We start from the raw sequence: 144179 nt of genomic DNA, 5'->3' as shown, positions 1-144179 counted from the left end.
TGATATTCGAGATCATCCTTTTGTGAGAAACCTACATTGCATAAGTCACACTGGGTAAACACATGACATTAGAGATTAATATTTTGAGATAAATCTTTTTTGGAGAAAGCTGCATCGCACAGGTTACATTGGAAAGACTTCTCTCCAGTGTGAGTCATCATGTGACGTTTGAGATCAATGTTTTGTGAGAAAGATGCATCACACAGGTCACAAGGGAAAGGCCTCTCTTCAATGTGGATCATCATGTGATGGTTTAGGTCACACTTTTGTGAGAAAACTGCTTTGCACAGGTTACACTGAAAAGGTTCTCTCCAGTGTGGGTCATTACATGACAGTTGAAAGATTCCTTTAGTGAGAAAGTTGCATCACACGGGTCACATTGGAAAGGCTTCCCTCCAGTGTGAGTCAACACATGATCTCTGAGAGACATCTTTTATGAGAATGATGCATCACACTGGTCATAACAGAATGGCTTCTCTCCAGTGTGATTCATCACATGATCTCTGAGAGACCTCTTTTGTGAGAAAGCTGCATCACACAGGTCACACTGGAATAGCTTCTCTCCAGTCTGAGTCATCACATCTCTGAGAGACCTTTTTAGTAAGAAAGCTGCATAGCAGAGGTCACATTGAAATGGCTTTTCACCAGTGTGAGTTTTTCATGTGATGTTTGAGATCAATCTTTTGTGAAAAAGATACATACATACATACATATACCAAGGTTTTTTCCCCCTTCCAAGGGAGGTAGCCAAAAAGGGAAAGGCATAAAAACACTCCCACCCATTTCATCCCTAAATACACTCCACACCCCTCCCACCCTCCCTCTCATCTGAGCACCTCCTGGATGACGGGTCATCCCTGCACCCTGCCCACCGCCCTGGGTCAGAAGCAGTGTCGCAAGACACAGCACATCCACAGCAAGGCCGCTTCATTTAATCGGCGACCCCCCCTCTCCGTCCCCCCTTGCATAATAGGGAGAGGACGGGGAGAAATCCCTTCGGGCTGCGTCAAAATTTACTCACACATACTACCCCCCCCCCCCGCCCATTCCTCCTCATGCAATCACAACATCATCCATATACAACCATTCTCCACTCACCTCTGTCTTCCGTCCTCTCCCTTCCTTCCTCAACAGACATTCCCCTCTTCCCCAAAGCCCCCTTCACCCCATCCATCCACCTCCTCCTAGGACGTCCCCTCATGTTCACTCCCTCCACATCTGCCTTCCATACCTCTTTTACTAGTCTTTCTTCACTCATTCTTTCCATGTGTCCAAACCATCCTAATATTCTTTCATCAACCCTATCTCCCAAATCCTTTTTCACCACTGTTCTCCTCCTCATTTCTCACTCTATCCAGCCTAGTAACCCCCACCATACTTCTCAGACACCTCATCTCAAACACATTCAAACTCCTTCTCTCTTCTTCTTATGTTCCACGTTTCTGCCCCATACAGTGCTGTTGGCACAATCACTCCTTCATACAGTCTCCTCTTCGCATCCATTCCCAAATGTCTATTCCTCATTACACTCTTTAATCCACCAAGGCATTTACTCGCTTCTCTCAATCTACATTCTACTCCACCTTTTCCTGCTACACTTGCACCCAAGTATCTAAAACTATCCACTTCCTCCAGTCGCTCTCCCTTAATGTTCACTTCCAGTCTACTGCCACGTTCACCCCTTGTACATCTCATCACCTTACTTTTACCCACATTTATCTTTAGCTTTCTTCTATCACATACTCTCCCAAACTCTGCCACCAGCTTCCTCAATCCCTCCTCTGACCCTGCCACAAGCGCAGTGTCGTCTGCAAACAACAGCTGGCTCACCTCCCACTTTTCTCCATTTTCTTTAACCATCTCCAATCCCTGACCCACCACCCTAGCATTCACCTCTCGCACCACCCCATCCATGTATAAGTTGAACAGCCAGGGCGACATAACGCATCCTTGACGAAGTCCCACCTTTACTTCAAACCACTCACTCTCTCCATTTCTAATCCTGACACAAGCTCTACTACTCTCATAAAAACTCTTGACAGCTCCCAAAAGCTTTCCTCCTATCCCATAAATCTGCATAACCTCCCACAGTGCCTTTCTGTCTACCCTATCATAAGCCTTTTCCAGATCCATAAAAGCCCAAAAAACATCCTTCCCCTTTCCTATAGCTTTCTCACATATCTGTCTTACCACAAAGATCTGATCTACACAACCTCTACCTGTCCTAAATCCACACTGTTCCTCACCAATTACTCCTTCTGTTCCTCTCCTAATCCTCTCAATTAAGATCCTCCCATAAGCCTTCCCTACTACACTTAACAGGCTAATCCCTCTGAAACTACTACATTCACACTTGTCCCCTTTTCCCTTGTAAAGAGGAACTATACAGGCACTTCTCCAGTCCTCCGGTACTCTACCCTCTCTCCAGCAAACATTAAATAACCTCACCAACCAGTCCACCATCACTGAACCTCCCTTTTTCAGACATTCTACATGGCATCCATCCAGACCAGGTGCCTTACCTGCTTTCATCATCTTTACAACTGCCTTCACCTCATCCTTCCTTATTTCTCCTCCATTCTCCTCACTCATCACTCTCATTTTCTTCCCACTTCCACGCTTCCCACTTCCCACTGCAGCTATCTTTCCTTCCCTATCCTCCTTCACATTTAGCAACTCCCTAAAATATTCTGCCCATCTTCCCCTTACTGCCATCTCTTCCATTATCATCTCTCCATCTGTACCTTTTACCTTTTCTTCCCTACTTGATTCGCCTCCTCTTCCTCTCTTAATTTCTTTCCAAAACATCTTTTTATTACTTTCAAAATTTTCTGTCATACTCCTACCCCATTTCACATCTGCTCTCCTCTTTGCCTCCTTTACCTTTTGCTTTACTTCTCTTTTCTTTTCTTTGTACGTCTCATATGACTCCCCCGTCCTCTTTTGTAACCAATCTGTGAATGCTCGCTTCTTCTCTTCTACAACCTTCTTTGTTTCCTCATCCCACCATTCACTACCCTTTCTTCTATTTCCCCCTGTCCTTCTTGTTCCACACACCATCCTTGCACACTTTAAGACTCCATCCTTGAACCATCCCCATTCCACCTCCACACCCATCTCTGCTCCATCCTTTACTCCCTCCCACTCCTCCTTCAGCTTCTTTTCGTACTCCTTCTCCTTTTCCTTTTCATTCAAGGAGTTCACTCTAAGAACCTCCCTACCTTTTGTCCCTTTCCTCTTTCTCCATCTATCCTCCACTCTCAGCTTACCTTCCACCAAAAAATGATCTGATATTCCCCCACCCTCTCCCCTTAGCACATGTACATCCTTAACTCTTCCTATCATAATCCTATTTACCACTACATAATCCATTAGCGCTCTATCTACCACCCTTCCCTCCACCACCCTCTCCCATGTGTACTTATGCTTGACTTTCTTCAAAACACTGTATTTGCTATCATCAACTCTCTTTCTAGACACATTTCCACCATCAACTCTCCACTACGATTCTTTCCTGGAACTCCACACTTCCCAACCACTCCATCGATTGGACCATTTCCCACCCTAGCATTAAGGTCTCCCAGTACTATTACATTGACATTTCTTCCTAAACCCTCTATGCACTCATTTAAATCTATCCAAAAGGCCTCCCTTTCTTCCATGCTCTTCTCACTGCCAGGCCCATATGCACTTACAAAGACCCACATCTCCTTTCCCAGTTTCACCTTCATCCACATTATCCTTGAGGAAACCTCCTTCCACTCCACTACCTGTTTACCTATCTCCTCACTTACTAGAATAGCCACCCCTTCCCTCCCTCGCCCTCTCTTCACTCCTGATAACCTCCCACTTACACTCCCAAACTTACACTCACCCTTCCCTTTCAACTTAGTTTCACTCAAAGCCAACACATCCATTTTTCTTCTCACAAACATACTACCTATCTCTTCCCTTTTACTCTCATCTGTACCACATCCACGCACATTAAAAGACCCAAACCTTAGGGTACTGGCCCGAGGCCCTCCAGCACCCCTTATGCCTTCACTTTTCTTTTTAGGATATATGCCCCGTGGGGCTACAGGGAGAAGGATGCCTAGTCCCTCTCCCCGTCCCTTTCTTCTCGCCTCTTACGATCCAAGTGGGATACTTGGTGGCAGTATTATTTTCCCCCACCACAGGGAATTCCCCCATCACAGAAAGAGAATACTCAGAGAAATGGTACAGGACAGCAACAAGGGGTTGGGGGACAGCATAACGGAGGGACAGTCGTAGTATAAAAGTGTCATCATTTCTCTATGAACAGAATTTCTTCTATCATAGACAAAATGATGTGTGGCTCTGGTCCGTAGGGGCGCCCCATATAGACCCTAAAGTATTGACTGCATGCTACTTTGCCACAATAACAAGCAGCCAATACCCCAGAGAAAGATGCATCACACAAATCACAATGGAAAGGCTTGTCTCCAGTATGGGTCATCATATGACAGTTGAGGTTACACTTTTGTGAAAAAGCTGCATTATACTGGTTATAATCATTGCACAATGAATTCAGAGATTAGGCAAAGAACTTCTTTATTTTCCTACTGAGGAAGTTCAGATGGAACCCTGCCTCCCAATCAGAATGTGAGCAAACAGAATACAAATGTTGGTAAATATAAAGAACATTGCCAGTCTTACTTTTTTCCAATAATTCCTGACATTACTATTTATTTGCAGAATGATAACAGCTAGTCAATGACATATATAAGAATTGCAGCCGATGATAATGGTAAGAATTACAGCTGTGAGACATGACACTAACCTAACTCTTGGTAAAGATGTTTGCCCACCTTAATTATTTAAAATTTGTTATCAATGTTACTATTAATCTGAGGTACTTATCTATGGGGCTCAAAATACTCATTATGACTATATACTCAGAATGACTAAAAGCACTGAGTCTACCAACTTTCAGAGATCAAAGAGAAAGAGGTGACATGAATACAATATTACTATTACTTAATATGATGGACTACACTGATGGACGATACCTCTTTATTAAGGATAGGAGGGCTTTAAGATGTCATAAGAACAAGTGATAAGGTGAGTCTGGCCTATTAGGCATGCGTCTAGGCATTACAAAAACACAGTATACATAATTTATTTATACTCAAGTTTCACAACATTAATGAATGACACTACAATCATTCATTAAACTATTTCATTTAATTCTTTTGTACAGATCAAGTGGCATTCAGATATAAGTTGAGTTGATGAACTGATTTTAAATCTTCCAGTTCTATTAAACATTCACTAAGACTATTCCACTTGTGTTATGTATGACTTTATCACAGGATTGTTAAATTATAATAATTTCATATAGTACTTGTTCATACAGTCCTGTATATAAAGAACTTGGTTGTCAAGTATATATATTTTTTCAAATAGTATGTCACATTCATTTCTGCCTCACATGCTATAGGTCCTATTTTGAATCTATTTCCCCACACATATCAAGTCTTTAGTGAGAAAGGCTCATCACAACAATGTCACACTAGAAAAGATTCTCTCTTGCACAAGTTGTCATGCAATTCTTTAGAGCATCTCATGAAATTCCTACATCATACAAGTCACGCCATTTGACATTATTCCATCATGAGAAATCTACATTGCACAGGTCACAGTGGAAAGGCTTCTCTCCTATGTTGATTATCATATATCATTCCATATTACTCCTTCATGAGAAAGCTGCATTGCACAGGTCATAGTGGACAAGCTTCTCTCCATGTGGGCCATCACATGCAATTTCAGATCACTTTCTTGTGAGAATGTTCCATATCATCACATCACCTAAGTCACACTTGAAAAGCTCCTCTCTAGTGTGGGGTATCATATGCCATGTGAAAGCACCCATCCTTGCAAAATCAAAATTGCATGTGTCACACTTGAAAGGCTTCTCTCCAGTATGGGTCATCATATGCAGTTTGAGATAACCCTATCTTGATAAAGCAGTACCACACAGATCACATTGTAAATTCTTCATTCCTGTGTGGGTCATCAAATGACATTTAAAATCACTCTGGAGAAGTCTACATAGCATAGGTCATATTAGAAAGGATTCTTTCATGTGTGAGTTACCAAATGATGTTTGAGAAAAAAAATTGTGAGAAAGCGACATTATGCAGGGTACACTGGAATGGTTCCTGTCCTGTGTGAGTTATCATGTGACATCCGAGAAAAAAAAAATGTAAGAAAGCTGCATTACACAGGTTGCACTTGAATGGTGTCTCTCCTGTGGATCATCATATGCCATGTGAGAGCGTCCTTTCTAGAGAAAGCAGAATTGCACAGGTCACACTTCTTGCCTTCATGCCACACATGCCTTCTTGTGTGGATCATCATGTGATTGTTTTAGATAAATCTTTTCCAAGAAAGCCGCACTGCACAGGTCACACTGATATGGCTTCTTTCCTGTGTGCATCATATGTCGTGTGAGAACACTCTGGAGAAAGCAGAATTACACAGGTCACACTGGTATGGCTTCTCTCCAGTGTGGGTCATCATCTGTTTGAGATTATTCATTTGTGGGAAAGCTGCATCACACTGGTCACACTGGAAAGGCTTCTCTCCAGTATGGGTCATCATATGATCTTTGAGAGTACATTTTTGTGAGAAAGCTACATCATACTGGTCACCAGTGTGAGTCATCATGTGATGTCTGAGAATAATCTTTGTGAGAAAACTGCATCACACAGGCCACTCTGGAAAGGCTTTTCTCCAGTGTGGATCATCATATGATCTCTGAGAGACCTCTTTTGTAAGAGAGTTGCATGACACATGTCACACTGGAATGGCTTCTCTCGTGTGTGGACCATCATATGCCATATGAAAACACCCTTCCTAGATAAAGCTGAAGTGCACAGGTCATACTGGTATGGCTTCTCTCCTGTGTGGATCATGTGATCTTTGAGATGACTCTTTCTTGAGATAGCACAGGTCATACTGGAATGGTTTATCTCCTGTGTGAGTCATCACATGATCTCTGAGATAACTCTCTTGTGAGAAAGCTGTATCACACAGGTCACATTGGAATAACTTCTCTCCAGTGTGAGTCATCATGTGACATTTGAGATCACTCTTTTGTGAAAAAGATGCATCACACAGGTCACAATGGAAAGGCTTCTCTCCAATGTGAGTCACCATGTGACGGTTGAGGACGTGTTTTTGTGAGAAAGCTGCATCACACTGGTTACACTGAAAAGGTTTCTCTCCAGTGTGGGTCATTACGTGACAGTTGAGAGATCCCTTAAACGAGAAAGTTGCATCGCACTGGAAAGGCTTCTCTCCAGTGTGAGTCAACACGTGATCTCTAAGAGATCTCTTTTGTGAGAAAGATGCATCACATTGGTCACACTGGAATGGCTTCTCTCCAGTGTGAGTCATCACATGATCTCTGAGAGACCTCTTTTGTAAGAAAGCTGCATCACACAGGTCACATTGGAATGGCTTCTCTCCAGTGTGAGTCATCACATGATCTTTGAGAGACCTCTTTACTAAGAAAGCTGCATCACACAGGTTACATTGAAATGGCTTTTCTCCAGTGTGAGTCATCATGTGACGTTTGAGATCACTCTTTTGTGAGAAATATGCATCACACAGGTCACAATGGAAAGGCTTCTCTCCAGTGTGGGTCATCATATGACGGTTGAGGTTACACTTTTGTGAGAAAGCTGCATTGCACAGGTTACACTGAAAAGGTTTCTCTCCAGTGTGGGTCATTACGTGACAACTGAGAGATCCCTTTAATGAGAAAGTTGCATCACACAGGTTACACCGGAAAGGCTTCTTTCCAGTGTGAGTCAACACATGATCTCTGAGAGATTTCTTTTGTGAGAAAGAGGTATCACACTGGTCACACTGGAATGGCTTCTCTCCAGTGTGAGTCATCACATGATCTCTGAGAGACCTCTTTTGTGTGAAAGCTGCATCACACAGGTCACACTGGAATGGCTTCTCTCCAGTGTGGTTCATCATATGATCTTTGAGAGACCTCTTTCGTAAGAAAGCTGCATTGCACAGGTCACATTGGAATGGCTTCTCTCCAGTGTGAGTCATCATGTGACGTTTGAGATCAATCTTTTGTGAGAAAGATGCATCACACAGGTCACAAGGGAAAGGCTTCTCTCCTGTGTGGGTCATCATGTGACGGTTGAGGTTACACTTTTGTGAGAAAGCTGCATTGCACAGGTTACAGTGAAAAGGTTTCTCTCCAGTGTGGGTCATAACATGACAGTTGAGAGCTCCCTTTAATGAGAAAGCTGCACCACACAGCGCACATTGGAAAGGCTTCTCTCCAGTGTGGGTCAACATATGACGTGTGAGGACACCCTTTTCTGAGAAGGCTGCATCACACAGGTTACATTGGAATCGTTTCTCTACAGTCTGAGTCACATGACATTTGGAATGACTCTTACTTGAGAAGGCTGTATTGCACATGTCCTTTTGGAAAGCCTTTGCTACAGTATTGGTCATCATGCAATATTTAAGAGGTCTTGTGAGATAGCTGTGCCACAGATGTCACACCGGATCCTCTTCGTTGTATGACAAATATGGAATTTCTGGATACCTCTTCCAAAGAAATGTTGATAGCTACCCTTATCCTGGAAAAAGAAAATGTAATTATATGATTGACATCTAACTCTGTGATTGTGTATTAATAAGATTGTGGATGTTTTGTACACAAACTGTTTCATATTCAAGTTCCTATGTACTTAAAGACTTTTTGTACTTAAACCCTTTGTACATGCCATCACCTAACATAGAATAGGTAGAAACACTAACAGATATGATGCTATGATATACTGCATTCTATTTTTTCATTAGAAATGCGCTGATCCTTAGCCAATTGCTACATGCATATTTATGCCACCACAAACAGAATGATGCAAATTTTGCCCCAGCTTTCTCATCTGGTCATGGTATTTGTAAGTGGGGTATAGCCCAGCTGGCAACAGTAGTCATATTTCAATACAACTCCATAACATTCCATGTTTGGGCTCACAGGACCTGAATCTAAATAGGACCTTCTCTTGCAAGGCATATTCAGTTCATCTCACTCATCTGACTCAAATAAGTGATGCAGGCCACATTATTTTAGATACACTGGTTAGTGGTGTTCCTGTGTTATTATTTTAGCAAAACATAATAAAAATTATCTAAGCAATTGCTGAGGTATAACACATATTTTTTCTTTTCATCATTATTAATCATCAATTGGGGCATATGCCTGGGAGTGCATTGCTTCACTCACATGCCGGTGCCATTCCCTACGGTCTCTCAGATCAGACTCCCATCCAGCCACCTTTTACACTCCAAACATCTCTCAACAGGTTCAGTCATGGTGTCCCAGTCATGAATTTTGTGGGTATCCTCTTCATTGAGGGCAATCTTTTGTGGAGGAGCTGCCAATAGGAACAACATTAGGGAAATATGCCACATGCCCAGAGAGCTGGAGTTGATATTCACAAATCATGCAGTTAATGGCCTACACTGAGTCTCACAGTAGTCTCTGGGTTGATACACATTCTCCAAAGGCACCTATGGCCAAAGATATTGGACACCTCTTCAAGTCAGCATTCAAGCATTGCATGTCCATGTCTAACTGCCATACAGTAAAACAAGGAGCACAAGTGACTTGAAGATTTGAATCTTAGTCACATTTCCTCTTCATCGTAAAAATTTCTGCAGATGTCTACCAGATTCATGTGAATCTGATACTGATTTCTACTGCTACTTTTGTATTTTATTTTTCAGGCAATACTCACACAAGTTAATTTTAACAGAAATAGTACCAAAATCCCATGGATAAAACTATTATATAATAATTTCTGACACTCTTGAATTAAAAGTACATTATCCAACCTGTCATCACCTATACCTACATGGGGTTGGGTAGGTTAGACTCACCCCCACCCCCCAAGCCCCCCAATCACCACCAAAACAAGTTGGTGAGATTAGCTTATCAAGTTGTGGTTACTCAGTCAGAACAGTCTCAAGTGAGTTACAATTAAATTTATGTGACAAAATTGTACCCTATGGGAATCTTACTCATAAATCAAAATGACAATACAATACTATTTTAGGTTAAAGTATGCTGAATGATGATGTGATGATGTATATGGAACCTTCATATATAATATAAACTCCCTAATATTTAGTGAGGCAATGATTCCTTTTGAGTATTCCAACAAATAACACAAAACCCAAGTAAACCCTCTATAAATTGGATATGTATAAGTCTGATATCGGATACATTAGACTCTATATAGCCACTGGATTATTTTTATCTAAATCGGACAGCGGCGATATATGCGGTGGGCATCCGGTATAGTTTCCCACCAAACCAGCTACCCACGCTGATGCACGTTGCTCCTTGGACAGTTTACGTTTTGTCGCCCTACCTATCGGATGTACAGTCATTTGGTCGATCCTCACATACGTTATTCGATGCCCTATTTGTACTTTGTGATGGCTTCCATGGATAGGACATTATTGATGAATGGTTTCACCTGCACTTTGACCTGGCGGTAAGGCACCACCAAGTTAAATATTGAATAAAATCTGATGAAGTGAATGCACTCCTAATTCTCGATAATGCCTCCAGCTCACACATCAGCATCCAGACTGTGTAGTAAAGATGGCTTCATAAAGACATTGTTCCTCCCAACACTCTCAATGATCCAACCCATGGATCAAGGCATCATTGAGAGTGCCAAAAGGTACTACAGGAACATGATCCTCGAGCAGTGCCTTGTTGTGGTTGAGGATGGGATGAGCAAGGTTATATTGACTGTAGAGCCAAGAAAACAAAAGAAAATTTTAAGGCTTACACAATGAAAGATGTGATATTGAAACTGGGCTGAGGCTTGGAAGGTGCCCCTGTCAATTCTCAGAAATGGCTGATGCAAGTTACTAAGGACACCTAAAACTCCAACACCAGGCAAAGATGATTTTGCGAGGTTTGAAACTTCACAAGGATGGTGGACATGATGCATCAAGCTTGACTGAATACTATGAGGATGAAGATTCTCAAGCTGCAGGATGCAAAATAGTTTCAACAGAAAATCTCCTCATTTTTCAAACCACTGCCCCCCCCCCCCATCATGGAAGAGGCAATGCACAAGGCCTGAGGAGTCAGTTGTATCCACCTCTTCAGTGTTGTGTAGTGCTTTAAAGTACTCTAGCATAGGATAATAGCAGGTCACCGTTGTGTTGTGGCGTGACCCGACCAGCAGCAACGCTTCCAGTACAAGGATCCTTTGTTATGGCCAACAAGGCCTTATTCATACGTGTACTAGGCGTGGCATCGTCTCGCTCTGCGTAGCGAGCGACGTTTGCCCTCAGGCCAGTCCATACCCGTCTGCCTTAGCATCCGCATCTAGCGCTCTTATGTATGCATAACCCACTGATGAATAAACGCGTCGATCGCCTCCCCCCCCCCGGTGTTTCAATAACATGTTGCAAATAAAAAATGGCGCAGTAAGTAGGATTGCTTGCAATTTCTTGCAACTTGCAACAGCGAAACGTGGGATGATACGCGAATCGGTGGCGCGTACGTGAACGAAGCATTGACGGAACTAGACAAATAGGCAACCGTGTACATGCTGGACCGTGAGTGCAGTACCGCAACAGTGTGCATGCTGGACCGTGAAATGCCATGCGATAGTGTGACGCGCCCTCGTGGACACGTAGTGGTGTGAACAAAGGGACCTTCATCCCACCGCTTCGCCCTACCCGCCGTGAACGCAATCTCGTACAGAGCCCAGCTGACTCACGCGGGTCACGCCCACCCAGCCTAGGATTAGGTACAATGCCCCCTGCTCCCTCGCTGCAATTACGTCACTGCAGGAGGTAGCGACCAACCGCCGCTCACATGAGGCATTGATGGTGACAGTCTCGGATGACAGAGGATCAGCACGCATGCGCCGTCCCGGTATGCAAAGGGCTCCACGCCAGGTGCACGCATCCCTGCCTCAGCGGCCCCCCCGCACCTTCTCCCGGGAAGACTGGCACCTGCCGCCCTGGTGCCTGACGGCCCTAATCGCCCCCTCCACAACCTGTCAACATCCGCATGCGTCTCCTACCTGGCACAGGTGCGGACATCACGGTGATAGGCACTCGGCACCTGGGAATATTGGGGGTATCTAGAGTCAGCAGCCTACAACTGCCGCTCCCGGCGCCGACATACGTGGCCGATATATCTCGCATGCTACCCGCAACGGGACGCTTCCGGGCCACCTCGACGTTCGGAGACAGGAACTGCAACACCGCCATAATGTTTCACGAAGAGGTCCAAACACCCTTCTTCTCCTTCGGCTTGGCTATAGTCCCGCTCGACTTCACAAAGCCTGTCCTGGCGGTGACATAAGCGAACAGGTGCGTCGAGCTAACATTGCCCATTGACAGCTCACCGGCCGCCGCTCGCGACTACTTCCTACGGATATTTAGCGACGTGCCGGTCTCCAAGGATGACCCCCGCACCACCCCCCTAGGAAAGATGATGGGTCTCCCCTCTCCTCCCATGAGAATCCACCTGCAAGCCGACGCGACGCCCCTCCGACGCCTATCGTAAGGACACTATCGTCGCCGCTCGTGCTGGCGCCCTTCGACCCCGCCCTGCCAGTGGTATTTCAGACGGATGCGTCACGCCTCTTCAGCATCGGGCACGCCCTCCTCCAAGATCATGACCAGGGGCACTTACGCCTCGTCCAGTGTGGCTCGCGGTTTCTGATGGACGCTGAAATCTGATATGCCACTATTACTGGAGATGCTTGCTGTCATCTGGGCCGCGTCCAAACGCAAACCATATCCGTTTGGACTGCCCCACTTCTCATTAATGACGAACCATCATCCGCTCTTCCCCATCCTCAAGTCAGGAGCGTCGTCACCGGTAACGTCGTATGGAGTTAGAGGATATATTCTTAGATGGGTTTCTGTATTTCTGTTGGGAGGAAGTAAAGTGTATAAATTAATGGAATCTTTTCATTTTATAGCAGAATTCCCTAGGGAAGACTTCTTCGACCAGTGATTTTTGTTATCTACATTAATAAATTGCTTGAGTGTGCACAATCAGATATATACTTATTTGCTGATGACACAAAATTTACTAGGAAATAAAAACAAAAATAAAACAGAGACATACTCTAGTAAGTCTTAGATTCTTTGCAAGAATGGTCAAGAATATGGTTGATACCCTTCAACCCACAAAAGTGCAGATGTCTGATGATACATAGTGGCTTTAAGCAGACGTGAAGTATAGTATACTACAAGCCACAAGGAAGTGAGGATAACCACAAAGGAGAGAAGAGAACCCTCAGGAGGAGGACCTTGAAACAAAGACAGATGGGAGACAGACTTCTGAGGAACACATACAAGAGAAGGTGAACATGGCTAACTGTATTATGAGTACAATACATTGATCATTTGAACATTTCAATTTGATAAGATTCAGGATATTATTCAAATAAATTGTGTGCCCCAAGTAAATATGGTCACTATATAAGAAAAAGGATATCAGGACAGTAGAAAATGTGTTGCATAAAGCCTCTAAAATGGTACCACGACTACAAAGTCTATGCTATGAAGAGAGATAAAAATTACTTGATGTCCCAATAATAGCATATCACAATTGGCGAGAAGACATAGTAGAAGTATACAAGCTCTTAAATCGATGATATGGTCCTGCAATCAACATCATAATTCAACTGAAGGAGGATCCAACACAGGGCAACAGCAGGAAGATTTTTAAATGACGATGTAGAACTAAGCAGAGACAGCATGTTACAGATGAGGGCAGTTGATATGTGCAGCAGTCTTCCCAATAGTATTGTAGAGGCTAAGAATATAAAGTAGAAACCTGATTTAGCAAACTAATCCACCCGAGGGTTCACTAAATAAAATTTTCCATTAAATCGGGTGTTTGTTATTGAAAAAGCAATTTTATAATATATCAAGCCTTTCTGCTAAATACCATCCATGTTGGGCCTCAGTGCTCTTTTATTATTGGTTTTGCAATTAAATTATGAAATATGCTCTGTTCATCAGGATTATCTTTGCTAATTCAAGCTTTCCAGGATATTCCACTACTGTATTAATTTTAAACTTTTATTAGATTGAGCTTCTACTAACTAGGGATTTGTTGTATGTGGCTTCTACTGTAGTACAAATTGAAAGGAGAATTGATCACTTCTGGGTGAATTAGGGGATTGAATATAATTTCAAAGAAAATCTTGTAGTACTGGACACATCTGGTCTAGGTCAAATGGGGTAGGACACACAGCACACAAATCTGTCCTGACCTACCCAAACTGGAAGTGATCTAGACATATTTTTGCTTGCAAGAATATCATAATCAGTGCACAATGAATTCAAGCATTAGACAGTGAACTTCTTAAATTCTTCATTTTCGTACTGAGGAAGTTCAGATGGAGCATGCCTTCCAATCAGAATGTAAGCAAACAGGATATACATGTTGGTATATATAAAGAACTTTAACATTTTTTTTTTAAATAGTTCCTGACTACTATTTATTTGTAGAATGTTAACAGCTATCCAGTGATATATGTAAGAATTCCAGCTAATGATAATGGCAAGAATTACAGCTGTGAGACATGACACTAACCCAACTCTTGGTATATATAAAGATGTTTGGCCACCTCAATTATTTAAAATTTGCTACTGATGTTATTATTAATCTAAGGTACTTATCTATAGGGTTCAAAATACTCATTGTGACTAAATACTCAGAATTACTAAAAGCACTGAGCCTACCAACTTTGAGAGATTGAAGAGAAAGAGGTGACATGATTACAGTATTCAGGTTACTTAATAGGATGGAGTACACTGAAGGAAGATACCTCTTGATAGGGGATAGGACTCTAGAATGTCATGAGAACAAACTAAGGAAGACTATGCTTAAAGGATACAATGAAATAATTTCCACTCCCACCCACTCCACTCCCATTCACCACCCCTCCCTCTCTCTTTTCTTGGCTCCTAGATGATGGGTCATCCTTGCATCTCACCCATTGTCTTGGCTCAGAAGCATTGCAGCAAGACAGCATATCCACAGCAAGGTTACTTCATTTAATCGGTGATCCCTCCTCTCTGTCCCCTCATGCAGAAAAGCAAGACAGGGAGAAATCCCTTTGGGCTGCTTCAAAATATCATTCACATATAACCACTCCTAACCCCCCATTCCCCACCCACTCCCTTCCATGCATCACAGTATCATCCATACACAACCATTCTCCACTCACCCCTATCTGTTCTCTTCTCCCTTCCTCAACAGACACCCCCCTCTTGTTCAATGTCCCTTTTACCCCATCCATCTCATCCTTGATAAACCCCTCATGTTCACCCCCATCCACCTCTGCCTTCCACACCTATTTTATTAATCTTCTTCATTCTTTCTATGTGTCCAAACCATCTAATACTCTTTCATCAACCCTATCTCCCAACTCCTTTTCCACCCTCACTCTATCCAGCCTAGTAACCTCTATCATACTTCTCAGACATTTCCTCTCAAACACATTTAAATGTTTCTTCTCCTATGTTCCATGTTTCTGCCCCATACAGTGCTGTTGGCACAATCACCCCTTCATACAATCTCCTTTTAGCTTACATTCCCAAAAATCTTTTTCTCATTACACTTTTTAATCCCCCCATGGCATATACTTGCTTCTTTCAATCTACATTCTACCTCCACCTCCATTTCCTGTCACATGCTCCCTACAAGTATCTAAAGCTATCCACTTCCTCCAGCCTATCTCCCTTAATACTTGCTTCCAGTTTGCTGCCATCCTTTCACCCTGTACATCTCATCACCTCACTTTTACCCACATTTATCTTCAATTTCCTCCTTTGGCACACCTTCCCTAACTCCGTCACGAAATTCCTTAATTCCTCCTCTGATCCTGCTACAAGCACAGTGCCATCAGCAAACAACTGGTTTATCTCCCATCTTTCTCCATTTTCTCTCATCATCTCCAATCCCCTGCCCATTATCCTTGCATTTACCTACTGCACCACCACATCCATGTAAATATTGAACAGCCATGGTGATATCAAAGTCCCACCTTTACCTCAAACCACTTGCCCTCTCCATTTCTAACATTGGCCGGCATTTCACAACTTTTTTTTTCTACAAAGGTCAAGTGTTTTCCAACTGATTTAGGACCCATTTTGCATACTGAATTAAAAAATATAGTTCATTTTCCTGGGTTAGGTCTGGTTTCTAAAATACAGTCTATTTCTATTCCAGCATATTTTCCCAAAAAATCACAATTATCCAAGCATTTATGGGCTTTGTTTTTGTAAAACCAGGTTGTGGGTAACCTTTAATAATTATTTTTATTTCTCTTTTCAGGTCTAGATATGAACAAAAATGGATCAGAAATGTAAAAACCATCTTAATAGGTTGTTTCATCTGTGGACATGTGGTTCTTCCAGACCGTCAAGCAAAAATCACAGATTTTGTGAAGAAAGCATATAAAGCTTACTTTGAAGTCAAACTAGGGGACCAGGATGAGCCATTTGCTCCCCATATCTGCTGCAAAACATGTGTAGAGAACTTACGGGATTGGAAGAACAAGAAAAGGAAGAGTATGCCATTTGGTGTCCCAATGGTGTGGAAGGAAGGGAAAGATTACGTTACCGACTGCTACTTTTGCATGACAAATATAAATGGCATCAATCACAAGAACAAGCACCAGGGAAGGTAGAGGATTTGCTTTCCTCCATGGGAAGTTTTAACAAAATATCATAGAGAAACTTAAGGCAGGTACATTTGATAAGTGAACTCATCAAGGACACTAGTTTTGATGATGCACTGAATCCTCCTGAACTCTCTGCCTGGTTGTCCCCTGAGTCAGTCATTGCAAACTTCCTTGGCAACCACAGAAGTTCCCAGTATCTGAAGGTGGTTGATGAGTTATGGAGAATTTCCGCCAACTTGGTGCATGCATGTCAGTGAAAATGCATTTCCTCTGGTCTCATCTGGATTATTTTCCAGAGAATTGTGGAGACTTCAGTGAAGAACAGGGTGAGCACTTTCACAAAGATATCAGTGTTATGGAGAAACACTATCAAGGCCGATGGGATGTCAACTTTCTGGCCGACTACTGCTGGTGCCTGAAGAGGAATGTGGAGTCTGCTCAGCACAAATGTAAGTCCCTAAAGAGACCATTCATCCATAAGTAGCTTCCTTAGTTCATTATACTCTTCTTGCTATCTATTCAAAATATTTTGTAAGCCTTCTGTGAATAAATCAGTCTAATATTTTCAATATTGAGTTTCATTCACCTACAAATAGATCGGAATTCAGGATATTATTAATGTGCAAATATTTCATTAACTTGATCTGACTGAGTGAAATGAGTATGATTTTTGGACTCAGTGAAAAAAACTGGCCTACAATCAGGATTTATATGTCTGACCTTGAAAACAGCACAGGCCAGTGTATAATTCTAACAGGCTCTACTACTCTCCAGATTTCGCTATAGATGTATAAATATTTGCAATATCTTAGGTGATATAGCCCAAGCTGGATCAATGCACAATTCAAATCTAAATATAATTGGAAAGCAAGGATATAGACTTACTTGGTACTGTACATGAATCTGAAGTTAGGTATGACAAATTGGCGAGTAAGAGACAGGAACCAACGAACATTGCTCCTTTCCTATATACAATTTGGCAATTACACTGTGTTTTATGTCATGGATATGGATTAAAACAAATGATAAGGTGAGTCTGACCTATAAGGCATATGTTTGGGCATTACAAGAGAGTATATATAATTTTTTTTAGACCGAAGTTTCACAATATTAATGAATGACACTACAATCATTCATTAAACCATTTCATTTATTTTTTTATGTACAGATCAAGTGGCATTCCACTGTTTCTATAACATATCAGATATAAGTTGAGTTGATGAACAGATTTTAGATCTTCCAGTCCTATTAAACATTCACTAAAACTATTCCACTGGTTGTATGACTTTATCACAGGATTGTTAAATGATAATAATTTCATACAGTACTTGTTCATACAGATCTGTATAGAAAGAACTTGGTACTCAAATATATATATTTTTTTCAATGAGAATGTCATTTTCATTTCTTCCTTGAACGCCATAGGTCCAAGTTTGAATCTAATGATCATCTCCCCACACATATAAAATCTTTAGAGAGAAATGTGCAACACAATGTCACATTAGAAAATTTTCTCTCTTGCACAAGTTATATAATTCTTTAAAGCATCTCATTAAAAAACTGTATCACACAAGTCACACTAGAAAGGATTCTCTCCTGTGTTTATCATCATATCCCATTTGACATTACTCCTTCATGAGAAAGCTACAATACACAGGTCAAAGTGGAAAGGCTCCTCTCCTATGTTCGTTATGTCATTTGATATTACTCTTTCATGAGAAAGCTGCATTGCACAGGTCATAGTGGACAAGCTTCTCTCCATGTGGGCCATCACATGCAATTTCAGATAACCTTCTTGTGAGAATGATCCACATCACAGGTCATGCTGCTGAAGCTGCCTTTCTCCAGTGTGGGTCATCATATGATATTTGAGATCATCCTTTTGTGAGAAACCTACATTGCATAAGTCACACTGGAAAGGCTTCTCTCCAGAGTGGGTAAGCACATGACATGTGAGATGAATATCTTGCTAAGGCTTCTATCCTGTGCAGGTTATCACATGACATACAAGACCACTCTTTTGTGAGGAAGCTGCATCACCTAGGTTGCACTTGAAAGGCTCCTCTCTAGTGTAGGTTATCATATGCCATGTGAGAGCACCCTTTCTTGAAAATCAAAATTGCATATGTCACACTTGAAAGGCTTCTCTCCAGTATGGGTCATCATATGCAGTTTGAGATAACCCTTTCTTGATAAAGCAGCATCAAACAGGTCACAATGGAAAGGCTTCATTCCTGTGTGGGTTATCACATGATATTTAAAATCACTCTGGAGAAGACTACATAACAGGTCATATTAGAAAGGATTCTCTCATGTGTGAGTTACCATGTGATGTTTGAGAAAATCTTTCATGAGAAAGCTGCACTACAAAGGTTACACTGGAATGGTTTCTCTCCTATGGATCATCATATGCCGTGTGAGATCACTCTTTCTAGAGAAAGCAGAACTGCAAAGGCCACACTGGAATGGCTTCTCTCCTGTGTGGATCATCAGGTGACTTTTGAGATGACTCTTTTGTAAGAAAACTGCACTGCACAGGTCACACTGGAAAGGATTCTTTCCTGTGTGGATCATTATGTGATTTTTTAGACAAATCTTTTCTGAGAAAACTGCATTGCACAGGTCACACTGGTATGGCTTCTCTCCTGTGTGGATCATCATATGCCGTGTGAGAACACTCTTTCTGGAGAAAGCAGAATTGCACAGGTCACAATGGTACGGTTTCTCTCCAGTATGTGTCATCATGTGTTGTTTGAAATTACTCTTTTGTGAGAAAGCTGCATCACACAGGACACACTGAAAAGGCTTCTCTCCAGTGTGGGTCATCATATGATCTTTGAGAGTATGCTTTTGTGAGAAAGCTGCATCACACAGGTCACATTGGAATGGCTTCTCTCCAGTGTGAGTCATCATATGATCTCTGAGAGACCTCTTTAGTGTGAAAGCTGCATCGCACAGGTCACATTGGAATGGCTTCTCTCCAGTGTGAGTCATCATGTGACGTTTGAGATCACTCTTTTGTGAGAAAGATGCATCACACAGGTCACAAGGGAAAGGTTTCTCTCCAGTATGGGTCATCATGTGGCGGTTGAGGTTACGCTTTTGTGAGAAAGCTGCATCGCACAGGTTACATTGAAAAATTTTCTCTCCAGTGTGGGTTATTACATGACAGTTCAGAGATCTCTTTAGCGAGAAAGCTGCATCACACAGGTCACACTGGAAAGGCTTCTCTCCAGTGTGAGTCAACACATGACGTGTGAGGTCACCCTTTCGTGAGAAGGCTGCATCACACTGATTACACTGGAACCGTTTCTCTATAGTGCGAGTCACTACATGACATTTGAAATGAGCCTTACTTGAGAGAGCTGTATTGCATATATCCTGTTGGAAATCCGTTGCTACAGTATTGGTCATCATGTGATATTCAAGAGGTCTTGTGAGATAGCTGTGCCACAGATGTCACACCTGATCCTCTTCGTTGTATGACAAACATGGAGGTTCTGGATACCTCTTCCAAAGAAATGTTGATAGTTACCCTCATCCTGGAAAAAGAAAATATACTGTACTTATATGATAGACATCTAACCTTAAGATTGTGTAATAATAAGATTGTGGATGTTTTGTACACAAACTATTTCATACTCAAGTCCCTATGTATTTAAACAGACCCTAGGTACATGCCATCACCTAACATAGAATAGGTAGAAACACTAACAGATAAGGTGCTATAATATATTGCATTCTACTTTGTCATTAGAAATGCACTGAACATCTTCCACCACAAATAGATTGATGTGAATTTTGCTTTAGCTTTCTCATGTGGGGTATAGTCCAGCTTTGATATAACTCCATAACATTCCATGTTTGGGCTCACAAGACCTGAATCTCTTAGGAGGCATATTAAGTTCATCTCACTCATCTGACTCAAGTGATGTAAGCCACATCATTAAGATACACTGGTTAGTGGTGTTCCTGTGTTATTATTTTAGCAAAACATAATAAAAGTGATCTAAGCAATTGCAGAGATAATCCATATTTTTTCTAGTCATCATCATTAATCATCAATTAAGGCCATATGCCAGGGAAATGCATTGCTTCACTCACATGCCGGTGCCGGTCCCTATGGTCTCTCAGAGCAGACTCCCATCTAGCCACCCTTCTCATTCCAAACAACACTCAACAGGTTCAATCATGTTGCCCCAGTCATGAATTTTGTAGGCATCCCCTTCATCTCCTTCATTGAGGGTTGTCTTTTGTGGAGGAGTACCTCCCAGTAGGAAAAACATTAGGGAAACATGCCACATGCCCAGATAGCTGGAGTTGATGTTCACAAATTATGCAGTTAACTGGCCTAGACTGAGTCTCACAGTAGTCTCTGGGTTGATACCAAGTCATTCCAGTGATACACAATTATTCTCCAAAGGCATTTCATGCCAAAGATATTGAGACACCTCCTCAAGTCAGCATTCAAGCATTGCATATCCATGTCTAAGAGCCATACAGCAAGACAGGGATCACAAGTGACTTAAAGATTTGACTCTTAGTCACATTTCCTCTTCATGGTAAAATTTCTGCAGATGTCTATCAGATTCATGTGAATCTGATATTGATTTCTACTGTTACCTTTGTTTTTAATTTTTTAGAGGATACTCACACAAGTTAATTCAAACAGATATAGGACCAAAATCCTATGGATAAAGCTATCAAATAATAACTTCTGACACTCTTGAATTAAAAGTACATTACCCAACCAGCCTAAGTGAACCTGTCACCTATGTACAGTACATGGGATTGGGTAGGTTAGACTCAATTTCCCCCACCAAGCCCCTCAATCAATCACTACCAAAACAAGCTGGTGAGATTAGCTTATCAAGTTGTGGTCACCCAGTCAGAACAGTCTCAAGTGAGTTACGATTAAATTTATGTGACAAATTTGTACCCTGTGGGAATCTTACTCATAAATCAGAATGACAACACTGATACTATTTTTTGGTTAACATATGCTGAATGATAATGTATGTGGAACCTTTATATATAATATAAACTTTGTAATATATAGTGAGGCAATGATTCTTTTTGAGTATTCCAACAAATATCACAAAACGCAAGAAAATTAAACCCTCTATACATCGGATATGTATAAATCAGATATTGGATAAGTTGGACTCTATATAGCCACCGGGTTATTCTTATCTAACTCGTACTGCAGTGATATATGCAGACATCCACTATAGTTTCCCACCAAACCAGCCACCCACATTGACACATGTTGCTCCTTGGACAGTTTATGTTGTCACCTACCGATCAGATGCACAGTCATTTGGCTGATCTTCACATGTGTTATTCGCTACCCTATATGCAGTTTGTGATGGCTTCCAAGGCTAGTGCTGTGCCTTCTACACCATCCAAAAAAGGAGAGAGGTCTCAGCATGAGCGAGAAATTGAAGGTGATCGAGTTGTATGAAAATGGGACCAAGAGGGGGAACCTCATGACTCAATTCAACCTTATAATATCAACTCTCCATGATATTTTGCAAGCCAAGGACCAAATAAAGGAAGTGGTAAAAAAAAAAAATTGAAGGTGGGAAGGAACAGGAAGTGTTTTGCTCACGAAAACACCACAAAAACTTAGACGAGGCAGTTTACAAGTGGTATGTGAAGCACCGCACAGAGGGACTTCCTGTGAGAGGCTTGGACATTCAAAATCCCGCACAACACTTAGCAAACCACCTTGGGATCCAAGATTTTAAGTGTAGTGATGGCTGGCTGTGGTAGTTCAGGAGGTGCCATGACTTGGAGAAGCAAGCAATCACAGGCGAGCTGTTGAGCACTGATGTTAGTACAATGGACCCTTTTATTGAAAAATTGCACAAATTGATGGTGAAGAAGGAACTACATGAGTTTCAGGTGTACAATGCTGATGATATATTAAGCCTTTCTGCTAAATACCATCCATGTTGGGCCTCAGTGCTCTTTTATTATTTGGTTTGCCATTAAATGATGGAATATGCTCAGTTTATCAGAATTATCTTTCCAGGACATTCCATTATCGATCTTAAATTTCTATTAAATTCGGCTTCTGCTAACTAGGGATCTGTTAAATCTGGCTTCTACTGTAGTATAAACTGAAAGGAGAATTGATCAATTCTGGGCGAATCAGGGGATTGAATATAATTTCAAGGAGAGTCTTGTAGTAATGAGCACATCTAGATGAGGTCAAATAGGGGAGGCCAGAGGGCTCACAAACAAGTCCTGAGTCCTGACCTACCCAAACTGGTAGTGATCTGGACATATTTCTATTTGCAAGAATATCATAATCAGTGCACAATGAATTCAGACATTAGGCAGTGAACTTCTTAAATTCTTCATTTTCATACTGGGGAAGTTCAGATGGAGCATGCCTTCCAATCAGAATATAAGCAAACAGGATTAACATTTTGGTAAATATAAAGAACTTTACCAGTACTTTTTTATATAGCTCCTGAAATTACTATTTATTTGCAGAATTATAAGAGCTACCTGGTGACATATGTAAGATTTGCAGTCGATAATAATGGTAAAAATTACAGCTGTCAGACATTACACTAACCTAACTCTTGGTAAACCAAAAGATGTTTGGCCACCTCAATTATTTAAAAATAGCTACCAATGTGAATGTTTCTATTAATTTAATATACTTATCTATGGGGTTCAAAACACTCAGAATGATAAGTCATAAGGGCTAGCTGATGATATATGTAAGAATAATAGAATTGGAGTTTTGAGACATAACCTAACCTTAAACGTAACTCTTTGAATTGGTAATTATAAAGATGAGTAAATTTTTAGAAGTGCACACCTACGCGATATAGCAAAAGTAATTTTGTAGATTATAAAACATCAACGTAATCTACGTTATTCTTGGCGGAAATAAATAAGAGAAAAGGTTACCGAAAGCTATAAACAAACAGCAGCTTTGACTACTAGAGGCGCCATCTTTGTTTTGGTAGAGGCGAAGGTCAAAGAAATTAAAGTATGATAAATTCGTCTATTCTAACCTAACCTAGACTAAAATATGTTGAGCAATACCTGCAATTCTAGCGGTCATAAGTTCGTCGCTGTTGTTGTATCCGATCGCCGAATCTATCAAAACAAACATGGCGTTTAAAGGATGTGACGCAACTTTGTTTCTGCATAGATTTTAACACAACGTTTTCTGATATTGATTTCCGCGAAGAAAAAGATCTATTACATTTATGTATTATAACTTACAACATTAATATTTGATTTTATAATGCTATACTGCGTAGATGTGGGCTTCTAAAAAATACCTTTAGATTTTCGCCCATCTCAATTATTTAAAAATCGTTACTGATATTACTATTAATTTGCGGTACTTATCTATGGGATTCAAAATATTCAGAATTAAAACAGCCAGCCGTTGATATAGCTAAGAATTGCAGCTGTGATACTGGCATATGTCATCTGCTAACTCGTTGCGCAGTGGTTGGAGTTCCCGGCTGCCACTACGGCGGTCCGGGTTCGAATCCCACCCAGGGCTGAAACAATTTCAGTATCGCTGCGTTGCGAGTCGTTACTCCAAATAGTGAGTGGGGGATTATGTTTGTGTGTGCGTGTAAGGTCAGCATTACCCATAGATCGGGCATATATGAGCTCTGAGCTCTCTTCCAGGAGGGAAATAGCTGTCGACCACGAGTCCAACACGTGATCCAAGACCATGGTGAATCACATCCAAACTGGGGTAGCTGCTTCAGACAGTGAGATAGCGAGTGGTTATGTTACAGTGATCAGTGCTGAAGAGGTACAATCTACGTAGTTTAATTGTAGCCTTAGAGAAGACTGTTAAGAGCCTTTTAGGGGAGAATCGAGTTCTTCGCTCGAAGGCCCAAAACACAGATGACAAACCGTGTTTGGAACCTGGATGGAAAACGGTGAAAAAAAAACAAAAAATACGGAGAGATGGTAAAAAGCCCTCACCAGGCATGTTTGAGTGTAGAAAATCTTCTCAAGTTCTCGCGGGTCTACAAAAATAAATAAATAAATAAATAAAAAGAGATGCAAGAGAAGAGGGGTAAGGCAGTTGATAGGTCACCTGCCCACAGGCAAGATTTTGGTTGTAGGGGATAGCCAGGTGAGACATTTAGATGGGGACTTCTGCAAAAAAGATAGGAAGCATAGGACTCAGGTGTGTTACCCCCGGGGCGGCGATAAAAGTGATGTTAGAGAAAGGATTGAAGAATGTATAGTCGGGGAAGGTGTGAAACCCATTGTTTGTTGAGTGCTGGGGGAAATGACATATGTAAGTTAGGGAGTCAGTTGGAGGCATGTGACATTCCAAGGCTATTGCAATGAATTGCAGGCTGGCAAAACATTGCAAGGCCAATTGATGGGCATTTGTCGACAATAGGGGTCGCTTTTTACGGTAAGAATCATCTACATACAAGGGACGGGGTGCACTTGTCACCCAAAGGATTTAGGTTTGCAAGAGTTGGGGAGGAGTAGCACTTTTCGTTAAAAATACAATAACTTGTATTATCAACCATTCGATTAAAGAAGAGATTATAGGCAAGAATAAGAAACTTATTATTGGCGTCCTATATAGACTTCCTAACCTCAGCATTGAGCAGACTGATCCCTTGACTCATGAAATTCACCGAGCGTTACAGTACAAAAACATTGTGATCATGGGGTATTTTAATTATACGAACAATGACTGGGAATTTTTAGTAGGAGATCAGGAAGCACAAAATTTGTTAGATGTGGTGCAGGATAATTTCCTAAAACTAATGATTACCGATCCTACGAGGGGAGAGAATACTCTGGACTTATAACTATTAATTAGCACCTAACGAGAAGCGTAAAAGAGGGAGATAATCTAGGCTCTAGTGATCATCAAGAAATAAGATTTAATAGTATGTGGGAAGAATTAAATAGTACGAATAATGTTCTATTACAGGACTTCAGGACAGCCAATTTTGATGAGATAAAAAAAAAAAGTATTTAAGACATTTGGTTACTTACAAGACCGACCCAGGGGGGCTGTGACGAGGTGAGATACACAGTCAGTCCGGACGTCATTAGCGCGGTCAGGTGTCGGGTCACTATCATAACGGAGTGACGTATCACTTACCTTGTCCGCGTTAGTTCTTGGCTCTTCTTCATGTTCTTCGTTTAATATGACACTCTGCTCTAGTTTTTCTTTCATTCATATCGCCACCTAATCCTATGCTAGCTAAGTACTATCTACATTTTGTTTCTATGTCGCGCCTCGATCACTGGAACCTTAACCCATAAACACACACATACGCACTAGAGCCGCACACCAGCCAATGCCCATACACCCTCCTTCTAGACGGTGACCTTTGACCCTATGCCGGGGTGCCAACTGTACACCCGTTCCCATGCTACATTCAAACCAGTCACGGAGGGTAATATGTGTACCTTGGGTCAGGTCAGTTACAAGCGCGAGGTCAACAGCCGGGTCAGTGATTTGGATGAAATGTAGAGTAACCTAACAACTTTAATTCTAAATGTACAAAATAAATCTATTCCCCTCAAGTCAATATGGTTCTTTTAAGAAACAGACAATTTTATGGATGGGAATGACAGGTGGTAATGGACATGGAACTGCCTAGTGTAGGCCTTATGGTCTCTTGCACTCGCCTTTATTCTTATGTTCTTGTGTTTTACATGTTTACACGTTGGAGCCTGCTCAGGTGACAGAGAGATAACTTGTGGTGTGCCACAAGGTTAAATTCTAGGACCACTTCTGTTCCTGGTCTATATTAATGACATGTCAGGTGCAGTGAACTGTTACTGCTATATGCACATGACTCCATACTAATTGTCTCAGGTTGGGACCCAGTTGAAATAGAGGAGGCCCTGTGTGTTGAACTGTCATCAGCCCAGGACTGGCTCATAGATAACAGGCTACTGGCTCATAGATAACAGGCTGTCTTTACACCTTGGTAAAACAGAAAGTATGATCTTCACATCAAAACCCAACCTCAGGAAACACCATGATGTACAGGTCAGATATGGGGATAATGTCTTGGAGTCAAAATAAGAGGTATAACTTATCTTGGAATACCCTTAGATCAGTCCCTCTCAGGGAATGCCTTAACAGATAAGATTGTATCCAAGTATTCACATAAAGTCTAATTTTTGTACAGAAAAGCCAGAAATTTTGATTTGGAAACAAAGAAGCTTCTGGTCTCAGCCTTGTTACAGCATCACTTTGATTATGCTTTTAGCTCTTGGTACAGTAGTCTGAGCAAAAAAAAAAGTCTCGGCTACAGGTTGCATAAAATAAGATCATTAGATTCATGCTAAATTTACCTCTATGTAGTCATATTGGTATATAAGAATTTAGCAATGTAGGAATGTTACCTGTAAAATATCATGTCCAGCAGCTGAAACTAAACCATGTTTACAATGTCGTTCATAATTCTGCTCCTTCATATGTGAGCTGTAATTTTATGTTATCTGCTGAGAACCGAACCCGGAACAGTCAAGGGTCTTTTATTGTAACTCGTGCAGGTTCCTTCACCAAAAACAGCTTTCATTTCACAGGTGTTCAACTAAGGAACTCACTACCTGTGTCCATTAAGCAGTCAAATAGCAAGGTTACTTTCCAGAAAAAAGTCAAGGGCTACTATATGTCTCACCTATGGACAGAGAACAGCTTTGATTTTATGTACTACTAGCCTAGTGAGGGATACCTCATTTCATGAGTAATACCATCCAAATCTGTGTTCACTCATAACTTTTCTGACCTCCCCTTTTTTCCTTCAGAGGTTTAGTTTAGAATAACAATATTTGATGTTACAAATTGGTTTCCACTTTTGTTTTGCTAGTCATAGTATGGTATATGTCTCAGGTAGGGTCCGAGAACAGTTATGATCTGACCATAATACAAGCCTGGTGAATTGGGGCACCAGGCAACAAGGTAATTGGACTTTTCCCTCAATCTCCTTGTTGTTTTACTTATAAGAGTACTGGTCCCCTGTACCCTACTTCTGGTGCTTTAGGTTATAATGTACTACTTCCTAGTACTTATACTAATTGCCCACTCCATCCTGAGGTACAGGTAAAATTTAGAATTAATTCATAGGTGACCCTAGCTGCAATGTAGCATTCACTATAACATGTTGATACAGCTGTAGAATAATGTAGTATATCATTAATGGTACTACTCTGATATGGTACTCATACTGTTTTGTTACCTTTTAGCATTATTTTGTTATTCCTTTGCACAATGTAATGTTCCTTATTGTGATGGTGCTCAAGTTTTGGTCTCAATATCATATGTGTTTTGAACATTTTACTAATATTAGCAAAACTATAACAATGTTTATGTGTCATATGTGTACTGATTGGTATTACTCATGACTGTCTCTGGTCCCCTTAACCCCCTACATACAGTATGTTGTCAGTGTAACTTAGTGTAGAAAAACAATCTAATGAGGACCACAATGGAAATAAGCTTACATGCTTTTTTGTTATCCTCGGCAATTGCAATTATTATTTTGAATTATGTCTTCTTGTAATTATCTACTTCATGTATATACTTTGCCAAATAAAATTATTATTATTATTATTATCATTATGTTATTTACCTTGACTTTAGCAAATCATTCGACAAGGTGCCCCACCAGAGACTACTAAATAAAATCAAAGCCCATGGCATAGGAGGTAAAGTGTTAGAATGGATTAGAGCTTGGATCAGTGACAGAAAACTGCAGGTCACCATGGTGTAAAATCCAAATGGGGGAGTGTTTCTAGTGGAGTTTCCAGGGCTCAGTTTTGGGTCTCTTATAGTTCATTGTGTACATAAACAACTTGGACAAGGGATGACACCAAAATAAGACACCTAATTAGGTCAGGAGATGATGCCGAGATTCTGCAGGATGATCTTAACAAATTCTTCACAGTCAGTGAAATGGCAAATGGACTTCAATATCTCAAAGTGCAGAGTGTCAAATGTAGAGCTACACAGCCCCAAAAACATATATAGTTTAGATAACATGTTTTTAGAAAAAACCGAATGTGAGAGGTTTGGGAGTTCTTGTGAGTCCTGATCTTAAATTCAGGAATAGTGCAGCACCAGGAATAAAGCTAACAGAGCATTAGGTTTCATTGCTAGGACGGATATGAATAGAAGTGCAGAGGTTATTATCAAACTCTAGCATTAGTTAGACCCATCCTTGACTATGCGGTACATTTTAGTTTCCGTCTTATAGAATGGACATCAGTTCACCAGAATCAGTACAGAGGATGACCATAATGATACATGGGTTCTATATTTCTTTTCTCCAACAATGGGTTAAAAGTTTTATTGTAACAATACTTGTAAACCCTGTATGTAAATGCTATGTATTTCTAAATACCAGGAGCTTTTTCCCCCTTACAAGGGAGGTAGCTAAGTCAAATGCACATACTTGCTCCCTCCCATCCAACACCCTTTCCCCCCTCTCACCCTAGTTCCTCAAGGATGATAGGTCAACCCTCTTTTACTTAATTAGAGAATCCCCCTCTTACAGGAAAAAAAAATGGGAGAAATTTATTTGGGCTGTGTCAAAATATCACACATAAGCACCCCCTACACCTCATTCCCCACCCCTCCCTTCCTTCCATAACAATATCAGTACACAGTCACTCTCCACTCATTCCTATATCCTGCCTTCTCCCTTCCTCAACACATTCCCCTTTTGCTCAATGCCCCCTTCACCCCATCCATCTCATCCTTTGTCTCCCCACAAGTTCATTCCCTCCACCTCTGTCTTCCACACCTCTTACTAATCTTTCTTCACTTATTCTTTTTGTGTGTCCAAACCATCCCATCTCTTTTTCCACTCCTGCTTTTTTCCTCACTCCTACCATACTTCTCAGACATTTCATCTCAAACACATTTAAACATTTCCTCTCTCTATGTATTTAGTGTATATATAACCCCCATCCTTGATATGCCGAACAGGACTCTACAAGTTCCCTCCATGCCCAAAGTCCCTGTAGACTATCCATCAATAAGTCCAAAGTCTCCTGCAGTGTTTGACTATCCCTCATGCATGTAGCAAGGCTGAACCCCACTGCATAGCAATTGCGGTTCAGCAAAGGCTACATTTAACTGTACATACATACATACATATACCAAGGCTTTTTCCCCCTTCCAAGGGAGGTAGCCAAAAAGGGAAAGGCATAAAAACACTCCCACCCATTTCATCCCTAAATACCCTCCACACCCCTCCCACCCTTCCTCTCATCTGAGCACCTCCTGGATGACGGGTCATCCCTGCACCCTGCCCACCGCCCTGGGTCAGAAGCAGTGTCGCAAGACACAGTACATCCACAGCAAGGCCGCTTCATTTAATCGGCGACCCCCCTCTCTGTCCCCCTTTGCATATAAGGCGAGGACGGGGAGAAATCCCTTCGGGCTGCGTCAAAATTTACTCACACCTCCTCATGCAGTCACAACATCATCCATATACAACCATTCTCCACTCACCTCTGTCTTCCGTCCTCTCCCTTCCTTCCTCAACAGACATTCCCCTCTTCCCCAAAGCCCCCTTCACCCCATCCATCCACCTCATCCTAGGACGTCCCCTCATGTTCACTCCCTCCACATCTGCCTTCCATACCTCTTTTACTAGTCTTTCTTCACTCATTCTTTCCATGTGTCCAAACCATCCTAATATTCTTTCATCAACCCTATCTCCCAAATCCTTTTTCACCCCTGTTCTCCTCCTCACCTCCTCATTTCTCACTCTATCCAGCCTAGTAACCCCCACCATACTTCTCAGACACCTCATCTCAAACACATTCAAACTCCTTCTCTCTTCTTCTCTTATGTTCCACGTTTCTGCCCCATACAGTGCTGTTGGCACAATCACTCCTTCATACAGTCTCCTCTTCGCATCCATTCCCAAATGTCTATTCCTCATTACACTCTTTAAACCACCAAGGCATTTACTCGCTTCTCTCAATCTACATTCTACCTCCACTTTCACTCCACCTTTTCCTGCTACACTTGCACCCAAGTATCTAAAACTATCCACTTCCTCCAGTCGCTCTCCCTTAATGTTCACTTCCAGTCTACTGCCACTTTCACCCCTTGTACATCTCATCACCTTACTTTTACCCACATTTATCTTTAGCTTTCTTCTATCACATACTCTCCCAAACTCTGCCACCAGCTTCCTCAATCCCTCCTCTGACCCTGCCACAAGCGCAGTGTCGTCCGCAAACAACAGCTGGCTCACCTCCCACTTTTCTCCATTTTCTTTAACCATCTCCAATCCCTGACTCACTACCCTAGCATTCACCTCTCGCACCACCCCATCCATGTATAAGTTGAACAGCCAGGGCAACATAACGCATCCTTGACGAAGTCCCACCTTTACTTCAAACCACTCACTCTCTCCATTTCTAATCCTAACACATGCTCTACTACTCTCATAAAAACTCTTGACAGCTCCCAAAAGCTTTCCTCCTATCCCATAAATCTGCATAACCTCCCACAGTGCCTTTCTGTCTACCCTATCATAAGCTTTTTCCAGATCCATAAAAGCCCAAAAAACATCCTTCCCCTTTCCTATAGCTTTCTCACATATCTGTCTTACCACAAAGATCTGATCTACACAACCTCTACCCGTCCTAAATCCACACTGTTCCTCACCAATTACTCCTTCTGTTCCTATCCTAATCCTATCAATTAAGATCCTCCCATAAGCCTTCCCTACTACACTCAACAGGCTAATCCCTCTGAAATTACTACATTCACACTTGTCCCCTTTTCCCTTGTAAAGAGGAACTATACAGGCACTACTCCAGTCCTCCGGTACTCTACCCTCTCTCCAGCAAACATTAAATAACCTCACCAACCAGTCCACCATCACTGAACCTCCCTTTTTCAGACATTCTGCATGACATCCATCCAGACCAGGTGCCTTACCTGCTTTCATCATCTTCACAACTGCCTTCACCTCATCCTTCCTTATTTCTCCTCCATTCTCCTCACTCATCACTCTCATTTTCTTCGCATTTCCCACTGCAGCTATCTTTCCTTCCCTATCCTCCTTCACATTCAGCAACTCCCTAAAATATTCTGCCCATCTTCCCCTCACTGCCTTCTCTTCCATTATCATCTCTCCATCTGTACCTTTTACCTTTTCTTCCCTACTTGATTCGCCTCCTCTTCCTCTCTTAATTTCTTTCCAAAATATCTTTTTATTACTTTCAAAATTTTCTGTCATACTCCTACCCCATTTCACATCTGCTCTCCTCTTTGCCTCCTTTACCTTTTGCTTTACTTCTCTTTTCTTTTCTTTGTACGTCTCATATGACTCCCCTGTCCTCTTTTGTAACCAATCTGTGAAAGCTCGCTTCTTCTCTTCTACAACCTTCTTTGTTTCCTCATCCCACCATTCACAACCCATTTAACTGTAGAAAGGTTAAAACCTTCACACACTTCGCCTTTTATTTGCTACAAATCATGTCCCTTCTTACACTTCTCTTTGATTGTCTGAAGGACCAACTGGCAACACCTCTCTTCGTAGACAAATGTCCCAATTCTGGTACAACTTTTATTGCCCACTTTTGTGTTAGTAAAATTTCTAAACTTCATCTTCAGCATGCAGATACCATGTTGCTTATGAAATCAAGACTTTCATTATTCTTTCTTTATATTCTCTGTAATTAATGTGTGAGTGAAGATTTATATTTCCTTGAGTTTCCTTGTATTTCCTGCAGCTATCCAATGTGTTATTTGTTTAATTTTATCTATGTTTACTTTGTTAAGACGTGTAAGCAGTAGGCCAGCCAGTCAGGTGGTGCCATGAACGATGTACTGACACTGTTGAATGGCATGCCTGGTAGATAAACCATATGGGGAATGACTAAAAGCACTGGGACCACCAATTTTGAAAGATCAAGGAGAGGTGATATCATTACAGTATTCAGGTTATTTAATAGGATGGACTACACTGAGAGAAGATATCTCTTGATTAATGATAGGAGGGCTTTAAGGTGCCATGAGAACAAATTAAAGAGGACTTTGTTTAAAGGATGCAAACAAATAATTTCCATATATATATATACCAAGTTTTCTTTTTTTCCTTTACAAGGGAGGTACCCAGAGTCAGAAGGCATAAATCCACTCCCACCCACTTCATCCCCACTCACTCCACTCCCATTCACCACCCTTCTCTCCCTCTTTTCTTGGCTCCTACTCGATCATGGGTCATCCCTGCATTTTGCCCATTGCCCTGGATCAGAAGCAATGCAGCAAGACACAGCAAGGCTGCTTCATTTAATTGATCCCCCCTTTCTGTCCCCTCATGCAGAAAAAGATGGGGAGAATTCCCTTTGGGCTGCTTCAAAATATCATTCACACATAACCACTCCTTAACCATCCCATCCCCCACCCACTCCTTTCCATACATCACAGTATCATCCATACACAACCATTCTCCACTCACCCCTATCTGCTCTCTTCTCCCTTTCTTCCTCAACAGACATCCCCCTCTTCCTCAATACCCCTTTTACCCCATCCATCCATCCATCTCATCCTCAGTAAACCCCTCATGTTCACTTCATCCACATATGCCTTGTACACCCCTTCTACTAATCTTTCTTCATTCTTTCCATGTGTCCAAACTATTGTAACACTCTTTCATCAACCCTATCTCCCAATTCCTTGTCCACCCTTGCTCTCCTCCTCATCTCATTTTTCACATTTCTCAGACGTTTAATCTCAAACACATTTAAACTCTTCCTCTCTTATGTTCCATGTTTCTGCCCCACAGAGTGCCGTCAGCACAATCACCCCCTCATACAACCTCCTCTTAGCAGCCATTCCCAAACGTCCTTGATTCATTCAATCTACATTCTACCTCCACTCCTATCCTGCCACATACTCCCCTAAGTATCTAAAGCTATCCACTTCCTGCAGACTCTCCTTTAATGCTCACTTCCAATTTGCTGTCATCCTTTCACCTTGTACATCTCATCACCTTACTTTACCCACATCTATCTTCAACTTCCTCTTTTCCCACACATTCCCAAACTACATCACTAAATTCTTTAACCCCTCTTCTGATCCTGCAACAAGCACAGTATCATCAGGAAACAACAACTGGCTTATCTCACATTTCCCTTAACCATTTCCAATCTCCGGCCTATACCCTTGCATTTGCCTAATGTACCATCTCATCCATGTATAAATTGAACAGCCACGGCAACATGACACATCCCTGGCTAAGTCCCACCTTTACCTCAAAACACTCGCTCTCTCCATTCCTAATTCTAACATAGGCTCTACTACTTTCCAGATTTTCATATATATGTATAAATACTTGCAATAGCCCAAGCTGGATCAATGCACAATTCAAATCTAAATATAATTGGAGAGCAAGGATAGACTTGCTTGGTACTGTACATGAATTTGAGGCTAGTTATAACTGAGGAGTAAGAGACAGGACCCAATGACCATTGCTCCTTTCCTATATACAATTAGGCAAATACACTGTGTTTTATATCATGGGTATGAATTAAAACAACAAGTGATAAGCTAAGTCTGGCCTGTAAGACATGTGTTTAGGCATTATAACAAAACAATATATATATTTTTTCTTATTCTGAAATTTCACAATACTAACAAATGACACTATAATCATTCATTAAACTATTTCATTTATTTCTTTTGTACAGATCAAGTGGCATTCCACTGTTTTTATAACATATCAGATATAAATTGAGTTGAACATATTTTAGATTTTCCATCCTATTAAATGTTCACTAAAACAATTCCACTGGTATATGTATGACTTTATTACAAGATCACTAAATTATAATAATTTCATACAGTATTTGTTCATACAGACCTGCATAGAAAGAACTTGGTAGTCAAACATACATTTTTAAATATGTCACATTCATTTCTGCCTCGAATGCCATAGGTCTGATTTTGAATCTAATGATTGTCTCCCCACACATATTAAGTCTTTATTCCGAAATGTGCAACACAATATAAACTAAAAAAGTTTCTCTCTTGCAAAAGTTATCATGTAATTCTTTAAAGCATCTCACTAGAAAGGATTCTTTCCCATGTTGATCATCATATACCATTTAACATTACTCCTTCATGAGAAAGCTTCATTGCACAGGTGGCCTTTCTCCAGTGTGGGTCATCATGTAATATTTGAGATCACCCTTTTGTGAGAAACCTACATTGCATAAGTCACACTGGAAAGGCTTCTCTCCAGAGTGGGTAAGCACATGACATTTGAGATGAATATTCTCCTAAGGCTTCTATCCTGTGCAGGTCATCACATGACATACAACTCTTTTGTGAGGAAGCTGCATCACCTAGGTTGCACTTGAAAGACTCCTCTCTAGTGTAGGTTATCATATGCCATGTGAGAGCACCCTTTCTTGAAAATCAAAATTGCATATGTTACACTTGAAAGGCTTCTCTCCAGTATGGGTCACCATATGCAACTTGAGATAACCTTTCTTGATAAAGCAGCATCACACAGTTCACATTGGAAAGGCTTCATTCATGTGTGGGTCATCACATGACATTTAAAATCACTTTGGAAAAGTCTACATAACACAGACCATATTAGAAAGGATTCTCTCCTGTGTAAATTACCATGTGACGTTTGAGAAAACACTTTCGTGAGAAAGCTGCATTACAAAGGTTACACGGGAAAGGTGTCTCACCCTGTGTGGGTCTTCTTATGCTGTGTGAGAGAACCCTTTCTAGAGAAAGCAGAATTGCACAGGTCACACTGGTATGGCTTCTCTCCTGAGTGGATTATCATATGATTTTTGAGACCATTCTTTTTTGAGAAAGCTGCATCACACAGGTCACACTTGAATGGCTTCTCTCCAGTGTGAGTCATCACATGATTTCTGAGATTAGTCTTTTGTGAGAAAGCTGCAGCACACAGTTCACATTGGAATGGTTTCTTTCCAGTGTGAGTTATCATGTGACGTTTGAGATAATTCTTTTGTGAGTAAGATGCATCACACAGGTCACAATGGAAAGGCTTCTCTCCAGTGTGCGTCATCATGTGACAGTCCAGGCCTCTCTTTCTTAAGAAAGCTGCATCGCACAGGCTACACTGAAAAGGTTTCTCTCCAGTGTGGGTCTTTATGTGATAGATGACTGATCCCTTTTGAGAGAAAGATGCATCACACAGACTACACTGGAATGGTTTCTCTCCTGTGTGAGTCACCATGTGATTTTTGAGATAACTCTTTCGAAAGAAAGCTGCATTGCAAAGGTTACACTGGAAAGGCTTCTCTCCTGTGTGGGTCATCATATGCTTTTTGAGACCATCCTTTCCAGAGAAAGCGGAACTGCACAGGTTACACTGGTGTGGCTTCTCTTCTGTGTGGCTTATCATATGACTTTTGAGATGATTCTTTTTTATGAAAGCTGCATCACACAGGTCACACTGGAAAGGCTTCTCTCCAGTGTGAGTCATCACATGATTTCTGAGACAACTCTTATTTGGGAAAGCTGCATCACACAGCTCACATTGGAATGGCTTCTCTCCAGTGTGAGTCATCATGTGACATTTGAGAGAATACTTTTCTATGAAAGATGCATCACACAGGTTACAAGGGAAAGGCCTCTCTCCAGTGTGGGTCATCATGTGACGGTTAAGGCTTGGCTTTCGTGAGAAAGCTGCTTCACACAGGTTACACTGAAAAGGTTTCTCTCCAGTGTGGGTCATTATGTGACAGTTGAGAGCTCCCTTTAATGAGAAAGCTGCACCACACAGCCCACACTGGAAAGGCTTCTCTCCAGTGTGAGTCAACATATGACGTGTGAGGACACCCTTTTCTGAGAAGGCTGCATCACACAGGTTACATTGGAATCGTTTCTCTATAGTCTGAGTCACTACATGACATTTGGAATGACTCTTACTTGAGAAGGCTGTATTGCACATGTCCTTTTGGAAAGCCTTTGCTACAGTATTGGTCATCATGTAATATTTAAGAGGTCTTGTGAGATAGCTGTGCCACAGGTGTCACACCGGATCCTCTTCGTTGTATGACAAATATGGAATTTCTGGATACCTCTTCCAAAGAAATGTTGATAGCTACCCTTATCCTGGAAAAAGAAAATGTAATTATATGATTGACATCTAACTCTGTGATTGTGTATTAATAAGATTGTGGATGTTTTGTACACAAACTTTCATATTCAAGTTCCTAGGTACTTAGACTCTTTGTACTTAAACAGACCTTTCGTACATGCCATCACCTAACATAGAATAGGTAGAAACACTAACAGATATGATGCTATGATATACTGCATTCTATTTTTTCATTAGAAATGCACTGATCCTTAGCCAATTGCTACATGCATATTTATGCCACCACAAACAGAATGATGCAAATTTTGCCCTAGCTTTCTCATCTGGTCATGGTATTTGTAAGTGGGGTATAGCTCAGCTGGCCACAGTAGTCATATTTTAACATAACTCCTTTACATTCCATGTTTGGGCTCACAGGACCTGAATCTAAATAGGACCTTCTCTTGGGAGGCATATTCAGTTCATCTCACTCATCTGACTCAAATAAGTGATGCAAGCCACATCATTTTAGATACACTGGTTAGTGGTGTTCCTGTGTTATTATTTTAGCAAAACATAATAAATAAAAATTATCTAAGCAATTGCTGAGGTATAATACATATTTTTTTCTTTTCATCATTATTAATCATCAATTGGGGGCATATGCTTGGGAGTACAGTGCTCGACAAAATTCGCGCCTGCTTAGGCCAGACCGGGCGCAAACTATGGCGAAAAAATGATGGTCATTTTGATGGTGAAACAAAGATGTCAGAACTCGCGCCTGCCTGTATGACGTCACTGCATCCAAGGACGATGCGACCAGGGAAGCTGGAGCGCGTTAGTTGCCTCAGGGCATTCGTGGAGGTAGGGTGTGTGTGGCGTTGTGCTCGTGAGGGGGCCAAGTTTTGTGTCGCATTTTTTTACCTTTTTTCCCTTTTCAGTGTAAATATGGCTCCGACCAACCATTTAAGCAATGAACAGATTGCACAGGTGCTGGTATTGAAAGATGCAGGCCATGGAACGAAAGAAATAAGTGACTTGATGAACATAAACCCTTCCACAGTGCGCAGGTGGATAAGGCGTCGACGCCAAGAAAACAGTGGTGCAGACCCAGTGCCTAGAAAACACACTGGCAGGCCTAGGAAAACTTCCCATAGGGCCATTAGTAGCCCTTCACCATAGGGCCATTAGTAGCCCTATGGGAAGTTTTCCTAGGCCTGCCAGTGTGTTTTCTAGGCACTGGGTCTGCACCACTGTTTTCTTGGCGTCGACGCCTTATCCACCTGCGCACTGTGGAAGGGTTTATGTTCATCAAGTCACTTATTTCTTTCGTTCCATGGCCTGCATCTTTCAATACCAGCACCTGTGCAATCTGTTCATTGCTTAAATGGTTGGTCGGAGCCATATTTACACTGAAAAGGGAAAAAAGGTAAAAAAATGCGACACAAAACTTGGCCCCCTCACGAGCACAACGCCACACACACCCTACCTCTACGAATGCCCTGAGGCAACTAACGCGCTCCAGCTTCCCTGGTCGCATCGTCCTTGGATGCAGTGACGTCATACAGGCAGGCGCGAGTTCTGACATCTTTGTTTCACCATCAAAATGACCATCATTATTTCGCCATAGTTTGCGCCCGGTCTGGCCTAAGCAGGCGCGAATTTTGTCGAGCACTGTACATTGCTTCACTCACATGCTTGTGCCATTCCCTATGGTCTCTCAGATCAGACTCCCAACCAGCCACCTTTTCCACTCCAAACATCTCTCAACAGGTTCAGTCATGGTGCCCCAGTCATGAATTTTGTGAGTATCCCCTTCATTGAGGGCAATCTTTTGTGGAGGAGCTGCCAATAGGAACAACATTAGGGAAATATGCCACATGCCCAGAGAGCTGGAGTTGATATTCACAAATCATGCAGTTAACTGGCCTAGACTGAGTCTCACAGTAGTCTCTGGGTTGATACCAAGTCATTCCAGTGATACACATTCTCCAAAGGCACTTATGGCCAAAGATATTGGACACCTCTTCAAGTCAGCATTCAAGCATTGCGTGTCCATGTCTAACTGCCATACAGCAAAACAAGGAGCACAAGTGACTTGAAGATTTGAATCTTAGTCACATTTCCTCTTCATCGTAAAAATTTCTGCAGATTTCTACTGTTACCTTTGTTTTTAATTTTTTAGAGGATACTCACACAAGTTAATTTAAACAGATATAGTACCAAAATCCTATGGATAAAGCTATCAAATAATAACTTCTGACACTCTTGAATTAAAAGTACATTACCCAACCAGCCTAAGTGAACCTGTCACCTATGTACAGTACATGGGATTGGGTAGGTTTCCCCTACCAAGCCCCTCAATCAATCACTACCAAAACAAGTTGGTGAGATTAGCTCATCAAGTTGTGGTCACCCAGTCAGAACACTCTCAAGTGAGTTACAATTTAATTTGTAACAAATTTGTACCGTGGGAATCTTACTCATAAATTAGAATGACAACACTGATACTATTTTTTGGTTAAAGTATGCTGAATGATGATGTATGTTGAACCTATATAGATAATATAAACTTTGTAATATTTAGTGAAGCAATGATTTTTTTTTTTTAGTATTCCAATAGATAACACAAAACGCAAGTAAATTAAACCCTCTATACATCGGATATGTAAAAGTCAGATATTGGATAAGTTGGGCTCTATATAGCCACCGGGTTATTCTTATCTAACTCGGACTGCAGTGATATATGCAGGCATCCGCTATAGTTTACCGCCAAACCAGCCACCCACACTGACACATGTTGCTCCTTGGTCAGTTTACGTTGTCACCTACCGATCAGATGCACAGTCATTTTGCCGATCCTCACATGTGTTATTCGCTACCCTATATGCACTTTGTGATGGCTTCCAAGGCTAGTGCTCTGCCTTCTACACCATCCAAAAAAAGGAGAGGTCTCAGCATGAGCGAGAAATTGAAGGTGATCGAGTTGTATGAAAATGGGACCAAGAGGGGGAACCTCATGACTCAATTCAACCTTATAATATCAACTCTCCATGATATTTTGCAACCCAAGGACCAAATAAAGGAAGTGGTAAAAAAAAAAATTGAAGGTGGGAAGGAACAGGAAGTGTTTTGCTCACAAAAACTTAAACGAGGCAGTTTACAAGTGGTATGTGCAGCAGCGCACAGAAGGGCTTCCTGTGAGAGGCTTGGACATTCAAAATCCCGCACAACACTTAGCAAACCACCTTGGGATCCAAGATTTTAAGTGTGGCGATGGCTGGCTGTGGTAGTTCAGGAGGCGCCATGACTTGGAGAATCGAGCAAACACAGGCGAGCTGTTGAGCACTGATAATAGTACTATGGACCCTTTTATTGAAAAATTGCACAAATTGATGGTGAAGGAGGAACTACATGAGTTTCAGGTGTACAACGCTGATGATATATTAAGCCTTTCTACTAAATACCATCCATGTTGGGCCTCAGTGCTCTTTTATTATTGGGTTTGCCATTAAATGATGGAATATGCTCAGTTTATCAGAATTATCTTTCCAGGACATTCCATTATTGATCTTAAATTTCTATTAAATTCGGCTTCTGCTAACTAGGGATCTGTTAAATCTGGCTTCTACTGTAGTATAAACTGAAAGGAGAATTGATCAATTCTGGGTGAATCAGGGGATTGAATATAATTTCAAGGAAAGTCTAGTAGTAATGAGCACATCTAGATGAGGTCAAATGGGGGAGGCCAGAGGGCTCACAAACAAGTCCTGAGTCCTGACCTACCCAAACTGGTAGTGATCTGGACATATTTCTATTTGCAAGAATATCATAATCAGTGCACATTGAATTCAGATGTTAGGCAGTGAACTTCTTAAATTCTTCATTTTCATACTGAGGAAGTTCAGATGGAGTATGCCTTCCAATCATAATATAAGCAAACAGGATTAACATTTTGGTAAATATAAAGAACTTTACCAGTACTTTTTTATATAGCTCCTGAAATTACTATTTATTTGCAGAATTATAAGAGCTACCTGGTGACATATGTAAGATTTGCAGTCGATAATAATGGTAAAAATTACAGCTGTCAGACATTACACAAAAGATGTTTAGCCACCTCAATTATTTAAAAATAGCTACCAATGTGAATGTTTCTATTAATTTAATATACTTATCTATGGGGTTCAAAACACTCAGAATGATAAGTCATAAGGGCTAGCTGATGATATATGTAAGAATAATAGAATTGGAGTTTTGAGACATAACCTAACCTTAAACGTAACTCTTTGAATTGGTAATTATAAAGATGAGTAAATTTTTAGAATGCACACCTACGCGATATAGCAATAGAAAAGTAATTTTGTAGATTATAAAACATCAACGTAATCTACGTTATTCTTGGCGGAAATAAATAAGAGAAAAAGTTACCGAAAGCTATAAACAAACAGCAGCTTTGACTACTTGAGGCGCCATCTTTGTTTTGGTAGAGGCGGAGGTAAAAGAAATTAAAGTATGATAAATTCGTCTATTCTAACCTAACCTAGCCTAAAATATGTTGAGCAATACCTGCAATTCAAGCGGTCATAAGTTCGTCGCTGTTGTTGTATCCGATCGCCGAATCTATCAAAATAAACATGGCGTTTAAAGGATGTGACGCAACTTCGTTTCTGCATAGTTTCAATGTTTTCTGATATTGATTTCCGCGAAGAAAAAGATCTATTACATTTATGTATTATAACTTACAAAATTAATATTTTATTTTATAATGCTATACTGCCTAGATGTGGGCTTCTAAAAAATACCTTTAGATTTTCGCCCGTCTCGATTATTTAAAAATCGTTACTGATATTACTATTAATTTTCGGTACTTATCTATGGGATTCAAAATATTCAGAATGATAACAGCCAGCCGTTGATATAGCTAAGAATTGCAGCTGTGATACTGGCATATGTCATCTGCTAACTCGTCGCGCAGTGGTTGGAGTTCCCGGCTGCCACTACGGCGGACCGGGTTCGAATCCCACCCAGGGCTGAAACAATTTCAGTATCGCTGCGTTGCGAGTCGTTACTCCAAATGGTGGGGGGTTATGTGTGTGTGTGCGTGTAAGGTCAGCATTACCCATAGATCGGGAATATATGAGCTCTGAGCTCTCTTACGGGAGGGAAATAGCTGTCGACCACGAGTCCAATACGTGATCCAAGACCATGGTGAATCACATCCAAACTGGGGTAGCTGCTTCAGACAGTGAGATAGCGAGTGGTTATGTTTCAGTGATCAGTGCCGAAGAGGTACAATCGCTACGTAGTTGAATTGTAGCCTTAGAGAAGACTGTTAAGGGCCTTATAGGGGAGAATCGAGTTCTTCGCTCGAAGGCCCAAAACACAGATGACAAACCGTGTTTGGAACCTGGATTGAAAACGGTGAAAAAAATATATATACGGAGAGATGGTAAAAAGCCCTCACCAGGCATGTTTGAGTGTAGAAAATCTTCTCAAGTTCTCGCGGGTCTACAAAAATAAATAAATAAATAAATAAATAAATAAATAAATAAATAAATAAATAAATAAATAAATAAATAAATAAATAAATAAATAAATAAATAAATAAATAAATAAATAAATAAATATAAATAAATAAATAAATAAATAAATAAATAAATAAATAAATAAATAAATAAATAAATATACAAGAGAAGAGGGGTAAGGCAGTTGATAGGTCACCTGCCCACAGGCAAGATTTTGGTTGTAGGGGATAGCCAGGTGAGATATTTAGATGGGGTCTTCTGCAAAAAAGATAGGAAGCATAGGACTCAGGTGTGTTACCCCCGGGGCGGCGATAAAAGTGATGTTAGAGAAAGGATTGAAGAATGTATAGTCGGGGAAGGTGTGAAACCCATTGTTTGTTGAGTGCTGGGGGAAATGACATATGTAAGTTAGGGAGTGAGTTGGAGGCATGTGACATTCCAAGGCTATTGCAATGAATTGCAGGCTGGCAAAACATTGCAAGGCCAATTGATGGGCATTTGTCGACAATAGGGGTCGCTTTTTACGGTAAGAATCATCTACATACAAGGGACGGGGTGCACTTGTCACCCTGTAGTGACGCAGCCACAGGCGGTCACACACTTCCCATAGTTGGCAAGAGGTGAATATGAGCTAGCCAATAAGGAGCCAGCAAATGGTTCTCGAGCGGCTAGCGACCTCTCTTGCCAACTACGCTGAGCCGCGAGCGACCCTTAAATAGGGCAGCGGCGGCCAGTCAGGGCAGAATAGTAGTAGCCACGGCAGCAGCAACAACATCTCGTCCAGTCTTGTAGCAGTCCCATCGAGCCTCGCCGTCATCAGCCGCCACCGCCTCTGACGTTAGGCTCACCGTCCAGCTACGACTGATCAGACCCACTAAGCAGTGGCTATTACTTGTGGTTGTTTTACCAAAGAGATTAGAATAAGAGACCAAAGTGAATTTCATTTTCCCTGGCTTGTTCGAACCAAACCACTACAAATTGGTGACCCCGGTGAAGGACAACCAGGATTATGGAAAACTCACAAGTGAAACTTCCCAGTTTCTCCCGTGACTTGGAGAGCTGGCTACTTCACACAGAAGCCTATTTAGCCACTCAAGGTGACGTTCCGGACCACCAAGCCTTCGGCGCGTACATCGCCGCTCTACCAACGGACGTCATCGCCCTTGTCCGTAACGCCGTCTCTTCTCCTCCGGAAGAAGGCAAGTGTGCCGCCCTCAAGACTGCCTTACGGAAGCTATGCGCCAGGCCTGACGACCAGCTCTACCGAGATATCCAGCAGAGCGAACTCGGCGACACCACCCCCTCACAGCTATACACCCGTATGGCCAACCTCAACACCCGGGCAAAGGTGTCATTGCCCAAGGAACTCCTCCGCTCCATTCACCTCTCCAAGATGCCGGACGCCCTCCACTTACACCTGGAAGCTCTAGCCGGCGATAAGGACGACGAACAATACTGCGAAATAGCAGATAGGTTGTTCCAGCGACATACCTCGGTACACAAACCAGTGCATAGTGTTCGTGCAAAGTGTAGTGACAACCCAGGTGTTACTGACCATAGTGCTGTGAGTGAAAACATTCCCATGTCATATAGTGCCAGTGACCAAAGTATGCAGCAGCTACGGCAGGAAGTCGCCGACATGAAGACCTTGCTCAACCAGTTACTAGCCGAGAAGGGAACCCCCCCTCAACCACCACCTAGCCCCGCTCCACGACAGGATACTGCCTCCTGTTGGTACCATACCCGCTTCGGAGCCAAGGCGCTCAGATGCACACAACCATGCAGCTGGTCGCGGGGAAACGCCAAACGCGGGGGTCGGTAAGCACTCCTACCCCCGCTAACCATACTCACACCCTCCTCTCAGTGCGTGATCGCCACTCTGGCCTATCTTTCCTGGTAGACACGGGCTCAGCCGTCAGCATCATACCCCCGACGGAAGAACCCAACCACGGTACACGGTGGCCATCCTACGACCTGCTTGCAGCCAACGGTACGCCCATTGCAACGTACGGCAGCCACCACAGCGTCCTGGACCTCCACGATGTCAAGTTCCCTTGGACATTCGTCATAGCAGCGGTCCAGCACCCCATTCTTGGCTACGACTTCCTCCAGCATTACAATATGGTAGTTAGCGCCAAGGATAACTGCTTGTACCACGGCACGACAAGCATACCGGGAACCACCACTAACGCCAAATCCCACCAGATATCGTCCCTCCAGTCCGCTGGCGATTATGTACGCATCCTGCAGGAGTTTCCCCAGCTAACATCGCCAGACAAGACCAACACCACCACCACCCCTCACAACATCATGCACCACATCCAGACATCTGGACCGCCAGTATACAGCAAGCCTCGACGACTTTCCCCAGAGAAGTTGGCCGCTGCCAAACAGGAGTTCCAAGAACTCCTAGACCAGGACATCATCCAACCATCGGAGAGTGCTTGGGCATCACCACTCCACATGGTTCCCAAGCCACCCCCACCGCCCAACCAATGGCGGGCTTGCGGTGACTACCGTCAACTTAACCGCATCACGAAGCCCGACCGCTACCCCATCCCTCACGCTCAAGACTTCCACTTCAAGCTTCACGGGAAGCAGGTCTTCTCCAAAATTGACCTGGTCAGGGCGTTTCATCAAATCCCTGTAGCGCCGGAAGACGTCCAGAAGACAGCCATAGCCACTCCGTTCGGCCTCTTTGAGTGGAAGATGATGGCCTTTGGCCTCCGGAATGCCGCCCAGACGTTCCAGAGATTCATAGACCATGCCCTCAGAGACTTCGACTTCATCACCGTTTACATCGACGACATCCTCGTAGCCTCCGATACCCACGGCCAACACCTCCGCCTCCTCTTCCGCCGCCTCCAAGATTATGGCCTCCGGGTACATCCGTCCAAGTGTCTCCTCGGAGTTTCATCTCTCGACTTCCTCGGACACCGCATCTCAACAGCAGGTCTGTATCCTCTCCCTCAGAAAGTAGACACAATCCAAGATTTCCCACAGCCAACAACCATCAAGATGCTCCGACGTTTCCTAGGAATCGTCAATTATTACCACAGATTCATCCCCAACGCAGCTGCAAAACTCGCTCCCTTGAACGACCTCACCAAGAACCATTCCAAGCGGTCGCTCAAACCTGTGAGATGGTCTTCCGAAGCGACCCAGGCATTCGGGCAAGCCAAGGCGGCAATCGCTGAAGCCGCCCGCTTGTCCTACCCAGTAGCTCACGCACCCACATTCCTTACCACTGATGCCTCCTCCACAGCAATTGGCGCCGTCCTCCAACAGAAGATCAACGGCCAGCTCCAGCCTATCGCCTTTTTCTCCAAACGTCTGGACCCTCCTCAAATTCGCTACAGCGCCTTTGACAGGGAACTGCTAGCCATAGTCTCGGCTGTCAAGCACTTCCTTTACTTCCTGGAAGGCCGGCCTTTCGTTATCCTTACAGACCACAAGCCACTCGCCCATGCCCTAGACAGAGTCTCCGACCATCACTCCCCAATAGTCTCCCGGCAGCTGTCCTTCCTCTCCCAATTTGATACTCGCATTGAATACATCAAGGGAGAGGATAACCAGGTAGCCGACGCCTTGTCTAGAATCACCTCCAGCATCCTCCCTAACCACAACATAGACTACGCACGCATCGCCGCATCTCAGAACAACGACGGTGAACTCCGCCTCCTACGTATGCACGACACCTCATCCCTACAGCTAAGACAGCTTCCCAACAACCACGTACCATTGTGGTGTGACATCTCCACAGGCAAACCCCGTCCGTACATCCCCGCCTGTCACCGTAAGGACGTCTTCTCCTCCTTCCATGACCACAGTCATCCGGGCATCCGCGCGACACAACGCCTCATCACGGATCGAGTCGTCTGGCCAGGCATCAACAAGGATGTCAGACAATGGACCCGGACCTGCCTCCCCTGCCAGACGGCCAAGGTTACGCGCCACGTCCACGCACCACTCCAGCGTTTTCCTGCACCAACGGCACGTTTCCAGTCAGTTCATGTGGACATTGTGGGCCCCCTTCCGCCTTCTCGCGGCATGCGTTACCTCCTTACGTGTATCGACAGATACACCAGGTGGCCAGAAGCGATCCCCCTTCCGGATATATCCGCCGAGACGACCGCCCGTGCTTTCCTCTCTGGATGGGTATCCAGATTCGGCGCACCTCACATCATTGTCACCGATAAGGGCCCCCAGTTCGAATCTGACCTATGGTCCAGCCTCCTCAAATTCCTTGGTACCAAACGTAACCGGACCACCGCTTACCACCCCCAAGCCAATGGACTCGTGGAACGGTTCCACCGCCAACTGAAGAAGTCGCTGAAGGCACAACCCTCATGCGACTGGGTCGACGCCCTTCCCCTGGTGCTTCTCACGATCCGCGTCACACCTAAGGTCGACAATGACATTTCCCCATCGCAGCTACTTTACGCTGAGAACCTTCGCCTCCCTGGGGAAATTGCCACGCCTGCCGTCGGCGATCCGGATCGTCACGCCCTCCTCCAACTCATCAAGGACACATTTGCCAACACCCGTCCAACACCCCCTCGTCCACCACAACCACAGCCGGAGCACCTTCCCCCGGCCCTGTCTACAAGTGACTACGTCTTCGTCAGGAAAGACTCCACACGAGCTCCTCTTCAGCGCCCATACGACGGCCCCTTCCGAGTCCTCAGCAGATCACCAAAGTACTTCGTGATCAACCGAGATGCCAAACCGGATAGCGTCTCCATCGACAGGCTCAAGCCGGCCCATCTCCCCATCAATCCCCCTACCAAACCTCCAGGGCCACTACAATATATCTTACAACATGGTCCTAACCCCATCCTCACCACCGAACCAAGTCATTCCTCACCCCCCGAAACACTCTCCCTTCCAAACCATCACTCCCCTCCTGCCCCTGACTCTTCACCATACACAGATCACACGCACACGACAGCGAACCCTTCTCCTTCTCCCACCCCGCAACCACATCCTTCTACAACTGTTCCCGGCACCCCGCAAGATCCTCCCCACCCTACGCCCCCACTCTACCATGCAATGCAACAATTCTCACCCAACCTTATGTCTCCACAGCTCCATACTCAACCGACCCCACCTCGCCAGGCATCTGACTTCGACCACACCACCCTGCATTCGAGCCCCCCTCCATCAAGGCCCTCCTCGCCAGACATGCCCCCTGATGGAATGACCACACGTTTTGGGCGAGTGATACGAAGGCCACACCGATTCAACCACGTCGCGCGCGTCGCTCCCTATCTCCCTCGACGCCCGCTCTCGAAGAGAGGGGGAGTGGTGTAGTGACGCAGCCACAGGCGGTCACACACTTCCCATAGTTGGCAAGAGGTGAATATGAGCTAGCCAATCAGGAGCCAGCAAATGGTTCTCGAGCGGCTAGCGACCTCTCTTGCCAACTACGCTGAGCCGCGAGCGACCCTTAAATAGGGCAGCGGCGGCCAGTCAGGGCAGAATAGTAGTAGCCACGGCAGCAGCAACAACATCTCGTCCAGTCTTGTAGCAGTCCCATCGAGCCTCGCCGTCATCAGCCGCCACCGCCTCTGACGTTAGGCTCACCGTCCAGCTACGACTGATCAGATCCACTAAGCAGTGGCTATTACTTGTGGTTGTTTTACCAAAGAGATTAGAATAAGAGACCAAAGTGAATTTCATTTTCCCTGGCTTGTTCGAACCAAACCACTACAACCCAAATGATTTAGGTTTGCAAGAGTTGGGGAGGAGTAGCACTTTTCGTTAAAAATACAATAACTTGTATTATCAACCATTCGATTAAAGAAGAGATTATAGGCAAGAATAAGAAACTTATTATTGGCGTCCTATATAGACTTCCTAACCTCAGCATTGAGCAGACTGATCCCTTGACTCATGAAATTCACCGGGCGTTACAGTACAAAAACGTTGTGATCATGGGGTATTTTAATTATACGAACATTGACTGGGAATTTTTAGTAGGAGATCAGGAAGCACAAAATTTGTTAGATGTGGTGCAGGATAATTTCCTAAAACTAATGATTACCGATCCTACGAGGGGAGAGAATACTCTGGACTTACTTTTAACTAATAATTAGCACCTAACGAGAAGCGTAAAAGAGGGAGATAATCTAGGCTCTAGTGATCATCAAGAAATAAGATTTAATAGTATGTGGGAAGAATTAAATAGTACGAATAATGTTCTATTACAGGACTTCAGGACAGCCAATTTTGATGAGATAAATAAAAAAGTATTTAAGACATTTGGTTACTTACGAGACCGACCCAGGGGGGCTGTGACGAGGTGAGATACACGGTCAGTCCGGACGTCATTAGCGCGGTCAGGTGTCGGGTCACTATCATAACGGAGCGACGTATCACTTACCTTGTCCGCGTTAGTTCTTGGCTCTTCTTCATGTTCTTCGTTTAATATGACACTCTGCTCTAGTTTTTCTTTCGTTCGTATCGCCACCTAATCCTATGCTAGCTAAGTACTATCTACATTTTTTTTTTCTATGTCGCGCCTCGATCACTCGAACCTTCACCCATAAACACACACATACGCACTAGAGCCGCACACCAGCCAATGCCCATACACCCTCCTTCTAGATGGTGACCTTTGACCCCATGCCGGGGTGCCAACTGTACACCTGTTCCCATGCTACATTCAAACCACAGTCACGGAGGGTAATATGTGTACCTTGGGTCAGGTCAGTTACAAGCGTGAGGTCAACAGCCGGGTCAGTAATTTGGATGAAATGTAGAGTAACCTAACAACTTTAATTCTAAATGCACAAAATAAATCTATTCCCCTCAAGTCAATATGGTTCTTTTAAGAAACAGACAATTTTATGGATGGGAATGACAGGTAATGGACATGGAAATGCCTAGTGTAGGCCTTATGGTCTCTTGCAGTCACCTTTATTCTTATGTTCTTGTGTTTTAGATGTTTACACATTGGAGCCTGCTCAGGTGACAGAGAGATAACTTGTGGTGTGCCACAAGGTTCAATTCTAGGACCACTTCTGTTCCTGGTCTATATTAATGACATGCCAGGTGCGGTGAACTGTTACTGCTATATGCACATGACTCCATACTAATTGTCTCAGGTTGGGAGCCAGTTGAAGCAGAGGAGGCCCTGAGTGTTGAACTGGTATCAGCCCAGGACTGGCTCATAGATAACAGGCTGTCTTTACACCTTGGTAAAACAGAAAGTATGATCTTCACATCAAAACCCAACCTCAGGAAACACCATGATGTACAGGTCAGATGTGGGGATAATGTCTTGGACTCAAAACAAGAGGTATAACTTATCTTGGAATACCCTTAGATCAGTCCCTCTCAGGGAATGCCTGAACGGATAAGATTGTATCCAAGTGTTCACATGGAGTCAAAATTTTGTACAGAAAATCCAGAAATTTTTATTTGGAAACATAGAAGCTTCTGGTCTCAGCCTTGTTACAGCATCACTTTGATTATGCTTGTAGCTCTTGGTACAGTAGTCTGAGCAAAAAAAAGTCTCGGCTACAGGTTGCATAAAATAAGATAATTAGATTCATGCTATATTTACCTCTATGTAGTCATATTGGTATATAAGAATTTAGCAGTGTAGGAATGTTACCTGTAAAATATCATGTCCAGCAGCTGAAACTAAACCATGTTTACAATGTTGTTCATAATTCTGCTCCTTCATATGTGAGCTGTAATTTTATATTATCTGCTGAGAACCGAACCCGGAACAGTCAAGGGTCTTTTATTGTAACTCGTGCAGGTTCCTTCACCAAAAACAGCTTTCATTTCACAGGTGTTCAACTAAGGAACTCACTACCTGTGTCCATTAAGCAGTCAAATAGCAAGGTTACTTTCAAGAAAAAAGTCAAGGGCTACTATATGTCTCACCTATGGACAAAGAACAGCTTTGATTTTATGTACTACTAGCCTAGTGAGGGATACCTCATTTCATGAGTAATACCATCCAAATCTGTGTGCACTCATAACTTTTCTGACCTCCCCTTTTTGTCCTTCAGAGGTTTAGTTTAGAATAACAATATTTGATGTTACAAATTGGTTTCCACTTTTGTTTTGCTAGTCATAGTATGGTATATGTCTCAGGTAGGGTCTGAGAACAGTTATGATCTGACCATAATACAAGCCTGGTGAATCAGGGCACCAGGCAACAAGGTAATTGGACTTTTCCCTCAATCTCCTTGTTGTTTTACTTATAAGAGTACTGGTCCCCTGTACCCTACTTCTGGTGCTTCAGGTTATAATGTACTACTTCCTAGTACTCATACTAATTGCCCACTCCATCCTGAGGTACAGGTAAAATTTAGAATTAATTAATAGGTGACCCTAGCTGCAATGTAGCATTCACTATAACATGTTGATACAGCTGTAGAATAATGTAGTATATCATTAATGGTACTACTCTGATATGGTACTCATACTGTTTTGTTACCTTTTAGCATTATTTTGTTGTTCCTTTGCACGATGCAATGTTCCTTATTGTGATGGTGCTCAAGTTTTGGTCTCAATATCCTACGTGTTTCGAACATTTTACTAATATTAGCAAAACTATAACAATGTTTATGTGTCATATGTGTACCGATTGGTATTACTCATGACTGTCTCTGGTCCCCTTAACCCCCTACGTACAGTATGTTGTCAGTGTAACTTAGTGTAGAAAAACAATCTAATGAGGACCACAATGGAAATAAGCTTAAATGCTTTTTTGTGTTATCCTCGGCAATTGCAATTATTATTTTGAATTATGTCTTCTTGTCATTATCTACTTCATGTATATTCTTTGCCAAATAAAATTATTATTATTATTATCATTATGTTATTTACCTTGACTTTAGCAAATCATTCGACAAGGTGCCCCACCAGAGACTACTAAATAAAATCAAAGCCCATGGCATAGGAGGTAAAGTGTTAGAATGGATTAGAGCTTGGATCAGTGACAGAAAACTGCAGGTCACCATGGTGTAAAATCCAAATGGGGGAGTGTTTCTAGTGGAGTTTCCAGGGCTCAGTTTTGGGTCTCTTATAGTTCATTGTGTACATAAATGACTTGGACAATGGTATTAGTAGTACAGTAATGTTAGTAAGTTTGCGGACGACACCAAAATAAGACACCTAATTAGGTCAGGAGATGATGCCAAGATTCTGCAGGATGATCTTAGCAAATTCTTCACAGTCAGTGAAATGGCAAATGGACTTCAATATCTCAAAGTGCAGTGTGTCAAATGTAGGGCTTCACAGCCCCAAAAACATATATAGTTTAGATAACATGTTTTTAGAAAAAACCGAGTGCGAGAGGTTTGGGAGTTCTTGTGAGTCCTGATCTTAAATTCAGGAATAGTGCAGCACCAGGAATAAAGCTAACAGAGCATTAGGTTTCATTGCTAGGACAGATATGAATAGAAGTGCAGAGGTTATTACCAAACTCTATCTACCATAAATTAGACCCATCCTTGACTATGCGGTACAGTTTTAGTTTCCATCTTATAGAATGGACATCAGTTCACTAGAATCAGTACAGAGGAGAATGACCATAATGATACAGGGGTTCTATATTTCTTTTCTCCAACAATGGGTTAAAAGTTTTATTGTAACAATACTTGTAAACCCTGTGTGTAAATGCTATGTATTTCTAAATACCAGGAGCTTTTTCCCCCTTACAAGGGAGGTAGCCAAGTCAAATGCACATACCTGCTCCCTCCCATCCAACACCCTTTCCCCCCTCTCACCCTAGTTCCTCAAGGATGATAGGTCAACCCTCTATTACTTAATCAGAGAATCCCCCTCTTACAGGAAAAAAAAAATGGGAGAAATTCATTTGGGTTGTGTCAAAATATCACACATAAGCACCCCCTACACCTCATTCCCCACCCCTCCCTTCCTATAACAATATCAGTACACAGTCACTCTCCAATCATTCCTATATCCTGCCTTCTCCCTTCCTCAACACATTCCCCTTTTGCTCAATGCCCCCTTCACCCCATCAATCTCATCCTTTGTCTCCCCACAAGTTCATTCCCTCCACCTCTGCCTTCCACACCATCCCATCTCTTTTTCCACTCCTGCTTTTTTCCTCTCCTACCATACTTCTCAGACATTTAATCTCAAACACATTTAAACATTTCCTCTATGTATTTAGTGTATATATAACCCCCATCCTTGATATGCCAAACAGGACTCTAGAAGTTCCCTCCAAGCCCAAAGTCCCTGTAGACTATCCATCAATAAGTCCAAAGTCTCCTGCAGGGTTTGACTATCCCTCATGCATGTAGCAAGGCTGAACCCCACTGCACAGCAATTATGGTTCAGCAAAGGCTACATTTAACTGTAGAAAGGTTAAAACCCTCACACACTTCGCCTTTTATTTGCTACAAATCATGTCCCTTCTTACACTTCTCTTCGATTGTCTGAAGGACCAACTGGCAACACCTCTCTTCGTAAGGCAAATGTCCCAATTCTGGTACAACTTTTATTGCCCATTTTTGTGTTAGTAAAATTTCTAAACTTCATCTTCAGCATGCAGATACCATGTTGCTTATGAAATCAAGACTTTCAATATTCTTTCTTTATATTTGCTGTAATTAATGTGTGAGTGAAGATTTATATTTCCTTGAGTTTCCTTGTATTTCCAGCAGCTATTCAATGTGTTGTTTAATTTTATCTATGTTTACTTTGTTAAGACGTGTAAGCAGTTGGCCAGCCAGTCAGGTGGTGCCATGAACGATGTACTGACACTGTTGAATGGCATACCTGGTAGATAAACCATATGGGGAATGACTAAAAGCACTGGGCCCACCAATTTTGAAAGATCAAGGAGAGAGAGGTGATATCATTACAGTATTCAGGTTATTTAATAGGATGGACTACACTGAGAGAAGATATCTCTTGATTAATGATAGGAGGGCTTTAAGATGCCATGAGAACAAATTAAAGAAGACTTTGTTTAAAGGATGCAAACAAATAATTTCCATATATATATATATATATATATATATATACCAAGTTTTTTTTGTTTTGTTTTTACAAGGGAGGTACCCAGAGTCAGAAGGCATAAATCCACTCTCACCCACTTCATCCCCACTCACTCCACTCCCATTCACCACCCTTCTCTCCCTCTTTTCTTGGCTCCTACTCAATCATGGGTCATCCCTGCATTTTGCCCATTGCCCTGGATCAGAAGCAATGCAGCAAGACACAGCACATCCAGAGCAAGGCTGCTTCATTTAATTAATCCCCCCTTTCTGTCCCCTCATGCAGAAAAAGATGGGGAGAATTCCCTTTGGGCTGCTTCAAAATATCATTCACACATAACCACTCCTTAACCATCCCATCCCCCACCCACTCCTTTCCATACATCACAGTATCATCCATACACAACCATTCTCCACTCACCCCTATCTGCTCTCTTCTCCCTTTCTTCCTCAACAGACATCCCCCTCTTCCTCAATACCCCTTTTACCCCATCCATCCATCTCATCCTCAGTAAACCCCTCATGTTCACTTCATCCACCTCTGCCTTCTACACCCATTTTACTAATCTTTCTTCATTCTTTCCATGTGTCCAAACTATTGTAACACTCTTTCATCAACCCTATCTCCCAATTCCTTGTCCACCCTTGCTCTCCTCATCTCATTTTTCACATTTCTCAGACGTTTAATCTCAAACACATTTAAACTCTTCCTCTCTTATGTTCCATGTTTCTGCCCCATAGAGTGCCATCAGCACAATCACCCCTTCATACAACCTCCTCTTAGCAGCCATTCCCAAACGTCCTTGATTCATTCAATCTACATTCTACCTCCACTCCTATCCTGCCACATACTCCCCTAAGTATCTAAAGCTATCCACTTCCTGCACTCTCCTTTAATGCTCACTTCCAATTTGCTATCATCCTTTCACCTTGTACATCTCATCACCTTACTTTACCCACATCTATCTTCAACTTCCTCTTTTCCCACACATTCCCAAACTACATCACTAAATTCTTTAACCCCTCTTCTGATCCTGCAACAAGCACAGTATCATCAGCAAACAACAACTGGCTTATCTCCCATTTCTCTCCATTTTCCTTAACTATTTCCAATCTCCAGCCTATACCCTTGCATTTGCCTAATGTACCATCTCATCCATGTATAAATTGAACAGCCATGGCAACATGACACATCCCTTGCTAAGTCCCACCTTTACCTCAAAACACTTGCTCTCTCCATTCCTAATTCTAACATAGGCTCTACTACTTTCCAGATTTCCATATATATGTATAAATACTTGCAATAGCCCAAGCTGGATCAATGCACAATTCAAATCTAAATATAATTGGAAAGCAAGGATAGACTTGCTTGGTACTGTACATGAATTTGAGGCTAGTTATAACTGAGGAGTAAGAGACAGGACCCAATGACCATTGCTCCTTTCCTATATACAATTAGGCAAATACACTGTGTTTTATATCATGGGTATGAATTAAAACAACAAGTGATAAGCTAAGTCTGGCCTGTAAGACATGTGTTTAGGCATTATAACAAAACAGTATATATATTTTTTTTATTCTGAAGTTTAACAATACTAACAAATGACACTATAATCATTCATTAAACTATTTCATTTATTTCTTTTGTACAGATCAAGTGGCATTCCACTGTTTTTATAACATATCAGATATAAATTGAGTTGAACATATTTTAGATTTTCCATCCTATTAAATGTTCACTAAAACAATTCCACTGGTATATGTATGACTTTATTACAAGATCACTAAATTATAATAATTTCATACAGTATTTGTTCATACAGACCTGCATAGAAAGAACTTGGTAGTCAAACATACATTTTTAAATATGTCACATTCATTTCTGCCTCGAATGCCATAGGTCTGATTTTGAATCTAATGATTGTCTCCCCACACATATCAAGTCTTTATTCAGAAATGTGCAACACAATATAAACTGAAAAAGTTTCTCTCTTGCAAAAGTTATCATGTAATTCTTTAAAGCATCTCATGAAATAACTGCATCACACAAATCACACTAGAAAGGATTCTTTCCCATGTTGATCATCATATACCATTTAACATTACTCCTTCATAAGAAAGCTTCATTGCACAGGTGGCCTTTCTCCAGTGTGGGTCATCATGTAATATTTGAGATCACCCTTTTGTGAGAAACTTACATTGCATAAGTCACACTGGAAAGGCTTCTCTCCAGAGTGAGTAAGCACATGACATTTGAGATGAATATTCTCCTAAGGCTTCTATCCTGTGCAGGTCATCACATGACATACAACTCTTTTGTGAGGAAGCTGCATCACCTAGGTTGCACTTGAAAGACTCCTCTCTAGTGTAGGTTATCATATGCCATGTGAGAACACCCTCTCTTGAAAATCAAAATTGCATATGTCACTCTTGAAAGGCTTCTCTCAAGTATGGGTCATCATATGCAACTTGAGATAACCTTTCTTGATAAAGCAGCATCACACAGTTCACATTGGAAAGGCTTCATTCATGTGTGGGTCATCACATGACATTTAAAATAATTTTGGAAAAGGCTACATAACACAGACCATATTAGAAAGGATTCTCTCCTGTGTGAATTACCATGTGATGTTTGAGAAAACACTTTCGTGAGAAAGCTGCATTACAAAGGTTACACGGGAAAGGCTTCTCTCCTGTGTGGGTCTTCATATGCTGTGTGAGATCACCCTTTCTAGAGAAAGCAGAATTACACAGGTCACACTGGTATGGCTTCTCTCCTGAGTGGATTATCATATGATTTTTGAGACGATTCTTTTTTGAGAAAGCTGCATCACACAGGTCACACTTGAATGGCTTCTCTCCAGTGTGAGTCGTCAAATGATTTCTGAGATAAGTCTTTTGTGAGAAAGCTGCAGCACACAGGTCACATTGGAATGGCTTCTTTCCAGTGTGAGTTATCATGTGACGTTTGAGATAATTCTTTTGTGAGAAAGATGCATCACACAGGTCACAATGGAAAGGCTTCTCTCCAGTGTGGGTCATCATGTGACAGTCCAGGCCTCTCTTTTTTAAGAAAGCTGCATCGCACAGGTTACACTGAAAAGGTTTCTCTCCAGTGTGGGTCCTTATGTGATAGATGATTGATCCCTTTTGAGAGAAAGATGCATCACACAGACTACACTGGAATGGTTTCTCTCCTGTGTGAGTTACCATGTGATTTTTGAGATAACTCTTTCGTAAGAAAGCTGCATTGCAAAGGTTACACTGGAAAGGCTTCTCTCCTGTGTGGGTCATCATATGCTTTTTGAGACCATCCTTTCTAGAGAAAGCAGAACTGCACAGGTTACACTGGTATGGCTTCTCTTCTGTGTGGCTTATCATATGACTTTTGAGACGATTCTTTTTTGAGAAAGCTGCATCACACAGGTCACACTGGAAAGGCTTCTCTCCAGTGTGTGTCATCACATGATCTCTGAGACAACTCTTATTTGAGAAAGCTGCATTGCACAGGTCACATTGAAATGGCTTCTCTCCAGTGTGAGTCATCATGTGACATTTGAGATAATACTTTTCTATGAAAGATGCATCACACAGGTTACAATGGAAAGGCCTCTCCCCAGTGTGGGTCATCATGTGACGGTTAAGGCTAGGCTTTCGTGAGAAAGCTGCTTCACACAGGTTACACTGAAAAGGTTTCTCTCCTGTGTGGGTCATTATGTGACAGTTGAGAGCTCCCTTGTGAGAAAAAGCTGTATCACACAGGCTACATTGGAAAGGTTTCCCTCCATGGTGATTCAACACATGATGTGTGAGGTCACCCTTTTGTGAGAAGACTGCATCACACAGGTTACATTGAAGTTGTTTCTCTACTGTGTCAGTCACATGACATTTGAAATGACCATTACTTGAGAAAGCTGCATTGCATATGTCCTGTTCGAAAGGCTTTGCTACAGTGGTCATCATGCGATATTTAAGAGGTCTTGTGAGATAGATGTGCTACAGATATCACACCTGGTCCTCTTCGTTGTATGACAAACATGGAATTTCTGGATAGCTCCTCCAAAGAAATGTTGATAGTTACTCTCATCCTAGAAAAAGAAAATGTAATTACTGTATATGATTGACATCTAACTCTGAGATTGTGTAATAATAAGATTGTGGATGTTTTCTACACAAACCATTTTATACTCAGTCCCTATGTACACAGACCCTTTCTACATGTCATCACCTAACATAGAATAGGTAGAAACACAAACGGATGTGATGCTATGATATACTGCATTCTACCTTTTTATTAGAAATGCTCTGAACATCATCCAATAGCTACATACCTATTTATGACACCACAAACAGAATGACTCAAATTTTGCTCTAGCTTTATCATCTGGTCATGAGATTTCGAAGTGGGGCATAGCCACGCTGGTCATAGGAGTCTATTTTAATATAACACCATAACATTCCATGTTTGGCTTCACAAGACCTGAATCTAAATAGGACCTCCTCTTGGAAGACATATTCAGTTCATCTCACTCATCTGACTCAAATAAGTGATGGAAGCCATATCATTTAATCTACACTGGTTAGTGGTGTTCTTATGTTATTATTTTAGCAAAACATAATAAATAGAATTAATCTAAGCAATTGTAAGGTATAATCCATATTTTTTCTTGTCATCATCAATTGGGGGCATACACCGGGGAGGATATCGCTTAACTCACATGCCGGCGCCAGTCCCTATGGTCTCTTCGAGTAAGCACCCCATGAAGACACCTTTCTCATTCCAAACAACTCTCAACAGGTTTCATCAACTTGCCCCAGCCATCAAGGGTTGTCTCTTGTGGAGATATACCTTTGATTAGGATCAACATCAAGGAAATGTGCCACATGCCCACATACTTGGAGTTGATGTTCATGAATTATATTGTTAACTGGCCTAGACTGAATCTCACTGTATAATCTCTGGTTTGATACAAAGTCATCTCAGTAATACACAATCATTCTCCAAAGGTACTTAGTGCCAAAAACATCAAGATACCTTTTCAAGTCCGCATTCAAACATTTAGCATCCATGTCTCACAGCAAGACAGAGAGTACAAGTGACTTGAAGAATTGAATCATAGTAGACTGTTAATGTTTCATTATGTGATTCATGTGAATCTGATATTGATTTGTATTGCTACTTTTGTTTTTTTATTTTTCAGGATTTACACAAGTTAATTGTAACACAACTAGTACTAAGATCCTATGGATGCACCTATAAAATAATTATTTCTGACACCCTTAAATAAAAAATTCATTACCTTACCAGCTTAAGTGAACCTGTCACCACCTTTAGCTACATGGGGTTGGGTAGGCTAGACTCATCCACTGCCACCCCCACCCCAGCTTCTCTAACAACCAGCACCAAAACAAGCTGGTGAAATTAGCTTATAAATAGAATTCCAGTTACCCAGTGAGAAGTCTCAAATGAGTTATAATTAAATCTATGTGACAAATTTGTGTTCTGTGGCAATTTTACTCATAAATCAGAATGACAACCTAAGACTATTTTGAGGTTATACTGACTGGTTCAACTCCTACCTCGCAGGACACAAACAACTTGTACATGCCAGGTGCAGTGAACTGTAAGTTACTGCTCTATGCAGATGACTCCAAACTAATTGTCTCAGGTTGGGACCCAGTTGAAATGGAGGAGGCCCTGAGTGTTCAACTGTCTTCAGTCAAGGAGTGGCTCATAAATAACAAGCTGTCTTTACACCTTGGTAAAACTTAAAGTATTGTCTTTGCATCCAAACCTAACCTCACGAAACACCACTGTGTACATGTCAGATGTGGGGGTAATATCTAGGAGTCAACACAAGAGGTAACTTATCTAGAAATACCCTTAGATCAGTCCCTTTCAGGGAATGCCTTAATGGATAAGATTGTATCCAAGTGTTCACATACGATTACATTTTTATACAGAAAGGCCAGAAACTTTAATATGGAAACAAAGATGCTTCTGGTCTCAAGTCATGATACAGCATCATTTTGATTATGCTTTTAGTACAGTAGTCTGAGTGCAGAAAAAAGTCTTGGCTATAGGCTGCACAAAATAAGATCATTAGATTCATGCTAAATTTACCTCAATGTAGTCATTTTGGCATAGAAGAATTTAGCAAAGTGGGAATGCTACCTGTAAAATTTCGTGTCTAGCAGCTGAAACTAAACCATGTTTACAATGTCATTCATAATTATGCTCCTTCATATGTGAATTGTAATTTTACATTAACTGCAGAGAACTGAACTCGGAACAGTCAAGGGTTATTTATTGTAACTCATGCTGGTTCTTTCACAAACAACAGCTTTCACTTCACAGGGGTTCAATTATGTAACTCGTTACCTATGTCCAGCAGTCAGATAGCAAAGTTATTTTCAAGAAACAAGTCAAGATTACTATATGTCTCAGCTATGGACAAAGAACAGCCTTGATTTTATGTACTACTACTCTAGTGAGGGGTACCAGACTCCATGAGTAATACCATCCAAATCTACATTCACTCATAACTGTTCTGACCTTGAAAGGTTTAGCGTAGTATAACAATGTTTGATGCTCAAAACTGGTTTCCACCTTTGTTTGGCTTGTCATAGTTTGGTTATTTCATGTATTGTCTGAGAACAATTATGATCTGATCATAATAGTTGTTTGGTGAAACAGGGTACTAGGTAAGAATGTCATTGTTATACTCACACCAGTACTGGTCCCCTGCACCCTACTTCTGGTACTACAGATTATAATGAACATTCACTTCCTGGTGCTCAAACTAATGTGTAATTGCCCACTCCGTCTTGAAATATAGGTAATTTTTGTAATTAATTAATTTGTAATTAATTAATGTGACCCAAACTGCCATGTAGCACTATAAATTCAAAATAAATATATGTTGATATTGCTGATGGCCTACAACCCATATTACTTGATATTTACTCATACCCTGGGATGGACCCCTTTATTGTCCCACACTTGCTGCTACATCAGTAGAATAATGTAGTATATCACTAATGGTGTTACTCTGATCTGGTACTCACTCAAACTGTTTTGGTACCTTTTAGGACCATTCTCATATTCTGTTGTTCCTGATGCATAATGCCATGTTCCTTTATTATGTTGGTGCTCAAATTTTGGTCTCAACCCTATGTGTTATGAACATTTTATTACCATTAGCAAATATAATGTTTATGGGTTATATGTGTACTGACTGGTATTACTCATGACTGTTTCTGGTCCCTTTAACCCCTGCATATGTTGTCTGTGTAAACTTTGTGTAGAATAACAGTCTAATGAGGACAACAATGGAAATAAGCTCACATGCTTTTTTTGTGTTATCCAAGGCAATTGTAATTGTAATTTCAAACTATGTGGTTTTTTCATTAACTGTATTTTTTCATTATCTGTATTCATTGTCAAATAAACATTATTATTATTACTAAGTTAGGTTAGATTATATTAGAATAAGTGCTTTTGGACATGTTTCATGTGAAATGAGTTTGTGCGATTCTGGCATTTAACCCAATTTTTAAAAAACAGTTACTGACATTACTATTATTTTGCAATATATATTTGGGATTCAAAATATACAGTACGATAGAGCCATACCATGATAATGATAAGAATCGAGGTTGAGACGACCTAAACTGACTCATTATATAGATGTTCACCCTTCTTAACTTTATTTAAAAATCGCTATTTTATTATCAATATGCGGCACTTATATATAGGACTCATAATACTCAGAATGATAAGAGTTAGCCGATGACATAGGTAAGTACTGTACATGCGAGACTTCCAAACATCTTTATACTAGACACACATACACGTCTAACACTGCTCCGTGCCAAATAAACTGCGAAATGGTCCAAAAGCGAACATCTTATCCATGCACTAAGCCACATAACTGCTATTTGATTCCACTCACGAATTCAAGTAAGAATCTCACGCTTTCGCCGTTAACAAAGCATAGCCGCGAAGACTAAACGAGTTCCTTATACAGTAGTACTGTAGTTGTAGGGGTGAATGTCTTGACTTCGGTACCCCTAGTCCGTTTTGGGTTTCGCTTCGTTTATTTTCGGACTTCGTTCTGTATTTCCAGAAGTTATAAAATGTTTGGCGGTTCGCTTCTAGGTTTTCTGCTTCAGTATCGAAAACTAAATTTTCATTAGAATATTGTCTTTGTTTTCTGGGTAGGGTTGTTGGAGCAGTTTGTTTCGGACAATGCTGGCAGGCCTGACTTGATATAGTGCGGCACCAACGGCTAGGCTTAACCAGGTAGTACTAATTAACGCCCGACAGCGACCTGCTAAATTCAACGATTTTTTTTCGTGAATTCACTAGAAGACGAATCATTCATATGATATGAACCATTCGAACTGAAAAAACAGGCTTACACAACGCCCAGGCACTATAGGAAATCGCTACCGGGCGTTATTTAGTAGGAGCGATAACAACCAGTCACTCACGAGTTGATAGTCTGTCGGTATGAGTGAGAGGTAACCTAAGGTTGGACAGCTGCGTCAGTCCATGTGAGTATACTGTTGACTGTGATTGTTTTATACATGCTGTTATTGCCACTGATTGTATACCGTGTCCTCCACCACTGTGTCCCAACCTCTGAAAATTTGTACTTGACCACGAATTGCCACCTCAGTCGAACAGCGTGTCCTATGAGTCACGATTTTCATGTAAATAGTTAATTACCTATGTACTAGGCTTGCCGCTCTTTGAGCGTAATAAAATGATTAAAACAAACAATCCATGTGAGACACTTTGAAGGTGGACATTGTTTAAAAGACAGGGAACCAAGGCCCCTGAGTTTTTACTCAATCAAACTGTCAGACACACATCTTAACTCTACCTACGGCCGCGAACTATTGGCTAATTTTTTTTCTCGCAGTTTTGCATCTTAAGTCCTTCATTGATGGCCTTACAGTTACCCTATTCATTTACCACAAAACTCTAGTGGCAGCTTTTCACTCCAAGTCTCTTGCTAAATCTCACAGACGACAACGACAACTCTCCGTCATCTCTGAATATCTGAGTACTGTGCATCTGCGGTGACAACAATGTCGTCGCATATTGCTTATCGCATCCAATATGTGCTGTACCACTCGATGGTTTTGACTAGTGATATCGCTCAAAGACAGGAAACAAATTATAAATTTGACACTTGTGAGTCTAGACTAAGTTCACCTTACCCTCTAACTTGACACTTTGGTGCGATACCTCCACCAAGACTCCTCGACATTTTGTCCCGATATCCTTACGAAATAACGTAGTCTCTTCTTTGCATAACCTTTCCCATCCTGGTGTCCACCTCTAAGTTAGTGAAACAACGTCCTGGCCATTCAGGGTCCTCACATGGGTAGGAGGAGGTGGGGGAGGCTGGCACATCATATAAGAAGGGCTGTGGTCATGCACTAACAAAGATGTGAAGAAATTCGTCAGAGAATGTCAACAAGCTAAGATTACGCGACACACCTCATCACCTGTTTCACCTATATCTACTCCTACTGACAATTTCCAATCAGTGCACATTGATATCTTTGGACCAATGCCACTTGCTACCTTCCCTAACTATCCTTATCCTCTTCCATACAAATATTGACTTGCAACGACCGAGCGACTCGTTGGACTGAAGCGATCCCCCTCATTGACACCACTGCCACTTTAGTTGCAATTTCATTATGAGTGGATGGATATGTCGTTTTGGTGTCCCACTTCACGTCATCACGGATAGAGGTTCCCAGTTCGAGAGCGAACTTTTCTCTGAGCTTTCGTGTATCATTGATTTTCACCATATGCGTACTACTAGTTATCACCTCCAAGCTAACGGAATGATTGAACGTTATCACCGCTCTCTTAAATCTACTCTTTGCGCTAGGCAGGATAACTGGTTCTATTCCTTACCCATAGTCCTCCTTGGCCACCGCTTGACGCCTGACGTCACTAATTTTTCCCCATTTACCGCGGTTACCGGCGCTCATATGTTGTGTCCTTCCGTTGCCATCACTAAGGAACACATCGCCACGTCGGATGACGCAACCATCCTCCACCTTGTCAAGGAAATGCAGTCCATCAATTTCATGACCTTGCGTCCAGTGACTGTCGCACACTACCTCAACCATACGTGCCTCATGACCTTCATTCTTGCTCTAAAGTTTGGGTGAGAGTTGACAGAATTCGTAAGAGTTTCGAGGCTCCGTACTCTGGTCCTTATGGCGTTCTCCGACGTGAACCTAAGTACTTCATCAGTCTTCCTCAGGGTGAAACATCGGTTTCCATAGATCGATTAAAACAGACTTTTCTTCATATCACTAGTCGGAATTAGTCTAGCATAAATGACGTCCCAGTACCCAGCCCAGCTCCCATGACCGACGTCACTGACTCGGCCACTTCGAGCACGGCTGACTCTCCTTGCCTTCCTTCTCCTATCCTTCCCTGCGCGACCCGTTCGGGCAGGACTGTCCGCTTCCGTGATCAATCTGACTTTTTCTATTGACCCTTTTCCATGCGCTCCACTCTAGTGGGGGGAGGGGGGAGTATATGTAGTAATTCTTCTCTTTGTAGTATAAGTAGTAATTATTCCCTAAATAGTATATGTTGTAGTTTATCCTTTTAGAGTAAAGTTTTATGTGTGTACTCTGCTTAGTCATTACGTTATTGTTCTACGTGATAGTTTACGTGCGTCGTTAGATCTACGCAGTTCCCTTATACGTACTCCGCCTTGCACTTTACCATATCTGTATTCCATAAGCATTATTGCATTTTGTACTGTATAACGTTACCCCTGATCATTTTGCACGCAGGTTCCTCATATATATTATATATATATATATATATATATATATATATATATATATATATATATATATATATATATATATATATATATATATATATATATATTCACACACAGCAAGCCATGGAAACATCCTCTGTACTACACTTCACATATGAACTCAATATACACAACAAAATTCCGTTCCTTGACGTCCTCATCCACTCTGAAGACAACAAATGCCTGGCCACTGTTTACAGGAAAAAGACTGATACCGGAAGATGCCTGAATGCAACAAGTAAATGCCCCCAGTGCTGTAAACTTAGTGTCATTCGGGCATATCTTCGACGCACATATAAGAACTGCTTCTCTTGGGGAAATTTCCACTTCGTTATATCGCGTGTTAAACAGATTCTCATTAACAATGGTTTTCCAAGTTTCTCATTGAAAAAGAGACGAGACTTTTCATCACCCGCAACACATTAACAAATAACACACCTTTGCCCACACCCCGCCCCTCTCTTTCTTCCATAACAATATCAGTATAGTCACTCTCCACTCATTCCTATATCCTGCCTTCTCCTTTCTTCAACAAATTTCCCTTTTGTTCAATGACCCCTACACCCCATCCATCTCATCCTTGGTCTCCCCACAGGTTCATTCCCTCCACCTCTGCCTTCCACACCTCTTTTACTAATCTTTCTTCATTTATTCTCTCATCAGCCATCGCTATTTCCACTCCTGCTTTTTTCCCCACCCCTACCATACTTCTTAGACATTTCATCTCAAACACATTTAAATATTTCCTCTATGTATTTAGTGTACAGTATATGTAACCCCCATCATTGATAGGCTGAGCAAAACTCTACAGGTTCCCTCCATGCCCAAAGTCCCTATAGACTATCCATCAATAAATCCAGCATGCACCATGTTGTTTATGAAATCCAGACTTTCATTATTCTTCCTTTATGATCTCTGTAATTGATAATGTGTGTGAAGTTTTATATTTTCTTGAGTTTCCTTGTATTTCCTACAGCTATTCTATGTGTTATTTGTTTAATTTTATCTATCATGTTTACTTTGTTAACATGTGTAAGCAGTAGGCCAGCCAGTCAGGCAGTGCCATAAACAATGTATTGTAACTATTGAATGACATGCCTGGTAGATAAATCATATGGGGAAAGACTAAAAGCACTGGGACCACCAATTTTGAAAGATCGAAGAGAAAGAGGTGATATCATTACAGTATTCAGGTTACTTAATAGGATGGACTACACTGAGAGAAGATATCTCTTGATTATTGATAGAAGGGCTTTAAGATGCCATGAGAACAAATAAGACTTTGTTTAAAGGATGCAGAGAAATAATTTCCAAATATATACATATACATACAAATACCAAGTTTTTTCCCCTTTACAAGGTGAGGTACCCAGAGTTAAAAGGCATAAATCCACTCCCACCCACTTCATCCCCACTCACTCCACTCCCATTCACCACCCTTCTCTCCCTCTTTTCTTGGCTCCTACTGGATGATGGGTCATCCCTGCATTTCGCCCATTGCCTTGGGTCAGAAGCAATGCAGCAAGACACAGCAAGGCCACTTCATTTAATTGATCCCCCCCTTTCTGTCCCCTCATGCAAAAAAAGATGGGGAGAATTCTCTTTGGGCTGCTTCAAAATATTCTCACATAACCACTCCTTAACCCTCCCATCCCCGACCCACTCCTTTCTATACATCATAGTATCATCCATACACAACCATTCTCCACTCACCCCTATATGTTCTATTCTCCCTTTCTTCCTCAACAGACATCCCCCTCTTACTCAATGCCCCTTTTACCCCATCCATCCATCTCATCCTCAGTAAACCCCTCATGTTCACTTCATCCACCTCTGCCTTGTACACCCAATTTACTAATCTTTCTTCATTCTTTCCATGTATCCAAACTATCTTAATATTTGTTCATCAACCCCACCTCTCAGTTCCTTTTTCCACCCTTGCTCTCCTCATCTCGTTCCTCACTCTATCCAGCCTAGTAACCCTTACCACATTTCTCAGACATTTAATCCCATACAGTGCTATTGGCACAACCTCCTCTTAGCAGCCATTCCCAAATGTACTTGGTTCACTCAATCTACATTCTACCTCCACTCCTATCCTGCCACATACTCCCCCAAATATCTAAAGCTATCCACTATCTGCAGACTCTCCTTTAATGCTCACTTCCAATTTGCTGTCATCCTTTCACCTTGTACATCGCATCTCCTTATTTTTATGCACATTTATCTTCAACTTCCTCCTTTTACACACATTCCCAAACTCTATCACTAAATTCTTCAATTCCTCTTCTGATCCTGCAACAAGCACAGTGCCATGAGCAGACAACTGGCTTATCTCTCATTTTTCTCCATTTTCTTTAACCATTTCCAATCTCCAGCACATGCCCTTGCATTTACCTAATGTACAATCAATGCACAATTCAAATCTAAATAAAATTAGAGAGCAAGGATAGACTTGCTTGGTACTGTGCATGAATTTGAGGCTAGGTATGATAAATTAGAAAGTAAGAGACAGGACCCAATGACCATTGCTCCTTTCCAATATACAAGTAGGCAAATACAGTTTTATGTCATGGATATGGATTAAAACAACAAGTGATAAGCTAAGTCTGGCCTGTAAGACATGTGTTTAGGCATTATAACAAAACAGTATATATATATTTTTTTTTATTCTGAAGTTTCACATTACTAACAAATGACACTATAATCATTCATTAAACTATTTCATTTATTTCTTTTGTACAGATCAAGTGGCATTCCACATTTTCTCTAACATATCAGATATAAATTGAGTTGAACAGATTTTAGATTTTCCAGTCCTATTAAATATTCACTAAAACAATTCCACTGGTATATGTATGACTTTATTACAGGATCATTAAATTATAATAATTTCATACAGTACTTGTTCATACAGACCTGTATAGAAAGTACTTGGTAGCCAAATATTTATTTCTAAATATGTCACATTCATTTCTGCCTCGAATGCCAAAGGTCTGATTTTGAATATATTGATTGTCTCCCCACACATATCGAGTCTTTAGTCAGAAATGTGCAACACAATGTCACACTAGAAAAGTTTCTTTCTTGCACAAGTTATCATGTAATTGTTTAAAGCATCTCATGAAAAACCTGCATCACACAAGTCACACTAGAAAGTATTCTCTCCTGTGTTGATCATCATATCTCATTTGACATTACTCCTTTATGAGAAAGCTACATTGCACAGGTCACATGGAAAGGCTTCTCTCCTATGTTCATCATTATATGTCATTTGATATTACTCCTTCAAGAGAAAGCTCCATTCCACAGGTCATAGTAGACAAGCTTCTCTCCATGTGGGACATCATATGTAATTTCAGACCACTTTCTTGTGAGAATATTCCATATCACTGGTCATCATGTGATATTTGAGATCATCCTTTTGTGAGAAACCTACATTGTATAAGTCACACTGGAAAGGTTTCTCTCAAGAGTGGGTAAACACATAACATTTGAGATGAATATTCTCCTAAGGCTTCTATCCTGTGGACATCACATGACATACAACTCTTTTGTGAGGAAGCTGCATCACCTAGGTTGCACTTGAAAGACTCCTCTCTAGTGCAGGTTATCATATGCCATGTGAGAACACCCTCTCTTGAAAATCAAAATTGCATATGTCACACTTGAAAGGCTTCTCTCAAGTATGGGTCATCATATGCAGTTTGAGATAACCTTTCTTGATAAAGCAGCATCACACAGTTCACATTGGAAAGGCTTCATTCCTGTGTGGGTCATCACATGACATTTAAAATCACTTTGGAAAAGGCTACATAACACAGATCATATTAAAAAGCTTTTTCTCCTGTGTGAATTACCATGTGACGTTTGACAAAACACTTTCGTGAGAAAGCTGCATTACAAAGGTTACACTGGAAAGGCTTCTCTCCTGTGTGGGTCATCATATGCTGTGTGAGATCACCCTTTCTAGAGAAAGCAGAATTACACAGGTCACACTGGTATGGCTTCTCTCCTGAGTGGATTATCATATGACTTTTGAGACGATTCTTTTTTATGAAAGCTGCAAGGCACTGGTCACACTTGAATGGCTTCTCTCCAGTGTGAGTCATCAAATGATCTCTGAGATAACTCTTTTGTGAGAAAGCTGCAGCACACAGGTCACATTGGAATGGCTTCTTTCCAGTGTGAGTTATCATGTGACGTTTGAGATAATTCTTTTGTGAGAAAGATGCATCACACAGGTCACACTGGAAAGGCTTCTCTCCAGTGTGGGTCATCATGTGACGGTTGAGGTCACTCTTTTGTAGGAAAGCTGCATCACACAGGTTACAATGGAAAGGTTTCTCTCCAGTGTGGGTCCTTATGTGACAGATGAGTGATCCCTTTTGAGAGAAAGATGCATCACACAGGCTACACTGGAATGGTTTCTCTCCTGTGTGAGTTACCATGTGATCTTTGAGAGAACTCTTTTGTGAAAAAGCTGCATTACAAAGGTTACACTGGAAAGGCTTCTCTCCTGTGTGGGTCATCATATGCTTTGTGAGACCATCCTTTCTAGAGAAAGCAGAACTGCACAGGTCACACTGGTATGGCTTCTCTCCTGTGTGGATTATCATATGACTTTTGAGACGATTCTTTTTTGAGAAAGCTGCATCACACAGGTCACACTGGAAAGGCTTCTCTCCAGTGTGAGTCATCACATGATCTCTGAGATAACTCTTATGTGAGAAAGCTGCATCGCACAGGTCACATTGGAATGGCTTCTCTCCAGTGTGAGTCATCATGTGACGTTTCAGATCACACTTTTCTATGAAAGATGCATCACACAGGTTACAATGGAAAGGCCTCTCTCCAGTGTGGGTCATCATATGACGACTGAGGTTAGGCTTTCGTGAGAAAGCTGCATCGCACATGTTACACTGAAAAGGTTTCTCTCCTGTGTGGGTCATTATGTGAGAGTTGAGAGATCCCTTTAGAGAGAAAGCTGAATCACACAGGTTACACTGGAAAGGCTTCCCTCCATGGTGATTCAACACATGATGTGTGAGGTCACCCTTTCTTGAGAAGGCTGCATCACACAGGTTACACTGAAATTGTTTCTCTACACTGTCAGTCATACGACATTTGAAATGACCCTTACTTAAGAAAGTTGCATTGCACATGTCCTGTTGGAAAGGCTTCGCTACAGTGGTCATCATGCGATATGTAAGAGGTCTTGTGAGATAGATGTGCTACAGATATCACACCTGGTCCTCTTCGTTGTATGACAAACATGGAATTTCTGGATGGCTCTTCCAAAGAAATGTTGATACTCTCATCCTAGAAAAAGAAAATGTAATTACTGTATATGATTGACATCTAACTCTGAGATTGTGTAATAATAAGATTGTGGATGTTTTCTACACAAATCATTTCATAGTCAAGTCCCTATGTACTTATACAGACCCTTTGTACCTAAACAGACTCTTTCTACATACCATCACCTAACATAGAATCGGTAGAAACACAAACAGATATGGTGCTATGATATACTGCATTCTACCTTTTTATTAGAAATGCTCTGAATATCATCCAATAGCTACATGCCTATTTATGCCACTACAAACAGAATGACTCAAATTTTGCTCTAGCTTTCTCATCTGGTCATAAGATTTGGAAGTGGGATATAGCCAAGCTGGTCACAGGAGTCTATCTTAATATAACACCATAACGTTCTGTGTTTGCTTCACAAGACCTGAATCTAAATAGGACCTCCTCTTGGAAGACATATTCAGTTCATCTCACTTATCTGACTCAAATAAATGATGGAAGCCACATCATTTAAGATACACTGGTTAGTGGTGTTCCTATGTTATTATCTTAGCAAAACATTATAATATTAATCTAAGCAATTATAGAGATATAATCCATACTTTCCTTGTCATCATCAACAATCATCAATTGGGGGCATACGCCAGGGAGCACATTGCTTAACTCACATCCCGGCGCCAGTCCCTGTGGTCTCTTCGAGTAAGCTCCAGTGAAGCCACCTTTCTCACTCCAAACAACTCTCAACAGGTTTCATCAACTTGCCCCAGCCATGAGTTTTGTGGGCGCCTCTTTTATCGCTTTCATCAAGGGTTTTCTCTTGTGAAGACATACCTTTGATAAGGATCAACATCAAGGAAATGTGCCACATGCCCACATACTTGGAGTTGATGTTCATGAATTATGTTGTTAACGGCCTTAGACTGAATCTCACAGTATAGTCTCTGATTTGATACCAAGTCATCTCAGTGATACACATTCTCCAAAGGTACTTAGAGCCAAAAACATCAAGACACCTTTCCAAGTCCACATTCAAACATTCAGCATCCATGTCTCACAGCAAGACAAGGTGCACAAGTGACTTGAAGAACTGAATCTTAGTTGGATATTAATGTTTCATCATGTGATTCATGTGAATCTGATACTGATTTGTATTGCTACTTTTGTTTTTTATTTTTCATGATATACACAAGTTAATTGTAGCAAAACTAGTATTAAGATCTTATGGATAAAGCTATAAAATAATTATTTCTGACACCCTTAAGTAAAAAATACATTACCTTACCGGCTGAATTGAACCTGTCACCACCTATACCTACATTGGGTTGGGTAGGCTAGACTCATCCACTGCCACCCCCACCCCAGCCCCTCTATCAACCAACACCAAAACAAGCTGGTGAAATTAGCTTATAAATAGAGTTCTGGTTACCCAGTGAGAAGTCTTAAATGAGTTATAATTAAAGCTATGTGACAAATTTCTGCCGTGGCAATCTTACTCATAAATCAGAATGACAACCAAAGACTATTTTTAGGTTATACTGACTGGTTCAAGTCCTACCTTACAGGACACAAACAACTTGGACAGGTAAATGGAGCCTGCTCAGGTGACAGAGAGATAACATGTGGTGTGCCACAAGGTTCAACTCTGGAGATGTTTCTGTTCCTGGTCTATACCAATGACATGCCAGGTGCAGTGAACTGTAAGTTACTGCTCTATGCAGATGACTCCAAACTAATTGTCTCAGGTTGGGACCCAGTTGAAATGGAAGAGGCCCTGAGTTTTGTACTGTCATCAGTCCACGACTGGCTCATAGATAACAAGCTGTCTTTACACCTTGGTAAAACTGAAAGTATTGTCTTTGCATCCAAACCTAACCTCAGGAAACACCACTGTATACAGGTCAGATGTGGGGGTAATGTCTTGGAGTCAAAACAAGAGGTAACTTATCTAGGAATACCTTTAGATCAGTCCCTTTCAGGGAATGCCTTAATGGATAAGATTGTATCCAAGTGTTCACATAAGGTTACATTTTTATACAGAAAGACCAGAAATTTAATATGGAAACAAAGATGCTTCTGGTCTCAGTTGTGATACAGCATCACTTTCATTATGCTTGTAGCTCTTGGTACAGTAATCTGAGCAAAAAAAAAAAAAAAAAAAGTCACAGCTATAGGCTGCACAAAATAAGATAACTAGATTCATGCTAAATTTACCTCAATGTAGTCATATTGGCATAGAAGAATTTAGCAAAGTGGGAATGATACCTGTAAAATTTCGTGTCTAGCAGCTGAAACTAAACCATGTTTACAATGTCATTCATGATTATGCTCCTTCATATGTGAATTGTAATTTTACATTAACTGCTGAGAACTGAACTTGGAACAGTCAAGTGTCATTTATTGTAACTCATGCTGGTTCTTTCACAAACAACAGCTTTCACTTCATGGGAGTTCAATTATGCAACTCACTACCTGTCCAGCAGTCAGATAGCAAATTTATTTTCAAGAAACAAGTCAAGATTACTATATGTCTCAGCTATGGACCAAGAACAATCTTGATTTTATGTACTACAGTACTAGTCTAGTGAGGTATCAGACTCCATGAGTAATACCATCCAAATCTGCATTCACTCATAACTGTTCTGATTTTACCTTTTTGTACTTGAAAGATTTAGTGTAGTACAACAATATTTGATGCTCAAAACTGGTGTCTACCTTTGTTTGGCTTGTCATAATTTGGTTATTTCAGGTATGGTCTGAGAACAGTTATGATCTGATCATAATAATTGTCTGTTGAAACAGGGTACTAGGTAAGAAGGTAATTGTTGTTTTACTCATACCAATATTGGGCCCCTGTACCCTACTTCTGGTATTACAGATTATAATATACATTCACTTCCTGGTGCTCAAACTAATGTGTAATTGCCCACTCAATCTTGAAGTATACATAATTTTTGTAATTAATTAATGTGACCCAAACTGCCACGTAGCACTATAAATTCAAAATACATATATGTTGATATTGCTGATGGCCCACAACACATATAACTTGATACTCATACCCTGGGATGGACCCTCTTTATAGTACTACACATGCTGCTACAGCAATAGAATAATGTAGTATATCACTAATGGTGCTACTCTGATATGGTACTCACTCATACTGTTTTGGTACCTTTTAGTTTTAGTACCATTCTCAGATTCTGTTGTTCCAGATGCATAATGCCATGTTCCTTTATTATGTTGGTGCTCAAATTTTGGTCTCAACCCTATGTGTTATGAACATTTTATTAGCATTAGCAAATCTAAAATAATGTTTAGGTGTAATATATGTACTGACTGGTACTACTCATGACTGTTTCTGGTCCCCTTAACCCCTGCATATGTTGTCTTCTGTAAACTTTGTGCAGAATAACAGTCTAATGAGGACCACAATGGAAACAAGCTCACATGCTTTTTTGTGTTATCCAAGGCAATTATAATTGTAATTTCAAACTGTGTTTTTTCATTATCTGTATTTGATGTATTAGATTTATTGCCAAATAAACATTATTATTATAAAGTTAGGTTAGATTATATTAGGTTAAGAGCTATTGGACAACATGTTTCATGTTAAATTTGTTTGTACGATTCTGGCATTTAACCCAACTAAAAAAATGCTACTGACATTACTATTATTTTGCGGTACTTATATTTGGGTTAAAAATACACAGTACGATAAAGCTATACCATGATGATATTAACAATAATCGAGGTTGAGACGACCTAAACTGACTCATTGTAAATATAAATGTTCACCCTTAAAAAAATCGCTATATATGGGGTTCAAAATAATCAGTATGGTAAGAGTTATCCGATGACATATGTAAGAACTGTAGATGCGAGACTTCCAAATATCTTTATAATACCCACACACACGTTTACCTGCTCTGTGCCAAATAAACTGCGAAATGGGCATCGAAGTGTAGCAAATGTCAAAACCGAACACCTTATACATACACTAAGCTACATAACTGCTATTTGATTCCACTCACAAATTCAAGTAGGAACATCACGCTTTTGGCGTTAAAGCACAGCCGCGAAGATTAAACGAGTTCCTTATACAGTAGTAGTTGTAGGGGTGAATGGCTGAATGCCTTGACTTCGGCACCGCTAGTCCGTTTTGAGTTTCGCTTCGTTTATTTTCGGACTTCGTTCTGTATTTCCAGAAGTTGTAAAATGTTTGGCGGTTTGCTTCTAGGTTTTCTGCTTCAGTATCAAAAACTAAAAGGTTCTTAGGATATCGTCTTTGTTTTCTGGGTAGGGTTGTTGGTGCAGTTGATTTCGGACAGGATGCTGGCCGGCATGATTTGATATAGTGAGTCAACAACGGCTAGGCTTGACCTGTCAGTCACGAGTTGATAGTCTGTCGGTATGAGTGAGGGGTAAGCTAAGGTTGGAGAGTGCAGTGTCACAAAATCCCTGGACAGTGGAAGGAGGAGGTGGTGGATGTGGGTGCGTGGGAAATACTCCTACCTCAGGGGATGGGTGAAGGGGGATGGATAGCTGCAGTGGGAAGCCGAAGTCCAGGAGATTTGAGTCACCGACCGGGACCACGCGCGCTCCCTTCTCGGCGCGCGTGTATATAACTCAAAAAAGGGGGTGTGGGACAACTCAATCAAAGCACAGACCTAGGCTAATCAAACAGATCATCCTATTGTGAGTTTTAATGATCAAGATTATTTCTACAATCAAACATTATTGGCCTGCAACTCTAACTCTTAGAAGTTTTCCTTAGGAATTAATCAAAATTTACTTCTATTATGTGCCTAGCTAACCTGCGCAACCTTTTTAACATCTAGCTAATAATACCACTGTGTCGATACTTGCTGCCCTCTCAAGGAGACTTCTGCTGGTTGAGGGGATGTCTTCAAATAGGCGCGGGTCCCTCGTCCAGGCAGGATGCTTCTGCTGTGGCAGGATAATTTGCTGTTGAGCTCGGCGGGAAACTGACTGTCCTCGTGGGATGGTACTTCGTGGCGGGAAGCTAGTTCGATTCCGTAAGCGTCTCCCCGTTATCCACTCTGGCACAAGTTCCTTTTTGGTCAGGATGTCCCGAAAAGGGGAACTGCTCACGCTAATCGTCGAATTGGCACAATGGTGGCGATTCAGCCCACCCTAACCGCGGTGTGTTCACTGGAGGCTGACCTCGTCGCGACACCGTTCAAACCCGTTCCCACGAGGGTCGGGGCGTCACTCGCATCACTGTCTTCAATTCAATAAGTCTCCGGGGGATTTTGCACACGAATCACTCGTGTGGGGCCTGACGGTGCGTAAACGGGTCGTATTAATGTAAAAACCCTCGATAGCCACCATATGGGAGGGTAGGGCGCGTTTGATCTTCCAAGAGTACGACTGGCCCACCCCTCCCTTTGGGAACCCAGGGGGATAACTACTGGACAGGCACTGTCGGGTCAACTGCCTACCCATACACTGATGGCATACACTGTTGCCGGTATTTCTTAATTTCAAATCAATAGTTCCGTAGGGAGCGCCGTGCAACGTTTATGTGGACGTTGAGTCATTTCTAATTGTTCCTTGAGGGTAGGCACTACTCACGAGAGTGGAAGATGTGATCCTAACAAGTCTAATTAAAACTAGCCTAAACAATAAATGGCAAGTGCGCAGGGGGGGGGGTTGGACCGTTAGAACCAATTCGAACGGTAACTCTTGGATGCAATACACCAATTCTATTCATAAAGTAGCAAATTACAACTGCATGGAAGAACAGTAAAACTGAGAGGTTATGGAATTCCACACTTAATATTAAACATTCGGGTCTTTGCTAGCAGGTATATGTAGACACCTGGAACTAAAGGGAGGGGGGAGGGTTTTCCTAAGCAATTAGAAGTCTCTCTCAAATTCGTTAAGGCACTGTAATTGACTGCCAAATTGGCGCAACAGTTAATGAAGATAAGAAGAAAAAATATCAAGAAGTAGTTGATAGAGGCCTTAAGAGTTCCGGCAATTCCAAAGAGTAGAGGGAATTGACAGCCGAAAAGGGCTGAAAAGGGATGAAAAAATGTGGAGCCTGCGTCGGCTAGGCCCTTGAGCGAAAGTATTTAGTAACTGTGGTTTGAGAGCAGACGTAGGAAAATGAGAAGAAATAGTAGGCCCTGTGTCACAACCCAAAGTTGTGACAGGCTTCAAATTATTAAAGGAGTCTTTTGCTGCGTCAGTCCAAGTGAGACACTTTGAAGACGGGCACTGTTTAATAGACAGGGAGCCAACGCCCTTGGGTTTATACTCAATCACTCTCGGATACACAACATTACTCTACCTACGACCGCGAACTACTGACTGCTTATCTCGCAGTTTTGCATCTTCAGTCCCTCATTGATGGCCATATACAGTTACTCTATTCATTGACCACAAACCTCTGGTGCAGGGGTTCTTAACCTTTTTTCTCCAATTCCCCACTTTTTAGTGAGCCAACTCTCCATTTCCCACCATAGCATCGGTCTTTGACAAATTCGATTTTAACCCATGCAGTGATTAGTACGTAAATATACAGTGTTGTCACTTTTACCCAAACATGACTTACAATACCTCATATATTGGTTGTTTTTTGTTATTAAAACAGTCTGTAAATGGTTGTGATTTGTAAAGTAAGTCAACATTTGGATGTAATGTATTAAACTTTTAAACACTATCGATTATTTGTGGGTGGAAACAAATTCACGAAATGTGACAACAAGAAGACACCAGAAACAAACAAAAAGAAACAAAAACACATCGATTAAAAAAAATAAAAAAAAATAAAAAAGACAGTGGTTCTTCTGTCCACCCGGTCATTCCCCACTTGGCAACTCCGCCATTCCCCACCAGTGGGGAATTCCCCACAGGTTAAGAACCACTGCTCTAGTGGTAGCTTTTCACTCCAAGTCTCTTGCTAAATCTCACAGACAAAAGTACATCTGCGGTGACAACGATGTCGCCGATTGCTTATCGCATCCAACATGTGCTGTATCACTCGATGGCTTTGACTAGTGATATCGCTCAAAGACAGGAAACAAATTATGCATTTGACACTTGCAAGTCTAGACTAAGTTCACCTTACCCTCTAACTTGACACTTTGGTACGATATCTCTACTAAGACTCCTCGACCTTATGTCCCGTTATCCTTACGAGATAACGTAGTCTCTTCTTTGCATAACCTTTCCCATCCTGGTGTCCACCTCTAAGTTAGTGAAACAACGCCCTGGCCATTCAGGGTCCTCACATGGGTAGGGGGCGAGGGGGCTGGCACATGCCCTGGGGCGGCACATTTAAGGGGGTGGATATTCTAGTCTGGACAATGCTGCCCATAAGGCTGACAAAATAATTATAATAATACTCGAATTTTGCGTTAGAATCAACAGAACACGAAATATTTTTCCTTGTCCTTTCTGCAATAGGGACATTAAATAATAATTTTTTAATATGTTTAATTATTTTGCAAGCCAATAGCTATAATAGGTGGTAAGGAATGGTGCAGGTGGGAAGTGGTGATGGGAAGACACTGAGAACTTTGCCCCGGGGCGGCATTTAATCATATAGGGGCTGTGGTCATGCACTGACAAAGACGTGAAAAAAATTGTCAGAAAAAGTCTTAATGTCAACAAGCTAAGACTACGGGCCACACCTCATCACCTATATCTACTCCTACTGACCGTTTCCAATCAGTGCACATGATATCGTTGGACCAATGCCGCCTGCTGCTTCTTCCTAACTATATATAGTAATTCTTCTCTTTATAGTATAAGTAGTAATTATTCCCTAAATAATTTATGTAGTACTTTATCCTTATATAGTAACTTGCATGTATCTATTCTGCTTAGACATTACTTAATTGTTCTACGTGGTAGTTTACGTGCGTTGTTAGATCTACGCAGTTCCCATATCGTACCCAGCCTGGGATCAGGTGATTTCGGCCCAAGGTGATTTCGGTCCGGTGATTTCGGCCCAGGTTTTTTTTCTGGGCCGAAATCGCCGGTGATTTCGGCCCAGCGAAAATAACCTTTTAAGCTTGAAGGCTTGGTGCCCTGGCATGGTGCACTGTATAATTTCAATTTAGATAATTTGTTTCATAAATTTCATTTCGTTTTCACACAGTATGTGCAAAAAATATTGTTACTTGAAATGATTTATAAGTATTTTTTTTCTTTCAATAAGTAAATAATAATAGCAACATTTGGAGGACTGGCCGAAACGTCCTACCCTGCAGAGTTCTGGCCGAAACGTCAGTGGCCGAAACATCCTACATTCGATGCGCTCCCCTCCTGCATGCTCACCAATGATGTTGAACTTCTGGGCTGGGTTGTCCAAAACAAATTTTTGCACTATCTTGGCGCCTACTGGATGATGGGTCATCCCTGCATTTTGCCCATTGTCCTGGGTCAGAACCAATGCAGCAAGACACAGCACATCCACAGCAAGGCCACTTCATTTAACTGACCCCCCCCCCCCTCTCTGTCCACTCATGCAGAAAAATATAGGGAGAATTCCCTTTGGGCTGCTTCAAAATATGTTTCACACATAACCACTCCTTAACCCTCCCATTCCTTTCCATACATCACAGTATCATCCATCCACAACCATTCTCCACTCACCCCTATCTGCTCTCTTCTCCCTTTCTTCCTCAACAGACATCCCCCTCTGGCTCAATGCCCCTTTTACCCCATCCATCCATCTCATCCTCAGTAAACCCCTCATGTTCACTCCATCCACCTCTGCCTTCTACACCCATTTTACTAATCATTCTTCATTCTTTCCATGTGTTCAAATTATCTTAATATTCGTTCATCAACCCCACCTCTCAGTTACTTTTCCACCCTTGCTCTCCTCATCTCGTTCCTCACTCTATCCAGCCTAGTAACCCTTACCACATTTCTCAGACATTTAATCTCAAACACATTTAAACTCTTCCTCTCTTATGTTCCATGTTTCTGTCCCATACAGTGCTATTGGCACAATCACCCCTTCATACAACCTCCTCTTAGCATCCATTCCCAAATGTACTTGGTTCACTCAATCTACATTCTACCTCTACTCCTATCCTGCCACATACTCCCCTAAGTATCTAAAGCTATCCACTTCCTGCAGCCTCTCCTTTAATGCTCACTTTCAATTTGCTGTCATCCTTTCACCTTGTACATCTCATCACCTTACTTTTATGCACATTTACACACATTCCCAAACTCCATCACTAAATTCTTCAATTCCTTTACTGATCCTGCAACAAGCACAGTACCATCAGCAAACAACAACTGACTTACCTCTCATTTTTCTCCATTTTCTTTAACCATTTCCAATCTCTGGCCCATACCCTTGCATTTACCTAATGTACCATCCCATCCAAGAAATTGAACAGCCATGGAAACATGCCACATCCCTGGCAAAGTCCCACCTTTACCTCAAACCACTTCCTCTCTCCATTTTTAATTTTAACATAGGCTCTACTAATCTCCAGATTTCCATATATATGTATAAATACTTGCAATATCTTACGCAATATAGGCCAAGCTGGATCAATGCACAATTCAAATCTCAATAAAATTGGAAAGCAAAGATAGACTTGCTTGGTACTGTACATGAATTTGAGGCTAGGTATGATAAAAGGAGAGTAAGAGAGACAGGACCCAATGACAATTGCTCCTTTCCAATATACAATTAGGCAGCAAAGACATGTGTTTAGGCATTAAAACAAAACAGTATATATATATATATGTATATATATTTTTTTTATAAGTTTCACAAATCACACTACAATCATTCATTAAACTATTTCATTTATTTCTTTGTACAGATCAAGTGGCATTCCACTGTTTCTATAACATATCAGATATAAATTGAGCTGACCAGATTTTAGATTTTCCAGTCCTATTAAACACTCACTAAAACAATTCCACTGGTATATGTATGACTTCATTACAGGATCATTAAATTATAATAATTTTATACAGTACTTGTTCATACAGACCTGTATAGAAAGAACTTGGTAGCCAAATATTTATTTCTAAATATGTCACATTCATTTCTGCCTCGAATGCCATAGGTCTGATTTTGAATCTAATGATTGTCTCCCCACACATATCGAGTCTTTAGTCAGAAATGTGCAACACGATGTCACACTAGAAAAGTTTCTCTTTTGCACAAGTTGTCATGTAATTCTTTAAAGCATCTCATGAAAAAGCTGCATCACACAAGTCACACTGGAAAGAATTCTTTCCTGTGTTGATAATCATATCTCATTTGACATTACTCCTTTATGAGAAAGCTACATTTCAGAGGTCACAGTGGAAAGGCTTCTCTCCTATGTTCATCATTATATGTCATTTGATATTACTCCTTCAAGAGAAAGCTGCATCACATGTAATTTCAGATCACCTTGTGAGAATATTCCATATCACAGGTCATGCTGCTGAACTGGCCTTTCTCCAGTGTGGGTCATCATGTGATATTTGAGATCATCCTTTTGTGAGAAACCTACATTGCATAAGTCACACTGGAAAGGCTTCTCTCCAGAGTGGGTAAGTACATGACATTTGAGATGAATATTCTCCTAAGGCTTCTATCCTGTGCAGGTCATCACATGACATACAACTCTTTTGTGAGGAAGCTGCATCACTTCGGTTGCACTTGAAAGACTCCTCTCTAGTGTAGGTTATCATATGCCATGTGAGAGCACCCTTTCTTGAAAATCAAAATTACGTATGTCAAATTTGAAAGCCTTCTCTCCAGTATGGGTCATCATGTGCAGTTTGAGATAACCCTTTCTTGATAAAGCAGCATCACATAGGTCACACTGGAAAGGATTCATTCCTGTGTGGGTCATCACATGACATTTAAAATCACTTTGGAAAAGGTGATATAACACAGATCATATTAGAAAGCATTTTCTCCTGTGTGAATTACCATGTGACGTTTGAGAAAATACTTTCGTGAGAAAGCTGCATTACAAAGGTTACATTGGAAAGGCTTCTCTCCTGTGTGGGTCATCATATGCTGTGTGAGATCACCCTTCCTAGAGAAAGCAGAACTGCACAGTTCACATTGGAATGGCTTCTCTCCAGTGTGAGTCATCATGTGACGTTTGAGATAATTCTTTTGTGAGAAAGATGCATCACACAGGTCACAATGGAAAGGCTTCTCTCCAGTGTGGGTCATCATGTGACGGTTGAGGTCACTCTTTTGTAAGAAAGCTGCATCACACACGTTACACTGAAAAGGTTTCTCTCCAGTGTGGGTCCTTATGTGACAGATGAGTGATCTCTTTTGAGAGAAAGATGCATCACACAGGCTACACTGGAATGGCTTCTCTCCTGTGTGAGTTACCATGTGATCTTTGAGAGAGCTCTTTTTTGAGAAAGCTGCATTACAGAGGTTACACTGGAAAGGCTTCTCTCCTGTGTGGGTCATCATATGCTTTGTGAGACCATCCTTTCTAGAGAAAGCATAACTGCATAGGTCACACTGGTATGGCTTCTCTCCTGTGTGGATTATCATATGACTCTTGAGACGATTCTTTTTTGAGAAAGCTGCATCACACAGGTCACACTGGAAAGGTTTCTCTCCAGTGTGAGTCATCACATGATCTCTGAGATAACTCTTATGTGAGAAAGCTGCATCACACAGGTCACATTGGAATGGCTTCTCTCCAGTGTGAGTCATCATGTGACGTTTCAGATCACTCTTTTGTAAGAAAGATGCATCACACAGGTTACAAGGGAAAGGCCTCTCTCCAGTGTGGGTCATCATGTGACGGTTGAGGTTACGCTTTTGTGAGAAAGCTGCATCGCACAGGTTACACTGAAAAGGTTTCTCTCCAGTGTGGGTCATTATGTGAGAGTTGAGAGATCCCTTTAGTGAGAAAGCTGAATCACACAGGTTACACTGGAAAGGCTTCCCTCCATGGTGATTCAACACATGATGTGTGAGGTCACCCTTTCTTGAGAAGGCTGCATCACACAGGTTACACTGAAATCGTTTCTCTACAGTGTCAGTCATACGACATTTGAAATTACCCTTACTTAAGAAAGTTGCATTACACATGTCCTGTTGGAAAGGCTTCGCTACAGTGGTCATCATGCGATATCTAAGAGGTCTTGTGAGATAGCTGTGCTACAGAAGTCACACCTGGTCCTCTTCATTGTATGACAAACATGGAATTTCTGGATAGCTCTTCCAAAGAAATGTTGATAGTTACTCTCATCCTAGAAAAAGAAAATGTAATTACTGTATATGATTGACATCTAACTCTGAGATAGTGTAATAATAAGATTGTGGATGTTTTCTACACAAACCATTTTATACTCAAGTCCCTATGTACACAGACCTTTTGTACCTAAACAGACCCTTTGTACATGCCATCACCTAATATAGAATATGTAGAAACACAAACAGATATGATGCTACGATATACTGCATTCTACCTTTTTATTAGAAATGCTCTGAACATCATCCAATAGCTACATGCCTATTTATGCCACCACAAATAGATGGACTCAGATTTTGCTCTAGCTTTCTCATCAGGTCATGACATTTGGAAGTAAGGAAGCTGGTCACAGAAGTCTATTTTAATATAACACCATAACATTCCATATTTGGCTTCACAAGACCTGAATCTAAATAGGACCTTCTCATGGAAGGCATACTCAATTCGTCACACTCATCTGACTCAAATAAGTGATGGAAGGCATATCATTTAAACTACACTGGTTAGTGGTGTTCCTATGTTATTATTTTATCAAAACATTATAGATAAAATTAATCTAAGCAATTGTAGAGATATAATCTATATTTTTTCTTGTCATCATCAACAATCATCAACTGGGGGCATATGCCAGGGAGCACACTGCTTAACTCACATTAAAATGGAACAATGGAAAAACAAGAGGACATCAAAAGAAATTCAAAAATTATAATTATATAAGAAATCAGAAAAAGAATAGCTTCCCACATAGAGTAGTGGATACCTGGAATAGATTAGACAGGGAAAGAGTGTGTGCAAACACTATTCAAGATTTATGAAAAACTTGATGCTGAAAGATACAAAGACGGGTCACCACAAGCATAGCTCCCTTTCCATGTAATACAACTAGGTAAATACATGCCGGCGCCAGTCCCTATGGTCTCTTTGAGTAAGCTCCCGTGAAGCCACATTTCTCACTCCAAACAACTCTCAACAGGTTTCATCAACTTGCCCCAGCCATGAGTTTTGTGGGTGCCTCTTTTATCTCTTTCATCAAGGGTTGTCTCTTGTGGAGACATACCTTTGATTAGGATCAACATCAAGGAAATGTGCCACATGCCCACATAGTTGGAGTTGATGTTCATGAATTATATTGTTAACTGGCCTCGACTGAATCTCACTGTATAATCTCTGGTTTGATACAAAGTCATCTCAGTGATACACAGTCATTCTCCAAAGATACTTATTGCCAAAAACATCAAGACACCTTTTCAAGTCCGCATTCAAGCATTCAGCATCCATGTCTCACAGAAAGACAGGGAGAACAAGTGACTTGAAGAACTGAATCTTAGTTGGATATCAATGTTTCATCATGTGATTCTTGTGAATCTGATATTGATTTGTATTGCTACTTTTGTTTTTTATTTTTCAGAATATACACTAGTTAATTGTAGCACAATTAGTACTAAGATCCTATGGATAAAGCTATAAAATAATTATTTCTGACACCCTTAAATAAAAAAATACATTACCCTACTAGCTTAATTGAACCTGTCACCACCTATACCTACATGGGGTTGGGTAGGCTAGACTCATCCACTGCCACCCCCACCCCCAACCCAGCCCCTCTATCAACCTGCACCAAAACAAGCTGGTGAAATTAGCTTATAAACAGAGTTCTGGTTACCCAGTGAGAAGTCTCAAATGAGTTATAATTAAAGCTATGTGACAAATTTCTGCCCTATGATGATCTTACTCATAAATCAGAATGACAACCTAAGACTATTTTTAGGTTATACTGACTGGTTCAAGTCCTACCTTACAGGACACAAACAACTTGTACAGGTAAATGGAGCCTGCTCAGGTGACAGAGAGATAACTTGTGGTGTGCCACAAGGTTCAATTCTGGGGACATTTCTCTTCCTGGTCTATACCACAGTGAACTGTAAGTTACTGCTCTATGCAGATGACTCCAAACTAATTGTCTCAGGTTGGGACCCAGTTGAAATGGAGGAGACCCTGAGTGTTGTACTGTCATCAGTCCATGACTGACTCATAGATAACAAGCTGTCTTTACACCTTGGTTAAACTGAAAGTATTGTCTTTGCATCCAAACCTAACCTCAGGAAACACCACTGTATACAGGTCAGATGTGGGGGTAATGTCTTGGAGTCAAAACAAGAGGTAACTTATCTAGGAATACCTTTAGATCAGTCCCTTTCATGGAATACCTTAATGGATAAGACTGTATCCAAGTGTTCACATAAGGTTACATTTTTATACAGAAAGACCAGAAATTTTAATATGGAAACAAAGAAGCTTCTGGTCTCAGTTGTGATACAGCATCACTTTCATTATGCTTGTAGCTCTTGGTACAGTAGTCTGAGCAAAAAAGATAAAAAAAGTCGCAGCTATAGGCTGCACAAAATAAGATAACTAGATTCATGCTAAATTTACCTCAATGTATTCATTTTGGCATGGAAGAATTTAACAAAGTGGGAATGTTACCTGTAAAATTTCGTGTCTAGCAGCTGAAACTAAATCATGTTTACAATGTCATTCATAATTATGCCCCTTCATATGTGAATTGTAATTTCACATTATCTGCTGAAAACTGAACTTGGAACAGTCAAGGGTCATTTAGTGTAACTCATGCAGGTTCTTTTACAAACAACAGCTTTCACTTCATGGGAGTTCAATTATGCAACTCACTACCTATGTCCAGCGGTCATCAAAGTTATTTTCAAGAAAAAAGTCAAGATTACTATATGTCTCAGCTATGGAATGAGAACAGCCTTGATTTTATGTACTACTATTCTAGTGAGGGGTACCAGACTCCATGAGTAATACCATCCAAATCTGCATTCACTCATAACTATTCTGACCTTACCTTTTTGTCCTTGAAAGTTTTAGTGTAGTATAACAATGTTTGATGCTCAAAACTGGTTTCCACTTTTGTTTGGCTTGTCATAATTTGGTTATTTCAGGTATGGTCTGAGAACAGTTATGATCTGATCATAATACTTGTCTGGTGAATCAGGGTACTAGGTAAGAAGGTAATTGTTGTTTTACTCATATCAGTACTGGTCCCTTGCACCCTACTTCTGGTACTACAGATTATAATGTACATTCACTTCCTGGTGCTCAAACTAATGTGTAACTGCCCACTCCATCTTGAAGTATAGGTAATTTTTGTAATTAATTAATGTGACCCAAATTGCCATGTTGCACTATAAACTCAAAATAAATGTATGTTGATATTGCTGATGGCCTACAACCCATATTACTTGATATTTACTCATACCCTGGGATGAACCCCTTTATTGTCCCACACTTCCTGCTACAGCAGTAGAATAATGTAGTATATCACTCATGGTGCTACTCTGATATGGTACTCACTCATACTGTTTTGGTACCTTTTAGTACCATTCTCGGATTCTGTTGTTCCTGATGCATAATGCAATGTTCCTTTATTATGTTAGTGCTCAAATTTTGGTCTCAACCATATGTGTTATGAACATTTTATTAGCATTAGCAAATCTATAATGTTTAGGTGTAATATGTATACTGACTGGTATTACTCATGACTGTTTCTGGTCCCCTTAACCCCTGCATGTGTTGTCTGTGTAAACTTTGTGTAGAATAATAGTCTAATGAGGACCACAATGGAAATAAACTAACATGCTTTTTTTGTGTTATCCAAAGGAATTATAATTGTAATTTCAAACTCTGTATTCTTTTCATTATCTGTATTTGATTTATTGCCAAATAAACATTATCATTATTAAGTTAGGTTAGATTATATTAGGTTAAGACCTATTGGATAACATGTTTCATGTTAAATATGAGTGTGCGATGCTGGCATTAAACCCAATTTTTAAGAAACAGCTATTGACATTACTATCATTTTGCGGTACTTATATCTGGGATTCAAAATACACACCTCGATAGATCATAGAGTTATACCATGATATTGATAAGGATCGAGGTTGAGACGACCTAAACCGACTCATTGTAAATATAGATGTTCACCCTTCTTAAAAATCGCTATAGATATTACTATCAATATGCGGTACTTATATATGGGGTTCAAAATACTCAGAATGATAACAGTTAGCCGATGAGATAGGTAAGAACTAGATGCTAGAGTTCCAAACATCTTTATACTATACACATACACACTGCGAAATGGGCATCGAAGTGTAGCAAATGCCAAAAGCGAACATCTTATCCATGCACTAAGCCACATAACTGCTATTTGATTCCACTCACGAATTCAAGTAGGAAGCACAAGCTTTCGGCGTTAACAAAACACATCCGCGAAGACTAAACGAGTTTCTTATAGAGTAGTAGTTGTAGGAATGAATGCCTTGACTTCGGCACCCCTAGTCTGTTTTGGGTTTCGCTTCGTTTATTAAGTTATAAAATGTTTGGCGGTTCGCTTCTAGGTTTTCTGCTTCGATATCTAAAACGTGTTTTCTTTTCCTCTCGTGGATGGTCGTAAGTTGTCGGCCAGCACGCAATTTTCATCCACCCCCTCTCCCCTTATCGCCCAGCTGTGGAGAAGTTTGACACACCCAGCAGGTCAAACATGGTCAGATCAGCGGCGTCTTTGATTAATACCCTTGCCCTCAGGTCAAGTAGCCGTGAACGTTAGCATTGGGGCCCAGATTTGCGAAGTTTTTTTTCATATATTTATTTTTCTTTGTATTTTACAATTTTTATTTGATATAATGTAACCAGAGTCCCAATAATTGGTTTTTGCATCTCTGTTACTATTTCTCAGTACGCTGCGACGTACTCGAATATGTGTGTTAAAAATATTTTGTGCTAATGTATTTCATATGGTAACATTTTCTATCGCCGGCAGACTGGCTGGACATAGGCTTCGCGCATGTCGAGTTGCCGTTTATTTTTTTTTCCGTTTTACTTTATGTGTTAGTATTAAGGTTTTTATCGTTACGCGCATGATATTCTTGTGTGTGTAGCTTAAGGTTCTGTGAGTAGGTTAGGCTTCTTTAAGATCATTCAAAGTAGGATAGGAAAAAACTCCTTTTTGTCCTTTCGGCCTTTATGGCTCCAGTGACCCATCAGGTTATTGGCAAGCCCTTTACTCGTAAAAGAGAGGCTCAACCCATCTCGCTTGTCGCTTCTCTGTCCTCTCCTTACAGGCAATGGCCTGAGCTTTGCGAGCTGAGCAAGAAGTATTCCAGGCGTGGTGCTTCTTGCTACAATTGGGACACTTGGCCACAGTCTTAATGCCAGCCTTAAACTTGTTAAGACAAGTCTCGGTAGCATGAGACATGCTGCAAATGCCACATTTCGGTAGCCTGGAAGTGCACCGCGCCTGGTGATGACCATAACGTTGACACTTAAAACAATGGAGAGGATATGAGATGTACGTTCGTACATCATAGCTGCCATACATCCCCAGGTCAATACGATTGAACGGTTCGCCTTTTATGGTGATCAAGACCTGGCGGGTGGGCGTCTTATCCCAGCGGCGCATTCTCGTGGCTCCAATCACCTGAGGGTGGTCCTCAATGGCCTCAGTCATGTATGAGGTCGGATAATTGTGCACCACGAGTCTGTGCCGCTTGTCCTCGGGATTGAGTCTCTCCAGGGTCAGAGGCTTTCCATTCAATGATGTAACTGCCTCCCACTCCTCGACGAGTTGGTAACTGCTCGGTAACAGCAGCAAGTTACCGTTGCCAAGGGGCCGGAGGGATACAAGCTTACTGTGGAGGGGGCCCTTCTCAAGAGCTCGTACCACCTCAAAAGCTGTATCGTACCCCGCTGAAGGTGGGGAGCTTGCCACCCTTGTTATGAACAGGGGCCATCACCACGGCAGCTTCATCATCGGATGGAGGCTCTGATCCTGGAGCGCAGCGCCTACGTTTTACCACGCCAGTCACGGTATCAGTAGCCGCCATGGCGGTACTGATGACGGGAATTAACAAAGGAACTTTGTGTGCAGGACTAGCGGAAAAAAGCGGAAATCTAAGGGGCAAGGGGGCGCGGGCGTGTACTAACGCGTTGGTGCTAGTTCGCTTAACGTATCCTGTCTATCTAGCAAGCAATCGATAAAATACGAGGCCCGAGTGCACCTAGAGCGTGCGAGACCGGGTTTGTCTTGACGTAAGGGTTCCCACCATACGTATTTCATATACGTATGCACATCTTGTGAATGTATGAGTGTGTGTGGTTGGGTCCACACACACTCATAAGTCAAATCACCCTCCAAACGGGCTCACACAAAGCCCGTGGGAATATTTTCCCCAAATTTCACAGAACAGAAACAGAACATCTCGCTTGCTTCTTCCTCATCTCGACGAGTCAAGACCCGGCCGTTCTGTCTCCTTGTGGAGACATTTTGCCCACAAGGTATATAGTAACACGTAAGTGGGTTTTCATAGGAAATACATCCTATGTTTGGTGCAAGGTTTTTGGTAGGATTGTAGGATCCCCTTTTGAGACTTTTGAATCTGGTGTGTCAAATTAGGCTTTTGCCAGAATTCTATTCCCGTGGTTTCATCCTTTTGGGATTGGTTATTCTTGAATTGGCGTGTCTTCGGGCTTTTGTCAATTCTGTTCTCGTGGGTGACCTTTTTAATGTTTCCTCCACCTTTTGTTTTCCCATTACGTCCGTGTATTGTTCCGGAGTTTGGGTTTAGATTTGTAGGTCGCCTTTTCGGTTTCTTTTTATGCTGGTGCGTCAAATAGGCTTTTACCGCTTTTCGATTCCCGTGCGTGATCTTTGTTTTCTCCCAACGAGTTTTTACACAACAGTGTTTTTAGAGTTAATTTTATCTCACGTGATTCTTCTTGTCTTCTGATTTTTAAGTTATATTAAAATTTAATACTTAATCCGTGATCAAATTTTCTGTACAAAAGGGTTTTGTTATGTAAATAAAAAAATAAAACTTAACTCTCTTTCCCGAACCTGGATAATGAATAACACAATTTAAATTTTAATATATTCTACTTGCCATATTTGTTACAGTAGGGTTGTTGGAGCAGTTTATTTTGGACAGGATGCTGGCCGGCATGGCTTGATATAGTGCGGCACCAACGGCTAGGCTTGACCTGTCTGTAACGAGTTGATAGTCTGTCAGTATGAGTGAGGGGTAAGCTAAGGTTGAACAATGCAGTAAGGCTTCAAATTATTGAAGGAGTTTTTTTTCTGCGTCAGTCCAAGTGAGACACTTTGAAGATGGACACTATTTAATAGATAGGGAGCCAACGTCCCTGGGTTTTTACTCTATCAAACTCTCGGACACACAACATAACTCTACCTACGACCATTGGCTGATAATCTCACAGTTTTTCACCTTAAGTCCCTCACTAATGGCCATACAGTTACCCTATTTATTGACCACAAACCTCTAGTGGCAGCTTTTCACTCCAAGTCTCTTGCTAAATCTCACAGACAACAACGACAACACTCCGTCATCTCTGAATATGTTTCCTCAGCTGAATACATTCGCGGTGACAACAATGTCGTCGCAGATTGCTTATCGCGCCCAACATGCGTTGTATCACTCGATGGTTTTGACTAGTGATATCGCTCAAAGACAGGAAACAAATGATCAATTGGAGACTTGCAAGTCTAGACAAAGTTCACCTTACCCACTCACTTGACACTTTGGTGTGATACCTCTACCAAGACTCCTCGACCTTTTGTCCCATTATCTTTTTGAGATAACGTAGTCTCTTTTTTGCACAACCTTTCCCATCCTGGTGTTCACATCTAAGTTAGTGAAACAACGTCCTGGCTATTCAGGTCCCCCACATAGGGGGGGGGGGGTCACATGCCCTGGGGTGGCACATTTAGGGGGGCGGCAATTCTAGTTTGGACATGCATGCCGTCCACAAGGTTGACAAAATAATTATAATGATAAGAGAAAAAAGGTCAGAGGAGCCCTGAATATTTTACCGTGATGTACGAATTTTGCGTTAGAATCAACAGAATATGAAATTGTTTTTCCTTATCCTTTCTGCAATAGGGTCATTAAATAACAATTCTTAAATATGTTTAATTATTTTGTAAGCCAATAGCTATAATAAGCAGTAAGGAATGGAGGAGATGAGAAGTGGTGATGGCGGAAGGGGGGGGGGAGGATCACTGAAAACTTTGCTCCAGGGCGGCGCTTAATCATAAAAGGGCTGTGGTCATACATTGACAAAGATGTGAAGAAATTTGTCAGAGAAGATCTTAATGTCGACAGGCTAAGACTACACCTCATCACCTGTTTCAACTATATCTACTCCTACTGACCGTTTCTAGTCGGTGCACATTGTTATCGTTGGACCAATGCCACTTGCTACCCTCCTTAACTATCCCTATCCTCTTCCATACAAATACTTGTTGACTTGCACCAACTGACCGATTCGTTGGACTAAAGCGATCCCCCTCATCGACACCACTGCCACTTTAGTAGCAATTTCTTTCATGAGTGGATGGATATGTCGTTTTGGTGTCCCACTTCACGTCATCACGGATAGAGGTTCCCAGTTCGAGAGCGAACTTTTCTCTGAGCTTTCGTGTATCATTGATTTCCACCATATGCGTACTACTAGTTATCACCTCCAAGCTAACGGAATGATTGAACGTTATCACCGCTCTCTTAAATTTGCCCTTTGCGCTAGGCAGGATAACTGGTTCTATTCCTTAATCATAGTCCTCCTTGGCCACCGCTTGACGCCTCACACCACTATTTTTCCCCCATTTACCGGCACTCATATGTTGTGTCCTTCCGTTGCCATCACTAAGGAACACATCGCCATGTCTGATGACGCAGCCATCCTCCACCTTGTCAAGGAGATGCAGTGACTGTCATACATTACCTCAACCATACGTGCCTCATGACCTTCACTCTTGCTGTAAAGTTTGGGTGAGAGGTGACAGAATTCGTAAGAGTTTCGAGGCTCCGTACTCTGGTCCTTATAACGTTCTCCGCCGTGAACCTAAGTACTTCATCCTTCAGTCTTCCTCAGGGTGAAACATCGGTTTCCATAGATCGATTAAAACAGACTTTTCTTCATATCACTAGTCAGACCCAGTCTTGTATAAATGACGTCCCAGTATCCAGCCCAGCTCCCATGACCGACGTCACTGACTCAGCCACTTCGAACACGACTGACTCAATTTGCCGCTTCCGTGATCAAAAAGACTTTATCTACTATTGACCCTTTTCCTTTTCTATGCGCTCCACTCTAGTGGGGAGAGGGGAGACTATATGTAGTAATTCTTCTCTTTATATTAGTAATTATTCCCTAAATAGTATATGTAGTACTTTATCCTTATACAGTAAATGCTTTATGTGTGTATTCTGCGTAGTCATTACGTAATTGTTCTACGTGGTAGTTTACGTGCGTCGCTAGATACTTACAAATACTTACAGAAGGCTTCTGGAAGAGGCTAATGCGCCTGTGGCTCCAGCTCTTAATAACTATCCTCTTATATCATAGTCTAGTGGTCACTGTGGTCGAGGCGAATATTAACAATTAACGATTCAAAATCATATTTCTGCTCCTGGTTCTTCCACACTCGATCAAGCTTCCTCTTAAAATCCACCACTGACTTAGCATTCACCACACCCTCGGGCAGCTTGTTCCAATTATTCACCACTCTATTACTAAATGTATATTTCCTTATGTTTAACCTTGTTCTTTGTACGAAGATCCTTTTATTATGTCCTCTTGTCACTATCTCAGACTGCCTCACAAATAATCCTTCACTCACACCTTCATCATACACTCCAGTTATTATTCTAAACGTCTCAATCATACCGCCTCTAGATCTTCGGTAAGTAAGAGTTGGTAAACCTAGCTTCTTTAGTCTCTCTGGATATGTAAGAGTCCTCAAGCCCGGTACCATCTTTGTTGCTCTCCTCTGTACTGCCTCAACTGCAGCTATGTCCCTCTTTTTATATGGGCACCACACTTGGTTTGCATACTCCAAGTGTGGTCGAACTAAACTCACAAACAAGTTCTTAAACATACTCTCATCCATAGTAGTGAATGTTCTTCTAATCAGACCAACCATCCTATTTGCTACATTGATCTCAGACAAATGTCTACTGAAATTTAATTCATCATCCACAACAACACCCAAATCCTTTTCCACCCTCACTGCATTTAGTTCTTCTTCCATTATGTATTGAAAGTTCTCTATTCCTGTCCTCCCTACTCGCATTATTTTACATTTCTTTGGATGAAACCTCAACAGTCACTTTTCCGACCAGTTCTTCATTCTTTGTAGATCTTCCTGCAATCCCCTCTCCCTTTGATTTCTCTGTATATCTTTGTATTGTCTGCATATAGAAATATCTGACTGTTTAATATAGTGTCTGGCATGTCATTAATGTATATAACAAACATCAACGGCCCGAGTACTGAACCCTGAGGCACCCCGCTAATCACATCTTTCCATTGAGACACTTCACCATTCACTATCACTCTTTGTTTTTGATCTTTTAGAAACTCTTCAATCCACTTCAAGACTTTCCCCTTGATGTTATAATTGCTGACCTTTCCAATCAATCTCCGGTGCGGCACCTTATCAAAAGCCTTCATAAAATTGCAGTAGGCTACATCAAATCCTCCTCCCATATCCAATATCTTTGTCCATTCTTCTATTACTGTGATCAGCTGAAGCACCGTAGAGCGTCCATTCACAAATCCGTACTGCCTTCCACTTATTAGTTTATACTTGTTCAAATGATCTAACAACTTTCCACGTATTATTGATTCCATCAGCTTACAGATAACACAGGTCAAACTTACTGGTCTATAATTTTCTGGTTCACTTCTATCTCCTTTTCTAAATATTGCTGTAATATTAGCTATTTTCCAATACATTGGTATCTTACTGGTCTGTAGTGATGAGTTAAATATAAGCTTAAGTGGGCTGATGATCTCTGCTTTCACTTATTTCAGAATTCTAGGATGTAATCCGTCTGGGCCGGGTGATTTGTCTCTGTAGTTTGTCAATTACCTTACCTATTTCCTTGTCTGTGAATTCGAATGGTGGTATTTCAGGTACATCTTTAGCAGCGAGAGTAGATATCTCCCCCTCTGGTTCTTGTGTGAACACAGAGCTGAAAAATTCTGCCAAAACATTCGCTTTCTCTTTGTCATTTTTAGTTCTCAATGTTTTCTCTGCATTCATATACAGTTCCCTGACACTTACTGACGATTTTGTCTTGGATTGTATATATTTCCAGAATGCTTTAGGGTTCTCTTTCACATTCTCTGCTATTGATTTCTCCATTCTTTTTACTGCTCTCCTTGTTTCCCATCTCACTTTGTTGTTAGTTTGACTGTAGCCTTCTTGTACAAAGCTATACTCACTTGTATTATCCTCCCTATTTTCCTTCATTTCCTTCAATCTAGCCCATAACCTCTGCTTTTTCTTTATCAATCTCCACAACTTAATGTTCATTGGCAGATTCTGATTAGTCCTTTTCCTTGTACTGCTCTTGAATTGTCTTTTTGGAACACACTCATCTATAGCACTTTGCATCTTCAATTTAAATCTTTCCCACATTTCCTGCGTGTCTGCATTGATAAAAAAATCTGTCCAGTCTATAGCCAACAATTCTTTTAATTTGGCAAAGTTAGCCTTTTTGTACATGTATACAAGTTTCTTACACTTTTTTTCCTGTGGTTCTATATTGCACTTGAAATATACACACCCATGGTCACTTTTTCCCAGTGGGTCCTTTACCTCCATATACGTACTCCGCCTTGCGCTTTTGCCATATCTATATTCCATAAACATTCATGTATTTTGTATAACATCCCTAATCATTTTGCAGACAGGTTCCTCATATACATGCTTCATATACATACGGAAACATACTCTGTACTACACCATATGAATTCAATATACATAACAAAATACCCTTCTTTGGCGTTCTCATCCAATCTGAAGACAACAAATACACGACCACTGTTTACAGGAAAAAGACTGATACCGGAAGATGCCTGAATGCAGCAAGTAAGTGCTCCCAGCATTATAAACTTAGTGTCATTCGGGCATACCTTCGATGCGCATATAAGGACTGCTTCTCTTGGGAAATTTTCCACTTCGAAATATCACGCATTAAACAGATTCTCACTAACAACTGTTTTCCAACTTCCTCATTGACAATGAGATGAGACTTTTCACCACCCGCAGCACAAAACAACATTAACAAAATAACACACCTTCCACACACACCTTTGCCCACACCCCGCCCCTCCCTTTCTTCTATAACAATATCAGTATACAGTCACTCTCCACTCATTCCTATATCCTGCCTTCTCCCTTCCTCAACACATTCCCCTTTTGTTCAATGCCTCCTTCACCCCATCCATCCATTTCATCCTTGGTCTCCCCACAAGTTCATTCCCTCCACACCTCTTTTACTAATCTTTCTTCACTTATACTTTTCGTTTGTCCAAACCATCCCAATCATCTCTCATCAGCCATCTCTTTTTCTTCACCGCTACCATACTTCTCAGTCATTTCATACTGTGGTCCCCCAGTATCAAAAAGAATATAAAGAAAATAGAAAGAATCCAGAGAGCAGCAACAAAAATGGCACCTGCACTTGCAAACCTATCATATGAGGAGAGATTGGCTAAACTGGAGTTACTAACGCTGGAACAAAGAAGAGAGAGAGGTGACCTACTGACCATCTACAGAATCATGAAAGGCACAGAGATACTTGATAGAGAGGACTTACTAAACTGGGAAAAGAGAAACACAAGAGGACATGGAAAGAAAATAAAAAAACATAGCTATAGAAGAGAACTGAAGAAAAACAGTTTTCCACATAGAGTATTGGACACTTGGAACAAACTGGATAATGAAATAGTATGCGCAAAAACCATTCATGAGTTTAAAAGCAAACTAGACACTGCAAGATACAAAGGCGGGACACCACGAGCATAGCTCCCCTTCCTGCAAAATACAACTGGGTAAATACATTTAAACATTTCCTCTATATATTTCATGTATATGTAACCCCCATCTTTGATATGCCGAGTAGGACTCTACAGGATCCCTCCATGCCCAAAGTCCCTGTAGACTATTCAACAATAAGTCCAAAGTCTCCCGCAGGGTTTGACTATCCCTCATGCATGTAGCAAGGCTGAACCCCACTGCACATAGCAATAGTGATTCAGCAAAGAATACATTTAAATGTAGAAAGGTTAAAACCCTCACACGCTACGCCTTTTATTTGCTACAAATCATGTCCCTTCTTCCACTTCTCTTTGATTTTCTGAAGGACATTAGGGCAACACCTCTATTTGTAAGGGAAATGTCCCAACTCTGGTACATCTTTTGATGCCCACCTTTGTGATATTAAAATTTCTAAACTTTATCTTCAGCATACAGATACCATGTTGTTTATGAAATCCACTTTCATTATTCTTTCTTTATATTTTTCTATAATTAATAATGTATGAGTGAAGTGTTATATTTTATTGAGTTTCCTTGTATTTCCTGCAGCTATTCAATGTGTTTTTTGTTTAATCTTATCTATCATGTTTACTTTGTTAAGACGTGTAAGCAGTAGGCCAGCTACTCAGGTGGTGCCATGAACAATGTACTGTAACTATTGAATGGCATGCCTGGTAGATAAACCATATGGGGAAAGACTAAAAGCACTGGGCCCATCAATTTTGAAAGATCAAAGAGAAAGAGGTGATATCATTACAGTGTTCAGGTTATTTAATAGGATGGACTACACTGAGAGAAGATATCTCTTGATTAATGATAGGAGGTGCTTTAAGTTGTCAGGAGAACAAATTAAGGAAGACTATGTTTAAAGGATGCAAAGAAATAATTTCCATATATATACATATACCAAGTTTTTTTTTCCACTTTACAAGGGAGGTAGCCAGAGTCAAAAGGCATAAATCCACTTCCACCCACTTCATCCTCACTCACTCCACTCCCATTCACCACCCTTATCTCCCTCTTTTCTTGGCTCCTAGTGGATGATGAGTCATCTCTGCATTTCGCCCATTGCCCTGGGTCAGAACCAATGCAGCAAGACACAGCAAGGCCACTTCATTTAATTGGTGATCCCCCCTCTCTGTCCTCTCATGCAGAAAAAGATGGGGAGAAATCCCTTTGGGCTGCTTCAAAATATCATTCACACATAACCACTCCTTAACCTATCCCCCACCCACTCCTTTCCATACATCACAGTATCATCCATACACAACCATTCTCCACTCACCCCTATCTGCTCTATTCTCCCTTTCTTCAACAGACATTCCCCTCTTGCTCAATGCCCCTTTTACCCCATCCATCCATCTCATCCTTGATAAACCCTTCATGTTCACTTCATCCACCTCTATTTTCTACACCCCTTTTACTAATCTTTCTTCATTCTTTCCATGTGTCCAAACTATCGTAATACTCTTTCATCAACCCTATCTCCCAATTCCTTGTCCACCCTTGCTCTCCTCCTCACTTCATTTCTCATTCTATCCAGCCTAGTAACCCCTACCACATTTCTAAGACATTTAATCTCAAACACATTTAAACTCTTCCTCTCTTTTCTCTTATGTTCCATGTTTCTGCCCCATACAGTTCTGTCGACACAATCACCCCTTCATACAACCTCTTAGCATTCATCCCCAAATGTAATTGCTTCTCTCAATCTACATTCTACTTCCACCTCCACTCCTTTCCTGCTGCATACTCTCCCAAGTATCTAAAGCTATCCACTTCCTGCAGCCTCTCCTTTAATGCTCACTTCCAATTTGCTGCTATCCTTTTACCTTGTACATCTCATCACCTTACTTTTACCCACATTCATCTTCAACTTCCTTCTTTTGCACACATTTCCAAACTCCATCACTAAACTCTTTCATCCCTCTGTTGATCCTGCAACAGGCACAGTACAATCAGCAAACAACAACTGGCTTATCTCTCATTTTTCTCCATTTTCTTTAACCATCTCCAATTTTTTTATTATGAAGTTTCACAATACTAACAAATGACACTACATTCATTAAACGACTTCATTTATTTTTTTTTATTACAGATCAAGTGGCATTCCACTGTTTCAATAACATATCAGATATAAATTGAGCTGAACAGATTTTAGATCTTCCAATCTGATAAAACAATCATTAAAACAATTCAACTGGTATATGTATGACTATTACAGGATCATTAAATCATAATAATTTCGTACAGTACTTATTCATACAGACATGTATAGAAATGTCTTGGTAGCCAAATATATATTTTTAAATCTGTCACATTCATTTCTGTCTCAAATGCCATAGGTTTGATTTTGAATCTAATGATTGTCTCCCCACACATATCAAGTCTTTAGTCAGAAATGTGCAACACAATGTAACACTAGAAAAGTTTCTCTCTTGCACAAGTTATCATGTAATTCTTTAAAGCATTTCATGAAAAAGCTGTGCCACAAAAATCACACTATAAAAGGATTTTTTCCTGTGTTGATCATCATATCTCATTTGACATTACTTCATCATGAGAAAGCTACATTACACAGGTCACAGTGGAATGGCTTCTCTCCTATGTTCATCATTATATGTCATTTGATATTACTCCTTCATGAGAAAGTTGCATTGCACAGGTCATAGTGGACAAACTTCTCTCCATGTGGGACATCACATTTAATTTCAGATCACCTTCTTGTGAGAATATTCCATATCACAGGTCATGCTGCTGAAGTGGCCTTTCTCCAGTGTGGGTCATCATGTGATATTTGAGATCATCCTTTTGTGAGAAACCTACATAGCATAAGTCACACTGGAAAGGCTTCTCTCCAGAGTGGGTAAGCACATGACATTTGAGATGAATATTCTCCTAAGGCTTCTATACTGTGCAGGTCATAACATGACATACAACTCTTTTGTGAGGAAGTTGCATCACCTACATCACACATGAAAGGCTCCTCTCTAGTGTAGGTTATTGTATGCCATGTGAGAGCAACCTTTCTTGAAAATCAAAATTGCATATGTCACACTTGAAAGGCTTCTCTCCAGTATGGGTCATCATATGCAGTTTGAGATAACCTTTCTTGATAAAGCAGCATCACACAGGTCACACTGGAAAGGCTTCATTCCTGTGTGGGTCATCACATGACATTTAAAATCAGTTTCGAAAAGGCTACATAACACAGGTCATATTAGAAAGGATTCTCTCATGTGTGAGTTACCATGTGATGTTTGAGAACAAACTTTTGTGAGAAAGCTGCATTACAACGGTTACACTGGAATGATTTCTGTCCTGTGTGAGTTACCATGTGACGTTTGAGAAAACACTTTTGTGAGAAAGCTGCATTACACAGATTGCACAGGAATGGTTTCTCTCCTGTGTGAGTTACCATGTGACGTTTGAGAAAACACTTTTGTGAGAAAGCTGCATTACACAGGTTGCACTGGAATGGTTTCTCTCCTGTGTGGGTCATCATATGCTGTGTGAGAGAACCCTTCCTAGAGAAAGCAGAACTGCACAGGTCACACTGGTATGGCTTCTCTCCTGTGTGGATCATCAGGTGACTTTTGAGCTGAATCTTTTGTGAGAAAGCTGCACTGCACAGGTCACACTGGAAAGGCTTCTCTCCTGTGTGGATCATCATATGCTGTGTGAGAGCACCCTTTCTAGAGAAAGCAGAACTGCACAGGTCACACTGGTATGGCTTCTCTCCTGTGTGGATTATCATATGATTTTTGAGACGATTCTTTTTTGGGAAAGCTGCATCACACAGGTCACACTGGAATGGCTTCTCTCCTGTATGAGTCATCACATGATCTCTGAGATAACTCTTTTGTGAGAAAGCTGCATCACACAGGTCACATTGGAATGGCTTCTCTCCAGTGTGAGTCATCATGTGACGTTTGAGGTAACTCTTTTGTGAGAAAGATGCATCACACAGGTCACAATGGAAAGGCTTCTCTCCAGTGTGGGTCATCATGTGACGGTTGAGGTCACGCTTTTGTAAGAAAGCTGCATTGCACAGGTTACAATGAAAAGGTTTCTTTCCACTGTGGGTCATTATATGGCAGTTGAGAGATCCCTTTACCAAGAAAGATGCATCACACAGGTTACACTGGAAAGGCTTCTCTCCAATGTGAGTCAACACATGATCTCTGAGAGACCTCTTTTGTGAGAAAGATTCATCACACTGGTCACACTGGAATGGCTTCTCTCCTGTGTGAGTTATCACATGATCTCTGAGAGACCTCTTTTGTGAGAAAGCTGCATCACACAGGTCACACTTGAATGGCTTCTCTCCAGTGTGAGTCATCACATGATCTCTGAGAGACCTATTTAGTGAGAAAGCTGCATCGCACAAGTCACATTGAAATGGCTTCTCTCCAGTGTGAGTCATCATGTGACGTTTCAGATCACTCTTTTGTAAGAAAGATGTATCACACAGGTTACAAGGGAAAGGCTTCTCTCCAGTGTGGGTCATCATGTGACGGTTGAGGTTACACTTCTGTGAGAAAGCTGCATCGCACAGGTTACACTGAAAAGGTTTCTCTCCTGTGTGGGTCATTATGTGAGAGTTGAGAGATCCCTTTAGAGAGAAAGTTGCATCGCACAGGTTACACTGGAAAGGTTTCTCTCCAGTGTGAGTCAACACGTGACGTGTGAGGTCACCCTTTCTTGAGAAGGCTGCATCGCACAGGTTACACTGAAATCGTTTCTCTACAGTGTCAGTCACTTGACATTTGAAATGACCCTTACTTGAAAAAGTTGCATTGCATATGTCCTGTTGGAAAGGCTTCGCTACAGTGGTCATCATGTGATATTTAAGAAGTCTTGTGAGATTGCTGTGCTACAGAAGTCACACTTGGTCCTCTTCGTTGTATGACAAACATGGAATTTCTGGATAGCTCTTCCAAAGAAATGTTGATAGTTACCCTCATCCTAAAAAAAGAAAATGTAATTACTGTATATTATTGACCTCTAACTCTGAGATTGTGTAATAATAAGATTGTGGATGTTTTCTACACAAACCATTTCATAGTCAAGTCCCTATGTACTTAACCCTTAACAGGTAAAGTGGTGTCAGACAGACCCCATACTTTTTTGTTTTTTAATTTTAATATACTAATATATTACATACAGATATGTACTCCCATATACCTTCTTGATCAGTGGAGTAGTTTAATGGGGTGATAGGGTCATTCCTGAATCTTGCTCTATATAAGCTTTATAGAGCTTTTGAGCCCGTCTGACCCCACTTTACCTGAGGTGTGAGTACCGTGGGGTCAGTCAGACCCCACTTTACCTGAGGTGTGAGTAGCGTGGGGTTTGTCAGACCCCACTTTACCTGAGGTTTGTTCATGTCATATAAATGTTTTATCATTTATACTTATGGGTAAATAATAATTTCTTCTTTTTTATCAACAGAAAAACATACATCCGAGTTTGATTTTATTTATTTATTTAATTTATTTAATTTATTTATTTAATTTATTTATTTAATTTATTCCATTTTCCCTCTTTTGATTACATTAATTTTTATCACAATGTTTAATTTCTGTTCTGGTAATGTGAGTTTCTTTTCATATCATGGTCACACTATACTCATATTATCATAAAGCATGACATTCCGCCACATTTTATTTGATTGATTTATCCTTCCCTCTTTTGTTCAAATTTAATTTGTATCACATATTTTGTATCACATATGAATGCTTAATATTTTCTGTTCTGTTAATATGTTTCTTCTCACAACAAGATCACACTATTCTCATATCATCATAAAATGTGACATCTCGCCACATTTTAGGGCACCTCAGTCACTCTATTCCCACACATACAGCTGTAATTTATTTCATCCTTCCCCTCTTTTAGTTCAAATTTAATTTGTATCACATATTTTGTATTACATATAAATGTTTGATATTTTCTGTTCTGTTGATAATATGTTTCTTCTCACATTTTTCTCATATCATCATAAGATTTGACATCTCGCCACATTTTAGGACACCTCAGCCACTCTATTCCCACACATGCATCTGGTTCTCATCTATCCACCTTGTACAAGATCTTTTGAAAAATTATGGGCTCACATATGTAGGCACACTGAGGGACAAGAAGCCACAAGTACCAGACAAGACAGACAAGACGGTCATCAGAAAAGGGTGCACGGCTTTCCTCTTTGACACAACCATGGCACTTGTGTCACATTTACCTGACAAGAAGAAGAAAAAATTTGTGCAGTTGATCTCAATGCAGCAACAACCTGTTATGGATGACTGTGGGAAGCCAGAAATCATCTTGTATTATAACAACACAAAAGGAGGGGTTGACGCGTTTGATCAAATGTGTGCCCGATATACGTGCAGCCGAAAAACCAAACGGTGGCCTTTGTGCATAATGTACGGACTGGTCAACGCCGCCGGTGTCAACTCCTATATCACCTGCAATGAAATGAGGAAACGTGATGGACAGGCGGAACTTTCATCACGCCGGAAGTATCTGATTGAGCTGGCAGAAGAGATGATACGGCCATGGGCAGAGGAGAGGATGAACTTCAAGGGGATGCACAAAAGTACTTTGATGACCATCAGAACGGTCTTTGGCTTGAACATGCCCCATCAGCAAGCGGATACCTCTTCTATGAGAAAGCGATGTGCCTTGTGTGACCGGAAGTCTGACAGGAAGACCAAGAACTACTGCCTACACTGCAAAAGACCAGTGTGTCAGGGCCATTCAACCCCTATCTGCGATGACTGCAATTAGATTCTTCAGCATCACAAATTCCACTTTCAGTATATCCAATAAAATATGTTCTTCATTATCACTAGCATTATGTATGAATTGCTCGACTCGTGTCCTCTCAAGAAAACTCAAAACCCTCTGAGACCACAAACTTCCGTCAATGAAGGATGGGGTTTTGCTGAGTCAGGGTAGGAGTGCTTAGAGCCATAAAAACTTATAAATAATAAACTTAGATACCATTAAAAACTTATAGATTGTTTGCTGGACCTAGTATCAACCTTCCCTGAAAATTTCATTAAAACCAGTCCATAATTTTTGCGTAAAATTGGTCAAAGTCAAAATAATCACCTCGTTTTTTTTCTTCAGATTTCATGGTTTATGAAACACATTTATTATTCATTTGTTGTAGCTCTGCTTTTCCTTAAAGATAGTTGGGACATTGGTCTCTACAAAATGATGATGACCAACCGCTTCATGTTTCATGCTTTCAGTCAAGCACCCTCTGAGGTCAACAATATCTTATTTTTCATCATTTTTTTTTTTAATTTTCATTAAAATATATGTCTAACAATTATAGTCACTTTTAAGCATGTAAATGGAAGAATATAAGTTGAAGTACATATGTTTTGATTTCTATGTCAATAAATGCAGTAGAAGTATTTTATTTTTATTTTTTGTGTTTGGGGTCTGTCAGACCCCGCTTTACCTGAATCGTTTGTCAAAAAGACCTTTACCTGTTAAGGGTTAAACAGACTCTTTCTACATACTATCACCTAGCATAGAATAGGTAAAATTCTAACAGATATGGTGCTATGATATACTGCATTCTACCTTTTTATTAGAAATGCTCTGAATATCATCCAATAGCTACATGCCTATTTATGCCACTACAAACAGACCCAAATTTTGCTCTAGCTTTCTCATCTGGTCATGAGATTTGGAAGTGGGATATAGCCAAGCTGGTCACAGGAGTCTATTTTAATATAACACCATAACATTTTGTGTTTGCTTCACAAGACCTGAATCTAAATAGGACCTTCTCTTGGAAGACATATTCAGTTCATCTCACTCATCTGACTCAAATAAATGATGGAAGCTACATCATTTAATATACACTGGTTAGTGGTGTTCCTATGTTATTATCTTAGCAAAACATTATAATATTAATCTAAGCAATTGTAGAGATATAATCCATATTTTTTCTTGTCATCATCAACAATCATCAGTTGGGGGCATATGCCAGGGATCACATTGCTTAACTCACATACCGGCACCAGTCCCTATGGTCTCTTCGAGTAAGCTCCTGTGGAGCCACCTTTCTCACTCCAAACAACTCTCAATAGGTTTCATCAACTTGCCCCAGCCATGAGTTTTGTGGGCACCTCTTTTATCTCTTTCATCAAGGGTTGTCTCTTGTGAAGACATACCTTTGATTAGGATCAACATCAAGGAAATGTGCCACATGCCCACATACTTGGAGTTGATGTTCATGAATTATGTTGTTAACTGGCTTAGACTGAACCTCACAGTATAGTCTCTGGTTTGATACAAAGTCATCTCAGTGATACACAGTCATTCTCCAAAGGTACTTAGTGCCAAAAACATCTTTTCATGTCCACATTCAAGCATTCAGCATCCATGTCTCACAGCAAGACAGGGAGCTCAAGTGACCTGAAGAATTGAATCATAGTAGGCTGTTAATGTTTCATCATGTGATTCATGTGAATCTGATATTGATTTGTATTGCTACTTTTGTTTTTTATTTTTCAGGATATACACAAGTTAATTGTAGCAGAACTAGTACTGTACTAAGATCCTATGGATAAAGCTATAATTATTTCTGACACCCTTAAATAAAAAATACATTACCCTACTAGCTTAATTGAACCTGTCACCACCTATACCTACATGGGGTTGGGTAGGCTACACTCATCCACTGCCACCCCCACCCCAGCCCCTCTATCAACCAGCACCAAAACAAGCTGGTGAAATTAGCTTATAAATAGAGTTCTGGTTACCGAGTGAGAAGTCTTAAATGAGTTACAATTAAATCTATGTGACAAATTTGTGTCCTGTGGCAATCTTACTCATAAATCAGAATGACAACCTAAGGCTATTTTAAGGTTATACTGACTGGTTCAAGTCCTACCTCACACGACACAAACAACTTGTACAGTTAAATGGAGCCTTCTCAGGTGACAGATAACTTGTAGTGTGCCACAAGGTTCAATTCTGGGGATGTTTCTGTTCTTGGTCTATGTCAATGACATGCCAGGGGCAGTGAACTATAAATTACTGCTCTATGCAGATGACTCCACCCTAATTGTCTCAGGTAGGGCCCCAGTTGAAGTAGAGGAGGCTCTGAGTGTTTAAGCATCTTCAGTCCAGCACTGGTTCATAGATTACAAGCTGTCATTACACCTTGGTAAAACTAAAAGTATTGTCTTTGCATCCAAACCTAACCTCAGGAAACACCACTGTGTAGAGGTCAGATGTGTGGGTAATGTCTTGGAGTCAAAACAAGAAGTAACTTATCTAGGAATAGCCTTAGATCAGTCCCTTTCAGGGAATGCCTTAATGGATAAGATTGTATCCAAGCGTTCACATAAGGTTAAATCTTTATCCAGAAAGGCCGGAAAATTTGATATGGAAACAAAGAAGCTTCTGGTCTCAGTTGTGATACAGCATCGCTTTGATTATGCTTGTAGCTCTTGGTTCAATAGTCTGAGCAAAAAAAAAGTCTTGGCTACAGGTTGCACATAATAAGATCATTAGATTTAAGCTAAACTTACCTCAAAATAGTCATATTGGCATAGAAGAATTTAGCAAAGTAGGAATGTTACCTGTAAAATTTTGTGTCTAGCAACTGAAAGAAAACCATGTTTACAATGTCATTCAAAATTCTGCTTCTTCATATGTGAATTGTACATTAACTGCTGAGAACTGAACTCGGAACAGTCAAGGGTTATTGTAACTCATGCAGGTTCTTTCACAAAGAACAGCTTTCACTTCACAGGGATTCAATTATGCAACTCACTACCTATCTCCATTAAGCAGTCGAATAGCAAAGTTATTTCCAAGAAAAGTCAAGGATTACTATATGCCTCAGCTATGGACCAAGAACAGCCTTGATTTTATGTACTACTAGTCTAGTGTGGGATACCAGACTCCATGAGTAATACCATCCAAATTTGCATTCACTCATAACTGTTCTGACCTTACCTTTTTGTCCTTGAAAAATTTAGTGTAGTATAACAATGTTTGATGTTTAAAACTGGTTTCCACCTTTGTTTTGCTTGTAATAGTTTGGTATATGTTTCAGGTATGGTCTGAGAACAGTTATAATCTGATCATAATATTTGCCTGGTGAATCTGGGTACCAGGCAACAAAATAATTAGACCTTTCCCTCCAGATCCTTGTTGTTTTACTCATACCAGTACTGGTCCCCTGTACCCTACTTCTGGTGCTACAGATTATAATGTACATTCACTTCCTGGTGCTCAAATTTATGTGTATTTGCCCACTCCGTCCTGAAGTACAGGTAATTTTAAATATTTTTGTAATAAATTAATGTGACCCAAACTCAGGAACAACAGAATGGTACTAAAAACTAAACTGCCATGTAGCATTAACTATAATTAAATGTTGATGGCCTACAACCTTCTATCCCATGATACATTACATTTACTCATACCCTGGGGTGGACCCCCTTTATTGTCCTACACTTGCTGCTACAGCAATAGAATAATGTAGTATATCACTAATGGTGTTACACTGATCTGATATTCATACTGTTTTTGGTACTTTTTAGTACCATTCTGTTGTTCCTGATCAACAATGCAATATTCCTATATTATGTTGGTGCTCAAAGATTGGTCTCAATCGTATGTTACGAAAAATTTATTAGCATTAGCAAGTCTATCATAATGTTTATGTGTAATATGTGTACCGATTGGTATTACTCATAGCTGTTTCTAGTCCCCTCTAATGAGGACCACAATGGAAATAAGCTCATATGTTTTTTTGTTATCCTCGGCAATTGTAATTGTAATTATTAATATTATTATTAGGTTAGACTATATTAGGTTAAGAGCTATTGTACAACATATGTTTAATGTTAAATATGAGTTTGTGTGATTCTAGCGTTTTACCCAATTACTACTGACATTACTATTAATTTGCGGTACTTATATTTGGGACTCAAAATACACGGTATGATAAAGCTATAAATCAATCTGCGGTACTCATATATGGGGTTCAAAATACTCGGAATGATAAAATCCAATGACATATCTAAGAATAACAGACGCGAGGCTGGCAAACATCTGTATACACATCCATACATCGGTCATATATGAGCTCTCTTCCGGGAGGAAAACAGCTGTCGATCACGAGTCCAACACGTGATCCAATACCATGGCAAATCACACGTTTACCCTTGCTGAGAATGCCAAATAAACTGCGAAATGGACATTAAAGTGAAACAAATGCCAAAAGCGAATACCTTATCATTCACGAAGCTACATAACTGCTGTTTGATTCCACTCACGAATTCAAGTAGTAAGCACACGCTTTTGAACAAAGCATAGCCGTGAAGATTAACGAGTTCCTTATACAGTAGTAGTTGTAGTAGTAGTAGTAGTAGTAGTAGCAGCAGCCGTAGTAGTAGGGGTGAATGCCTTGACTTCGGCACCCCAAGTCCGTTTTGGGTTTCGTTTCGTTTATTTTCGGACTTCGTTCTGTATTGCCAGAAGTTACAAAATGCTTGGCGGTTCGCTTCCAGGTTTTCTGCTTCAGCATCGAACAGTAAATGTATATTAAGGATATCGTCTTTGTTTTCTGAGCAGGGTTGTTGGAGCAGTGATTTTGGACAGTATGCTGGCCGGGCAATGACTTGATAGAGGGCGGCACCACAGTGGAAATAAGTCTTTTGACTTTCTGTGCCATCCTCGGATGTACAATTATATATACTGTGTATAATATTGAGTCTTGTATGTATTGTACTTATTGTATGTACGATTGTATCCAAATAAAATTCAATTAAAAAAAAATTCAATTCAATTTCAATTCAATTCAATTCAATTCAGAACGGTCAGTCACGAGTTGATAGTCTGTAGGTATGAGTGAGGGTAACCTAATGCCGGCCATGCACTATCATATACACCTGACAGGTACGCCTGAAAAGTTACGCCTGTCAGGTATACCTGATACCTGAGGAGCACACACACTCTTCATGCATACCTGTCAAGTTTGTCAGTTCGCCATGGATTCTCGAGAAGATGAGTTGTACTTTCTCTCCTTATTATCTCAGGCGACCTGACAACTGATCAAATTTTCATCAGTTGTCAGGTCGCCTGAGAGGCTAGTTTTTCCCGCCATACACTATCAGGTATACCTGACAGGCGTGACTGTTCAGGCGTACCTGTCAGGTGTACATGATAGTGTATGGCCGGCCAAAAAGGTTGGACAATCCAGTATGGTTTACTTCAAATTATTGAAGGAGTCTTTTGCTGCGTCAGTCCAAGAGGGAGACTTTGAAGGCGAATACTGTTTAATAGACAGGGAGCCAACGCCCCTGTGTTTTTACTCTATGAAACTCGGACACGGGACACACAATGTACTTACTATACCTACGACCGCGAACTATTGGCTGCTTATCTCGCAGTTTTGCATCTTAAGTCCCTCATTGATGGCCATGCATTCACCCTATTCCTTGACCACAAACCTCTAGTGACAGCTCTTCACTCCAAGTCTTGCTAAATATCACAGACAACAACGACAACACTCCGTCATCTCTGAATATGTTTCTTCCGAGTACATCCGCGATGACAACAATGTCGTCAATTGCTTATCGCGCCCAACATGCGCTGTATCACTCGATGGCTTTGACTAGTGATATCGCTCAAAGACAGGAAACAAATGATGAATTGGAGACTTTCAAGTCTAGACTAAGTTCACCTTACCCTCTAACTTGACACTTCGGTGTGATACCTGTATTAAAGCTCCTTGGCCTTTTGTCCCGTTATCCTTACGAGATAACGCAGTCTCTTTTTTTGCATAACCTTTCCCATCCTGGTGTTAAGTCCACCTCTAAGTGAAACAATGCTACTTCTGGCCATTCAGGGCCCTCACATGGAGGGGGGGGGAGGAGGCACATTTAGGGGGCGGCAATTCTATTCTTGGCACTCCGCCCACAAGGCTGACAAAATAGTTATAACAATAAAAAAAAAAAGGTCAGAGGAGCCCAGAATATTTTACCGTAATATACGAATTTTGCGTTAGAATCAATAGAACATGAAATGATTCCCCTTGTCCTTTCTGCAATAGGAACATTTAATAACATTTTTAAAATATGTTTAATTATTTCTCAAGCCAATAGCTATATCAGGCAGTAAGGAATGGTGATGGGGGGAAGGGGGGACGTCACTGAGAGCTTTGCCCCGGGGCGGTACTTAAGCATGTAAGGGCTCTGTGGCCATGCATTGACAAAGATGTGAAGAAATTTGTCAGAGAATGTCTTAAATGTCAACAGGCTAAGACTACGCGTGTTGTGGTTAGGTTCGGACACGCCAGGGGAATGAAACTCAAAGTAACTCTATGTACTCGGCTTCATTTAACTCTAAACGCGTAAAGGGAGAACTTGACGTGTGGGGATGACTGTTGCTTGGAGATGACTCTTGCTTGGAGAAGGGTACCGCTTGGAGCGGAGAGCTGCTTGAAGATGCCGTGTCCTGGAGTGAAGTTGCGACTTGCAAGGTAAGACCACCCGCTTGCGCGGAATCGGTTTTTGTGGGAGGGGAAGAATGTCTGTAAGAAAATGAAAAAACAGTAGTGTGTAAAAGAGGGCTATTGCCACTGGGCGATTAAGCGAGCGATCAGGGGCTGTTGGTCGTGGGTCGGGAGAAATGGACAGGGGACTCGGACGGCGGCGCCGACGGCCGGGATTAGAATCGCCAAAAGTTGAGAAAATGGTAGTGGTAGTAAAAGTGGAAAAACGGAAAAATCTTTAGTGGGAGGTAAACAGAAATGAGATGTAGTATAAGAGAAAGTTAGAAAGGAAGCGAATTTTAGTCGAAGAAAAAGTAAGTGTAGATATTTGTGCGTGGGTCGTGGCTATGTTCGTGAGAGGTGTGTGTATGTATCTTACGGGGAAAGAGTAGAGTTCACTTCCCACGTGTGGCGTTGCTGATTAACCCCAACTAGGTAACGTGGTCCTGATTAACCCCAGGTTAAGCTTGAGCGGTCCTGATTGGCCCCAGGTGAGGCTTGAGCGTTGAGTGGGCGTTATCCGAAGCGTAGTCAGGAGAGTGGATCCGATGGCAGTGCGAGGCGGGCAGGCGGGTGAGTGTTGTTTTATCTTTCTCCTTCCAAACACAACTCTGAAAGCAGACTTGGGAATTATGTGTAAATGTTAGAAGTGTAAACCCGCTCGCCAGTGTTAGCCAAGAGGTCAGGCGTGGGTGCGGGCCGGTCGACAGGAGAGGCCCCGGCATATCCTCCCCCACAACCGACCGGTGAAGAGTTAAGGACTGATTCAGAGTTCGATTAAGGGCGACCTCTGCTAAGCTAGCGAGAAATTGTGCGTATGTCTCTCTTTTCTTCCAAGCACAACTCTGAAAGCAGAGAATTACGTGACTTGGGAAATGTGTGTATTTGTCTTTGGTGTAAACCCGTTTGCCGACGTCAGCGGAGAGATCAGCCTTGTGCCAGACTGGCCGCAGCAAAGGAGAAAAGTCTCCTTCGCAGCGACCAGCCGGCGAAGATTGCTGGGCGCTATTTAGAGATCTGGAGTGGAGAGCGACGTCTGACCTCTGCTGAGTCGGCGTTGGCTGAGGCAGTGGTCGTTAACTTCTTGTCGTAGTCAGTCATGGGTAGGTCGAAGAAAATAAAACTGAATACAGGTATCTCGCTAGTACTACTAAGACTCCTCGACCGTAGTTTTTTTTTTTTTTTTTTTTTTTTTTTTTTTAGAAGTGCACACCTATGCGGTATAGCATTAGAAAATTAAATATTAATTTTGTAAATTATAATATAACAATGTAATGTGTATTTTTCTTGGCGGAAAAAAATATCAGAAAACGTTGCTAAAATCTATGCAGAAACGAAGTTTCGCGCCACATTTGTTTTGATAGGCAATGGGAGAAGACAACGGCGACGACCTGATAACTGCTAGAATTACAGGTACTGCTATACTAAATGTAGGTTAGGTTAGAATAAATGAATTTATCATACTTTAATTTATTTGACCTCCACCTCTACCAAAACAAAGATGGCGCCTCAAGTAGTCGAAGCGGCTGTTTCTTTGTTTATAGCTTTTGGTAACTTTTTCTGTTATTGGTTTCCGCCAAGAATAACATATATTACGTTGATGTATTATTAAAAAAATTCTATTGCTATGTCGCATGGTTGTGCATTTCTAAAAGTTTACCAAGAGGTAGGTTAGGTCATGTCACAAAGCTGCAATTCTTACTTATATCACGGCTGCAATTCTTACATATATCACCAGCTAGCTCTTATCATTCTGAGTATTTGGAACTCTATAGATAAGTACCTCAAATTAATAGTAACATCAGTAGCAATTTTTAAATAATTGAGGTGGGTGAACATTATGCAGTATTTACCAAGAGTTAGGTTAGTGTCATAGCTGTAATTCTTACCATTATCATCGTTTGCAATTATTACATATGTCACCACCTAGCTCTTATCATTCTGCAAATAAAGATACTGGCAAAGGTCTTTATATTTACCAACATGTGTATCCTGTTTTCTTACAATAGGATTGGGAGGGCAGGGCTCCATCTTGACTTTATATGAAAACCAGGAATTTATGAAGTTCACTGCCTAATGTCTGAATTTATTGTGCACTGATTATGATATTCTTGCAAGTAAAAAATATGTCCAGATAACTTCCAGGTTGGGTATCTCAGGACAGATTTGCGTGTTCTGTAATTCACCGTCTTGCATCATGTGTTGGATTCATGACTGACAACTATTTCCCTCCCGGAAGATAGCTCAGAGCTCATATATGACCGATCTATGGGTAATGCTGTGACCTTACATGCACACACACACACCCAACTCCCCGCCCACAAGAGTTGGAGTAACAATTTGCAGCACAGCGATACTGAAATTATTTCAGCCCTGGACCATAGTGGTGGCTGTGAATGTACTTTACTGTCAAGTTGTATCCTCCCCCTTTTAACCTTGACCAAATGTATTCATTACTACAAGACTTTCCTTGAAATTATATTTAATCCCCTGATTCGCCCAGAATTGATTGATTCTCCTTTCAGTATGTGGTACAGTAGAAGCCACATACAACAAATCCTTAGTGGTCTTGATATCCTTTTCCTTATTGACCATATTTACTGGGGGCACACAAATTATTTGAATAATGTCCTAAATGTTGCTCAATCAAACTGTTCATAATACAGTTAGCCATTTCACCTTCTCTTGTATATGTTCCTCAGAAGTCTGTCTCCTGTCTGTCTTCATTCCAAGGTCCTTCTCCTGAGAGTTCTTTCCTTTGTGGTCATCTTCACCCCCTTGTGGCTTGTAGTATATTACATTTTATGTCTGCTTAAAGCCACTATGTATCATCAGACACCTACACTTTTGTGGGTGGAGGAGTATCAACAATGTCCTCAACCATTCTTGCAAAGAGTCTAAGACTTACTGGAGTATGTCTCCGTCTTATTTGCTTTTTATTTCCTGGTAAACTTTGTGTCATCAGCAAATAAGTATATATCTAATTGCACACACTCATGCAAGTTATTAATGTAGATAACAAAAATCACTGTTCCAAGAATTCTTCCCTGGGGAAATCTGCTATACTAGGATATTTATATTATATAGGAAGGTTCCACATACATCATCATTCAGCATACTTTAACCAAAAAATAGTCTCATGTTGTCATTCTGGTTTATGAGTAAGATTCCCACAGGGTACAAATTTGTTACATAAATTTAATTGTAACTCACTTAAGACTATTCTTACTGGGTAACCACAACTTGATAAGCTAACCTCACCAGCTTGTTTTGGTGGTAATTGATTGAGGAGCTTTGGGGGTGGGGTTGAGACAGAAATTAGTACTTTATAGCTTTATCCATAGGATTTTGGTACTATTTCTGTTAAAATCAACTTGTGTGAGTATCCCCTAAAAAATAAAAAAGCAGAAGAAATAAATATCAGATTCATATGAATCTGGTAGACATCTGCAGAAATTTTACCATGAAGAGGAAATGTGACTAAGATTCAAATCTTCAAGTCACTTGTGCTCCCTGTTTTGCTGTATGGCTCTTAGACATGGATACGCAATGCTTGAATGCTGACTTGAAGAGGTGTCTCAACATCTTTGGCACTAAGTGCCTTTGGAGGATGTGTATCACTGGAATGACTTGGTATCAACCCAGAGACTACTGTGAGACTCACTCTAGACTAGTTAACTGCATAATTTGCAAACATCAACTCCAGCCACATGGCCATGTGGGATGTTTCCCTAATGTTGTTCCTACTGGCAGGTACTCCTCCACAAAAGATGAACCTAAATGAAGGAGACAAAGGGGATGTCCACAAAATTCATTGCTGGGGCAACATGATTGAACCTGTTGAGAGATGTTTGGAGTGGGAAGGGTGGCTGGATGGGAGCCTGCTCGTAGAGACAATAGGGACTGGCACCGGCATGTTGAGTGAAGCAATGCACTCCCTGGCATGTGCCCCCAATTGATGATTAATGATGACAAGAAAAAATATTGATTATACCTCTGCAATTGCTTAGATAAAATTGATTATGTATTGCCAGCTATACCCCACATCCAAATTTTGTGACTAGATGAGAAAGGTAAAGTAAATTTACATCATTCTGTTTGTGGTGCCATATATGTAGCTATTGGGTGATGTTCAGAGCATCTGTAATGAAAACGTAGAATGCAGTATATCATAGCACCAAATCTGTTAGTGTTTCTACCTATTCTTTGTTAGGTGATGGCATGTACAAAGGGTCTATTTATGTACAGAGGGTCTGTTTAAGTACATAGAGACTTGAGTATGAAATGGTTTGGGTGCAAAACATCCATAATCTTATTATTACACAGTCTTAGTGTTCAGATGTCAGTCATATACAGTAATTACATTTTCTTTTTCTAGGATGAGGGTAACTATCAACATTTCTTTGGAAGAGCTATCCAGAAATTCCATGTTAGTCATACAATAAAGAGGATCAGGTGTGACATCTGTGGCACAGCTATCTCACAAGACCTCTTAAATATTGCATGATGACCAACACTGTAGTGAAGCCTTTCCAACAGGACATATGCAATGCAGCTTTTTCAAGTAAGGGTCATTTCAAATGTCATGTAGTGACTCACACTGTAGAGAAACGATTCCATTGTAACATGTGTGATGCAGCCTTCTCACGAAAGCGTAACCTCAGCCGTCACATGATGACCCATACTGGAGAGAGGCCTTTCCATTGTGACCTGTGCGATGCATCTTTCTTACAAAAGAGTGACCTCGCACGTCACGCATTAACTCACACTGGAGAGAAGCCTTTTCGGTGTGAGCTGTGTGATGCAGTTTTCTCACTAAAGGGATCTCTCAACTATCACATAATGACCCACACTGGAGAGAAACCTTTTCAGTGTAACATGTGTGATGCAGCTTTCTCACAAAAGTGTAACCTCAACCGTCATATGATGACCCACACTGGAGAGAAGCCTTTCCACTGTAACCTGTGTGATGCATCTTTCTTACAAAAGAGTGATCTCAGACGTCACATAATGACTCACACTGGAGAGAAGCCATTCCACTGTGACCTGTGCAATGCAGCTTTCTCACAAAACAGGTCTCTCAGAGATCATGTGATGACTCACACTGGAGAGAAGCCATTCCAGTGTGACCTGTGTGATGCAGCTTTCTCAAAAAAGAGTCTTCTCAAAAATCATATAATAAACCACACAGGAGAGAAGCCTTTCCAGTGTAACCTGTGCAATGCAGCTTTCTCACAAAAGATTAAACTCAAAAGACACCTGATGATCCACACAGAAGAAAAGCCATACCAGTGTGACCTGTGCAATTCTGCTTTCTCAAGAAAAGATGCTCTCACACAGCATATGATGACCCACAACGGAGAGAAACCATAATGCAACTTTTTCACAAAAGTTTGTTCTCAAACATCATATGGTAACTCACACTTGAGTGAATCCTTTCTAATATGACCTGTGTGATGTAGCCTTCTCCAGAGTGATTTCAAATGTCATGTGATGACCCACACACGAATGAAGCCTTTCCATTGTGACCTGTGTGGTGCTGTTTTATCAAGAAAGGGTTATCTCAAACTGCATATAGAGAAGCCTTTCAAGTGTGACATATGCAATTTTGATTTTCAAGAAAGGGTGCCTGCACATATAATATCATAACCTACACTAGAGAGGAGCCTTTCAAGTGTGACCTAGGTAATGCAGCTTCCTTACAAAAGAAAGGTTTTGTATGTCATGTGATGACCTGCACAGGATAGAAGCCTTAGCAGAATCAATCAAATCAGCCATCCTGAGTCCAACTGCTGAACAAAGGCCTCCTTCATAGCATTCCATGATTCACACGACCATGCCATTCCTGCAAAGTTATCGATCTCATCTCTCCACCTTCTGTCTGGTCTCCCTCTTCCACGCTTCCTATCTCACAGCGTCCACTCAGTAACACACTTGCTCCATCACCCATCAGTCATTCGCACCAACTTACCTGCCCAATTCCACTTCCTCTCTTTTACTGCCTCCACAATATCTTTCACTCTAGTCTGCTCTCTCACCCAACTTGCTCTCTTTTGGTCTTTCAGTGTTATTCCCATCATTGATCTCTATTCTCCTCTATGTAGTTCTTAGCTTTGTTTCCATCACCCTTGTCAGCTTCCAAGTCTCACACCCGTACATTATTTCTAGTAGAATGCATTGATTGTAAACTCTACGTTTCAAACATAGAGGTAGAAAGCCTCTCAGGATTTTATTATACTTACCAAACACTTTCCAACCAATTGTAATGCATTTTCTTTTATTTCATTATCATGATTTTTCATCACTTTCACTATCTGGCCTAAATAATTATACTCTTCAACTTCCTCAAGAGTCTCATCATCAATTACAATCTCTTTGCTTTGAACTTTCATGTTGAACATTACTTTGGTTTTACTCTTATTGATTTTTAAACCTACTTTGAGACTTGTTTAGATCACTCAGCATATCTTGCAAGTCTTCTGCTCTTTCTGAAATAAGAATGATGTCATCCGCAAATCTTAGGTGGTTCAAATATTCGCTATTAATCTTCAAACCTTTCCTTTCCCAACTCAACCTTCTGAAAATATCTTCTAAACAAACTGTAAATAGTTTGGGTGAAATTGTATCGCCTTGCCATATTCCTTTCTCTATCTTGATCTTTTCTGTATCTTTATGTAGTCGAACTATAGTGGTACCTATCACATAAATCTTTTCTAAAACTCTTACGATCTGTTCATTTATATCCTGTTTGCATAGCAAATTTAGTATTGCTATTTGTTCTACCGAGTCAAAGGCCTTCTCGTAATCTACAAAAGCTAAACACAGAAGTATATTTTATTCTGTTGTTTTCTCGATTAGTTGGTTTATCACCTGCAAATGGTCTAGAGTTGAATATCCGCTTCTAAAGCCTGCCTGTTCTCTCGGTTGGTTTCCATCTAAAACTTGACTTAGTTTATTTGTAAGGATCTTGGAGAATACTTTATATACATTTGATAGCAAGCTAATCGGTCGATAGTTACTAAGGTCCTTCTGGTCTCCTTTTTTATGAAGCAAAATCACTATAGCATTGCACCATGCTTCAGGAACACTTATTCATCTGGAGAGAAGCCTTCTTGGTGTGACTTATGCAATGTAGGTTTCTCACAAAAGGATGATCTCAAATATCACATGATGACCCACACTGGAGAAAGGCCGCTTCAGCAGAATAACCTGTGATATGGAACATTCTCACAAAGTGATCTGAAATTACATGTGAGCATGGAGAGAAGCTTGTCCACTATGACCTGTGCAATGGAGCTTTCTCATAAAGGAGTAATATCAAATGACATATAATGATGAACATAGGAGAGAAGCCTTTCCACTGTGACCTGTGCAATGTAGTTTCCTTATGATGAAGTAATGTCAAATGGGATATGATGATCAACACAGGAGGGAATCTATTCTGGTGTGACTTGTGTGATGCAGCTTTTTCATGAGATGCTTTGAAGAATTACATGATAACTAGTGCAAGAGAGAAACTTTTCTAGTGTGATATTGTGATGAGCATTTCTCACTTAAGACTTGATATGTGTGGGAAGATAGTCATTAGATTCAAAATCAGACCTATGGCATTTGAGGCAGAAATGAATGTGACATACTATTTGAAAAATATATATATATTTGGCTACCAAGTTCTTTATATACAGGACTGTGTGAACAAGTACTGTATGAAATTATAATTTAACAATCCTATGATAAAGTTATATATACACCAGTGGAATAGTTTTAGTGAATGTTTAATAGGACTGGAAGATCTAAAATCTGTTTATCAACTCAATTTATATCTGATATGTTATAGAAACAGTGGAATGCCACTTGATCTGTACAAAATAAATGAAATAGTTAATGATTGTAGTGTCATTCATTAGTATTGTGAAACTTCAGTATAAAAAAAATCATATGTACTGTTTTCTTATAATGTCTAAAAGTATACCTTAAAGGCCAGACTCACTGTATCACTTGTTTTAATCCTTACCCATGACATAAAACACAGCGTATTTGCCTTACTGTATATAGGAAAGGAGCAATGGTCATTGTGTCCTGTCTCTTATTCTCCAATTCATCATACCTAGCCTCAAATTCATGTACAGTACCAAGTAAGTCTATATCCTTGCTTTCCAAATATATAGATTTGAATTGTGCATTGATCCAGCTTGGGCTATATCACCTAAGATATTGCAAGTATTTATACATCTATATGGAAATCTGGAGAGTAGTAGAGCCTGTGTTAGAATAAGAAATGGAAAGAACGAGTGGTTTGAGGTAAAGATGGGACTTCACTCCAGGAATGTGCCATGTTGCCATGGCTGTTCAATTTACACATGGATGGAGTGGTGTAGTAGGTAAATGTAAGGATAATGGGCTCGAGATTGGAAATGGTTAAAGAAAATGGAGAAAAATGGGAGACAAGTCAGATGTTTGCTGGTGGCACTGTGCTTGTTGCAGGATCAGAGGAATTTAGTGACTGAGTTTGAGAAGGTATGCAAAAGGAGGAAATTAAAGATGAATGTGGGTAAATGTAAGGTGATGAGATGTACAAGGGGAAAGGATGGCAGCAAATTGGAAGTGAGTATTAAGAGAGAGGCTGGAGGAAGTGGATAGTTTTAGATACTTGGGGGCACATGTGGCAGGAAAGGAGTGGAGGTGGAGGTAGAATGTAGAATGAGAGAAGCAAGTACATGTGGGAATGATCAACACATCTAAACTAGAACATATCAGCTGGCTTAATGTCAGGTAGTAAAACGCACTCGACATGTTCCATATACAAATTAGCAAGTACTGGAATATTTTGAGTGCATTTTACTACTTGACAATAAACCAGTTAACATTTTTTGTCCTGCTGTTGCTGCTGCTGGCAAATGGGAGTAAGCATCACAATTTATCCCGGTAGATGGCTCCACTGTACCATCAGTCATAGTAAACACAATGGCGTCCTATGAAAATTGGACAATTCAGCGTTTAAAAGTTGAATTGGCAACAAGAGGAGCACTTGTCTCAGGGAGGAAAGAGAATTTGATAGAAGGTAAGATATCGTACTTACTTTCAACACAATTTCAAGTAACAATAGTCCTTTGTTATTGTGTAAATATCCATTTTATTGGTTGGAGTGTTCACCTTAACGTCTAACGAAGCAAACAAATCTTGTACTCTAATACCACGGTCTGCCATAATACTGTCCCCAGATTCAAACATATGTCCTTGTATTAAACAAGATCTTTCGATTATCTGTCTGTCAGATGCGCTGCCACCGTAGCTATCACTCACATAAGAAATTAGTCCACCTGGAGTGCAGCACTTTGTGCATTAACATTACTGGGTTTTTGAATCGGCACCTCTGTTGCATCCAAAATTACTCTTGTTGATGGAAATTGTTTTTTGAAGTTCACTGGCATTAAGTCCTGCACTGTGTTTCTTTCTGGCCAAAAATTGATTTCTTGGAGTTGGAAGTACATAAAATTAATCCATACATTCACAACTTTTGACACATTAGTTTGACTGATTCTGAACAAAATAGATAATTCAATATCATCTTGGCCTGTTTCAAAGATTATTAACAGCTGGACCAACCACAGTGAATATTATGGAAAAATTTGCAAAGTCATTAAATCCTGTATAACACTGAATGGCCTTATTGTCATTTTTAAACCACGGAAGATAGAGAATCTAGCATTCATAGAATTTAGTATCTCACACTGGATACTGTGGTCCTGGACCGATTTCTCTCCGTCAGTGTCACTTTGTAGAATCTCATTTTCCCTTTTAGCTGACACTACCTCTTCGTTGCCAACATCTTGAATATCTGGTTCATTTTGAAATAAACTTCTCTTAGCTACCCTTTCTGCTCTTTCTGCATTTAGTGTTGAGGTGAACGTGGATGGTGTTATATTAAAATAAAAAATAGATGGAACCACACCAGGTTTCAGCCTCTTCGAGAACCTGAAATTAAAGCAAAGAAAAATTTAGTTCTTTATTTATCTCAGGAAGCAATAGAGTAAGGTTAGGGTAAATGGTAAGGTCAGGGTTTGAGTTTGGAAGTCATAAAAGAACTTTGAAAAAAAACGTAGATCTATTAATTTTTTACGTAAGTGACATCACAATGAAAGTGTGTTAAAAAACCTATGTAACTGTAGACATGTCCTAATTTAAATAGTAAGCCCTTAAAATCATAATTACCTTCCTGAGAACATATACAATGACACGTACATGGGTTAAAAAATAATGGCTTCTCCCCATAACAAAATTCTTACTACTACACACACTTGACATGATGACACAGCATGGGGAATGGGTTATCTTGCTGAATTGTTAAAAAAGAGTATTTGCCTGTTATTTTTCTTTATATATAAATGACAAAGTTGAATATCACTTACCTAAAAGACCAGCAGACATGTAGTCATCTGCTGTAAAATGTTTTTCACAGACAACACTGTATTTCCTTGGAATCCATGGCTTATTTGTATCTGGTTCAAGGCGTTTTATCTCTATTCTCCACTTCATATTCATCTTCTCATCTGACTGAAACTTGTGTCCACCCTTATGTGCTGAACACAGTGGAACAGAGCAATGCTGCGGCATTTTAAAGTTATTTTTATCACGTTTGGAAACAACACTAAAACAGGACGTGAACTTCACGACTCATCACACAGTGCTGCCACCTGGTGAGGTAATGTGTGCTTACTCCCATTACTCTAAACAACGTGCAACAAGTTCCACTCGGAAGGAATTATTCACTTGTCAATTTTCCCTTGAAATTTTCGCCACCAAGTATAAACTGATCACTTGCACTTACCCCATTCTTCATTATTGCAAATATCACAAAACTATGCGTCACCAGCACTAAGGCCATATATTCTGTGCATGACGCCGCTTCAACAAACGCTTTGGTAGTCACTTCCCGATTTTCCAATACAATTTTCGTCACTAAGCATAAACTGACAACTTTTTTCACATTAATCCCATTCTTCGTCATTCCAAATATCATAAACCACAACATAGCCACGGCCCACCTTTGGGCCAGGCTAGTCGCGACACTGAAAAAATAAATAAATAAATAAACGTGTGCAGTTCGGACGAGTGAGAGTTCAGGCAGGACAAATTAAACTCTTCGCTAAAATTAAATATTACACGAATAAAAACAACACCAAACAATATATATGGTTATAGAGTAATAACATAATATCAATACATGCTACATGAATTGAATTAATAATTATTTACCAAGTAGAGTAGCTGGGGGTGCTCTTGTATTCCGCACGTAAGGAAGGGTGGGTGAAACGAAATCTTATGCTATAGACGAGTCTTGATACCGGTTTGAAGTCGCCCAATAAATAGGTAGTTTGAGGTGAAGTTGATGCACGATATCTGGATAACTTGTGGTAGGGGAAGCTTCTGGTGGTCGGAAACACGTAAGATATTGGTTGGTGTTTCGTAGTTGAGAAATAACAGAGAAAGGTTGTCGAGTCGCGTGTACTCCAGCAGCGGTGTGATGTCCGAAACAATTCGGAAAAAAATAGCACTTCGTTGTGGTCCAAAGGACATGTTTAGCAAGGTTAGTTTGAGCAATTTAGTACCTTCTATAAAATTTAGCATTGAGACAGAACAAGACAACAAAATACCCTTTCTAGATGTTACCATTCACAAAAAAGAAAGGTACTTCAGGTTTGATGTTTGTCGTAAACCCACTAACATTTTGTCATATGTTCACTATTATTCTGCTCACCACCTTGATACAAAGATCTCGGTTTTTTCCTCCATGTTTCTTAGAGCTTTTAGAGTTAGTAGTCTTGAATTTTTAGATGAAGAAATAAAAAGGATTTATGAAATAGCATTAAACTTGAAATACCCAAAACATGTGATAGATCACAATACAAGGCCAGGAAGTCCTACGATGATTCTACCCCCAAAAGATCATTTCAATAAAAAGAATCTTTTGGTTCTTCCCTTTCATCCCAATTTGGTGAAACTTCCTCGTGTCCTTAAGGTTTTTAATGTTAATTTGTATTTAAAAACAATACAATCAAAGAACTTATCAAGAATTCGCCTGATAATTCGGCTGGTTGTGTCTACACTATCCCTTGCAAGAATTGCAATTCTTGTTACATTGGTCAGACTGGCAAGGAATTAGAATTTAGGTTGAACCAGCACAAGTATAGTGTCCGTACTGGCCAATCTTCAAGTGGGATTTTTGCTCACATTAGAGACTACAACCATTGCATTGATTGGGACAATTCCCAAGAAATTGTTTAAGATAATTCTTATTTGGTAAGGAATATAATTGGATCGTGTCTCATAAAAAAAAAAAAAAAAAATTTTTAATGAGAATCTCAATTTAAGCACTGGTCTTTTCAATTTAGATAATTTTGTCATCGTATTTGTCACAATTTTTGAATATTATTGTGACACCCGGCTCACTGTCTCCCCTTTCCATTTTCTTTCGTCCGATTTCTCACCGCTTCGGCCCTTCATTCCCTATACTCGGGGGAATTACCAGAGTCCTTAAGACTTCTAGTAGCTACATCCTGTCCTTTCTCCTTCTCCTTATCCTCATCAACTGTTGTGCCATTTTGGCAATCAATTAAAGTGCCTTAACGAAGTGAGAGACTTCTAATTATTTAGAGAACCCCCCCCCTTTAGATTCAAGTGTTCTCACACGACTTAGGCCAACGGATTTTCATCGGCCAAAGTAACAAAGCGGCCTTGTCCAGCTCCAGCTTCGTGCGAACACCCCCCCCCCTGCGCGCTGCCACATATTTGTTTTAACCTAGGCAATTAGAATAATTAGGATCGTAGCTAACCCGCTCGTGAATAGTGTCTACCTCAAGGAACAATTGGAACTGTGTCATCTCCCACATGAACATTATTCGTAGTACCCTCCAACACTAGTGGCGGGAACGTAGAAGTATTGTCAACGTTGGAGGCTAGCCAGCAGACACTTTGACCTGACATGCCGCGGGACCCTCCATTAGGGTCAAGCAGGGAGGTTCGGGCCGCTCACGTCCTTGAGAGCCCAATCGCCCCCTATCCTCCCTCATGTGGCTATTAAGGATTTTCACCCTTAAGTGAGCGCTTACGCACTGTAGACATTCGACAAGTGATTCTGGGACAAACCCCTTCCGAAACTTATCAGGTGGAGCGCTGTGTGTGACATCCCGACCATCGTGGGGATTTGGATAGTGTCTTGAGGCATCCAGCCTCCAGTGAACAAATCATTCGTGTATCAAGGGGTCACGTACGTACCTGTACCCCTTTCCTCGGGACACTGACCTGAAAGGAACTGGATAGTGAATACAAGAAACCCCCTACGTGATCAAACCCGCACCCCCGCCACGAGGCTAATCACAAAAGATGACCCGGGTTCCCGCCGTGATCAACAACACCGATATCCTTCAATAGCAAAAGCATCCTGGCAGAACGAGGGACCAGCACCCCCTGGAAGTCATCCCCACACCCAGCAGAGACCCTCTAAGGATAATAGCAAGTAACAAAGAGTATTTACTAGATAGGACCCCTAGATAGGCGCGCAGGGAGATAGGATAGATAGGATGTATGTGTGAAATCCAACTGTTAACCCACATTGTTTAATGTCAAGTAGCATAATTCTAGTGTTTAATTATATAATTTATTAAAACTCACAATAGGAGTTCTGGGTTTCATTAGCCTAGGACGGTTCACTTAATGAGTTGTCCCATCATACCCCCCCCCCCCCTCTTTGATCTTCGCTCACGCTCGCCTTGGAGGGAAGGCGAGTGGTCCCGAGATGTGATACAAAATCTCCTGGACTTCGGTTCCCTAACTGCAGCTATCTTCCCCCTCCCTTCATCACTCACTTAAGGTACGTGTTACCCACACCAGCTCAACCACCACCTTCTTCCACTGTCCAGGAATTTGTGTCAGTATTTATATTGAGTGACCTCTCCTGTTCTCTACACTATTGTATTTAAGCTGTACTTTGTTGTGATACTATGTACTTTGAAAATGTCTTAAAACAGACGAAAACGTTCAGTATTCCGATCTTTGATTTCCTCGTAGTTTCAAGCAATATATATATATATATATATGTATATATATATATGTATATATATATATATATATATATAATATATATAATATATATATACATATATATATACATATAGATATATATATATACATACATATATATATATATATATTAACATGGCCATATAGGTAGTCGCTTGATTGATTTTCTTGGTGACAATTACTTAATTCAGCATGTAAAAGAGCCCACAAGATATGGAAACTTACTAGATCTTCTGATCACTAGCCGCGAAAGCATGGTAATTGATGTAGAAGTCGGTGAATCTGTTGCAAATAGCGATCACAACTTAGATTCAAACTCCTAAACAATTTTAGAATAGATACTTGTGCTTCTAAAATACCCGATTTCAGTAAAGGTCAGTTCATAGGACTACGTCAGGAGCTTCAGCTTACAGATTGGGAGGCAAAATTAAACGAAAGGCCTGTAGATCAGATGTGGGAAATATTTCAAAATACGCTCACTAAGATGATTCAAACTTACATTCCTTTTAAGGACAGACGTCCCCCAAATCAGGCTCGCCCAAAGTGGCTCGACAAAGAAACTGAAAAAAGTATTGCTAAAAAGAGACAGGCTTATAAGAAATATAAGTGCTCGGGTGCATCTAATGACTATTAAAGTTATGTATCAATACAGAGAGATTTAAAAAAGACAATAAGAAAAAGAAAACGACAATACGAAATGAACATCGCTGATAAATCCAAAGAGAATCCCAAAGAATTCTATAGTTACATTAGAGATAAAAAGGTTGTTAGGAATCACATTGGTCCACTATTATCTGCTGACGGTCAACTTGAATATTCAAATGAAGGAATGTGTAATATCTTAAACAATTATTTTAGCTCGGTATTCGTAAACGAAACACCTCAAAGTGAATTCCAAACTGAAACCTGTGAAAAGTCTATAGTCAGCGCAAGGAGAAATGACCGATAAGGCGGGGCTAGGAGATTTCCCGGTGTTGCCACACATGGGCATCCATGGCGAGAACGTGCGTGTGGATGCAATGTTTTCTGAATGCAGTGTGAGGGGGTCGGGGCCAGAGATTAGATGTAGCGGCAACGTCGCTCTCTCTTTTCCATGTGCCATGTCTAGACTTGAAGAAACGAAACCTTTGTATAGAAAACATTGCTTTGATTTTTACCTCAGTGGTGGTGTGTGACAAAAAATATAATATAATCATATGTGGCAACATTATAAAATCACAAAATGGAATTATAAAATAAAATAAAATTATGAAATAATTAGATGTGGCACCACAGGGGAACTCCCAGTGCTCCGCCCTAACGGCCAGTTCTCAGTGCAACGGGTATAGGGTAAACTTACTCACTACGGTAAATATAACAAAAGAAACAATTAAAAGGTGTATAGACAAACTCAAAGTTAATAAAACACCAGGGCCTGACAGTTGGCATCCAAGAATCTTAAAGGAAATGAAAAATGAGATTGTTGTACCATTAGAAATTATTTTCAAGAAATCCATCATATCCGGAGATGTCCCAAGAGAATGGAAGCTAGCTAACGTTACTCCCATATTCAAAAAAGGTGACAAAAAGAAACCAAATAACTATAGGCCTATAAGTTTGACTTCAATCGTAGGAAAAATAATGGAAACTATCATCAGATATGCTATCGAACATCAATTAGAAAGTAACCGTTTGATAAATGATACCCAGCATGGTTTCAGACGGAAACGTTCTTGCGTGACTAACTTACTCGAATTCTACAACACAGTTATCTCGAATTATGACAAAAGAAACAATATAGATTTAATATATCTAGACTTTGCAAAAGCTTTTGATACCGTCCCACACGAAAGACTACTTACTAAATTAGCTTTGCATGGAATAAGTGGTAGGCTATTAGGTTGGACTAGTAATTGGTTGAATGGTCGAAAACAGAGAGTTGTTTTAAATGGAAAAACTTCTGGATGGAAAAGTGTTGCAAGTGGAGTTCCTCAGGGTTCCGTTCTTGGGCCACTTCTATTCATAGTATATATAAATGATATAGACCATGGACTAAAATCTACTGTTTCCAAATTTGCTGATGATACAAAACTGTGCGGAGTGGCAAATGATCACTCAAACCAATTAGATATTCAAGAAGATTTAGATCAATTAGAGCAATGGTCTGAAAAGTGGCTAATGAAATTTAACACAAGTAAATGCAAAGTAATTCACATAGGTAAAAATAACAGTAAGTACAATTACAAGTTATTTTGGAAATTCGTTAACAAAAGTGGATAGTGAAAAAGATCTCGGCGTAATTATCAGTAACGACCTCAAATCATCCAAGCAGTGTATTTCAGCCTCTGAGAAAGCAAATAAGATTCTGGGACTGATTGCGCGATCTTTTGATTTCAAAAGTCCATCACTCATTAACAAGCTATATAAATCGTTAGTTCGTCCACATTTGGAATATGCTGTTTCCGTATGGTCACCGAATCTCATTAAAGACATTGACAGACTGGAAAAAGTACAACGGCGAGCCACAAAACTGATTCCAAATATCAAAAATAAATCATACGAAAATCGACTAAAGCACATGAATCTGTTTTCCCTAAAAAAGCGTAGACTCAGAGGTGACTTGATACAGGTCTTTAAGATTTTAAAGGGAATTGACGACATCAAAAGTGACAAAATTTTCACATTGAATGAGAATCAGACAAGAAACAATGGTCTCAAACTGTCCTGAAATAGATTCAATTTGGAAGTAGGTAGAAACAACTTTGCCAACCGTGTAGTTAATGAATGGAATAAACTTCCTGCACAGGTAGTGCAATGTAGTTCAGTTCGAAGCTTTAAGAATCATTTAGATAAATACCTAAGTAAGATGCTGTAATGATTATGATTTATCTTATATTATTTGTCTTTGTTTTGTTATCATTTGTCTGTCTGATTTTCATTTAATATTAGTTATATGTCAATTTATTATTATTTACTATTTACCTGTTTGTTTATTATTTTTAACTATACCTATGCATTTATTTATGTATTTTATTTGTTATTTACATTATATTTTTTATTTTTTATTTTATTATTAATATGATTTTTTTTTTTTTTTTTTTTTTTTTTTTTTTTTTTTTCATCCGACCTAGATATGGATCAAAAGGTCTCCTGTCGGCATGCTCCGCCTGTGTAATCCTTTGTGTGTGGGTGGGTGTATATATATATATATATATATATATATATATATATATATATATATGTGTGTGTGTATTTACCTAGTTGTATTTTACGGGAAGGGGAGCTATGCTCGTGAGGTCCCGTCTTCATATCTCATTTTATCTAAACTATTTTTAAATTCATGTATTGTTTTTGCACACACCACTTTCTCATCTAACTTGTTCCAACTGTCTATTGCTCTGTGAGGAAAGCTGTTCTTTTTCAAATCTCTTCTATAGTTGTCTTTTTTTATTTTCTTTCCGTGTCCTCTTGTATTTCTGTCATCCCATTTTATCAGATTCTCTCTATCAGTAATTTCTATGCCTTTCATGATTCTGTAAATAGCTATCAAATCTCCTCTCTCTCTTCTTTGCTCTAGTGTCTGTAGTTTAAGTTTTTGTAGTCTCTCTTCATATGATAGTTTTGAGAGTGTTGGTGCCAGTTTAGTAATTGCTCTTTGTATTCTTTCAAGTTTTTTTATACATTTTTTTGTACTTGGTGACCATATCGTTGCTGCATATTCCAATCTTGGTCTTATCAGGGTGATTAGGATTTTCCTCACCATTTCTTCATCCAGGTATGTAAATGCCACTTTGATTGTTCTTATTAAATTATAAGTTTCTCCAAAAATCTTATTTATATGTTTCTCAGGTGACATATTATTCATAACAATGACTCCCAGGTCCCTCTCATTTTCTACTCTTTTTATTCCTTCTTCTCCCAAATTATATGATCCTGTTATTCTGTTTTTGCTTTTTCCAAATTCCATTATACTACACTTTTTTGTATTGAACTCCATCTCCCACTTCCTACTCCATTCTTGTACTTTATTTAGATCTCTCTGTAGTGATTCACAATCCTCTTCAGTTTTCACTCTTTTCAGTAATTTTGCATCATCTGCAAAGAAGCTCATATAGCTTTCAATTCCTTCATCCATATCATTAATATATATAGCAAACATTATTGGGGCCAGAACTGTTCCCTGCGGGACACCGCTTATTACTTCATTCCATTTTGAGTGCTGATCTCTTATCACTACTCTCATTTTTCTTTCTTGCAAAAAGTCTTCCATCCAATTTAGCAGTTTACCTTGTATTCCTCCTTCATATTCTAATTTCTTAAGCAACTTCTTATGTGGTACTTTGTCAAAAGCTTTTTTTAGGTCTAGAAATGCACAATCAGCCCATCCATCTCTTTCTTGTATTATATCTATTAGTCTTGAATAGAAACATATTAAATTGGTGACGCATGATCGTCCTTGTCTGAATCCAAATTGCCTTGGATTTAGTACGTTGTTTTTTTCCAAGTATTTTACCCATCTACTTTTGATAATTCTTTCACATATTTTTGCTATTGTACTTGTTAGAGAGACTGGTCTATAGTTGGTAGGTTCTTCTTTATTTCCTCCTTTATATATAGGTACTATATTTGCTTTTTTCCAATCTTCTGGAACTTTTCCTTCTTTTAAGGAACTGCTTATTATGCTATGTATTTTGTCTGCCAGTTCATTCCTACATTCTTTCAGAATCCAGTTTGCTATTTCATCTGGCCCATGCGATTTTCTGACATCAAAATTACCCAAGTGTGTCAATATTTCATTCTTCGTTACTTCTATTTCTTCCATAGGGGGGACTTTTTCCTTCCACTCAATCTCTTCAGGTTGTATATTTTCCCTTGTAAACACTGATTTAAAATGTTTGTTCATAATTTCTGCCATTTCCATTTCCTCAGTGTATTCAACTCCTCCTTGTCTTAATTTCTCCAAGTCTTGTTTGTTTTTCAGTTTATTGTTTACAAATCTGTAGAATAGTTTTGGTTGATCTTTACACTTTTCTATAACATCTTTTTCATATTTTCTTTTTTCCTCTCTGCACTTTTGTACATATTCATTTCTATAACCAGTATATATTTTCCATTTTTCAGGTCTTCTGTCTTTTTTCCATCCGGTCCAGGCTTTGTCTCTTTTGTCTTTTAACTCCCTACAACTTTTGTTGTACCAGCATTTTACATATTCTTTTTCTTGTTTTTGTCTTGGGACATACTTTTCCACTCCTTCTTTGTAAATTTTTGTCAAAATATTCCATTTCTCTTCCACTGATGTTTCTTCTTTGTATATTTCTTCCCAGTTTTCTTGTTGGAAGAATTCTCTTATTTTATCAAAGTTTGTTTTTTCATACATCATTCTTCCTTTTCTATATTGTTCATTTCTTTTCATATATTTTTCTTCATTAAGTTCCAGTTCAATCAATATGTGGTCACTTTTACCTATTGGTGTTTTATATTCAATCTTGTCCACTATTCTAGGTTCAGATGTAATTATTAAGTCTAGCCTCGATGGTTCTTCTTCATTTCTATACCTAGTGTTCTCTTGTATCCATTGTGTCATTGAATGGTCAGTAATCATCTCAAGTAGAGCATTTCCCCATGAGTCATCACCACTCTTTACTGTCATTTCTTCCCAGCAGATTTCTTTGCAATTAAAGTCGCCCATCATAACTATTCTTCCTCCGTCTTCCATTATTTTAGTTAATGCTATCTTTGTGTCCTCTAACATACTTTTATGTTCACTCTCCTCCCATGAGGCTGTTTTCGGAGGCACATAATTGATCACAAATTTTCTGCTCTTCTTATCTCGGTCTTCCACTTCTATCATAATCATCTCTACTGTATTCTTTCCATATATGACACCTTTCACGTTTATATCCTTCTTTGTCAGGAACATAACTCCACCCCCTTGTTTTTTCTCTCTGTTTCTAATCCAATAATTGTATGTATCATGTCCTACACTGTTGGGTGGTAGTGGGCCTTTTAATTTTGTTTCTACAATTCCCATTATGTCCGGTTCTTTTTCTTTCAAATAATCATTCAGTTCATTCAATCCTGTTATCAATCCATCTATATTTGTGTAAGACACTCTTAGTTTTCTGCCACTTCCATTGTGTTCTCTGTTTCCCTTATGTTTTTCTTTAGTATGTCGAACTGCTTTATTTTCATGTTCACTACTCTCCAATAGAATCTCTCTTTCTCTGACTCCGTTCTTTCCTCGTTTTTTGCCTTAGCTTCAATTCTTTTCTGCTTTTCTGCCTCTCTTTCCTCCTTATTCATTTCTCTTTTTATCCATACCTTTTTATATTGATCATTTGTTGCTAGTTTCCCTGTCTTGGATAGAATTTTCTCTGCCGTTGTTTGTGACCTGAATTTAATCTTAATTGGTCTGGTCTTATCTGTACTATATTTTCCGAGTCTGAATTTTTCCTCAATTTCCTTTATAATTTCTGGTTCATCTTCCTGGACTAATTTTAATAAACTGCTTACCCTTTCATTTTCCTCCTTGATTCTTGCGGTTCTATCTGGGTTATGTTTCTCTTCCATTCCTAATATAATTATACATTTCTTTTTGTCAGCTAATTCTCTTACTATATTCTCCTTCTGTCTCATCACTTTAATAACTGAGTCTTCATTATGTTCTTTCAATTGCTGTTTGACTATGTCAGTGAATGAAACCTTATTCCCTTCTTGAGTTATTCTCCAATTTTTAGCTTCTGTAGCTATTTTCTCACTGTTTTCATTACTATTCTTCTTCAATTTCTCATTCTCCTCCTTTACATTTCCTAACTGTCTTTTTAGGTCCTCTACTTCTTCAGTTAAGTTTCTGTTAGCCTTCTCTAGTTGTTCCAATCTTTCAATTCTCTGGAAGATGGAGTCTACCTTACCTAACTTACGTTCCAAGTCCTCGATCACCTTATCAACTCTCTCCTCTAGTCTTATCAGTCGGGGGGGGGTTGTGTCCCCCCCACCCTCTTTAAATCCCTGGAACATATTCTCGTCACTTTCTACTGTATTTCTCCTCTCTATACTTCTAATCTTTACATTTTTATTTGCCATTTCGTCATCCGGTGGTCGTTTCATGTTGACCTTACGCCCGTCTGCCTGGGCCAAGTCCTCCACATCCTCATTTCCTTCCATTTCCCCAGCAATCCCTCCCCTTCTCCTCTTTTCCTACTTACCTACTGCCTCACGAGCAATTTCCCCCCCCCCTGCAAATACAAAAAGGCACTTCTCTTTGCGTTGGTATCCACAATCTGCACTTTTCTTCAGAGCGTTCGTCAAGCCGTCCGTTCGTTGAAAGTGTGTGTGTGTGTGTGTGTGTGTGTGTGTGTGTGTGTATGTATGTATTATGAAATACAATACAAATTATTACACATTCACGCAAGGCGTGCCTTAAAACTACAAACAGGTGACTTTATTCACCTAAGGGCGTGACACAGCACAACCACAGGATTCTATTCGCTAAGGACGTGACAGATATATATTTCTATGCAGACATGGCTGCACCATTTCAACAAGCATGCTGGCATTCAGCTGTCTGGGCTTGATGGTTCCGAGTTTTGATGTCACAGCTGAGGTCGTCGCCGTCGCACGCCGCCAAAGTTCTAACTGTTGTATCATCAGAACGTTCCAGAAACTACACTATTGCTCGTATCAATGCCTCGGGTCGCCTGCAGCCAGCTCCTTCCACGTCTTTGAATTTTGTGCAGTTGTGGCAGAGAATTACGTGACTTGGGAAATGTGTGTATTTGTCTTTGGCGTAAACCCGCCTGCCGACGTCAACGAAGAGGTCAGCCTTGTGCCAGAGCGGCAGCAGCAAAGGAGAAAAGTCTCCTCGCCGCCACTGGCCGGCGAAGATTGCTGGGTGTTTGTTGAGAGAGCTGGAGTGGAGAGCGACGTCTGACTTCTGAATCCTGAATTCCTAGGAAAGACCATCCGCTTGCGCGTGATCGGTTTTTGTGGGAGGGGGAGAATGTCTGTAAGAAAATGAAAATATAGTAGGGTATAAAAGAGGGTTATTGCCACTGGGCGATTTAGCGAGCGATTAGGGGCTGTTGGTGGTTGTGGCTCGGGAGAAATGGACTGGGAGCTTGGACGGCGGCGCCGCCGCCGGGATTAGGATCACCAAAAGTTTAGAAAATGGTAGGCGTAGTAGTAGAGAAAGGTGGAAAAACGGAAAAATCTTTAGTGGGAGGTGAACTGAAATGAGAAGATGTAGTATAGGAGAAATTTAGAAAGGAAGCTAATTTTAGTCGAAGAAAAAGTAAGTGTAGATTTTTTTTTTTTTTTTTTTTGTGTGTGTGTGATTCTCAGATTTAGTAATATCGTTTACGATTTTCTAGTTTTCCCAAAATAAATGCATTTTTTAATGGAAAGTTTGATTATACATAAAATGAGGTTAATTTTTCACCATGGTCTACGGTCTGCCGCTTTGTGCTTCTGGTATTGTGCAGAATGTAGAGTTGACAGAGTCTGCACTCTTACAAGAAGTAAACGCTTTTGCAATCACGTCTTGAGGGCAGGAAATTGAACTACCAGTCAAAACGGTTTCAAGATAAAGGACAAATAGTGTCATTTCAACTCTCAATAAAGGACAAGGACAAATAGAACTGAATAAAGGACTGTCCTTTGAAATAAAGGACTGCTGGCAACCCTAATTAGGCATCGTCTGGTATTTTATTCAGGCAAGCTACATACTAATATATCACAAAGATTTATTCACTGGGGGAGATCTAGGGATTAATTAACATACAACAAAATATAAGCGGGACCCTAGAGTTGTATGGGTCATGAATGACGGGCTGGCAAGGTTGAAGTGTCATAGTCCCTAGATCTCCCCCAGTGAATCAATCTTTGTAATGTATTAGTATGTAGCTTGTCTGAATAAAATACCGGAAGATGCCTAATGTATAGGGGAAACGTCGTAAAATGTTAGTTTCCATACCCAATCATGGACTCGTTTGGAAGTATTGTAACCCTCTCCCTCCCTCAGAGAGAAAAGTTATTAGAAGAAAAGAAAGTCTCAATAAGAAGATAACTAATACCCAATTTGCTGTGTTATCTAACACACACACACACACACACACACACACATACACACATATATATATATATATATATATATATATATATATATATATACATATATGTATATATATATATATATATATATATATACACGTGGAGTTAAAAAGACAGCATTGTGTTGTATTTGTTCAGTTTTTTCTTCGTATTCTCTATTTTCCTGATGAGAGATTTTCCATTAACCGGGTGGATTGAAACTAGGTCTCTATGATCTTCCATTTGTTCTATTTGAAATCGACGTTTCGTCTTGAAAAAGACATTATCAAGATATAACTGAAATAAAAATTACATGGTAACAGTAAAGGTACAAGACAATATTAAGATATAACTGAAATAACAAAAATTACATGGTAACAGTAATGGTGATGACACAAATTCCTGGACAGTGGAAGAAGGTGGTAGATGAGGTGGTGTGGGTAACACGTACCTTAAGTGATTGATGAAGGGAGGGGGAAGATAGCTGCAGTTGGGGAACCGAAGTCCAGGCGATTTGTATCACATCTCGGGACCACTCGCCTTCCCTCCAAGGCAAGCGTGAGAGTAAATCAAAGAGGGGGGAGGGGTATGATGGGACAACTCATTAAGTGAACCGTCCTAGGCTAATGAAACCCAGAACTCCTATTTTGAGTTTTAATTAATTTAAATAATTAAACACTAGAAATATATCTTGATTAAATAAGGGTTTTAACAGTTGGATTTCATACATACATCCTATCTATTCCCTGCGCGCGTTCCTAGATTAATAAATTGTTAAAGAATTAGTAATTAATAAGTGTCTTGCTTGTGGAGACGTATTCAATTTGCATGGTCTCCTGCTGAGCTCCGATCGGCGCCGCTTCGTTTTGGTGGGGGCGGGGGGTGGATGGCCTGGGCGGGCGCCGTGATGGGGGTTGTAAGTCACTTCATCGACGTATTCCCGGTCAATTGCACTACACTCAGAGTTTTTGCTTGAGGGGTTTTATACCCAAATAATCGACACTCGATTTGCTCACGAGGATGTAAATCCCCAACAGTCACATGAGGGAGGAAAGGACACTATTGGTCTTCCGAGATCGAGCGGTCTGACCTCCTTTGATGAACTCGATGCTTAGACTGCCTGTGTCCTGCGGCAGGTCAGGTCACGATGTCCGCTAGCCGGCTTCCGACGTTGCCAATAGTTCTACGTCTCCGTCCCTAGTTGTGAAGGGTACTACGAATAATGTTCATGTGGGAGGTGACACAGTTGCAATTGTTCCTTGAGGTAGACACTGTTCACGAGCGGGTTAGACACAATCCTAATTATTCTAATTGCCTAGCTTAAACAAATATGTGGCAGCGCGCAGGGGGGGGAGGGGGGTGTTGGGCGCTTTGTTTGGGCGCGAAAACCGTTGAGCATGGCTCTGAGAACACAAATCAAAAGGGGGGGGGGTTTCTAGATAATTAGAAGTCTCTCCCTTCGTTAAGGCACTGAAATTGATTGTCAAAAATGACATGACAGATGAAGAGGATAACGAGGAGGAGAAAGGACAGGATGTAGCTACTAGAAGTCTTAAGGACTCTGGTAATTCCCCCGAGTATAGGGAACGAAGGGCTGAAACGGTGAGAAAACAGACGAGAAAATGGGAAGGTGAGACAGCGAGCCGGGTGTCACAATTTCAAAAATTGTGACAGGTGAAAAAAAATAATAAAGATGAAAAGTTTTTTAAAATAAACACTCAGACTTACATATAAAGGGAAGATATATATATATATATATATATATATATATATATATGTATGTATATATATATACATATATATGTATATATATATATATACATACATATTATATATATATATATATATATATATACATACATAAATATATATATATATATTTATGCATGTATATGTATATATATATGTATATATATATATATATATATATATATATATATATATATATACATATATGTATATATGTATATATATATATACATATATGTATATATGTATACATATAAATATGTATATATATATCTATATAATATATGTATATATATACATATATATATATATATATATATAATATTTAGGTCGAGCACTTACCCCTCCCCCCTTAATAAAAACAAAGATAGTCCACTTTGCTCTACTGCCCTGTTTGTTTATATATTATGATATCGTAGCCCAGCCAGCACTCTGTCAGGGTATTTAGGAGCTCGTTTAGTTTTCGTGGCTGTGCCTCGTCCAAGCCAAACACATGTCCCTCCTACTTGATTTCGTGAGTGCAATCAAATAGTACCAAGGTAGTTTAGAGTATGTATAGTGTGTTTGTATTTGGCATGTGCTACACTTAAATTTCCGTTTCGCAGTTCATTTGGCATTCAGATCAGGGGTAAACGTTAGGTGTTTATAATTGTTTGCCAATATCACAGCTGCAATTATTACCTATATTATCAGCTAGCTCTTATAATTTTGAACCCCATTAATAAGTACAGCAAATTAATAGTAACGTCGTTAGCGGTTTTTAAATAAGTGACTGACGAACTTCTTTATATATTTTAAGCGGTAGGTTAGGTAAGGAGTCACAGCTGCAATTCTTACCTATATCATTGGCTAGCTCTTATAATTCTGAGTATTTTGAACCCTATATATAAGTACTGCAAATTCTGAAAATGATGACAACAGGTAATGCACTTGGGTTAGATAGATGTCATGTGGAGTGTTTGAAGAAGGGAGGTACAGTAATAGTGGACTGGCTAGTTAGGTTGTTTAATGGGTATTTAAGGAAGAGTAGAGTGGAGGAGGACTGGAAGAGTGCCTGTATATTTCCACTTTACAAGGGAAAAGGGGACGAATGTGAGTGTACTACTTTCAGAAGGATCAGTTTGATGAGTGTAGTTGGGAAGGTTTTAACAGATAGGATTAGGTGAGGAGCAGAGGGAGTGATTGGTTAGGAAGAGTGTGGGTGTAGGAAAGGTAGGGATTGTGTGGATCAGATTTTTGTAATAAGGCTGATATGTGAGAAAGCTTTAGAAAAAATAAGTGTTTTTTTGGGCCTTGATTTGCAAAAGGCTTATGACAGGGTAGACAAGAAGGCACTGTGAGAGGTTTTGCAGATATATGGGATTAGGGGAAAACTGTTCAGGGGAGTTAAGAGTTTTTATGAGAGTAGTAGAGCCTATGTTAGAATTGGAAATGGACAGAGTGAGTAGTTAGGTAAAGGTGGGGCTCCATTGGGGATGTGTCATGTTGCCATGGCTGTTCAATGTGTACATGGATGGGGTGCTGCAGGAAGTAAATTTGAGGATAATGAGCAGGGGATTGAAGATGGATAAAGAAAATGGAGAAGAATGGAAAGTGAGCCAATTATTGTTTGCTAATGACACTGTGGTAGGAGAAAGTTAAGGGTAAATGTGGGTAAAAGTAAGGTGATGAGATGTACTAGGAGAGAAGATGGCAGTGAGTTGGAACTAAATCTTAAAAGAGAGAAGCTGAACTGGATAGATTTAGGATTTGGGGGTTGCATGTGCCAGGAAAGGGAGGAGAGGAGGTGGAGGTACAATGTAGATTGAGAGAAACAAGTAAATGCCTTGGGGTATTAAAAAGTTTATGAGAAATAGGCATCTGGGAAAGGATGCAAAGATGAGATTATATGAAGGGATGTATGCCGATGGCATTGTACAGTATGGGGTAGAGATTTATTTAAGAGAGGCAGAGAGGAAAAATTTAAATGTGTTCAAGATGAAATGTCTGAAAAGTATGGCAGGGAGATAGAGTAAGAAATGAGGAGAGCAGGGGTGGAAAAGGAGATGACAGATAGGGCTGATAAAAGAGTATTGCGATGGTTTGGACACATGGAAAGAATTAATGTAGAAAGATTATTAAAGTAGGTGTGGAAGGCAGAGGTGGGTGGATTGAACTTGATGGGACAACTGAGGATGAAATGGATAAATGGGGTGATGAGCAAGAGGGGAATGTCAACTGAACAAGGAAGGGAGAGGGCAGGAGATAGGGATAAGTAGAGAATGGCTGTGTATAGATGATACTGTGATATAAGGAAGGGAGGAGTAGGGAGTGATCATGTGTGAATGATATTTTGACCCAACGTGAAGGGATTTCTCCCCATCTTCCCTTTTTCTGCATGAGGGGACAGAGAATGAAGCAGCATTCCTGTGGATGTGCTGTGTCTTGCTACATTGCTTCTGACCCAGGGCAGTGGGCAGGATACAGGGATGACCTGTCATCCATGAGGAGCTAAGATGAGAGGTAGGAAAATGTGGTGGATGGGAGTGGAATAGGTGGGAGAGGGTACATGCTTTTGACTTGGCTAACTACTTTATAAGGGGGAAAACTGTTGTAGTTAGATAGTTGGTCATTTTTAAACAAATTAAGACTAAAGGAACAGATAGGTCAGGTGTAACAGCTGCAATTCTTACCTGTATCATTGACTAGCTCGTATCATTCTGAGTATTTTGAACACCATATATAAGTACTGCAAATTAATAGTAATATTGGTAGTGATTTTTTATAAAATTGGGTAAATTTCCAGAACCACGCAAGTACAGATTTTTAACATGATACTTGCATTGTCCAATAGCTCCTAACCTAATGTAACTGTTCCATAAAAAAAAAATAGAGCTTTCCAATGCAAAAAAGAAAAGAGTGAAAATATGTGCATAATACTGGAATAGAACAAAAAAGTGAGACAGGTGAATATATTGGTATAAGGATTTTCACCAATCTCACAGCAGCAATTTTTACCTATGTCATTGTCTAGCTCTTATTCAGAATATTTTGAACCCTATATATAAATAATGCACATTAATACTAACATTGGTAGCAGTTTTAAAAAAAAATTTAGACTGCAAACATCTCTATTTACTAAGAATTAGGTTAAGTTAGGTCTCACAGCTGCAATTCTTACCTATATCATCAGCTAGCTCTCATCATTCTGAGTATTTTGAACCCCATGTATACATACTGCAAATTATAGTAACATTGGGATTAAAAAAAAAATGAGACTGGTTTATGTCTTCATATTTACCAATGTGTGTATCCTGTTTCCTTATATTCTGATTTGGGGGTGGGACTCCATTTTGTCTTCTTAGGTACAAAAATAAAGAATTTAAGATGTTCACTGTCTAATCTCTGAGTTCAAGTTAAAATTTATCTAGATCACTTCAAACTTGGGTAGGTGAGGATTCTGATTTGTGTCCTCTGTGTTCTCCCCCAGTTGATCTTGACCAGATTTGTCCACTAGTACAAGATTTTCCTTAAACACTTCAGTACAAGACAAATTCTCACATGCAGCATCAGCTACCATATCACACTACTTGCATTATAGAATATAAAGTCACTACTGTGTTACTTGTTCTCTTTTACTCTGAGTAATAATAAACACAGAAAATGTGAACAAATCAGTTCACAGAATCCGTGGTTAACTCATGTACAGCTACAAAAAATATATATATAATCAAGACGCCAATACCAGCATCCTCGTTTACCCATTCACACCTCAAGACGCCTATGTAGGCGTCATCATACCAAAGTAGTTAAGATTATATTTAATCCCCTGATTCACCCAGAATTGATCAAGTCTCCTTTCAAATAGTACTACAGTAGAAGCAGAAGCCAGATTTAATGAATTCCTCTTTAGCAGAAGCCCAATTTAAAGGAACTTTAAAATCAAATGTGGAATATCCTGGAAAGCTCAAACTGGCAAACATAATTCCATTAAACTGAGCATATTCCATTATTTAAAGGCAAAAACAATAATAGAAGAGCACTGAGCCCCATTGTGGATGGTATTTAATAGAGACTCAATATAACAGAAAATTGTATTGAATAGGGTGTCAATAATGAACACCAAGTTTAGTGTAAAAATATATTTAGTGAACTCTCCTTGGCTGAATCAGTTTACTAAATTGGGCTTCTACTGTATACTTTTAGCCTCTACAACACTATTGGAAAGACTGTTGAACAAGCTTTGTCTCGGTCTCATTTAACATTTTGGTTTAAAAATCTTCCTGCTGTTGTTCTGTGTTGGGCCTTCCTTCAGTTAATTTTTTATATTGATTGCAGGATCATACCATTGATTCAAGATCTTGTATACATCTGCAAAGTTTCCTCTCCATCTGCGATATGCCATCATTAGGAGGTCAAGTCACTTTAAATCTTTCTTCAAAACATTGATTTTGTAGTCCTGGTACTATATTATAGGCTCTATGCATCACATTTTCTCTTATCCTGATGTCTTTTTTTCTCATATGGTGACCAGATCAACTGAGCATATTCCAATTGGGGGCACACAATTGATTTGAATAATGTCCTAAATGTTCAAATGATTGCCATATCATACCCATATAGTTGACCTTATTCACCTTCTCTTGTACTGTATGTGTTCTTCAAAAGTCCATCTCCCATTTGTCTTCATTCCAAGATCTATCTCCCTAAGGGTTCTCTCCTTTGTAGTTATATGTTCACCTTTATGTTGCATTTAATATACTGTACCTCACATGTGCTTAAAGCCACTATATATCTTCATATATGTGCACTTTTGTGGGTGGGAGGGCATCAACCATCCTTGACCATTCTTTCAGGGAGTCTTCTTGGAGTATGCCTCTCCTCTTTAGTTTTTATTCCCTGGCAAACTTTTGTGTCATCAACAAATAAGTATATGTCTGACCATACACACTCAGGCAAATCATTGTTGTAGATGACAAAAACCAGTAGTCCAAGGAGTCTTCCCAGAGAAATTACATTATAAACTGAAAATATTCTATTAATTTGTACTTTTTGCTTCTTCCCCAACTGAAATGCAGAAACCCATCCAAGAATATTTCCTTCAACTCCATACCCATTTAGCTTCTTCAGTAGTCCTTCATGAGTCACTTTGTCAAATAATTTCTGGAAATCCATATAAACTACATCTGTTTCCCCTCCATCAAGAATTTTGTACCAATGTCTGACCATGTGTATCGGTTGTAGTACTGTAGATCTTCCTGGAATGAACCCAGAGTATCTTTATAAGAATAAAAAAATTTGTGATACATGATGCATGATATGGTTCCTTAGAATGAACTCCAGATCTCATTTTGATGGGAGAAATGTTAATGAGGCATTGAATGTCAATGAAGAACCAAATAATAATATAGAGCAAGGTATAGATAAAAAACAAAATGATAATGTAAGACATGATATTGAAACTCAAAATGTGTCATAAAGAAATAATCACGAGTTTCTTAAAACCATGGACTTTAATGCTCGTAGTATTAGGAACAAATTTCAAGAAATACAGGCGTATGTCAAAAGCGAAAAATCTCGATATGATAGGAATAACGGGGACATGGTTAAATGGTACAGAGTTCGAAGCTGAATTTAATATTGCGGGATTTAAACACTTTCATCAGGATAGAAACCACAAGAAAGGTGGTGATGTTCTGTAGTACGTTAAAAGTAATGTCCATGCCTGTGTTTTAGAGAAAGTGAAACAGGATGCATAAGATAGTTTATGGGTAGAATTAACCCAAACAAATGGACAAAAAAATGAATGTAGATGTAATATATAGGCCAAAAACATTATTATTAGCAGACGACAAAATATTTCAAGAAATGTCTAGTTTCTGCAATCGGGAATTATTGATAATGGGTGATTTCAATTTTACTGACATTGATTGGAGGACCCTTGAACATGGCCATACAGGTAGTCGCTTGATAGATTTTCTCGGTGACAATTACTTAGTTTAGCATGTAAAAGAGCCCACAAGACATGGAGACTTATTTGATCTTTTTATCACCAGCCGCAAAAGCATGGTAACTGATGTAGAAGTCGGTGAATCTGTTGCAAATAGCGATCACAACATAGTCAGATTCAAAACTCCTAAACAATTTTAGAATAGATACTTGTGCTTCTAAAATACCCGATTTCAGTAAAGCTCAGTTCATAGGACTATACGCCAGGAGCTTCAGCTTACAGATTGGGAGGCAAAATTAAACGAAAGGCCTGTAGATCAGAATGTGGGAAATATTTCAAAATACGCTCACTAAGATGATTCAAACTTACATTCCTTTTAAGGACAGACGTCCCCCAAATCAGGCTCGCCCAAAGTGGCTCGACAAAGAAACTGAAAAAAGTATTGCTAAAAAGAGACAGGCTTATAAGAAATATAAATGCTCGGGGTGTACCTAATGACTATGAAAGTTATGTATCAATACAGAGAGATTTAAAAAAGACAATAAGAAAAAGAAAACGACAATACGAAATGAACATCGCTGATAAATCCAAAGAGAATCCCAAAGAATTCTATAGTTACATTAGAGATAAAAAGGTTGTTAGGAATCACATTGGTCCACTATTATCTGCTGACGGTCAACTTGAATATTCAAATGAAGGAATGTGTAATATCTTAAACAATTATTTTAGCTCAGTATTCGAAAACGAAACACCTCAAAGTGAACTCCAAACTGAAATCTGTGAAAAGTCTAGGGTGAACTTACTCACTCCGGTAGATATAACAAAAGAAAAAAATGAAATATGTACCGTATAGAGAAACTCAAAATTAATAAAACACCAGGGCCTGACGGTTGGCATCCAAGAATCTTAAAGGAAAAAAAATGAGATTGTTGTTCCATTAGAAATTATTTTCAAGAAATCCATCATATCCGAGAATGGAAGCTAGCTAACGTTACTCCCATGTTCAAAAAAGGTGACAAAAAGAAACCAAATAACTATAGGCCTATAAGTTTGACTTCAATCGTAGGAAAAATTATGGAAACTAGCATCAGAGATGCTATCGAATATCATTTAGAAAGTAACCGTTTGATAAATGATAGCCAGTATGGTTTCAGACGGGAAACGTTCTTGCGTGACTAACTTACTCGAATTCTACAACACAGTTATCTCGAATTATGACAAAATAAACAATATAGATTTAATATATCTAGACTTTGCAAATGCTTTTGAAACCGTCCCACATGAAAGACTACTTACTAAATTAGCTTTGCATGGAATAAGTGGTAGCCTATTAGGTTGGACTAGTAATTGGTTGAAAGGTCGAAAACAGAGAGTTGTTTTAAATGGAAAAACTTCTGGATGGAAAAGTGTTGCAAGTGGAGTTCCTCAGGGTTCCGTTCTTTGGGCCACTTCTATTCATAGTATATATAAATGATATAGACCATGGACTAAAATCTACTGTTTCCAAATTTGCTGATGATACAAAACTGTGCAGAGTGGCAAATGATCACCCAAACCAATTAGATATTCAAGAAGATTTAGATCAATTACAGCAATGGTCTGAAAAGTGGCTAATGAAATTTAACACAAGTAAATGCAAGGTAATGCACATAGGTAAAAATAACAGTAAGTACGATTACAAGTTATTTGGAAATTCGTTAACAAAAGTGGATAGTGAAAAAGATCTCGGCGTAATTATCAGTAACGACCTCAAATCATCCAAGCAGTGTATTTCAGCCTCTGAGAAAGCAAATAAGATTCTGGGATTGATTGCGCGATCTTTTGATTTCAAAAGTCCATCACTCATTAACAAGCTATATAAATCGTTAGTTCGTCCACATTTGGAATATGCTGTTTCCGTATGGTCACCGAATCTCATTAAAGACATTGACAGACTGGAAAAAGTACAACGGCGAGCCACAAAACTGATTCCAAATATCAAAAATAAATCATACGAAAATCGACTTAAGCACATGAAACAGTTTTCCCTAAAAAAGCGTAGACTCAGAAATGACTTGATACAGGTCTTTAAAATTCTAAAGGGAATTGACAACATCAAAAGTGACAAAATGTTAACATTGAATGAGAATCAGACAAGAAATAATGGTCTTAAACTGTCTGGAAATAGATTCAATTTGGAAGTGGGTAGAAATAACTTCGCCAATCGTGTGGTTAATGAATGGAATAAACTCCTTGCACAGGTAGTGCAGTGTAGTTCAGTTCGAAGCTTTAAGAATCATTTAGATAAATACCTAAGTAAGATGCTGTAATGATTATGATTTATGTTATATTATTTGTTTTTGTTTTGTTATAATTTGTCTGTCTGATTTTCATTTATTATATTAGTTATATGTCAATTTATTATAATTTACTATTTACCTGTTTGTTTATTATTTTAACTATACCTATGCATTTATTTATGTATTTTATTTGTTATTTACATTATTAAAGGTTTTTATTTATTATTAATATGATTTTTTTTTTTTTTTTTTTTTTTTTTTTTGCATCCGACATAGATATTGATAAAAATGTCTCCTGTCGGCATGCTCCGCCTTTGTAATCCTTTGTAACCTTTCAGATAATAACTTGTACATGTAGAGCTCACTGGCCGATAGTTGGTGATATCAGATTTACCCCCCCTTTTTTGTATATACCTTTTTCATATGCTGATTTCCAATCCTGATGTAAACTTCCTTCTCTATTCACTAAAAAAAAAAAAAAAAAAAAAAAAAAAAATAGCTTCCCACACAGAGTGATAGACACTTGGAACAAATTGGACAAAGAAACAGTATGTGCAAACACTATTCAAGATTTTAAGAAAAAATTTGATGCTGAGAGATACAAAGACGGGTCACCACGAGCATAACTCCCTTCCCGTATAATACAACTAGGTAAATACTAGTATTACACTTATGTTATTCTTGCTCACCTGGTTTACTCACCTAGAAGGGCCACTGGTCTCAGCCAAGCCATGGTCAGGCAGCCCAGTTTAGCTAAAAATAAGAACTATCTGTAGATCTCATATATTTGTCATACAAGGAAGAGGATCTGGTATGACATTTGTAGCACAGCTAACTTATGAGTTGTCATATCACATGATGACCCACACTGTAGAGAAGCCTTTCCAACAGGATCACCTCAAACTGTATATGATAACTCAGGCTGGAGAGAAGACTTTCCTTTGTGATCTATGCAATTTTGCTTTCACAAGAAAAGGTGCTCTTACATGACATATGATGATCCACACTAGAGAGGAGCCTTTCAAGTGTGATCTGTGTGATACAGCTTTCGCCAAAACGAGTGTCATCATCTTGAGTATGCATGTAGTTGTTGGGTCATTTTCAGCACATTTTTAATGAAAAGAAGAATGTAATATATCATAGCATCATATACACTAGTAAATTTGTTTTATGTGAGATGATGGCATGTACAAAATTGGTCTGTTTAGGTACAAAGAGACTAAAGTATGAAATGGTTCATGTATGAAACATCCACAATCTTATTATTACATAATCTTAAAGTGTTAAGTGTCAATCTTATAATCACATTTTCTTTTTCCAGGATGAAGGTCACTATCAACATTCCTTGGGAAGAACTATGTAGATCCCATATGTCTGTCATACAGTGAAGAGGATCTGGTATGACATCTGCAGCACAGCTAACTTATGAGTTGATTTAAATATCACGTGATGACCCACATTGTAGAGAAGCCTTTCCAACAGGACCTATGTAATGCAGCTCTCTCAAGTAGGAGTCATCTCAAACATCATATAGTTACTCACACTGCAGAGAAGCCATTCCACTGTGACCTGTGTGATGCAGCCTTCTCACAAAAGGGTGATCTTACATGTCACAGGGCGACTCACACTGGAAAGAAGGCTTTCAAGTGTGACCAGTGTGGTGCAGCCTTTTCAGCTAAAAGCAGTGTCATACGTCACATGGTGACTCACACTGGAAAGAAGCATTACCAGTGTGACCTGTGCAATGCAGCTTTCCCACAAAAGAGTTCTCTCAATGATCACATGGTGACTCACACTGGAGAGAAGCCTTTCCAGTGTGGCCTGTGCAATGCAGTCTTCTCACGGAAGAATGGCCTTCAATATCACGTGATGACTCACACTGGAGAGAAGCCTTTCCAGTGTGACCTGTGTGATGCAACTTTCTCCCAAAAGAGTCACCTCAAAGATCACGTGATGACCCACACAGGAGAGAAACCTTTTCAATGTGACCTGTGCAATGCAGCTTTCTCACGAAAGAGTCATCTCAATGATCATGTGATGACTCACACTGGAGAGAAGCCTTTCCAGTGTGGGCTGTGCAATGAAGGGTTCTCACGAAAAAGCAGCCTCAAACATCACATGGTGATTCACACTGGAGAGAAGCCTTTCCAGTGTGACCTGTGTGATGCAACTTTCTCACGAAAGAATTACCTCAAAAATCACATGATGACCCACACAGGAGAGAAGCCTTTCCAATGTAACCTGTGTGATGCAACTTTCTCACAAAAAAGTCACCTCAAATATCATCTGAGAACCCACACAGGGGAGAAGCCTTTCCAGTGTGACCTTTGTGATACAGCTTTCTCACAAAAGAGTCACCTCAAAGATCACGTAAAAACCCACACAGGAGAGAAGCCGTTCCATTGTGACCTGTGTGATGCAGCTTTCTCACACAAGAGTTCATTCAATCGTCATGTGATGACCCACACTGGAAAGAAGCCATTCCAGTGTGACCTGTGTGATGCAGCTTACTCACAAAAGAGGGACCTCAAATTTCATGTTATGTCTCACACAGGAGAGAAACCTTTCCAGTGTGGCCTGTGTGATTCTGCTTTCTCAAGAAAAGTTGCTCTCACACGACATATGATGACCCACACAGGAGAGAAACCATTCCAGTGTGACCACTGTGATGCAGCCTTCTCAGTAAAAAGAAGTCTCATACGTCACATAATGACTCACACTGGAGAGAAACCAGTCTAGTGTGACCTGTGCAATTTTTCTTTTCCACAAAAGTTATCTCACATGGCATATGATGACCCTTAATAGTGAGAGGTCTTTCCAGTT

General features: G+C 40.3%; 9 protein-coding genes across 19 annotated transcripts in view; 2 read left to right on the top strand and 7 right to left on the bottom strand.

Annotated features, from left to right (window-relative positions):
• Window positions 1–6903: 6903 nt before the first annotated feature.
• On the bottom strand, window positions 6904–23958 carry LOC143037594 (uncharacterized). 3 transcript variants are annotated; one of them, XM_076206060.1, is made up of 4 exons: window positions 23685–23740; window positions 20111–20296; window positions 12740–12979; window positions 6904–8639 (listed from the first exon to the last, which is right to left on the bottom strand). In XM_076206060.1, the coding sequence occupies exon 4, from the start codon at window positions 8512–8514 to the stop codon at window positions 6904–6906; it is 1611 nt and encodes a 536-aa protein (XP_076062175.1). In that variant the 5' UTR covers window positions 8515–8639; window positions 12740–12979; window positions 20111–20296; window positions 23685–23740. The 3 variants fall into 3 exon arrangements, with proteins under 3 accessions (XP_076062175.1, XP_076062176.1, XP_076062174.1); XM_076206061.1 differs by lacking the exon at window positions 12740–12979; XM_076206059.1 differs by lacking the exons at window positions 12740–12979; window positions 20111–20296; window positions 23685–23740 and adding an exon at window positions 23823–23958.
• Window positions 23959–34410: 10452 nt separating this feature from the next.
• On the bottom strand, window positions 34411–41522 carry LOC143037593 (uncharacterized). Of its 3 annotated transcripts, none has more exons than XM_076206057.1 (2): window positions 41273–41319; window positions 34411–36876 (listed from the first exon to the last, which is right to left on the bottom strand). In XM_076206057.1, exon 2 carries the CDS (start codon window positions 36749–36751, stop codon window positions 35471–35473), a length of 1281 nt encoding a protein of 426 aa, XP_076062172.1. In that variant the 5' UTR covers window positions 36752–36876; window positions 41273–41319; the 3' UTR covers window positions 34411–35470. The 3 variants fall into 3 exon arrangements, with proteins under 3 accessions (XP_076062172.1, XP_076062173.1, XP_076062170.1); XM_076206058.1 differs by lacking the exon at window positions 41273–41319 and adding an exon at window positions 38536–39017; XM_076206055.1 differs by lacking the exon at window positions 41273–41319 and adding an exon at window positions 41411–41522 and having other exon boundaries at window positions 34412–36876.
• A 13426-nt stretch (window positions 41523–54948) lies between these two features.
• LOC143037592 (uncharacterized) lies at window positions 54949–63731 on the bottom strand. 3 transcript variants are annotated; one of them, XM_076206054.1, is made up of 2 exons: window positions 63307–63731; window positions 54949–57451 (listed from the first exon to the last, which is right to left on the bottom strand). In XM_076206054.1, the coding sequence occupies exon 2, from the start codon at window positions 57324–57326 to the stop codon at window positions 55956–55958; it is 1371 nt and encodes a 456-aa protein (XP_076062169.1). In that variant the 5' UTR covers window positions 57327–57451; window positions 63307–63731; the 3' UTR covers window positions 54949–55955. The 3 variants fall into 3 exon arrangements, with proteins under 3 accessions (XP_076062169.1, XP_076062167.1, XP_076062168.1); XM_076206052.1 differs by lacking the exon at window positions 63307–63731 and adding an exon at window positions 61319–62079; XM_076206053.1 differs by lacking the exon at window positions 63307–63731 and adding an exon at window positions 61218–61325.
• A 3184-nt stretch (window positions 63732–66915) lies between these two features.
• LOC143037591 (uncharacterized) lies at window positions 66916–73794 on the bottom strand. 2 transcript variants are annotated; one of them, XM_076206050.1, is made up of 2 exons: window positions 73582–73794; window positions 66916–69559 (listed from the first exon to the last, which is right to left on the bottom strand). In XM_076206050.1, exon 2 carries the CDS (start codon window positions 69436–69438, stop codon window positions 68068–68070), a length of 1371 nt encoding a protein of 456 aa, XP_076062165.1. In that variant the 5' UTR covers window positions 69439–69559; window positions 73582–73794; the 3' UTR covers window positions 66916–68067. The 2 variants fall into 2 exon arrangements, with proteins under 2 accessions (XP_076062165.1, XP_076062166.1); XM_076206051.1 differs by having other exon boundaries at window positions 73472–73601.
• A 5551-nt stretch (window positions 73795–79345) lies between these two features.
• Window positions 79346–86300, bottom strand: LOC143037590 (uncharacterized). 2 transcript variants are annotated; one of them, XM_076206048.1, is made up of 2 exons: window positions 86032–86300; window positions 79346–81781 (listed from the first exon to the last, which is right to left on the bottom strand). In XM_076206048.1, exon 2 carries the CDS (start codon window positions 81654–81656, stop codon window positions 80454–80456), a length of 1203 nt encoding a protein of 400 aa, XP_076062163.1. In that variant the 5' UTR covers window positions 81657–81781; window positions 86032–86300; the 3' UTR covers window positions 79346–80453. The 2 variants fall into 2 exon arrangements, with proteins under 2 accessions (XP_076062163.1, XP_076062164.1); XM_076206049.1 differs by lacking the exon at window positions 86032–86300 and adding an exon at window positions 85938–86022.
• A 4130-nt stretch (window positions 86301–90430) lies between these two features.
• On the bottom strand, window positions 90431–91915 carry LOC143037386 (uncharacterized). The gene is made up of 2 exons (XM_076205523.1): window positions 91505–91915; window positions 90431–90571 (listed from the first exon to the last, which is right to left on the bottom strand). The coding sequence occupies exons 1-2, from the start codon at window positions 91913–91915 to the stop codon at window positions 90431–90433; spliced, it is 552 nt and encodes a 183-aa protein (XP_076061638.1).
• Window positions 91916–96803: 4888 nt separating this feature from the next.
• On the bottom strand, window positions 96804–106393 carry LOC143037589 (uncharacterized). 3 transcript variants are annotated; one of them, XM_076206046.1, is made up of 2 exons: window positions 105991–106393; window positions 96804–99682 (listed from the first exon to the last, which is right to left on the bottom strand). In XM_076206046.1, the coding sequence occupies exon 2, from the start codon at window positions 99555–99557 to the stop codon at window positions 97950–97952; it is 1608 nt and encodes a 535-aa protein (XP_076062161.1). In that variant the 5' UTR covers window positions 99558–99682; window positions 105991–106393; the 3' UTR covers window positions 96804–97949. The 3 variants fall into 3 exon arrangements, with proteins under 3 accessions (XP_076062161.1, XP_076062159.1, XP_076062160.1); XM_076206044.1 differs by having other exon boundaries at window positions 106036–106393; XM_076206045.1 differs by lacking the exon at window positions 105991–106393 and adding an exon at window positions 102236–105515 and having other exon boundaries at window positions 96804–99804.
• A 3167-nt stretch (window positions 106394–109560) lies between these two features.
• Window positions 109561–116236, top strand: LOC143037252 (uncharacterized). Its single transcript, XM_076205380.1, has 2 exons — window positions 109561–109667; window positions 112633–116236. The coding sequence occupies exon 2, from the start codon at window positions 112758–112760 to the stop codon at window positions 113625–113627; it is 870 nt and encodes a 289-aa protein (XP_076061495.1). The 5' UTR covers window positions 109561–109667; window positions 112633–112757; the 3' UTR covers window positions 113628–116236.
• Window positions 116237–133566: 17330 nt separating this feature from the next.
• Window positions 133567–144179, top strand: part of LOC143037588 (uncharacterized) — an 11946-nt gene continuing 1333 nt past the window's right edge. Inside the window, exons 1-2 of the mRNA XM_076206043.1 lie at window positions 133567–133662; window positions 142678–144179. The exon at window positions 142678–144179 is cut by the window's right edge and continues 1333 nt beyond it. Of these exons, the coding sequence (XP_076062158.1) occupies window positions 142806–144095 (1290 nt within the window). The 5' untranslated portion in view covers window positions 133567–133662; window positions 142678–142805 and the 3' untranslated portion in view covers window positions 144096–144179. The remainder of the gene's footprint in view (window positions 133663–142677) is intronic.

The sequence above is a fragment of the Oratosquilla oratoria genome, chromosome 22, assembly GCF_046742065.1.
Source record: "Oratosquilla oratoria isolate Oo_2021 chromosome 22, ASM4674206v1, whole genome shotgun sequence".
Taxonomy (NCBI): domain Eukaryota; kingdom Metazoa; phylum Arthropoda; class Malacostraca; order Stomatopoda; family Squillidae; genus Oratosquilla; species Oratosquilla oratoria.
The sequence above is the reverse complement of the archived record's forward strand: the minus strand, read 5'-3'. Positions and strand labels throughout refer to the sequence as shown.

Coding starts and splice junctions, on each gene's coding strand:
- LOC143037589 (XM_076206046.1), bottom strand. CDS start 99,557: ATGATGACCACTGTAGCGAAGCCTTTCCAACAGGACATATGCAATGCA.
- LOC143037591 (XM_076206050.1), bottom strand. CDS start 69,438: ATGATGACCACTGTAGCGAAGCCTTTCCAACAGGACATGTGCAATGCA.
- LOC143037594 (XM_076206059.1), bottom strand. CDS start 8,514: ATGATGACCAATACTGTAGCAAAGGCTTTCCAAAAGGACATGTGCAAT.
- LOC143037592 (XM_076206054.1), bottom strand. CDS start 57,326: ATGATGACCACTGTAGCAAAGCCTTTCGAACAGGACATATGCAATGCA.
- LOC143037386 (XM_076205523.1), bottom strand. CDS start 91,915: ATGGAAGAAGAACTAAATGCAGTGAGGGTGGAAAAGGATTTGGGTGTT. Junction 90,572..91,504: donor CTGGAGTGTATGATGAAGGT/GTGAGTGAAGGA, acceptor CTCCTTGACAAG/GTGGAGGATGGCTGCGTCAT.
- LOC143037252 (XM_076205380.1), top strand. CDS start 112,758: ATGATGACCAACACTGTAGTGAAGCCTTTCCAACAGGACATATGCAAT.
- LOC143037590 (XM_076206048.1), bottom strand. CDS start 81,656: ATGATGACCACTGTAGCGAAGCCTTTCCAACAGGACATGTGTAATGCA.
- LOC143037593 (XM_076206055.1), bottom strand. CDS start 36,751: ATGATGACCAATACTGTAGCAAAGGCTTTCCAAAAGGACATGTGCAAT.